The sequence below is a fragment of the Phyllostomus hastatus genome, unplaced genomic scaffold, assembly GCF_019186645.2.
Source record: "Phyllostomus hastatus isolate PE091 unplaced genomic scaffold, TTU_PhHast_1.1 phas_scaffold_182, whole genome shotgun sequence".
NCBI lineage: Eukaryota > Metazoa > Chordata > Mammalia > Chiroptera > Phyllostomidae > Phyllostomus > Phyllostomus hastatus.
In genome coordinates this window covers 11972788-12113894 of record NW_025334013.1, presented here as the reverse complement: position 1 = coordinate 12113894, position 141107 = coordinate 11972788, and the positions used below count along the sequence as shown (strand labels likewise).

Here is a 141107-nt window from a genome sequence, read left to right as displayed (position 1 = left end):
GGGGGGTTCTTCCTGGAGACTGTGCCCAGACTGCCGGAAATGGAGGGTCTTCTTTGGATGATAGCTAGACTGTGTTCTGGGCCTTGGGGGAAATATTCTGGAATTCGAGGACACATTTCAGAATTCCAGACGTGTTCCGGAACAAGCCTGGGCTCTGTTTCAGAATTCCCGGGGATGCATGAGAAGCCTTGGGTGTTCTCTGGAATTCTGGGCATATTTCAGAACTCTGGGGACCCGCTGGAGTCTTGGGCTGGCTCCCTGTCATTCACCTCCATGGACTCATCCGCTGTGATCTGCTGGTGCACGCAGTTACAGGGAGGCAGTTGCTATGGCAACAGTAACCATGGGGTGCATCCACTTCCAGAATTTGCTCGGCCCGTGACATTTCAGCTGGTGGAGAACCGCAGTTAGCTCCGAGAGCCCGAGGAGCAGGGATTTCTGCCAACCCCCTCTTCGCGTGCCTGCCTTCTCCCCAACCTCAGATAAACTCCCTCTAAGCAGGGGATCTGGCTGCCCCACACTCCCTTGGGCAAATGAATATTCAAAAGCGGCCAAAAAACATATTCCAATCTTATAACTTCCGCTTGCCTTGCTCCATTTACATGCATCGGCGTCTTCTGTTTGCCCCATTTATCTGCCAGGAAAATGACGGGTAATTCCAGGCGCTGAGAATAAGTGCTTTCCCAAGTTGCTTTAATCTCCTAAGTGGGGTAAGAACGGGGAGGCCTGGGCCTCTTGCTCTGTAGATCTGGCCCCCCAGACAGGTCTCGGGGAACTGAGAATGCTGGAGCGCATCTGCTGAGCCTGGGGTCCGGGGAGGGGAAGTGACGGCAGAGACGTGGCGGGGCGGGCGGAAGGCCGGCTGGGTCCCCTCCTCTGGGGATGTGTGAGGCACGGCCCTGCTGCCAGCTGCTTCCCGGGGCCACAGGAGTCCATGCTTTTGCCTTAGCCCCTGATCTGTCTGCATGATCACAGAGTGTCCCATGTGGGCCTTCCTTGGGAATCACCTGGGCTCCACGCATGGGGGCAGGGAATACTGAAGCCCAGAGATACAGGTGGTTGTGGTTGGTTAGTGGCAGAGCAGAGACCTGGCTTGCAGCCTCCCAGGTCCCAGCCTGGAGCTCTTGCTGTCACACTCCCCTCCCTCCCTCCCTCCCTCCCTCCCTCCCTCCCTCCTTCTTTCTTGCTTCCTTCTTTCCTTCCTTCCTCCAGCCACCCATCCACCCATCCATCCATCCATCCATCCACTCATCCAACCTTCCATCCATCCATCATCCATCATCTATCCATCTGTCCTTCCGTCTATCCATCCATCCAACCTTCCATCCATTCATCGTCCATCCCCCCATTCAGAAAGATATTACATACCTGCTCAATGCCCTGAACAGGGCTGAACAGGGTAGGAAGTTCATGGTTGGGCTGCCTGCCTATGATCCGGACAGCCTGGTCCACCACACCTTATTCATCTTCCTTCTTCCAAATGGACATTCTCTCGTCCCTGCCTCTTCCCCACCCCGTGTCAGCACACCAAGCTCCTAATTTCTGCCTGTTTGTGTCTGGTGTGCCCTCTGCCTGGAATCTCCCCTACCTCATGATGTATCCAAACCCTACTCATCCTTTAAGGCCCATGATCCACACCTCCACCCTCCACAGAGCATTTCCTCACTACCCCAGGCCAGCTGAGGCTCCTTTCTCCTCCGACCCTTCGATGAGGCGCTGCCCCAACAAGCCCCCATTCTCTGCTTTTCAGTTTTGTGCCCCTTCACTGCTTGAGAGTGGGCCCCATGCTAATGTATTACTGGAGCCACTGTTGATGTGTTGCATTTAGGCAGTGCCATGATGCAAAGAAAATGCCATGAGATGTGGAATCAGGCAAGGGGTCAAGCCTTACTCTACGGGTGAAATGCTGTGCAATCCCAAGCGAGTTACTGAACCTCTCTGAACTGCAGAGGGGTGCGATTTGGATTCATGAGATGACATGAAAACTCTGAAGAGCTCAATAAGCTGGAGAAGTCTTCCTCATCTCAGAATCTATTTCCTTATGGTCTTGGATGGCTGCTGATGGTCTAAGGCACAGAAACCCCTCCCCCTATTCCTCAGCGCCCCCCACCCCACAAAGGCCTGCTTCAAGGCAATCTCCCAAGAGGGGCCTTCTAAACAGACTTTTCTTTCTAGTTTTTTCTCTCCAAGTAACATCCAAGGCGGTGGTGGAATAGGTGGGACTTTTTTCCTCCAAGAAAACTCTCAATAGGTTGAGGGTGGGCTGGAGCCTGGACAGGCCTTTGAGTGGTCCCCAAAGGGCCACGGCTTCCTTGGGGACAGCTCTCTGTCCGGGAACACTCGGCACCGGGCTCACCCTCTGTGGGCTCCTGCTCCAATCTTTGCTGTGGTTCTCTTTCCTGACCTGTGGCTCCCACACTCCCGGGGGGCCCGTGGGGGAGCTTTCTGGCTTAAGCACTTTTTTTCCTCCTGCTGATGGATCTGTGTGTTCCAGACCCGAGCTCTCTTTGCATCACCGTGGTTCCTGGGGAGAACCTCAGCCAGGTCCTTCCTCGCCTCCTAAATGAAAACACACATGTGTTACATGTGTCAGCCTGCAGCACGTATCCGCAGGTGCCTACTGCCTGTGCCCCCTGGTGTGCACGTGAAGGCACAGACGCAGGATGGGCATGCACTGGCCTCGCACATGCGCTCACTTCCTGGCAGGCACACAGCGTGTGCACATGTCCCCAGCCTTGGTGCGTGGCTGCTTCTGCCTTCCCCACTCGTAGCGGTGTCTGCTCAGCACTACACGAGTGAATAGATTTACTCGTGTGCCAGCACAGGCAGTGGCGCTCTGTCGGGTGTGCGTTCACTGTGCACACAGGCTTGTTTACCTACGCGTACCTAGACCTGTGTGCCTCCACCAAGGCAGCAACAGCTGACAGTGACACACCTATGCGTCAGGCACTGTGCACTTGAAGGTGTGTTAGTTCATTGAGCCCTTACAATGACAGTGTCACACACATGACTGTATTGTCATCCTCATGTTCACGGATGTAGAAACCGAGGCTCAGGAAGGTAACGTAACTTACCCAAGTTCCCACAGGTAGGACAGAGGCGGGCGGGGCTTTGAGCGCAGGTAGGTGCAGGCTCCAAATCCACGCTCGTAACCACGACGCTCACTTGGTAAGGCACGTCTGTGTTTGCGGGCATGGCAGGGGTGGGGCCAGTCCCTAACCAGGGCCTTTTCTCTCCCGGGAGCTTAAGTATAGGGAGCATAAGTATAGGGCACTTTTCCCCACGGGTGTGAAGGCGGGCAGGTGGCAAGTGTGTGCACACCTGCCCCAAGTTGCCCCTGGGGAGCCTCCTGCTGCAGCATTTCAGCTTTTCAGGGGACCAAGGCCCTGTGGCTCCTGAGTGTGCCTCTAACACTGACCCCCTTCCGTTCCATTCCTTTTCTCGGGGCCTGAGTCCCAACGCCCAGCTGAGCCCTGCCGGCAGGGAGTGAGGAATCAAGCCACTCCCCCGCCCCAATCTGGTAGGTCTTAGAGCCTCTACCCCACCTTGCCCCGATCCTACCCTCATCTCTTTTTGTTGAGATGGCTTTTGAGGACAGATGCCTTCCCTTGGAAGCCATCCTGGGCCAGTCTGATGGAGTTTGGGGATCCCTTCCCTGAGCACCTACAGGGTGGCTTGGCCTCTCCCTGGATCCTACTTCTGGCTCTGCTGCTTCTCAGCTGTGTGACTTTGGGCAAGTTTCTTAACCTCCCTGAGCCTCAGTTTCTCATCTGTACAATGAGGATAATTTGTCACCTACCCCAAGGGTTCCTGGGAAGGTTGTATGAGTTAATACGTGAAAGGGGCTGGACCCGCACCCTGCGAGGAGCTGCTGTCATCTTCACCGCTGTTGTTCCGGCGTGACGCGTGTGCTGCGCCTGGTTCTTCGTCAGCCTCCCTGGGGCAGTGGTGTGCTCAGTAGCAGTGGGACCACGGCTTATTTCTTCTCCTCTCCCAGGGCCTGGCTGGGGCCCTGGCGCGTTGCTGATGCCGCTCGGTGCTGATTGAATGTCTGAACGAAGGAGCCCAGTTCTTTCCCCGGTGGGACCAGTCCCCTCCGTGGTGGGATGAACCCCGTCTCTCTGCCTTAGGGGAGAGGATGAGACTGCCTGCTCTATGACAGGGATGCAAAGTAGGGCAGGCCTCCCCAGGGGGGTTGCCATGGCAACAGGGAAGGTTCTGCTCAGAGGCAGACACACAGGGTTGGTTGGGAGGCATGGCGGGGTTGCCTGCCTGGCGTGGGGAGACAGGCTGTTGAGACGGCTTTGAGCCTCAGTGATTCCGCTGTAAAGTGAGGGTGAAGCTCCCAGCCTGCGGTGAGGGTCATCTCGAAGGGGGGCTGATGGGAAGGCTGTTGAGAGCTGCAGAGGGCCGAACCAGGCTTGGCTGCTTGATGGCCATCTGCCCTGCCAGCCCCAGAGCATGGTGAGAGAAAGGACATTGCTTTATTCACGTCTGTCCCCAGCTCCTAAAGCAGTGCCTAACCCATAGTAGCTGCTACATGAAGAATTAGTCCAATAAGAAGGTGGGGACATCTCAAGGTTCCACCCCTGGTTCCGAGCTGTGGGCTACTTTAGAGACCCCTCAAGGCCACCTGTGACCCGCCCCCCCCCACACCAGGCCCCCGAGTACCACCTTTTGCCCTAGCCGTGAACTCTGTGAGGGCCTACAGGAGACTGAGTTCCCTCTGACCTTGGGAAAACCATCCTAGACCAGGATTCTTGGACGAGGCTGATGACGGAGCTCGGGGTGGGGGTGTGGGAGGTGGTCCCCCGGGCCTCCTAACGCTGACTCTCTGGGGTGCGGCTAGGCATTTGGGGCTGCAGCCAGCTCCCAGGAGATTCTGGTGAGGGGCCATGTTTGGGGACTTCTGCTCAGGACACAGCCTCCTATGTTGGGGCGGGGGGAGGCTTTAAGGAGTCTCCCCAGCCAACCCGGGGTCCAGTTTTGTGCTTCTCATACACGTGGGGAGACTGAGGCCCCGGGAGAGGTGTGGCTCGGCCCGGCCGCGCTCTGGCCCCTCCGCTTCAGCTTCTCCGTCGGTGCTCATGGTGTCCTCACGGTGTCCGCCTGGCCTGGCTTCTCCCGAGCGCCGACTGACGCCGCCCTGCACCTGCACTCCCCGGTCACGAGGCGAGGCTGCTGAGCGCGCAGCCTGGCTCTGTTTTGGCTTCTTGGGCAAGTGCCTTAACCCTCTGGAGCGTCAGTCTCTTCCTCTGGAAAATGGGCACAGCACCACCCCTTTCTCGGAGAAGTGGGCTGGGGAGGGAGTTAAAGAGTGTGGACTTCGCAGGCAGGGAGTGCTGGTGTGAACCCTGACCCCACTGGGCTGGCTGCGGTGTGACCCCCGGCACATGACTTTACCTCTCTGAACGGTGTCACCCTCGTCTGTAAAATGGAGGCAATGAGTCCCAGCTCCATGGAGGTCATTGTGAAGATTAAGTGTGCAGTGCCCGTGAAGCACACAGTAGGGGGGACTCAAATTAAAATGGATGGCCTTTTAAATAAAGGCCGCAAGGTGACACAGATGTCCAGCCCGGTCCACCCCAGCTCATGAGAGAAGTTAGAGGGAGGCCCGGAGCTTTGACTCCGCAGGCGAAGGGCAGCCCGGAGCTCGGAGCTCGGGCAGTGGCGGGAGAGGTGTTCGTCCGTCTGAGCAGCCGGAGGTGCGGAGAGGCCCCTCGTGTCTGCCCATTAGCCGGTTCCTGCTGCGTCGGAGGGAGGCCAAGGCTGCGGAAGTGATGAGCCATCGCAGCTGTGCGGCACTTTCTCCGCTGAAAAGCAGTTTCCAACTCGTTATCTTAATGCGTCCTCACAATAACCCCGGTAATTGTCAGCTCAGGGATCAGGCTTCCTGCTTCAGACGGGGAGATGAGAGCCCAGAGAGGTCAGCTGGCTCGGCCAAGGTCACACAGCACAGCAGGGGCCAGAGACAGGGCAGGTGGTGGGTGACTGTATTTCTATACGATGGGGACCAGTCGTGGGGCATCCCTCCTGGCCTTCTCTTTAGTCGTTGGCTGCAGTGCCGAGGCCAGATGTCTGAGTTCAAGTCCTGTCTCTGTCACGTCCTGAATGTATGCTTTGAGGAAGTCACTTAAGCCCCCTCAGCCTGGCTTCTTCATGTGTCCAATGGGAAGAGTAATAGCACCCACCCCAGGGGGTTGTTTCGGGGAGTTGCCCAGTTAGCGTATGGAAAGTGTGTGCCTAGCACGTGGAGGGTTCTCTCGGGTTTGTATAGCTTTGCTGTTCCCAGGTGATCTGTGCTCCTAAAGTCACATCATCTGTCTGGGCCTCAGTTTTTGCATCTGCAAAGTGGGCACGCACTTCGTGCCAGGCCCCTGCGAGTCACGATTGCATTTAGTATTAGCAGCACCCACGGAAGCCTCAGTAGTCTTCGGCTAAGGAAGCCAAGGTGCAGAGAAGCAAATGGCCATGTCTTAGTTACTCGGCCAGTGGCCAAGAGGATCCAACTCAAGCTCAGACCTGAGATTCCAGCGCCCAGGGCCCCCAGATATGCCTGCATCCAGGTTTCCCTCCGGGGACTCTTTACAGCTCATAAATGTGCCCAGGACTTGGGAGTCTGGGGGCTGGTGCGTGCCTGGAGGCTGGAGCAACAGGATGCAGCCGCAGGTGGATTTCGCCTCCAGTGCCCCCGAGGAAGGTGACCTCCCCCTGCGCCCTGTGGGTGGTGGGGCTGCAGTCCTGCCCCGGGCCTTTCCACTTGCCCGGGGTCAGGGAGGGTCAGGGGGAGGCTGGCAGGCTCCAGGCCGTGGCGGGAAGGCCATTCGCTGGCCCTGGAGCCCCAGTGCTGGTAATGACCCTATTTCCATTCGAGGCTGCACACGGTCTCTCCCCACGCTCCAGTCTGCTCCCCGAGCTCCCATTCGGGAAGGAAGCAGCAGCAGGTTATGTAATGGGGAGTGGGTTATGTAAGGCTGTAGCAGGCCCTGGGGGCACTGGGGGAACAGAGCAGCCCCCCAGCCCCCAGCAGAAGCCTCTGGAGCAGGGCCCTGCTCCTGCCCCCACCGCTCAGCTGCGCACCTGGGACTGAGAGCCGCAGCCAAGGCTGGGGCGGCCAGGGGGAGGGCGCGGCGGTGGTGTGGGGCAAGCCAGATGGCACTGGCCGGGGGTCAGGAGTCCTAGCCTCGGTCGGTCCCAGCTCTCTTGTGAATCGGACAGAACTCTTCCCCTTTGGGGGCCTCCCCTTCTGGAAAACTGAGGAGGGGCGGCTCGTTTACCTCTAGGTGCTCTCCTGTTCCAGGGGTGCTGTTCTCTCACCCTGTGGAGAGAGGTGCGGGTTTCCAGGGTCGGAGTCTGTTGCTATTGCCAGCTCGCTTGGGCCGAGCACGTTCTCTCCCTGGGCCCTGATCCGCCGGTTTGTCTATCGGGGGAATGAGTCCTCGTGGGCTTCGTCGGTGCCAGCGTGCCTGCACCTCTGGGCTTCCGGAGAGTGGAGCCAGGACGTCTCATCCCCCCACCCCACCCCGCTCCTGTGCTCCCTGACTGAGTCCTGGCACAGACCAGCCACGCCACACCGTCGCGGCAGTGAAGGCATGACCACTGCCCCTGACTGGCCATGCTGAGCCCCCGTCAGGCGTCATCCTACCTAATTCTCACAAGAGCCCTGTGAAGGATGCACTTTTGTCACCCCTGGTTTACAAATAGGGTCTGAGGCTCAGAGAGGGCAAGGGACCTACCCGAACTCGCACAGCCAGTCAGTGGCCAAGCCGAAATTTGGTTCCAGGCTTGTCAGGCCCCGGAGCCCATGCCACTGGGAGTCTGCGCGGAGGTGGCCCAGTTCTCTCCGGAGACGAGGGAACCGGGTACGACCAGATGGCGTAAACAGCCCTGTTCTGTGGTCTGGGCTCTAAGGAATGTCCACCCCCCTCACTAGCCACCCCCGGGCCTCTCTGGACTCCCCACCCCAACTTGTTTTCTGTGCCACCCACAGTGGCCACGTCGGCATCTGTGGAGTGGGCAGCACAGCCTGCAGGCTGTGTGGGCCGTTGGCACTGAGGGTACACGGGCAGCTATATTTTTAAATCTGGCTCTGGCCAACCTCTGAAGTCAGCTCAGGCAGGGCCACGGGGTTTTGTCTGGGCACCGCTGCCCCTGAGTGGGGGAGAACTGGGCGACGTGGGCCTCGGGAGGCCCCCCGAGACAGGGCCACGGGGCCTACCTCCTGAGATGGGGACAGGGCCATGTTTTTCTGGTGGTGTTCAGCTGGAGTTGGGGGTTTGGCTGGGAGTTGGGTGTTTAAGCTATTGCGCTGGGTGCCTGATCTCTCCTGGTCCTTTGGCTAGGAAGAATAGGCTCCTTCTTTCTCTCCTTTCCTTCCTTCCTTCCTTCCTTCCTTCCTTCCTTCCTTCCTTCCTTCCTTCCTTCCTTCCTTCCTGCCTTCCTTCCTTCCTGCCATCTCCCAATGGCATTTTAAGTAGATGGCTTCTTCAGCACCTAGTCGGGGATATATAAGACAAAGACACACACACACACACACACAAAGTAAAACACAACATTACAAAACAAAAAACTCAAGAAACGCACCATTGAGTCGTCGCTCAGGTCCCTAGCCAGCCTGCCTCCTCCCCGTCTTCGAGGGCCTGCGTGTGTTTGTTTCGGACACACTGTCCGAGGTGTTTCGCTGTACTCAGCAGCAGGAGGGTTTGGGAGAGGTGCGTGCACTCCACTTTGGTTCAGAATCAGAAGTCGACTTAGTTCTCTAGTGTTTTTAAAAAATAAGCACATCTATTTTTATCTACGTGGTTAGAAAGAGAAATAAGCCTTGGTTAGAAAGTAAAAAAGAGATAAACCAGTTGAATATGATTTGGCGTCTGCAGATGAAACAGAAAGCAAATGTCTGGTTGTTTGCAGGGTTTCGACCCGAGAAGCCTGCTATGGTGGCAGTGGGGACGTGGTCACAGGGGCCCGGCACAGCCACTGCTGCCCGCACGGCACGGTGAGGATGCGGGAAGAGGAGGCGGTGAGTGGACGAGCGGACGTAGACCTCGAGGAGGACAGCCCTGTGCTACCACCTAGTGGGAGTGCAGACAGCCCTGAGGGCGGCGCCCTCCCTCAGGCTGGGGTGGCGGGGGTCTGAGCGAGGTGGGGGAAGGGCACGAGGGGCTGGGCATTGGGTGTAACTGTGTAAATCCAAGCGTGTGTGAAGACGTGAAGGGACAAAGGCCTTGGGTTTCTCCTGCGGGCCCCGGTCAGATTCCTGAAGGCGGTGAGTGTCTGGGCTTATCGCTCTGTGCAGGCTAGAGTGCCTGGCACATAGCAAGTGATCAGCAAATATTCATTGACTGAATGGATGAGTGAATGAATGAGCATTTATCTGTGTCAGCTCCTGAATTTCACTAGACGTTGCTGACTGCAGGTTCCCCGTTGATGGGGAAATGCTGGCCGCTCACTCTCCTGGGGCTCCGGGTAAGTGGCCTGTGGGGAGCCCCCAGGGCAGTGGCACACAGATTTTCATGTTTAGAGGGGCAGGCCAGCTGAGGGGAAGAGAAGATCAGGGAGGCAAAAGTTTATTTGCCCACCGACCCAGCCACTCACCTCCCTGTCTAGGGTTGGGGCCAGATGTTGCAGGTTTTCATGCCTAGAGGGGTGGACTCAGGAGAAAGAGAGGTGGGGAGATGGTTAACATTTCATTTACCCACCCTCCCACCCATCCATCTACCCACCCAACCACCGTCTACCATTCCACCCATATATCCGTCCATCCATGTCCAGACCGCCATCCATCCATACATCCATCCATCCACCCATCCACCCATCCATCCATCCATCCATCTGTCCAGACTTGTGGGCAGATCATTTGTGGTCATTGAACGCCAGCCTCAGGACTTCAGACTGAAAGCTATCTTCTGTGAAAGCTGTCAAAGAAAAGAGGTTAATTTGCATGAACAACCCAAGTGCATACTGGGAGCTAACTGAAGCTTAAGCAAAGCTACTGTGCAGATCCCGGCGTAAGCGCAGCCTGAACATGCCAGGAAGAGACCTCTCGACTCCCTGGTGCCAGCATTAAAGAGGTGGGGACCAGATGGGACACAGCTACTCTGACGAGCAAAAACTCTGGGAGGCTGTGCTCGCTACCCAGTCTGTGCCGACTCCAGAGCACAGGGCAGCAGATGGGATGCTCCGGATTGGCTGTTCTGGAAAGTTCTTGAAAGGGAGAGCTGGGCTCGCCGGTGTCTTTGTTGGGTTCAGGACTGGGGACATGGACTGCACTGGGTCAAAAGTACTTTCTGGTTGAAGAAATAATCCGAGAGGGGGTGACCTTGAGCAGAGACTGCGTGCTGCCTTTGTTCCCCACCTCCCCGCAGGCTGTGCTCAGTTCCTCTCTGTGCTCGGTGTCAGATACAGAGCAGATGCCGGCACTGTTGACAGAACGAGTGAGCGGAAATAGGCCCAGCAGGCGTGTCTGCTGCCTGTGGGGCCGGCATTGTCCCCGGCGCCGAGGGTGCAGCCGTGGACAAGATGAATGCTCCGTCACCGTCACCGTCACCGTGGGTCACGGTTTGGGGCTCAATGTATTTAAACAACACAAGTGAGTCATACATCCTGCGGGGCTTACGCTGCTGCTGCGGCTCCTTCCTGGGGGCCCGTGCCAGGGGGTGCGTGCAGGTGCCAGTGGGTGATGGTGTCTCGGAGCCAGGGCCTGGTGGTTGTTCTGGGAAAAAAAGAGTGAAGAAAGGGGAACACTGAGTGAGGGGCCAAAATTGGTAGACAATCCTAAGTGCTGATTACTGAGCTCTTGTTACATGTTGATATCTAGGTTCTCTCTCTCAGAGGCCTCCACCCTGGCAGGCTTTCGTCTGCTCTGATTTACAGAGGAGGCAGCCCTGGGACTCGCCCAAGGCTAGTGGGGAGAGGGTGGTGGAGGCAGGGTTTGAACCCAGGTCTGTTTGGCTCCGAAGACCAAGTTCTCAAGCACTTGGCTTGACTGCCAGGAAGGGTAGAAGGGTGCGACAAGGGGCATCCGCAGGAGCTGGGGCCCGGCCGTGCGGACCTTAGGAGGGCTGTCTCGGATGCTGTCTTGGCCGTAGCACCCTCTTGTCCTTGACTAGGAAGCTGTCATGGGTGATTTCGGGCTGACCCACCGAGCCAGGCTGCCTGCTCCTGCTCACCGAGAACACCTTTCTTCAGTGCAAATCCTGTCTGCCTATACCCCATGGAGATCCTATACGTTTATACAGATTACATATTGTTGTAATTTCTAAATATCACCCTGCCACTCAGAGCTGCAGGGGGAGGCCCGGACTGCTCAGGGAAAGCTGTCAACAGTTCTCAGCCTGCTGGGCGGCTGTGTGGCTTAGGGCAGAACAACAATGTTGTTGCTGCCCCCACTGCCACGGGGCAGGAGGGGGACCCTGGTTCTGCAGTGGCTTCGAGGGTTGACCTGGTCCCAGCTATTTGCCTGCATCTGCACTGACCACTCCCCGCAATGAAAGCCAGCCCAGAAGCCAGGGCCAATTATCACAATAAAAGAATAACCAGAGCCAATCCTCACTGAGCACTTCCGATGACCGGAAGCTTCATTCTCATGACCACCCCAGGAAGTAGGAACTTTGTCATCCCCCCTTGACGAAGGTGGGAACGGGCTTGGGGAGGTTAAGTGACTCGGTCAAGGTCACCCTGCTGGCAGTCGGTGGAGAGTGTCAGAGACCCAGTGTGCACTGATTTAAATATCTGGCTCTCAGCTGTGATGCCGAGCTGTCCCCGACCTGCCTCCTCCCTCTGAGGCCATCACGGGGCGTTCACCGGGGGCAGTGGCCGGCAGCAGTGGTCTCAGAGAGAACCCACGAGAACAAACCCACAGGCCAACTCACCGTGTGAGCAAAGGTCTTTGAGCCTGTGTCCAGTTGTGTGTTCACACCTGTGTCCTTATGTGTGTCCTAGAGATTTTGCACCTGCCATGTGCTTGAAGTTGTGTTGCATGTGTTCTGCCTGTTTGCACACTCATGTGTGTGTTTGCAAGGGTGTGGCTGGGTCCTTTTGTGGTCTTGTTCACAGATATCAGCATAGGTGTGTGCCTGTGCTAATGCACATTGAGTGTGTATCCAGTTTTTATTGGGTGCTCACTCTGTTCCAGGCACGATTCTAAGCCCTTTACAATTATCAACTAATTTCATCCTGTGGGACAGGAAATCCCCAAATCACGGATGAGGAAACTGAGGCACAAGGAGGGGGCCCCAGGGTACCCACACTTCCCGTCGTGCAGCTACAGAACCTGTTTTCTTCCTTTATGTCTGCCCTCCCTCATTTTCGGTCTGTGTGCCTGAGGCCTTGGTCCCTACCCCCACCCCACCTGGCTTGGCCATAGGACCCGGATGTGACAAATCAGAGTCACTGTGATTGGTCCACACAGCTGGTCCTGGTGGCTCGGGAGAGGCATCTGAGGGGTGTTCAGCATCCCTGAGAGCGGGGCCTGCAGACAGCAGCGTCGGCTTCCTGGGCCCCCGCTCCTGAGTCAGCAGCCTCTGCGCTCAGCGCAGGTGCCCCCCCTGCACTTCAGCACCTGGGCCAGGGAGGCAAGCTGACGGGCGGGTGGGGCTGGAATTCCGGGTCCTCCCCTCACAGCTGTGCACCAGTTACATAAGCGTTCTGGGCCTCAGTTGCCTCATCTGTGAACTTTAAATAATAGCAGTCACACATTTTTGGGGACCAAATAGGTTCATACACACAAAGTGCCTCCAGCAGCCCCTGGCCTGCGAGTATGGGCTGGAGGGCTCACTGTCGCTGTTACTGCTCAGGGACGGACCACGTGGGACTCAGCCCTGCCCAATGCGCATGAGCCCTGAGACCTCTGCAGGCACCGTCAGGAAAAAAGTCTCCTTCTGCTAGTGGGCACACGCCACCTTGGGGGAGAGCTTGCCTGACAATGAAAGCAACAAAGAAGAGAGTAAAGGGGAGAGCGTCCCCAAGGGGCATTTTCGGAGCACCCGGGCCATATCTAAAACCACTGGATGCTTCCATTTCATGAGCAAATAACAATTGGTGGACAGTGTCACAAACCCAACTGGCTTTTGCCACTTTGAGCTGGGTTTCTATCACCCACCCACGAAGGAGCCCTGCCAAGTGCCTCATCTGACCCAAGCCTTTTCCAAAGAAGTGACTGAAGTGAGTTCAAGGCCAGACAGCAGTTGTGGGCAAGGCTTGAGTTCCTGACTCCCACTCTGGCCCCCGTTCTCGGTGGCCTCGCCCTGACCAGGGGGCCAGAGTGGGAGTCACTCTGGTTGTGGTCGGCTCTCTCTGGGAGCTCAGCTGAAGGCTGACCCTTGATGAAGGCATCATCGCGGCCTCCCTGTTTGCCCGCGAGGAGCAGAGGCGCCTCCTCCCAGAGACCGGGCTCCTTGGAGGCAGCCGCCTCACAGACCTGGGCATATTAGCCACGTGGGGACTTTTCAATGAGGCTCCTTGGTCTTTAAATGTCTTCTGTCTGCCAGGCGTCCTCCGTAGCTGCCGCCGGGTCACCTCATTGGCGGTGCCAAGGCCCCACATCCCAAACCTGATGATGGGCCGAGGTCAGAGGCCAAGGGACCTTGTGGGCAGTGGCGTGTCCTCTTTCCTTCTTCACTCAAGGTCTGCATGGGTGTGTGGTCAGCCGGAGGCCATTCTCGGCCTCAGTTTCCCCAACTGTGCACCCCGGGCTTCCTGCTTCTGTCCCCAGCCTGGCCAGGCTCTCTCTGCCGTCTGTTGTCGCCACTGTGGTTTTCCCCTTGATCTTGACCAGCTCCCCCCTCCCTCCTCCGCTCCCAGCCTTTGTGTGTCCCCAGTTCAAGTTCTCACCTTGTATCCCAAAGTCCCCCAGTTTTTTTGTTTCCCAGCTTCCCTCAGCTGCTTCAAATCTCCCCGGCTGCCATTAGCCACCCATCTGACCTTCCCCTGTGTCACTCCCATTCCCCCCACTCTACCCACGGTGCCAGGCTGTCCTCCCTCCCTAGTGCTCTCCTGGTCTCTCCGTCCTCTCTGAACCTCTGTCCATCCTCTTCCTGCCTCGGGCAGCAGCCCCACACCTGTCTCTCTCTCCCTCCTCTCCCTTTCCTCCAGGTGGCCTGCTGCCAGTTGGGTACCAGTGGGGTTGCCATGGGAACCACCGAGCTGCTTAGAAAGTTGCCATAGATCTAATCACGGGCTGTGAGATTTCAAGGAACAGATCACTTTAGGGAGGAAAGACTGGTGTTGACAGCCAATTAAGTTGATGCTGGGCAGGCTGGAGGGTGGTGGAGGGAGGGGGAACAGGAGCCAAGATGTCAGCCCAGGCGGGGCCCAGCTTCAGGGGCTCCTGGGGACAGCAGGCCAGATCCGGCCGGCCCACACTGCTGCCTCACTCCTGGGCTTTTCCTGAAGAGAACGCTGATGCTCCTTGTATTCTCTGCTCCCCCATCTCACTCCCATGTATTCATTCCCTCGCCAAACTACCTGTCCCTTTCGGTCCTGTGCACCTGAGCTCTTCCCAGTGCGGTGGGAGAGACGGAGCCTTAACCCGGAACCTGCGGCCGGGTTCTGCTGGACGGCATCCAGCGGCTGTGGGAGACCCAAGGAGCATAAGGGGTCCATGCCAGTGGGGGACACTGTGGGGACTGGGGGAGGTACTTCACAGGGGGTCCTTGAGTTGAGTCTCAAGGAGGGACAGCAGCGTGTCAGCTAAGGAAAAGATGGGGGCCTTCTGGCCCTGCAGGTCCTGTCTCTGGAGGGGGCCATGAAACCTGTTTTTGAGTTCTCTGGAGTGAGGCCATGAGCAGCCACTGCTGACTGACGTTTCTGCAGCGGTGCCAAGGATGGGTGGGTGGGGCTGGAGGGCAAGTCCATAGCACCCAAGTGCCCTGGGGTTGGTGGTCTGTGTTTCAGGAGAGCAGGAGGGGGCGATGTCCCCACCTGCTAACACCCCCACCCCACTTCAGTGTGCAGCCAGCAGGATGGGATCTGAGCTTTATGGCGGGAAGGGCCTGACAGCCTGGTCTATTCTTAGATGGCTCCCCCTGGTACCAGGTTTTAGGTTTCTCTCCTCCAAGCCAGAGACTGTGTTTGTGCATGATTTGCATACATTTGCATATGGTGTTGCAGGACCCAGCATAACATGGGGGAAAACACATTTTTCTGGCCAGGGTGCTTGCAGCCTGGATCAGAGCCCAGGTGTGCAGAAACCAGGCCTATGAAATTCTTCCCCCCTTTGGCCCCTGACCCTCCTCCAGGGCACCCTTTCCCGCATCCCTCCCCCCACTGTGGAGCGTGGACCCCAAGTCAGCAGGCAGGAAGCGTGTCTCAGTTGGGGAGCTGGATTCTCCCGGTCCTGGCTCCGCTGCGCACTCACCGTGTGACCTGACAAGTCACCCAGCCTTTGCATGAGCCTAGGGTTCGCGGAAGATCGGGAAGTGGAGGGCAGGCGCCTGAAGAAGTGTTATGTCATTCATTCACTGATTTGGTTTTATTCATCGTGTGCCTACGGCGTACTATTGCTTTCTATCCTGAAGTGAACAAAATGAACCGTGATCCCTGCCTTTGGGGAGTTTCAGGGAGACTGGCACTAATCAAATGACCGCACACATCAAGGTGCAAGTGCAACTGCGGTCAGTGCTACAAAGAGATGTGCGGTGCTTGATGGGAACCCAGAATGAGTCTAGAAAGTTACAGATGACTTCCAGACTACCTTCCTGGAGGAGGTATCCTTCAGCTGAGATGGTAAGGGGCTAGAAGAACTTTCCAGGGAGAAGCAGAAGCATGTGCAAAGGCCCTGGGGTGGGGAGGGACAGACTGGATGTGCAGAAGGGAGAGGAAGGCGCTGTGTCTGAGTGAGACGGCTGTGAACGGAGAGTGAACAGGAAGCTGGGGCCAAGCCCGCAGGGCCTTTCTGACCCATTGGGGAAGGTGGTCTGTAGAGCAATGATGCCTTCCTCCTAAGAGCACTGGAAACCACCAAGCTAGGAAGTGACATAATCGGGTTTGCACTCTACAGAGATGGCCTGGACTACGGTGTGAAGAATGGGTGGGTGGAGGCCAGTCAGGAGCCTGCGGGTTGTCCAGGTGGGAGAAAGCAAGGGCTAGGGCTCGGTCATGAGGGTGGAGACAGACAGAAGTGCCCGAAGCTGTGAGAGCAGCCAGCCAAGGTTAAGGCTTGGTGAAGGATGAGCGTAGGGGGCTGGTGCAGGAGGCTGGAGGAGGGGTGTGTTGATGATGACCTCTAGATTTCTGAAGAGCCTTTGAGTGATTGACTACAGTGGTAGACATGAGGTTGGGGAAGCCCAGGTTTGGGGGCGAAGAGCAGGGCTCGAGTTATGGCGTGCTGAGTTTGCATGGCCTCGGAGGCTTCCTAGTGGCAGTTGGGTAAAGGGCCTGGAGCTCAGGGAAGGGGTGGGTGGGGTGTTGTGCCCTCCCAGTCCCCAGCCCCCAGCCCCCAGCCCCAGGAAAGGGGACTCATCTGAACCCACTCTGCATCTAACGCCTCCCAGGTGTAACTGACCTCATCTGTCTTTTTTTAAAAAACATTATTTATTTATTTTAAAGAGAAGGGAAGAGAGGGAGAAAAATGTTGCGCGTGGGTCACCGGCCAGCAGTGACCACGGAACGCTGTGGATGGCTCGACAAAACACGCGAGAAAAAACAACACATGCACAGAGACAGACTAGTTTCTGTGGGGAAGTAGGGACAGAATGGCCACCCCCCCTAGTGGGGAGTGCGCTGATTTACCGTCCGTACCTGCTTTTATTAGGCTCATGCTGCATAATAATTCAGGTAAAGTGCAGTACTCATTAGGGGAAGTAAGGAACTATAGAAAACAAAGAACTCTGCCCGTCTATTGAGTTGGGGGTCAAAGAGCTGTAAGGCTGAGGAACAAACTAGCTTCCTCCTAAGACCCTTCTCATTCAACTGAGAGCATTCCAAACAAAGAAGGTTTCACAGTAATTTACATGTTCTTTCTTAGGCCTGATCACCCCCGGGAAATCCGCACTTCCCAGTACCGAGCTGTACTACCCTGTCATTGTTTCAGGCTTAGGTGGAGCGCGGGAACTAAGGCCACCGAGAGATAAGGAGATTTTCTTCCGGACGCTGAGAACTCAGACTTTGTCAAAGCCGAGGAGTGAGGGTCCATCACCCCCCTTTTGCTGCAGCCCCCCAAGTCCTTCTTTTTGGGGGGCCTCCCAAAATGATCGTGCCTGGCTTGGGTTGTTCCCCCCGTGGGGAATCTTACCCGTCTTTGGCTAACCGACCAAGCTTTTTGGGGTTCAGCAGCAGAAGCAGCATTCCTGCCAGGAAGATAAGCTTTTTTCTCCTTGCTGGCTTACAATTCCAAGGGCGTTCCCTTAGCCTTAGCCTAGGCGGGGGTTTCAGCTTCTGATACCAGTCAGGGCGGTTCCCAACAGAAAAAGAAGGAGAAAAATATCACTGTGCAAGAGAAACATCTATCAGTTGCCTCTTGCATGCGTCCCAACTGGGGGCCTCCCCCAACCCAAGCATACGCCCTGACCGGGAATCGAACCAGCGACCTTTCAGTCTGTTGGATGACGCCCAACCCACTGAGCCACTCCAGTCAGTGCCAACCTCATCTGTCTTTAGCACTTTTAGATTGTTTCGAATCCAAGGGTGGGTGGAATATTGGAGAATAGGGTAAATATCTGCCCCCATTGTGTGTGTGTTGACCCTGCATCCTCCCCAGGTGGGGGTGGTATTTCTGGTGCCCCGAGTGAGCACTCGCGAAGGAATCCCAGGTTGGTTCCTGAGTGGTGCACATTCCGGAGGATGTATCGTGCATGCAAAAACTTCAGAATCCTGGGATTTTTATTGAGGGTTCGTAGGGATGAGGGGACAGAATACTTGAAATCAGGACAGTCTGCGGACATTGAGGCTGTATGGTTTCCATGCTATCTGCTACCAGGGGAGACCAGAGGGAAGGGAGGGGGAAGGAAACAGCAACTGTTATTTAGGGGCATCTGCTGGATGCCAGGCCTGAGGCTAGTTTTTTCTTTTTAATAGTATCATGCTAGTAACTTCTCACAGAAAGGAGGGAGGGATAAATCAGCCCATTTTACAGGTGGGGAAACAGAGGCTCAGTGGGGTTAGAGAACCTGCTTCAAGCTGCACAGGTTCTTTGTTTGGGTTGGTGCCCTTTCCAACACATCAGCCATCTCTGAAGGGGAAGTTTTAACCTGGAGCCCAGGAAGGACTTGTCTCTCTTAAGGACCAGGCGCCCAGAGGGCAAGGGGTCACGCACTTCGCTGGTGCACAGCCCAGCAGGAGCCCAGAGGTCAGTGCGGGCTCTTCCGGGGTCCCCACAGTTCCGCCCCGAGTCCGGTGGTCTGCACCTGGCACTCACCCCTCACTTCACCATCTCAGCCAGCTCTCCCTTCCCCTGCAGGAGCTTTCCTCCCTGGCACTGCTGCTCTTCTCATGGCGTCCTGGGAACGCCTCGTGCCTTCTTGCCTCCACACCCCTGCTCCCTTCAGAGTGCCTTGTTCTGCCCTCTGCCTCCTGGCCCCTGGCCCAGTCCTCCTCGACCTCTGCGGCCCAGCTCAGGGGGCTCCTCTGAACCCTCCCTGGGTCTCCAGGCAGAGTGGAGCCCTCTCTCTCCTGGGCCAGGAGAGTGGCTACGAGCCCCAAGGCCAGGTTCAAATCTTCATTCCTCCACTTAGGAGCTCTGTGACTTACGATGACTTACCTAACCTCTGCTCCTCAGTAAAGCAGGGATCATAGTGGTCCTGACTCTAAGGGCTTGCGGTGAGATTAGCTGGACGAGATGACAGACGTAAAACCCTCGCCCTATGCCCGGCACGCAGTGAGCCCTGGAGGAGCGATGCTCATCGTGTGGCTCGGGGCCACACGATGTGGCCCCCGAGTGTTCAATAAGAACACGTGTGTGTGTTCTTATTGACCCGCCTGTCTTCCCGACCAGGCTGCGAGCCCCTTGGCTTCCATGTTCCTAGTGTCTACCACAGGCCTGTTGTGTACGAGGGGCTTAGCGGACGTTTGCTGAATGAAGGAACAGATACTAGTGTCATTATTTCATATATTTTGTCTCCCCTCTCTGCATCCAGGTGACAACTAGGTTTCATGCCCAGCCTGCACACAGTAGGTGCTCAACAAAGGTTTGTGCCTTATTTCTTCAAGCAGCCCTTACCCAGACAAAGGGCACCCACCCTCTGCTCCACACATGTGTCAGCCACCCTCTTGGGTGTAGTGGGTACATATTTCTTAGTGTCCATGGGCCTCCCCTTCCCTGCCGAGCAGTGTGTTACATGGCTGTTCAGCAGCTCACGTGCACAAATGTTCCTTTCAAAATGATCACCTGCACCTCTTGTTGGCAGAACATGCCATCTGAAGCATCCCGACTCCTACTGAATGTGGGGGTATGCGTTCTGTTTCCACTGCAACGGCAACACTTGAGGCCAAAAGGCCTCGTCAGGGTCCCAAGGGCCTGCTTTGCCAAGTATTAGCTGGATGCCAAGGGCCGGTGCAGGAGCTGGTTCTGGGTCAGCCTGAGGTGACCTAGGCAGTTCTGTTATCTCCATCACATCATCTTCGTCTTCATCACTAACAGCACCACCACCACCACTGTGACCACTGTCATCACTGCTGCTACCACCACCATGACTACCATCACCATAATTAAAACCACCACCACCACCACAACTATCATCCCCACTATTACCACCACCCACTACCAACCCATCATCACCACCACCATTACCATCATCACCACCACCACCATCACTACCAACCCATCATCACCACTACGACCACCATTACCATTACCATCATCATACCACCACCACCACCACCACTACTAATCCATCACTGCCACCACCATCATCACCGTAACTACCACTACCATCACCACTGCTACCACCACCACCACTACCACAACCACCACCATTACTACCATCACCATAATTAAAACCACCACCACCACCACCACCATTACCACCACCACCACCATCATCACTACCATCACCACTGCCACCACCATTACTACCATCACCATAACTACCACTACCACCCACTTTACCATTATCACCACTGTCATCCACACAGCCACCATCACTACCATAATTAATAATACTGTTAGTTATTAACATTTTTAACAGCCTTATCTGTGGTAGACATAGAGCTAAGCATATCATATGCATAACTTTATTTAATCCTCAAAGTGGCCCTGCAGGTAAGTACTTTTTTATTCTCGTCTTACAGACGAGCAGACTGAAGCTAGGGAGGTTGAGAAACCTGCCCGCCCACACCGGCCAGCAGGTTGCGAAGTCAGCTTGTTTGAACTCAAGTCGGCGGACACGTGAGAGTGCCCGTGGGCGCACAGGGCCTCCCACTACAGGGACACGGGAGCGGCCGTGCTTCCCGACCACAGGGACCTCCACAGCTCTCCGAGGGAGCCTGGACACACATAATTCATACAAAGCGGCTTAAAGGACCTGCCTTCTCCCCCGTGACCCAGGGCAGCACGTGGGGGCCTCTTTCCTGCAGATGGAGGCTCTTTGCCTCTGGGGGCCCCATGAGCGCCCCACGGCTGCAGGCTTCGGCGGTCACCTGTTGGGGCGCCTGCACCTCTGAGAGCCACTGAGCTGAGGTTTGTCATGGTCAAGGGCCCAGGGCCCCCCAGGTCTGGATTCAAGTCCCAGCTCTGCCACTTCCTTGCTGTGCAGTGTTAGGCAAGCCACAGGCCATTCTCTGAGCCTCAGTTTCCCTATCTGCACAAGGGAGAGTGCTTAAAAAGTGTCTGCCCAGACTAAGTCTCACTGCCTGGCCACACCCCCACTTTGGCCACTCCTGGCCAGTACCTCCTGCATGCCTTCGCATGCACAGTTCTCTGCCCTGAGGCCTTGCTCTGCCTTGCCCACTGGCCAAAGGCCTCATCATTCTGCAGAGTGGACACCTCCTCAGGGAAGCCTTCACAGACACCCCCAGAGGGCTGGGCACTCCTGGTTCCCCGGGCCCCCGCCGTGCTCGGAGTGACGGGGTTGTGGGGGTCAGTGTGGGTGCCCGAGGACCTGGACTGTGTTTCTCCCCCAGGGCCCAGCACAGGGCTCAGCACGGAGCAGGAGCAAAGGGAATAGCACTTGAACCAATAGATGGAAGAGGGATTTAAATAGGGACAAATTAATGAGCAAAGGAAGAAATGACAAAGAAGGGAGGAGGGGAAAAAAAGGAAGGAAAAGGCAAAGGAAGGATAGGAAGGAAGAAAACAAGGAAAAAACGAATGTGAAGGAAAAAGGCAGAGAGGGAGGGTGGGTTTCGGGCTGTGTCCCTCGGGGCGGGGCCGTTCTCCCCCCCTGCAGAGCTGGTACCTCAGAGCCCGTCCCCTCTCCCCACTCCCTCCACTCCGCCTGCCACTCAGCAGAGCCTCGGTTGCCTCTGGCGCCCACAAAATATTCCTTGTTCTCTTGCCTGCTCTGCTCGTCTCTCCCTGTCTCTTAGGTGCCAAAAACAGTGTAATTATCAGAGGTAAACCGTGTCTGTCATCAGGCGTGCTGGGTGGGAGTGCTGGCACTGGCTGGTTCATCAAAAGACACTCCTCTCTCCCTGGGCTCGGGGGCCGAGGTCCACTCCCGCCTGCTGTCTCTTCCCCTGCCGAGGAGCCAGAGAAAGGGACAAAGGCTATGAAAATGATGTCAGTCCCTGGGGCTGCAGAATTGCTTTTAGAGCAACTGGGGTCCAAGAATGCTTGGCCAGGGGCAGACCCGGGCTGGGAGGGTTAGAGGGGGCTAAGAAGTGGTCTCGCCTGCACCCGAGGCTGGGCATCCTCGGGGATCCCTGTGGACAAATCCCTGAGGAAGATTTGGGGTGGCTGGTGTCTCGGGATGGACGCAAGCCGGATGGACGTGGGCAGGGGACCAGCCTTCTGAATGGGGCCGGAGACAGAGCCGAGAGAGCCCGGGAGGGCTGAGACCTCAGGCCGAGAGGCAGAGGCCAAGTGTTAGGAAGGCCGCCGAGACCTCGGCCTGCCCGGGTCCGAGATGACGGCCACACGGAATCCAGCTAATAGCTGGTGTTTACTGTGCACCTACTATGTGCCAGGTCCTGCGCTATGTGCTCTAGGGGCCTCGTCTCATTCCAGTCTCACAGTAGCCTCTGGCGTACTCATCACCATCCCCACGCTAGGTGCCATCACAGACGGGCCAAGGAAGTCGTCAAGCCCGTGGCTGAGATGCCAGTCAGGGCCTGTCAATCCCCGCTCCGTCCCTGCCCAGACCCACTTTTTAGACACGACTTACGAATCTTTGCAGAGTGTAATAATACAGGCTGGCTGTAGACATTCTGGAAAGTAGAGTTCAAGAGAGAAAATAGAACTTACCCTAAAACAAGACTTTTTTTTTCTGTGCCACGAAGAAGAAATCAGAGCCCTTCCTAGTTGGCGTCTCGGTTTTTCTGTGGAACGGTAGAGCACAAACAGTTTCCCGTGTGAGGGAAGACTCTCAGCGAGTGTGGTGATGGATGGCTGTTCTGGTTGGGGATGTGCTCCCGCATTTTCTTAGTCACCCCCCTACCTTCAGGTGCATGGACAGACTCCACGTTTCTGCTCTTAGAAGCAGCACTGCACTGCATTTCTTTGTGTTTGAGCATTTTCTACACTGCAGGTGGTTTCCCAAGTGGAGAGTTCTGGAACGGGAGTTACTGCACCGAAGGAAGGGCTGCTCGGGAGCGGGGGGATGGGAAGAGGCCCAAGGAGTTCCTGGCAGTTCTCCCCCAGGATGGCCGTTTCTTTCTAGGGGACACCAGCTCGTGAGGGGGGCCGGCTTCCTTTGGACGAACAGGTGTCTGACTTCTGGCCACGGCTGGGACTTAGACCCCAAACAGAAACTTTGATGATGCCCTTTTGACTGCGTCTTCACCCTCTCCCAAGACCTGCCGGGTGGGTGTTGCGGGGCCTTGCATGCAGTCCTCTAGGGACTGGAGGCGCTGACCGACGGGGAGATCTCGGGGGTCACCTCATCCAGCCCTCCCCACATTCACACAGGTGTGCATCGGGCAGGTGGGGCAGCTGAGTGTCCGGATAGGTAACTTGTTGGAGCCGCTCTGTCTGGTCGTGACTTTGCTGCGGCCAGACGCAGGCCCCTGACCCCCAGGCTATGGCTCTTTCCAGGACGTGAGCGGCTTCTCATTTCGATTGCAGGTCATAGAGTTCTATACCCTGAGTATAATGAGTAACAACCGCTGATAGCAGGTCGCCATGGCAACACTGTCCCCAAATTCCCTCCCAGGGGTGCTGGGAGTGCGGGCTTGAGCTCTGAGAAGCCTCAAGCATGGGGAGGGGGTGGGGGGGGGCGCTGACCTGGATGGGGCCAGAGTCCTCTGTGTCTCAGGCCAGTGGGATGACATCACCCTGAAGCCCTCAAGGAAGCCCCAGGGCTGGGCCCAGAGCAGGGACTGTCACCAACGATGCTCCAATTTAGTGCAGACTCTCCTCATGAAGAGAGAAGCGGGATCCATGGTTCAGATTATTTTTAAGACCGGAAGCTGGGTCCTGGAGCAGATGGAGCTGCCTAGACAGGGAAGAGCTGCTGGAGAGGAACCTTGTCAGGCCCTTTTGAAGTTCCAGGGAGGAAACGAGGCAGCAGAGGCTCCCCGAGGCAGTGGCAGCGGCAGCACAGGTGGGTGACAGGCATTGATTTGTTTTGGGGAAGGAACACAGAAAACCGCCTGGGGAGAGGCCCAGGCCCAGGATGGGGCTCTGGGGAAAGAGAGGGCCCCCACGATGCAGCCCTGCAGCTGGCTCGCAGGCAGGACCAGCCGGAACCCCGCAGGTGTCCTCCCGGGGCTGTCCAGATGAGGGCTCTCCTGGGCCAGGGCTGTGGAGGAGGAGACCGGGGGCAGGACTGGGGGTCAAGGAGGAAGTGCGTTGGGGGAGAAGACCCCTCGGTGCAGGAGCTAAGGGGAGGGGGTCTTCAGGTTCCTGATTTCCTCAGTTCTTTTTCTGTCTCATTTCTCCCTTCAGTCCCATCCCCCCTCCTCTCCACTCCAGTTCTTGCCCCTCCCCTCCTCTTCCCCGCCTCTTCCTCCCTCCCTCCCTTTCTCCCTTCCTTCCTCCCTCCCTTCCTCCCTCCCTCCCTTCCTTCCTCCCTTCCTTCCTCCCTCCCTTTCTCCCTTCCTCCCTCCCTTTCTCCCTTCCTTCCTCCCTTCCTCCCTTCCTCCCTCCCTCCCTTTCTCCCTTCCTTCCTCCCTCCCTTCCTCCCTTCCTTCCTCCCTCCCTTCCTCCCTTCCTCCCTCCCTCCCTTCCTTCCTCTCTCCCTCCTGTCTGGTACCCTCCCTCCTTTCTCCTCTGTCCCTCTCTTTATCTCTTCAATGTCCCTCTTCGTCCCTCCTTCCTCCAGCCCTTCTCCTCTCCTTCCTCCTGCCCCATCAGGTGACCGGAAACACAGCAGTCCTCAGCCTCTTGTCCAGTGAAGCCAGTCTTATTATCTACATAGAAAAATAGATTGATAAAGAAAGTAATTTAAAAAAAACCAAACAACACTGGGCTCTTTCTGCCCCCAGCCATCATCTGGGCCTGCCACTGTCTGTTCGGGGAATCTAAACATCAGGCCAAAGCAAACAAAACTGACAAGGAAAATCCATGGCTAACGTTTTCTGTAGCTACGTGGATGTACATCCAGGACAGCGTTTCCTAAACTGTGGCCCATGAACTCCAGGTCCTCGCAGTGGGAGATGCAGTTCGGAGATGTGGCCAAAGCACAGGCTCTCGACCTTGTCTGCCTGGCTTCTAATCCCTGCCCTGTGACACACTACTCATGTGACCTTGGGTAAGGGCTTTATTGCCCCGTGCCTCAGTTTCCCTTTCTGCAAAAGCAATAATAATACCTGCTTCATAGGTTGTTATGAAGATTGCATGCCTTAAAATGGAAAGATCTTAGCACAATGCCTGGCACATAATAAGTGCTGTGTAACCTATTTCTATAGGTTCCATGAAAGGAAGTTCGAGAAACACTGAGAACCCCTTGGAAATAACCAACACACAACAGCACAGTTGTGGGCCCAGAAGTCTGGCAGCAAAATGACCTGTTTGACTTTGGTTACCTTTGTAATTCTTGAACTTTTACGATCACACTCTCCTTTTCTTCTTTACAAGCCCAAAACACCTTCTCTTAGGACACGCCCACTTTGAGGGTCCCAGCTGGAGAAATGCTGGTTCGGGATTATTCATCCTTTCTAGACCCTGGTGAGTGAGGGAGAGGCAGAAAGCCTTATCTGAGTCACCCCCGAGATCTGGGGTCAAACTCCACTTGACCCCGCCAGCCACAGGGCCGGGAAGTGTTGTGGCCAGGCCCCGAGGGAGGGAGTGGCTCGCCCAAGGTCACAGAGTTCTTGGGGAGAGACTCGGGACGGATACCGGACTCCCAGCCCAGGACTCTTCCTCTTCCTTATCTCTCTAACTTCGTTGTTAAGGAAGTGCAGGATGTGATGTTGTTGTTGTTGTTGTTGTTGTTGTTCTTCTTCTTCTTCTTCTTCTTCCTCCTCTTCCTCTTCCTCTTCTTCTTCTTCTTCTAGGAGGGAGGGGTGTCCTTCATCTTTGAAACTCCTGTGAGTCCCCCCCCCCTCACCACTGGCATTTCATGCCCGGTGAGGCTTGAACTCTAGTGGCCACAAAGTACATAGCTTTCTTCCCAATCAGGGAGAGGGAGGAGGCAAGAAGTTAATGCTCCTCCCTCCCCATCAAAAAAGGTAAAAGAGCTAAATTCCCCGCAGGCAGAGAGGGACCAGGCACTTTTGAGAGAGACGAAGCATCTGCCCCTGTCCCTGGTGCTGAAACTCGGCCTGGAGCCCGGCGCAGGGGTCCCCAGCCCCAGACTGGGCTGAAATGGCTGTTGCAGAGTCTCCTGGGGAGAGCCCGTCAGACTGGGATTCCAGGTGTCGCCTCTCACCCATCGAATCAGATCTCCTGACGTTGGCAGCCAGCTTCCATGCTTTTGTAGTGGGGTGGGTCAGAACCCCACTACTTGGGGGAGCATTTGTGTACGCCAACCCCCAACCCACGGGAGAAGTGGATCATTGCTTCTTAGTGATATTATTTGCTGTAAAACATTGTAATTTAGATACTGTCACAGAAAAGGTAAGTTATTTTATGTGTTTCATATTAATGGAGCAGGTTTTATGGGCTGTTGGCAGTCTATTATTTTCACAGCAGTAGAGATCGTTCTCCACTCTGGGGCTCTTGTGGATGCGTATTCCATCCCAACTCCACATTTGTGGCCTCCTGAAGTCCATTCCATTCTTTCCCTCGGCCTGCAGGCCTGGGGGTGTAAGGTGCTGGGGTGGGTTTAATTATGTTCGTGTGCTCCCTGTCCCCACACTGCACTGCTCCAGGCAGAGACGAGGTGCCTATATTGTGGTGTTTACTCTTCCCAGTTCTCTTCTTTCCTTCAGTGCAGAAATGGTCATGTGAGACATTCTACCAAGCAAGATGCTAGTGGGATGGGGCTAGAAGGCTTCAGTAGCTTCTGATGACCCTCTTGGGCTCTGATGCGGGGGAGGAGGGTGGGTTCAGTTCCTCACAGCCTGTATCACTTTTTATCTGGTTTCCCAAATGTCAGAGCGACTAGCTCGGAGGTGGTGAGGAGGAGTAGAGCAGTGATTACAAGCACAGGCTCTGGGGTCAGACCCAGGTTTGAAGCCTGGTTCTGCTTTCTCTTACCTGTGTGATTTTGGACAAGTTGCTTTTACTTGCTGGGCCTCTGTTGCCTCATGTGTAAAATATGAACAGCACTATCCATGTTTTAGCAGGGTTGTTGTAGACATCATTTGAGAAAATGGGCATCAATGGTCTTCCTATAAAACACTGTAAGTTATTACAGTCATACAAATGAATCTCTACTGAGATGATGGCCGGAAACTTAGGGAGGGCATTTGCGCTGTAACACAGTACTCTTGGTGTCCTGCAAACTTCCACTTCTCTCCCCCTTCCCTGGAAGTCAAGTTCAAAGAATGAAGTTGACGGTAGATGTTTGGGTCATGGAAGGGCAGGGCTGGGTGTCAAAGCACCGCCCCTGCTGAGGCCTCTTCTTGAGGTGCCTCTCGAAGGCCGTCCCATCCAGAGGAAGACAGGAAACTGTTCCGGGGTTGGAGCAGGTCACCGAGTCCTCCCAGGCCCCTGGTGCGGAAGCCTTGGGCCTGAGGGGGTGGGGGGCTTGGGGCTGTTCAGGTCCTAGGATTGGTCTGAGGGAGCAGCCCGAGCCCAAGGTCACACACTGGGGGCCCCTTTGCCCCTTTTGCACAGATGGGAAGATGGAGGCCTAAAGGGGTCAAGCAACTTGACCCCTCAAAGCCACAGGGTGAGTTGGCAGCAGAACCAATGGAAAAAACCAGGTGTCCTTTTCATTGTACCACGTGGCCTCCTGGGCACGATGCATCATGTTCAGCCCCTGCTTCTGTCTGGAGTAAAAAAGAAGAAAGTCCAGGGGACATGGGTTAGGTTCTGAGAAGGTGGACTGGATTGGTTTTATGTTGCTCCAGGGGGAAGCAGCAAGGCTTAGGTGTTAGGACTAACGGGAATGCCGCCTCCATGATGTGGGTCAGTAAGGGCCAGTGACAATACATACGACACACTTCGCTCCGTTTACAAATGAGACTTTAGTTCTGTGCTTGTGCACGTGCTAAGATGTTGAGCCAGAAAGTGAAGAGTGAGAAAGTGGAATACGACAATTTTGGTGTGGCCAGGAATAGCCGGAATGGTATGCAAAATTGTGCAGACTTGCCGTGACGGAAGGAGCTGCCTGCGTGGCAGTGAGCTTGCGTCCCTGGAGGTGAGCAGGCCCCGGGCAGGGGCGCCACCGACAGGATTCAGGCATCAGCTGGGGGACAGACCAGCGCCCCTGATGTTCCTTGATGCCCACTCACTCCCTTCTCAATCCCCTGGTTCCTGCTCCCCGGAGGCCTCTGTTTTCCAAAGCAGCAAGCAGCCTGCGTGGTAATTACTTTTGGACTTATTAAGCATAATTATCCCTTAATCGCATACAACCAGTAATTACTGTGGCTGTTACCAGGAGCCTACCCATGTAGTGCTGCCTGCAGCCCTGGGGCCCAACGCTGAGCTGGGGCCTGAGGTAGAACTGGTGCTCCCTGCCACGGAGTTGCAGGGGAGGTCTCGAGACGAGGCTGCTGCACTCCCCACTGGGTGCTCCTTTGGCTCGGGTGCCAGGCTGGTGAAGGAGTCTCTCACACACACCAGCCAGCCCCAGGGCCCCTCTAAGCTCCAACCAGTCAGCGCCCTTCCCGGGACTCCCCACCCTGCAGCGCTGGCCCATGCCTTCCACCTCTGCCCGTGCTGCCCCCTCCTCCTGGGTCTCTCCTCTCTCCTCCTGTTCCTCTTCCTTCCCTCCGACCAACTACCCTCCCTTCTTCCCTTAATATTTCTGAGTCTCTGTTAGGTTCCTGGCCCTCTTCCAGGTCTTGAAGCTACAGTGCGGTGGGGGCGGGGAAGCCAACATTCACGCTGCGGTGGATGGAGCTCTGTCTCTCTGGGAGGGAGACACAGAGAACGAGGCAGGTGAGGGTGTAGCATGTCACAAGGGTGCGTGCTGTGCAGAACTGGCGAGCAGGGTGATTGGATGAGGAGGTGTTCTTTAGAGTGGAGTGCGGGAAATTCAGTTTTAGTAGGACGGCTGCAGTCAGCCTTGTGGAGAACGGGACACGTGGACAAAGAGGAACCAGTTAGTGCAAAAGCCCTAAGGTGGGAACAGGCTCCGGTGTCCGAGCTCAGTGAGGGCCCAGGGCGGCTGGAGCGGGTGGTGTGGGGGGAGAGGGAGTGGGGGAGGATGCCAGCCAAAGAGGAGGGGAGGCATGGGGCCTGGTGGGCCATCTTAAGGATGTTGGCTTTTCCTCGAAGGAAGCATTGGAGCAGAGGAGTGTCCCGCTCAATGTGTCTGCAGAGAGACCACCGCGGCGGGGAGCCCAGTGAGGAGGAGCTGTTGCCACAGTCCAGATGAGAGATGGCAGCGACCAAGGAGCTGCGAGGGACGGAAGGGTTCTAGAAGCATCTTCCGGGTAGAGAGGACAGGACGCCCTGGTGGGCAGACACGAGGTGTGAGAGGCGGCCATCGAGAATGGCTCCCGGGGTTTTGTGGCTTCAGTAACTGGAAGGGGGGAGCTGCGGCTCGCTGAGCTGGGAAGACCGTGGGTGACGCCAGGGCAGGTGATGGGCCGGGGCCTGCGAAGGTGATCTCAGGCCTGCCAGAGAGGTGTGAGTCTGCGGTGCGGTCTAGAGCAGACAGGTCTGCCTGCCGCGTGCATGGGCTGGCCCTGCACACGTGGATAATGACTTTTGCCGCCTGCAGATTGGATGTGCGCGTCCAGGCCTGAGGTCTGAGGTGGGGGGAGGGGCACGAGGGAGCCGAGGGCAGGCACTCACCTTTGCAGCCGCCCCGCCCCCAGCTGACCCCGCCTCTTCTGCTCCCCTCCCTCAGCCTGGCTCCCCTCCCACGGCCCACTCCCTCTTCCCCCGCCTTTCCACTTCTCTTTTTTATACTTTCCCTGTTGTTTCCCGTGTGTTTCCCTGTGTCTCTCTCTCCCTGGGCTTCTCCCCTGGGCCTCTGTCTCCCCACTCCCCCCAGCTCAGACCCTGGGGTGCAGGGGATCTCCCCGGGCCCGCGGGCACTTGCCAATCCCCCGGCATCCCGAACCAGCTCCCGGACCCCGTGCCGCGCCTCCTGCCCGTGTAATGCGCTCTAATACGTATTTACATGCTTTTCAGACTATTATTTATTAAGGTATCGCTGCCAACTGTGCGCGAGCTAATTGCTCTTAAGTGCCCGCTCTGGGTTCCCACCGCGCCGCCGCCGCCGCCGCCACCGTGGAGGTGGAGCCCTGACGTCTCATGCAGCGGAAGAGCGGGAAACCAAGGACCCAGCCCACAGAGGGTGCTGGCACCGCGGGTGGGCACGCGGGTGGGGGCGCGGGGAGTGTGCGGCGCAGGCACAGGGGGTGCTGGGAGTTCACAGTCAGCGAGTTGGGGGTGCCGGTAGCGAGGGATGGGGATCGCTGGGCTATGTCCTGGAGGGGCCATACCAGAAGCGCAGTTCGGAGCCTGGCAGAGCGGAGGGCGTCTCCCAGTGCTGAGAAGCCTGGTGGGGGTCTCGGAGCTGGGAGGGGGCCCTCCACTGCCAGGGGTGGTGCAGCAGGGAAGCCTGGTGGCAGGTCTTGGGAAGGACTGGGGGAAATGGAGGGAGAGAGGCTGTGGCTGGAGCACAGTTTGGCATCTTGGACCCAAGGCGGGGATACCTGAACTCCAGGGTCAGTGCAGAGGGGCCACGGTGGGGCAGGTGGGAGACCCCAAGCATGAGGCCCAGTGGGTGTAAGTTTTGGACCAGCCACACCTGGGCCTTGAGAGTCTCTCCTGGGTGTGGGCAGACAGACAGCGGACAGACAGAAGACTGCTGCCCTTGGGAGGGGGCCGTGGCCATAGCCTCTCCCCCCATCGCTGCACAGGCAGTTGCCTGGCTGGCTTGCTTCTCCCCACGTCAGCCATAGACGCAGGAGCCGGTGAGAGCGGTTTAATTGGCAGGATTTGGGGGTTAGGGCAGGCATGACTTCACGGGTTTGGAGGCTGCACACTCGCTCTGGGGCACCGCAGAGGACGCGGGTCCCAGTGGGGAAAGGAGCAGGGAACCAGACCGGGGGAGACCCCGGCTGATGCCCCTGGAGAGAGGAGACAAAGGCAGGGGCGGGTGATGACGGGGGGGGGGGGGGCGCGGGTGACGACAGTGGGGGGGGAGAAGCAGAGGAAGAGGGATGGACGGCTGGGCAAAAGCAGGGGGAGATGAGGGCTGGAGAGACCGTCGGGGAGGGGTCCTGCCGGGCTGGCCTCTGCCAACCACCAGGTGGAGGCCCTCCCGCTCCTGGCGGCATCGTCACAGCCCCGTCCCAGGCGGCGGTCCTAGTTTCCAGAAGGGGACATTTATTCATATCGTTTTATTATTGGCACTGAGGGTACAGCGTCTGCCAACTCCCAGGCCTGGTTGGTGTCACCCTGAAAGTTCTGTCTGGACTGGAAACCGCAGCTTAATAAAACCCAGGGAACCGTGTCCTGCCCCTCCCACCCCACAGCAGAGACCGGCGGAAAGCTGGGCTGTGGTGGGGGGGGCCCTGGGATCCCTCTTCTGAGCCTCCTGGGCCACGTGCATCTCCAGCCGTGAGCAGCACTGGGCAGCACAGCGATTTTCCGGATGTGCAGACCCAGACCGGGGCTCCGAGCGGCGAAGTGACTCTCCCAGGCAGTGAGTGACAGGCAGACCCAGGGCGGAGAGGCCGGCCCGAAACTCACACCGTTTCCATCATCCGGGGCCAGACCTCTGACGGATGGCGGCTGTAATTCCATCAGGCCTCTGGCCCCAGGGGACGCCCATGTGGTGGCCTCGGAGCCTCTGGCACTGAACCCTGCTGACCCGCCTGGTCTGGGGTCCCAGAGCTCGCCGGTCTGCCCTGGGCCGGGCGCGGCCGTGCCGGAACCTGCCATCTCAATGCTGGCCGGGGGAGAGTCCGAGTCTGCAGCGTGGCTAGCGCAACCTCACCGGGAGGGGGGGTGGGGGGGCTGAGGGTGAGGTGGGGGCAGTCCGCACTCACCCTGGAATGTTCTGGAATCAGGATGTGGAACTCACCAGCCTCAGAGCTGGAGGGAACCTTGGCAGTTACCCAGGCCACCTCCCCCATTTAACAAGCGGGGAAACGGAGGCCCAGAGGGGCTCACATGGGGCCGCACCGCTGTGCACGGGAAGTGACCTGTCCTCTCCTGAATGATTGTGGGGTCCAGTCCCTCTTCTTTCAGCCTCAGGGAATCTCAGTTGTGCTGCACAATGGCGAGGGCAGCAAGGTTTATTTCCAGTTGCTCCAGCCTGCCTTCAGGCTCTTGCTCCCCTCTCCCCCAGAGCGCTGCTGCCCTAGGACTGGCTCCCCCCGGCCTAGGCAGTCTGTGAGTGTCGCTGCTCTGAAGCCCCCCCCCCCCCCCCCCCGTCTGCAGCCCTCACTCACCCGCGGACGGACTTCACAGGGGCCTTTCCGAAGACATTACCTTAGAGCGGCTCTTACATGGCGTCTTTAGGTGCAATGTGGGCAGGTTTTGGGGGACCCGAGTGACCTTGATCCAGGCCCCATGCCTCCCTGGGCCTCAGTGTCCCTGTCTGGAAGATGGGGGTACAGTGGACATTTGGAGGTTTCTAAACACCCTTTCTCACCCTGGCATCTTGAGACTGCCCACAGTAGGAGCAGCCGGGACTTGGGTTGCCAGACCAGGGCCATCTGCTGCTTCCCCTCCTTGGGGCAGGGGCAGGAACGGGTTGTGGGAAAACACGGTGGAGAAAAGGCAACCCCCCCCCACCCCGTGGGCCCCTCTGAGTGGCATGTGATGAGAGGGGACAGGCAGGAGGGTTTGTCACAGCCTCTTCTCCTGTGTCTTCCATCCCTGGCTGTCTTCCTGGGGAGGGACGGGAAGAGCTGGGCTATATTTGCCTCCTGAGGATGGGGTGGTGAGGAGGGGACTGAGTGGGCAAAGGGACAGTGAGCCAGCTGTCCCACAGCTGAGCACGGAAGTGCCGTTCTTCCTCTAGTGGGGAAGGAAGTGGAGAGCTCGGGACAAACACTCCTCCCCCCTCCCCTCCCCAGGTGGCCTGGCCTGGGTGCCTGCACACGGTAGACGTCAGGTGAATTCACAGATTGAATGAATGAGTGAGTGAGTGAGTGAGTGTCTTGAAGTTAAGAGACCTTGCTCAAGGCTCCGGCAGACCTGGGTTGGGGTCCTGCCCCCACCAGTTTCTGGCTGTGTGGTCTCGAGCAGATTACGAAATAAATGTCTCTGAACTTCAGTTTCCTCATCTGCAACACTAGTGATGCCGCATAGAGTTGTGAGGAGCAGAGGTGGTGAATCAATGGAAAAACCTCAGCATCACGTCTGACATTCAGGACTCGCCAAATTATGCTGATTATTTGCACTACAGATACAATAATGGGGTCACCCTCTAACCTGGCACTTCAGCATACGTTTGCTTACTGAGCATCTGGGCTGCTCTAAGCACCAATGAGGGTCTAGGGACACTTGAGGCCCAGTCTTTGCTCTTGCTTATAGTTTGACAGCCACACAGTCTTGAACTGCCACGGGAAGGGCTCCTAACAACCATTACCGAGAGCGCTAAGTACTGTGGGAGGGGTCCGGTCTGTCCTGGGCTGCAGGTCACGGAAGGCTTCTTGGAGGAGGTGGGCCCCACACTAAGCTTGGAAGGAGTTTGCCCTTGGCAAACAGCCATCGTGGGCACAGGGCAAAGACATGAATGGCTTGCGGGGGGCACCCCTGGAATCCAGTCTTTGTTCCTGCCTCACTTGGTCGGGCCGGCTTCTCTAACTGCCCTGGGATGAATAGCATCCCCTCCACCCTGCTACTCCCTCTGCCCTAACATTGCTTCATTCAGCTGCCCTGTCACCTCCTGTCCTAATACACAGTCCCGTGGTTTTGTGGTCTCGTCTGCCTCTCTGTACTGGAACATCGGCCCCACGAGTGTGGTGTTACAGGTGTGACTGTGTCTCCTGTCAAAATCACAAGCTGCAGTCTTAACCCCTAATACCTCCAAATCCGGCCATTTTGGGAGACAGGACCTTTATAGAGGTAATCGAATCAAAATGAGGTCCTTTTTTTTTGGCCCTGGCTGGTGTAGCTCAGTGGATTGAGTGCGGGCTGTGAACCAGAGGGTCGCTGGTTCGATTCCCAGTCAGGGCACATGCCTGGGTTGTGGGCCACATCCCCAGTGGCAGCCATGTGGGAGGCAACCACACATTGATGTTTCTCTCCCTTTCTCCTTCCCTTCCCCTCTCTCTAAAAATAAATAAAACGTTTTTTTAAAATGAGGTCTTTTTAAACCTGATCCAGTAGGACTGCTGTCCTTGTAAAGAGGGGGAACTGGAAGACAGACACAGACGCTGGGAGAAGCCCTGTGAAGACTGCAGTTGTGCTGCCATTAGCCGAGGGACCACCGGAGGCTGGGGGAGGGGCTGGCTCAGAGCCTCCTTTGCAGCCCTCAGGAGGAGCCGACCCTGCTGCCACCCCGGTCTTGCACCTCCAGCCTCTATAACCACGAGACAATGAATCCATGCTGATGAAACTCCTGGCCTGCGGTACTTTGTTAGCGCAGCCCTAGCAAGCTCAGATAGGCACAGATGGGTCTTTTTCTTCTGTATTCCCAGGCTAGGACAGGGCCCAGCACTTAGCAGCTAGCACTACTCACAGTTCTTAAATGAATGAATGAATGAACCTTGACTGTGACGTGCGGAAAGTGGAGGAAACGAGACCGAAAAGCAAAATGAGCAAGATGGCGAGGGTCTTGAAGGTCAGGGTGAGAGTTTGGTCTTTCCCTCCGCAGGCGGAGTCACGGAAGGGGTTTTTAGAAGCTTCCTCCGGTTTCATTGCACAGACTGGGCCCAAAGGGGTCAAGTGGGAGGCAGGGAGAGCAGGGTAGCACTGAACTACTGACCCGGCGAGCAGTACAGGGATGAGGGCCCCCTCGTGGGCGGCAGTGCAAATGGAGCGGGGCCCTGCAGGGGGCGGGGGGCAGAGGTGCGGTGCACATGAGGGGGCTGATGTCCTCAGTCTATTACCGTCTCACCTGCTGCCGCTCTTTCTCTCTTTTTTGGGGCGTGAACATCTTTTTTTTAATTGTATTTTTTCCGTTGTTCTTCTTTCCCAAAGATTGTTTTGCCTGATCCTTTGATCTTTGGCCTGATCAAACCCCATGTTTCTCTTGCCCAGTGTACAAAGCTCATGGGACTTTGGGGCGCCTCAGACCTCCCCTTGGGGGAGGCGGGGGGGGGAGGGCTGTCCCCAAGCTGATCACTGTGTGTGGACAGAGTCCTGAAATGGGTGCCAGTGGAGTGACACGAGGGTCGGAGGGAGGAGGCAGAGCCCAGCTCGGGGAAACGCCTGGTCTGATGGGGGAGACAAGACCTGTGCTCTGGGAGACACCTCCGAGGATGGTCGGGAGCTCCTGTGAGAAGCTGCTGCTGAGAGCAGGCCTGGAAGCCTTCCTGAAAGAAGTGCGTTTGCACGAAGTTTGGAGGAGGAGGGGGTCCTACTATGGTGGAGAGGAGGAGGAGTGGGTGGGCAGCAAAGGACAAAGAAGTCACCTTCTTCTTTCCAGTCCCAGGTGAGCTGGCCTGGTGGCGGGACACACAGGTGAACACACAGCCAGCACAGCCTTTCGGTGGGTTGACTAGTCATCACGAATCATGCACTTGTAGCAGAGAAAAAAGGACTGTTGATAGGGGACAGAAATAGCTTCTAAAGCCTCCCTTCGTTCTTGCTGCCCCTCTTTCCCCAAAAGTCTTAACAGGCCGCGGGCCTGGAAGGCAATGCATACCCACAGCGCCCTCTGCTGGACGATATCAGAACAACACCGCAGGCTCCGCGTGCCCAGGCATTTGTGTCAAGAGCCCCCGGAGTCTTGCTCTGGAGAAGCCCCAGACGCTGCGGCCGGGAATGAAGGATAGGCAGGAACTGGGTCAGTGCCAGGCAGGCTCCATGTCTGCAGCCTGGAGCTTGTGGGTAGTACAGGAGATAGCCAGTTCTGCTTGAGGCGGCTGAGGGAGCCATCACACGCAGCTCCCCCGCCACAGATGTTTGGGGGGCTCAGGAGCTGGAGCGACACCATCTTGAGTATCCAGCAACCCCCACCCCAGGCTAGGAGAGGATACCTCCCAGCAGATTACCTGTGTCTCACTATATCATGGAGGAGGTGCATCCCTTTCTTTCGACAACCCTGGCCCTGGGGTAACTGGACTTCGGGCGGGTGGTCTGGACGTTTCCAGGAAGGATTCCCGGCTGGGAGATTCTAGGCGGCACTCAGGCAGCGATGAGGAGGAGCCTGCTGCCAGATGGCACGGTGGAGCGGGGGAGTGGAGGGCTGCAGAGCTCGGCTGGGGGTCAGCTCCACGTTTCCCCCCACCTCAGGCCAGGGCAAGGGTCAATGCAGCTGAGGGAGCCCAGGTGTCCCAGGGGGCAGCAGGGCCTTGGAGGGGACCGGCAACCACAGGACAGAGGGCCTGGGGGACCCAGAGACCCAGAGACCCGGAGACCCACACCACTGGGCTGGCTTCATTCTCTCCTTCTAGAGAGTTCCCGCTCCGAGTCCCTGTTTTTCTGAGCATGTTTCTCGTAGTGCGAGGGACTAGGAGACTCTTACTGCCATCCCAGCAGGACACACACACACACACACACACACACACACACACAGCTTTTACAGGCTGCTCAGTGGGAGCAGAGAACACAGAAGCGAGTTTCTCACAAAGGTGGGGGGAGTGCCCCCACTCACTGCAGTCAGCCAGGTGCTTAGAGCTACGGCCCCGGGGGTGGGAGAAACGGCCCATCCGCCTCAGGGAAAGCCCGCTGCCTGGCGAAGGTCACCCACCAGGCCGTGCCTGTGGACACGCCCTCGCCGGGACTGTTTTAGTCTCAGCCTGTCGGCTCTCCGGATGGCTCCTATCAGGGGTTGGTAGCACATTGTGGCAATATTTTTGGCCCTTGGGGATTCCTATTTTCGTCGACTGTTCTCCCCGAAGGCAGCAAAACAATGATTGATTCGGAGGAGATGAGATAAACTGCTAAAGGGTTTCCCAAGGAGCCTCGTGTTTGATTCCGGCGTCAGTGTGTGTGGGTTCCAAGACGCACGGGTGCCTGGTGCCGATTTTCACATGAAGGTGTTTTGTGATATCTGATTGCTTCTGAGGAAAACCGGAAATGTGGAAAGCAGTTCGCAGAGACATTGTAACAGGCTGCCTGAGCCTCGCTGGGTCCCCTCGGCCTCTTCCTCCTCTGTGCACACGGGTGGGTACCTGCCCGCACCTGGCTTTCTCTGACTGCAGAAGTCAGCTCGGCTGGTATGCCTGGGGCACCCCAGGAGTGCCATGCAATTACTGGCCCTGGGGTGACCCTTCCCCAGTGACCGAGTGGAGCTGGTACCCCTCCCCCTACTCCTTCTGGGTGAGTCTACTCTGCTTCCCAGAGTTCCCAGCAGGATGAAGGTCCAGACCCATGGCATTGACCTTCCCAGTGACACTGCCTTTGTTGGTGTTGTTCCCGTCACTGTTCCACCGCCTCCCTCGCCCAAGAATGCCTCCTGGGACCATGCAGCAACACTGCGCCAATGCCTTATCTCAGGCTCTGCTTCTGGGGGAACGGCTGTGACCAGCTCGTCCCAGTTTCCCCCAGATTGCTCCGGTTTGAAAACTGGGAAGTCCCACATCCTGGGATCTCCCTCCCTGAAGCCCAGACAAACGGGGGCAGTTGGCCACTCTGGGGAAGCCCACACCCAGTCGGGGTGACCACACTGAAGCAAGCAGATCGCTGGCCCACTAGTTTGAAAGTCAAGTATCGGCTTTGAGAACAAAAGGGCAGACACACGTCTAACTTCGTCATGTCATCAGGTTCCACAGTTTTATAAGCTAAAAGCCTGGAAGAGAACAGTAGCCACCATGTGCAAAGAAGCTGCTCTTTTGCGAACAGACACACCCACAGCCCCACGGCGTGATTCGCTACTCGGTGGCGGACACTGGGCGGCTGACGCCCAGGACTTCCACGATGTCTGCCTCACTGGCTACTGGGCAAAAAGGCAGTGTGGATTCCAAGAACATTCTTGTCCCAGGCACCACGGGGACACGACGGGCGAGCAGGCAAGGGGACAGGGCCGCACACTGTAGGCACTTGAGGCTCCAAGGGGGACAAGCACCGGCCATGCCACTTGAGCCACAGCCACCCGGGCAAATAGTGAAACTGCACTGCGTGTGTCGCCACAGTTGGCCACATGGAGACGAGGCGCTTTGCCTTGGGAAGCGGCTGCTATAAGCTCAAGACCGCTGGCTCTGAGCCAAGGAGGGCTGCAGCATGAACAGGAGAGCCCCTGCTTTGTCAGGCTGCCCGGGAGACAGTGCTGCTGAGCAGCCAGGTTGCCGGGCTGGGGGCCAGGGGAGCGGGGTGGTGGGGGCAGTCACGTGGCCCTGTACTAGGCACTGGGGCCTGACCAGGAGATGCTGCCAAGCTCCTGTCCTCAGGATGGAGCTCTGTCCATCAGGTCATCCAGCTGCAGAACACTGCATATGCCCCCTTCCTGGCTGGCCTTGCGCAGGCTCTGTGGGGCGTGCTGTGCAGCCCAGGAACACGCCTGTGCTCCACTCGCTGGTTTCTCCAGTCCCTGCTAGATTGGTGGGGGGGGTCAGAAATGCCCCCCCCATGCCACGGCCATGAGCACAACACCCATCCCCGGGGCAGCGACGCCCTTCTCCTCCCTGGCCAGGGCGGTGAGGGTGTGGGACTCGTTGGTGCCTGGGGACCGCTTGGAGGTGTCCCCACGTGCCAGGAGTGAGAGGCAGCGCTGGAGTGTCCCACAGGCTCCAGCCAGGTGGGCAGGGGCGCAGAGCGGCCAGTCGCCAGGGGTGGGCTGCACACAGACTGGGGAGACCCCTTCTCCCACTTCCTCTCCATGGGGTCCCTGCCAAGGAAGAGAAGGGGAACAGTAGCCAAGGGAGAAAGAAAGAGCCTTCGAGTAAGGGCAGGGACCGATGGGTGGCGAGTTAGGATCGAGGAGAAACTTCCAGAAGGCTTTTCAGCTCCAGGTGAACAGAGAGGATCCCTCGCTTTCTCAGCCACCGGGGGAACAGGTGAGGCCCCACCAGCAGCTGGAGTGGAACCGCTCCTCCCTCATCAGTCACAGCAGTGGGGGACAGTAGGTGTCATTCGTTTTGTCCACGGGCTGGGGACACACAAGGGCCACTGGAAGCCGGTGCCGCTCTCCCAGGGTCTGGAGTTCGTCTCCTCAGCTGAGCGGTCTCAGAGGGAGGACCCTGCCTCTGTGCAGAGACAGGGGGTTGGACCCTCGAGGCACTCAGTTGCAGGGACTCCCCGCTCGGCCTGGACGAGCGGCCCCCAGCAGGAGCTCCGGCTGTGCGGCGGCAGCACGTGCGTCCGGGGTCAGCTTCGCTCGCCCGTCGCTGAGCGTCAGAGCGCTTGGGGGCTGGCCTTCAGGGTGCAGGGTGCCTCCGCAGCGTGGGCCGAGGCCACCCCACAGGGGGCAAGACCACGGGTCGGGGCCAAGGCCAGTCCAGTCGAGACACACGCACCTGGTAACCAGGGAGCGGGGCCGTGGTCCACGGAGCAGACATTCTTCAGATGCTTCCCACTGAGCTGCGGCAGGCCGCTAGGCTACGCCAGTGTGCCCGGCACGCAGCAGGCACTCGGCCGAAGCTTTTTGAATGCCAGTGCCGGAGGAACCCTCAGGGAGACCCAGATCGGCCTTTTCCGGGCTGCATAACCAGGGAGAGTGGCCTTCTGAGTCACGTATCGGAGATTGACAAGACACACTTCTTGGGACGCCAGGTCATCCTGACCCAAAGAAATTGTTTTCCTAGTGCCTCCCCAACATATTTGCCCGAGGGACAATTTCTTGCGAATCGCTAATGCTCACCCCAAAGAACAGTGTTGGAAGCGCTGATCTAGTGTAACCTCATCATCCTATAAAAGATGAAACGGGGCCCAGAGAGAGCAAGCGACTGGCCAAAAGTCACACAGCATGCTGGTGGTGGAATTTGGACCAACAATGAACCCCCGGCTCTCTGACCACGGTTTCTCCCACAGAAGGCCCGGCTCTGTCGGACGTGCCGCTTGCACTCTCCTGAGTCTTCGGCCAGCAGGGCATCAGGGTCTCTTTGCATGGCCCAGAAAGCAGGGCCCAGTTTAACGAGGAGACCAGATTAATCCAGATCAATCCCGGTTCTAGGGGCGATGGTTCCCCTACTTGAGAACCTTTGGAACCACTCTGGCTTCGGTGTGTGCACTAATCCCTAAGGTTCTTATCTTTTCCTCAAAGCCGGTACCTCTGTCTTCTACTTGGCCATCCTGGGGACACATTCCTGAGACGGTTTGCCATTGCAACGTCACCGAAGTTCTTTACAAACATGTCTCTCGTCCACGTGTCCCTCAAAGCCCTTGGGTTATTTGAAATCAAGGAGAATTTGCTCTTCTGCATCTTTAGGTGCTGGGCAGGGGAGCCAGGGGGGACGGAGGTGAGTAGTTCATCCATCAGCGTTGTGCAGAGCTCCAGCTGCCGCTGCTGCTGGGGTGGGGTCTGAGGGTGTTCTCTGCAGGAGGGGGGCGGTGGTGTGCCCACAGCCTTGCTGGGCTTCTCGGTTACTCCTTCCAGGTGTCGTGTTCCGCACTGGGCGGGTGCCAGGCCACCTTGACCTCCCCACCCCCAGTCATTGTCTACGCTGAGCCTGGAGACCCGGAATCAGGTTAATCTAGAGACCGGTCCAACCTGGCTGTGTTAGAGAAGGAAAGAGGCCCAGAAAGCACATGTGACTTGTTCAAGGTCACCCAGACAATTAAAGCAAGTCCACGGTCACTAAGAGGAAAACAGCTCAGAGGCAGAGAATCTGGGAAAGTCAAGGCAGGGGGAAGCCCCCAGCTCCTGGGCACCTAGGGAGGGGACGCCAGTTGCCCAAACTAGTGCCAGCGTTTTAGCTGTCAGCCCGACAATCTTCCCATTCACGGGCGGGGGTGGGGGGGGGTGCCAAGAAGGGAGTGCCACGCCCCTCCCTCCTTACTCCGGAGCTGGGGCTGCCGGCTGCCTAGCTGCAGAAGTGGCATTTGGGGGGTGCCGGGGAGCAGGTGCATAGGGAGATGACAAGGCTGTCCTCACGCCTGGTCAAGGCCTTCAGCAAGACAGCCTGAAGCTCTCGTCTCTCTGGGTGATACCGACTTTGAGCCAACACCCCCCAGGCATCCTGTCCTGCCGGCGGTGGTGGTGGCCTTGGTTCCTGTCCAGAGGCAGCCAAGCTGCTGATGGGATTTTACACTAAGTCTCCCGCCCCGTCCCCTCCCCCCTTGGGGGTGGATCCCCAGCTTCTGGTGAGAGCCTAGGAGGGGCTGGTGCAGCTCGGCAGGAGGCCAGCCAGGCCTCTGCACGGAGGGCAGGCTGTTCAGGGGCCGGGCACCACCTCCTGTGGGGGCCGCCTTTTCTCCAGGCCCCCGCTGGTGCTCTGCTGGGCCCCTGCTCTCCCTCTGCTCCCGCCGAAGCCTTTCATCTTTGTGAGGCCGAGACTTGCGCTGGAGTCCACAGGTCCTCCCCACGGGGCGGTGTGATCCGTGGGGCCTTCCCGATGTCCCAGAAGCGGGGAGTTTGTGCCAGGGCCGTGAGGCCTGACGGGATTGCTCGGTGAGGTGAGCTCAAGGCCTTGGAGAGGGGTGTGCCGGGGGGGTATGTGGATTCATCCTGGGGGGTCCAAGCTGGTGGGCTTCCTTGCTGAGGTCCAGACCCGCCTCCAGGGGACTCTGTGGGGCAAAGGTCACGGGCCAGCAGCCAGGAGGGCGTCTGAGGCTGCAACACAGATGTCACCACGTGGCATCTCGAGGTAGGCCTGTGAGGGGGAGGTCCCGGGGCCTCTCAGTCGTGAAGCTTCTTCAAAAAGTCGTTCATTTGGTTGAATAAATCACGTCTCCTGGCGGAAGCCACTGCCCTAAACATACTGCTGCCAAGCATGCTTCTCTGTTGCAAAGAAGACCCCTGTCCTGCACAGAATGACCTGGCCAGACAGTGCCCCCGTCCCAGAATGCAGCGGACACAGGGTACCTCCCTAGCCCCGAGGCTCGAGTGGACAGAGTCTGCATCACACAATTCCTGAAGGTGCAAATTATTGGAGGTGCCGTCTGCTTTTCCATTGACTCCTGTGACTCGGTCTATTCTTTTGGGACTATTTTTGCACAGACAGCCCCTTAGTTTGAACACCTCAGCTTGCAGGAGGTCTCCCCGTTGTCCTGCTCACCACCTCCTCTTAGCTAGGAGGTCCACAAATAATCCGTCCGCCAGCACTAAAACAGACGGACAGCTTCCAAGCCGAAAGACAAGGCCTGGGGTGACTCTTCTGTAAAGTGCTGGGAAGGATGGTTTTCCAGTTGGTTTGGAGCGGGATTTAGGGGTCCTGGACGGTCACCATGGAGACACGAGCCTATCCCACAATGCAGCAGGTAGAGGTGGTCTCCGGTGCCTGGCTGCAAGCTTGTAGGTCTGGTTCCTTGCAGTTCTGGGGCTTGCTCCTGCACCCTTTCACATGAGTGGGGCATTGCCCACGTGATCCTCGTGCCGCGGGAACTCAGGTTTAAGTTGGATTCCCTCTCTACCCCCGGGGGCAGTAAACCCCACAGCAGCCCACCTGTCCAGGTAGAAAGGAACTTTTGAACTTTCTAGGTATGTAGCCCAACTGTCTCACCTCACCCACTGATTTTACAGGTGGGGAAACTGAGGCCCAGACAGGGGGCGCTGTCTGGCCTTAAGTGGCACAGCTAGTTGGGAGCAAAGTTGGGACTGAATTCAGGCCTCCCGACGGCAAGTCCAGGGCTCTTTCTAGCAACCACTATATTGGCTACAGCTTCCAAAGTCCCCGCCACCAGGCCCGGGCGGTGCCCTCCCCCTCCTCCCCGACCCCACCTCCCCCTTCCCCGGCTACACGTAATTCGGGTTGTAGCAGAGCATATTGAACTCCAGGCTCTCGTCCCAGTGCCGCAGCAGCACGAACAGCTGGAGGGCGGCAGCCTTGAGCGTGCCCCGCGTGCGGCCCTCGGGCACCTCCTGCTGCTCCAGCCACGAGCTGGCCTTGGCGGCCACCAGCTCCCACTCCACAAAGTAGGATGCTGAGCTGTGCTCCAGCCACGCCAGCGCCACCACCGTGGCCCACAGCTTCCCTGTGTGTTCTACCATACCCCTGAGCTCCCTGCTGGCCTTGTCCTCCGCCACAGGCTCCGGGGAGAAGGTCTCACAAGAGGGGTGCCGAGGTGAGGGGCTGGCGCACAGCTGGGGACTGGGGGTCTTTGTCTCGGGTGGGCGGGCCGTGAGGGACACTCGGTGGCAGGTGAAGGGTGAGGTCCACTTGAGCTTGTCCATGGGGATGTGGATGGCCTCACAGAAGGCTTGGTTGAACAGGAAGGCTCCGGACGCCAGCTGCAGGGACACCTGTGGGTGGGAGAGCCCCTCAGTGGGCCTCAAACTTTTGAGCCCATGGAGCCCAGGCAATGCAGAAGTCCAGGTCCCCATAGCCCACTATTGAGCTCCCCACCTCCCTGGGGGGCCTGCAGGGTACCCAGGCCGATGGAGCACCTCCATCCTTTATCCCACAGGCACTTCAGACGGACCCCTCTCCCAGTCCCGCTCAGCATCTTCCTCCAAATCTGCCTCTCGTACGGGGCGGGCCCATCGGCCACTGGGACCGTCCTCTGCCATCAAGCAGGCTCTGGGCAGCCCACCCCCCTCTTGGGCCCTCCACGCCTGTCAGTGTCCAAGCCCCAGCAGGTCTGCTCTCTGACCACCTCCGCAGCCCGCCACCTGCCTCCTTGTGCTGCCGCTGCCTCTGCTCTCCTCCCCTGTCCACGCCCTCCTGTCTTTCCTGCAGCTGCAGGGCTCTTTGCAAGGCGTGGGTCCTGCCACTCCTCGGAGGCCATCGGTTCAGTGGCTTCAATTTCCCCTTGGGATGAGCCCAAACTATGATTCCCAAAGCACTGGTTCATCCTTGATTGTCCTCTTCAAAGTCCACTCTCGAGCCCCCAAGGGCTCTCTCCCTGCCAGGCCGTCAGCTGTCACTCAGCCAGGAAGCCTTGCTTCCCTCCTCTCTGACCACGAGCCCGGGGAAGGGGCCCCCCGCCCACCTTGGCCTGTCCCCCCACACCCGAGCTCTCCTATCACAGCACCTAGGAGCAGAATCGCCTGGTTCCTTGTCTGTGTCCCCACTAGACACTTAGTGCCATGAGCTCAGGGACAATGTTCATCTAGTTCAAGGTTGTCTAGCACTGTGCCCAGCTCAACAAACCTTTGCTGAGTGCACACACGCCTAGTGCCCTGTTGCCGGCATTTTGGGAAGGGCCCGGTGCGCTTGCGGGGGGTGCAGCGAGGCTCAGGCCTCAGCCCTCCTTGTGTCCAGCACCCTCTGCTCCCCATGCCCCGCTGGCCTGGATGTGGCAGGGCCACACTCCCTGGCTCCTCGATCCAGAGACTTCCACTCCGGACCTGGGCCTCTCACCCTGCCACAGCATGCAGGGGCATCTGCAAAGCCACTTGCTAAACAGAGCGCGTGTCCCTGGGGTGTTAATGTTACTCACCTGAGAGTCATTTCAAGGCATATTTTTATGCAGTGAAAAACAGATGCACGTAGATGGTGGAGTAACATGTAAAACCCCCATGGATTTTAAAAAGGTAGCAGATTGCAAAGAAATGTCATGATGCTGGGGCTGGCTGCTAGCCACACTCCTAGCCTCCGGGGAAGGGACTCCCGCAAACCTCTCTGCCCTGCTGACCACGTGGGTGGGAGGGTCCAGGTCTTCTTCCCCTTGCCGAGGGGGCGGGGCGGGAGGAGGCTCGCAGGCTGGCCCCGCGGCGGACTGGCTGGGGCCCGGGCACTCACCAGTGGGATGTAGTTGAGGCTCTGGCTCCCCGCCACCGACTCTGGAGCCTTGGTCTGCGGCTGGCTCAGGAAGCCCTTGGCTGCCCGTGTCAGCAGCATGGACTTTCTGAGGTTCAACCTGTGTGGGTGGAGCCAGAAAAGAGTGGCCACGGCCACTCCAGTGGTGTCCTCTGTCATCCCACCCCCCCCCAGTGCTCACACAGCAGCCTGTGGGAGGGAGGCCAGAAGGGATCTGACAGGGGGCTTCCTCCACTCTCCTCATATGACAGCTGGGGAAACTGAGGCCCAGCTCAGCGAATTGGTGGTGGCCCGGATGAGCCCCAGGCCGGCGTTCGTTTTGTGGCCCTCGGCTGAGAGGGTGTGTTCGTTCGGCCCGTGGTCAGAGCGCCTCATGCTGGCCCTCCCCGGGAGTGGCGTTTGCAAAGAGACCACACTGGGGGAGATGAGCCACAAAGGGGGGTGGGGGGTCTTCCGCAGTGGGATCCTGGAAGACAGAGATACCTCTGGATGGGGGGCCTTCTAGGCACGATTCGGGTTATTCGTTTGTGTCTAAATGTCAGGCTGGGCCTGCCCTTGGCCTTCCAAGCCAGGGAGAGAGAGCCCCTGGAAAATGGGTGGGGGTGGAGAGCAACCCCGGTGGAAATCCCGCGTACCTGGATCCAAACAGAGTCTCGGGGGTCTTCAAGGAAGAAAGGGTGTTGGTGGCCAGACTGAGCAGGGGACCTGGAGAGAGCCATGGAATGAGAGTTGTTGCCGGACAGAGGACCCCGTCCAACTGCTCGCTGCCCGGCTGGGGAAACAGAGGCCCAGAGAGGGCGGGGCGGGCCCGCACCCCCGGGGCCCGAGGCGGACACTGGGCTGCAGGGCTGTTTCTGACCCGCTGGGCACGGGAGGGGTGAGATGCACGGGTGCGTGTGTGAGAAAAACAGGCCTCCAAGTTCCCTGGGCGGGTGGCCTAAGGCATCTTCTGGAAGGTCACCTGTGGGTGCGGTGGCAGCTTCATATCTCCCCCTCGTCCCCGAGTTGCGAGAGGCATGTTGCTAGAGGATTCTAGGTGGAGTGAGGTGGTTGAATGGTCCTTCAGCTAGAAACTGGGAGGCCTGATTCTAGACCCGGCTGTGTCACTGACTGGCTGTGTGACCTTGGGCAAGTCACTTTACCTCTCTGACTCTCGTTTCCTCGTCTTTAAATTGGTGGTGTTCCTATTGATCTCGCACAGGGTGGCTTGGAGGAATAAGTGAGCCACCGAGGACCTCGTTGGGCTAAGACACTCTCCCGACCCAAGGATCAAGCACCACCACCTCCTTCATTGAGGAGAGAGCCGGCTGACTGCCCACATACCTTCAGAAGCCACGGACTTCTCACGGCCTGGGAATGTGGTCTCGCTGAAGGGCGAGGTGGGGCTGTCCTCCGCTCCTGCAACCGGGAATGCCGGTGAGGCCTGGGCTGCCCTGCCTCTCCCTTCCCCACCTCCCATCCTGCCCCGCCAGGAGACTGATGGCTGAGTTTGCAGAACTAGGGGGGCGGGGTGGGCTGGGAGAGCAAGGTCAGGGGTTCCTTCCGTACTTGGATGGGTCTTCGTCTTCCAAAGATACCACCATTGCTTTGCCATGAGAGTCAGAATGCCTGGGTTCCACTCCCAACGCCCCACTGACTAGCTGTGTGACCCCGGCAAACTTGCTAACTTTGTTATGTTTTGATTGTGAATGAGGGAGAATAGTATCAATCTCACAGTGTTGTTATAAGGCTTCAATGAGTTGATACAGATACAGGGATACTGCTTCGGGCTTGGCTCGTAGTATGTGCTCAATAAAACCCTGAGCTACAGACCCATCAGGGAAGCAGGAGCAGGTCAGGGGCTAAGAGTGGGAGTTGGGGGTTGGGGAAGAGGTGGGCAAGAGGCACCAGGTCTGAGTCTCCCTGAGGAGGGGTTTGTGCTGGCTCCCTAGGAGGCACCAGATCATGGCACTGACTTGTCGGAAGGCTCCATGCATCAGTTTTCCCATCTGTAAAATGGGAGCAATAATTGCACGTAGTTCAAAATGAGTAATCAGGTTGATTATTCTTAGGATTATTCTTTCAGGGGATAGAGAGTGACAGAGAATGTGCTATAAAAGAACAAACCAAATCATGGAAGAATCTTCATGCACAAATATGTTTGTCAAAGCCCCTGGGACCCTGTGAGGCTGTCAGCAGCTCCGCAAAAGCCAAGAAGCTCCGTTTATCATTGGGTGCTCAGGGTTGGGTGGGGCAGCGTGGGGGTGAACTAGTGACTGCGTGTTTGAGGCAACCGGGGGGCGGGGGCAAATAGCATGGTAGTTAACCTCCTGTGCTCTGGAGCCAGACACCGCCTGGGTTCAAGTCTTGGCTCTATGATGTACCAGCTGTGTGACCTTGAGTAAGTCACTTCCCCTCTCTGAGCGTCAGTTTCCTCCTCTCTTAATGGGGACAATAAAAGAAACCATCTCAGATGATTGTGAGGCACCACGGATAACTGGGACAGGGGCCAGCACCAGGGAACTCTCAGCAGTGTGGGCCACTGTCACCCGTGGGCAGGGAAGGGGTTTGGGATCGGGCAGCAGCCCAGCAGTCACAGACGCTTGGGTCTGAGTCAGAGGGCAACTGAAAAGAAGGAATTGGTGATCTTGATGGAAGCTGTGGCCATCGAGCGCCGAGCTACGGAGAAATAAAAGCCGTTTCCTCTAGACCGGAGGCTCGCCGTGGCGCAGGGGCAGGGCAGGGTCCCAGGTTTGGAGGCTCCGAGGGAACCAGAGAGCTGGCAGAGCGCGTGCATTCTAAAGAGCTCCTCCGCCCGCTCACGCGCTGTTCTTTCTTGGCCAACGATGTCTGCGAGAACTTTCACCAGGTAAAAAATTCCACCAGGTAAAAAAATGTGTTAGGGTCTGGGTGTCTGGGCTTGTGGCCCGGTGGGACCTCTGGCGTCCTCCCTCCCCGTGCACAGAAGGAGGCAGGAAGGAAGGCCTCACTGTCCGCACTGGGGCACGACGGAAGGGGTTAGGACGAGCGCAGCAGCGAGGCTGTCCTTAGAGGGACGGAGAGACACGCAGACATTCGGGACACACAGAGCTAAAGCCACCCTGGGAATTAATGCAGAGTCACCAAAAGGTCAAATCGTGGTGGATCTTCAAGGACCCAACCATGGGATCAGTGAGGGCGGAAAGGAAGCTTGGGAATCCTGAACGAAGCAGATGGGAGGACCCAGCCAGATGGGCCTGACTCTCTGCTCTTCGTTTTCCCCCTATTGATTAGGTTCTCTGGCATTTGGGGCCTGGGAGGACGCAGAGGTCGGAGGCAGGGAAAGGCCCTGGGGTGGGTGGCCCTTCAAAGGGCAGAGGTGACGAGTTGGTGTGGGCACGCGGGCAGGGAGGCCGAGCTGCTCTCCGGCTTCCGGAGGCTCTCCCAGCACAGCTGTGTGGAGGGCGGCGTGCTCGGGCGCTGCGCCCTCTGCTCCTGTCAGACCCCAGGGAACCTGGGGGTCTGGCCTCGCCCTGGCCCTGCAAGGGCCCGGAGTGCGGACTCAGAGTGAGGCCTTGGACACGAGGAAGCCGTGACTCAGGAGCTCGGGCTCCAGAACACAGCCCAGGTGGCTCTTACTTAGGTTCTGAAATTTGCCGTGTCCGGCCGCCAAATCTTCCCCGAGCATGGTCTGGGACCGTCCGAAGGCCGCAGAGCTGCCCCGCCACTGCTGGGTCAGGACCCGAGAGCTGACCATCCGCGACGCGGCACCTTCAGGAGGATAGGAGACGGGGTCAGCTGGGCGCAACCGGACCCACCCTTTGCCTCCTCCCCGGGGCTGGCAGGAAGGATTCCGGCTTCGGTCTGTTGTTATTCCAAAGAGAGGAAGGCATGGTACAGGCACGGCCGTGAGCTCTGGAGCCAGAATGACCTGGGTTGGAACCCCAGCCCCATCTTTTAGTAGCCGGGTAGGGCGCTAACCATGCGGAGACTCGGTTTCCATATCTGGAAATTGGGTATAATAATACCTACCCTGCCAGGTACACACTGCTGCTGAGGTAACATTCATACAGCAGCAGTGTTTTCTAGGTAGTTCACAGGCTGGTTTTCCCCTTTCCCAGCCTGCTGTCTCAGAGACCCGGGCCCCCTCTCCCCTGCCTCAGCGGGCCCCTGACGGCCCGGGGCGGCACCAACGGGGGAGGACGGAAGAGGTGAAGCCGCAGCACCCAGGTGTGATTTGGGAAACCCCAGGCTAGGGGAACACTAGTCTGGGCTGTTCTTTAAAACATGAAGCGTTCAGTTGGGAAATGCACGTGGAGGAAGTTTCCCACTCTCAGCCTCCTGGTGTGTATAACACCCCAAAGCCCCAGGAAGTTCTGCTGTAAGGACAGTTTGGAGCTTTATTTCTTTAGCTCCGTGGTTATTGTTTTTTTAAAATTAGTTTTATTTTTTATTTTAGAGAGGGGAAGGGAGGGAGAAAGGGAGGGAGAAAAACATCGGTTTTCTGTACGCGCCCCAGTCAGGGACTGAGCCTGCGACCCGGGCATGTGCCCGGATGGGGAACCGAACTGGTGACCTTCTGGTTTGTGGGACGGCGCCCCACCCACACTGAGCCACACCAGCTGGGGCTAATTCAGTGATTCCCAAATGTTTGTTCCTGATCTGGTCTTTCTTATTTTTGTGCTGAATGGCCATTAACAGGATGGGGAACAGGGTTCTGGTTTCCTGGGACACGTTTTGGGAAGGCTGGTCCAGACCTCAGGGGACGGTGGCCTTGGGCTGAGATAGATGCCAAGTCCCTGAACCTCCCGGACTGTGGCTACAGATGCTAGGAGCGTGGTCCGAGATGGGTGGGAGGGACAGACATCCTGAACAGGCCCGTCACTGAGGGCGACAGTGCCCAGGGAATGAGAGACAGGCCACCAGAGCAGCAGCCTGGCTGCTGGCCGGGGCCTCAGATGAGAACAGTGATGATTACAAATGAAAAGAGTGAGGGGCACAGGAGGAATAAGGGAAGGAACACTTTGTTTCCAAGCACAATTCCTCCAAGACGTCTGCTTAAATAAAGAGAAAGGAGAGAGAGAGAGAGAGAGAGGGAGAGGGAGAGAGGAAGAGAGAAAGAAAGAAAGAAAGAAAGAAAGAAAGAAAGAAAGAGAGAAAGAGAGAAAGAGAGAAAGAAAGAGAAAGGCTACAAAGGACAGGAAAATATAATTCAGGTAGTTCACAAACATGTGAAAAACATCTCACAAAAAAACCCCCCAAACTAAATTCCCCAGATTCCTTCCCCACCTGTCAGACTGGCAGGGTTTAGAAAGATAAACCATACATAGTGTTGGCAAGGGTGGGAATCAGAGTAACCTTTGGAGCTGAGCCTGTTTGCTAACAAACGGCGCAGTTATAAATGGGCAACGGATCTGCAATCTTTCTCCTGAGAGCTCATGGGTTACCTGGACAGACAACCGAACTGGTGCACAAAGATGTCCTTTGCAGCATCATTTACAATCATTAAAAGGGAATAAAGTGAAGGTTTAATAATGGGGGGGCTGGTCCAATAGGTTCTGATAGGCCTTAAGAGGCAGTGGAGAGCAGGGGTGGGCACGGACTCTGGAGCCGGGTCCCTGGGGTGCAAAGCCTGTCGCTGCCCCTTACTGCTGTGTGGCCTTGGACAAGATACTTAACCCCCTCTGCCTCTGTCAACCCGTCTTTAGAATGGGGGTAACAGAATCTACTTTGCAGAGTTGTTATGAGGATTCAACGAGCGTATCTACACATCTATATAATTATATCTATATCTATATCTATTTATAATAGTCTGCAGAAGTAAGGCCTGCTTGAGTGTGGTTGGTAGGGTAATAATATGGGTGTAATAATTTATAGTTGTAATTTGAACATTTCACCTAATATGTCACATGGGGTGCTTGAGTGTGATATTGTGATGTTGCAGATTTACATGCTTATGATTTTGTAATAAAAGATTTTGTAATAAAAAGGGGTGTTATTTGTGCCAGACTCCGTGTGTGTGTGTGTGTGTGTGTGTGTGTGTGTGTCTAACTATTGCGAGGATGGTGTTCCCTGCAGTGGGAGATGCTGCAGCTGCTAGCATGATGATGCGGATTCACCATTGTTGAAGGATACTTTCCGCGCCCGTATTTCACAGGATACAGCCCACACTGGTATGCTCCAATTAGTTCACAATTATGTGTTTTGATTTCTCTATGTGCAGATATCCATAGAGAGGAGCCTGGAAGGATGGTCACACCAGGGAGGTAATTAGTACTCCTTTCTGGATCGCTGTCACTTGTAGTCACTTTTATCTATTTTGTCTTTCTATATGTTGGAATGTTCCACGGTGAGCACATATCGTTGCCTCATTGGAAACACTCAGTGAAGTCCCATGTATCTGGTGGGAAGAAGGGAGGGGGGCAGTTCCACAGACTGCTGCAGGGCCGTGGGAGGAGGCTCACGAGCCCGTGGGGGTGAAGCTGTCCACGGCGGGTGGGGGGGGGCTTTTTTGCTCCCAGGCTGCTCCTTGCACTCCTCCCTGCAGCTCTGGGCTTTGTTATATCCCAGCCCCCTCCTCCAGCCCACGGCGGCTGCCTGGCCCGCAGGAGTGCCCTGGCTGCCCACCCGCCTTACCGGAGCTGGGGTAGGCCACCACGGTGGGCAGGTAGCGCCTCTTGCTCACGTCCACGGGCACGAAGGCCGTGTACTTGCTGATGATGTTGCAGGCCCTGCTGGTGTGCACGGCGCTCGCCTGGTAGCGGCGGCTGGACCCTGCGGAGGGAGGAGCTGGAGTCACTGTGTGGGCTCCAAGTTCTCTCTGACACAGAGGCCCTGGCAGCTGGAAGGCAGGCTAGACCGACCAGTGGTCCCCCTCTTTAGGATTAAATAAGTCCTTCCAATCAGGGCGTTGCCAACGTGCCAATGAAGGACATTAAAAAAAACCCCCAAGATTATTATTCTCCATTATCATTTCATAAAGTAAGCACATTTTAATGTAGAAGAGGTAAGACATCTAAGAATAAACAGGCATTACTTGCCTTAAATAACTAGTCTTATTAAAAAAAAACCACAAAACCCTCTGTATTGTCTGTATTTTCTATTTTCTGGTGAGACTCTTGCTGCAGGCCTCCCGGCTGAGTGGGTGCCAGTGGTCTGGCCCACGGGGACAGTTTTGCAGAGAAGATGGAAAACCAGAGAGGGGTGGTGACGAACACAGGGTCACACAGTGACTGAGTGAGGGAGGGAGCTGAGACCAGGACTTAGGACAGTCTGTCCCCAAGGCCCAAGCTCTTTCCACCCAACAGGCTGGCGGTCACCGGGGCTTGCCACCTCCCAGGGGGCTGTGGGAGGGGCCCCGGACCCAAGAACAGACACGGTTGATAAACTTCAAGGTAAAATGCTCAGGGGGGAAAAATAACATAGTATACAATGTTAAAATACAAACCACACCCACATCAGCCTGGAACATTCCCTGAGTAGACAAAACCAGCTCAGTCACACAAACAACATTTAATGGAGGTGATTTTGCAAGACTAACTTGACTCGGGTCATTTCTTGCTTCTGCCTCTGGAACTGGAATCGTTTCCCAAGGTTAATATAAGGTAACCACTGAAAACATTCAATTGAATATTCCACTGAAATCCCAGTATTATCACCGATCACCACGGAGAATTATTGTCGCTGCCTCCTCACTGTATAAGCTGCTTTCTGACGGTATTCCCCTGAGCCTCATTCTGTGTTCTGGTTTGGGGGCTCTCGGTTTGCAAGCTGTCTTTCTGACGTGTGCACAATAATACACTTCTACTGATGACTGCTTCAGTGATTCACTGGTTTTCTTCTGTTATTTTGGAAATATTGGCAACAAAAATACAAAAATGGAAAATATAAGCCATATTGTATACATAAAGCACAAACTAGAACACATAATAGAGGTGTCCTCTATTTATATTTGTATCTATCTATTCTTCAAGTGAGTCCCACCAGAGTCCCAAGGGTCACTTTTTAAGAAAAGTTTGCCCTAATTCCTGAACTAAATTAGCTCCTCCCCCCCTTGTTATATAATCTCTTGTATGCTTGTATTTCTTTTTGATAGCACTTCGGACAAATGCAGTTAGTGAACAATTAATGCGTGCATACTTACTGGATTCGCGTCAGCTTTCCAGCTAGTCTGTGTCAAGCTCTGGATGAGGGCAGGGATGGGTGGCTCAGCCCCAAGCCTGGCCCCCCGCTGGTCCACACTCAGTAAATGGCGTGGATGAGTGAGGAGTGGACCGCCTAGGTGGGGCTCTGTGGGAAGGTAGGTGTGGTCCCAGAGGAGCAGGGCGGGTGGAACAGGGCTGTCCCCATTGTTCTGTCTCAGAGGGTGCTATAGGGAGACGGCTTGGGAAGTGAGGAGGGGTGGGGGCCAGTAGCAGAGGGGAAGGAGGGAGGAGAGGAGAGGACGGATCACCAGATGGTGGTGGGAGAGCTGGAGGAGCCCAGGGCTGGTTTCGGGAGACCAGCTCCTGGAGGAACAGGGATGGGCGCAGATCAAGGAGAGGGTGGAGCCCCGGGCTGTGTTAGAGGAAGGTGCTAGGGGGCAGGGGAGGCACCTGGAGACAGTGATGCAGTGGGGTGGCTCTGAGGGGAGAAGGGTGGGGCTGGAGCGGAGCGGGGGAGGGCCAATCCCCGGGGTGGGGTTAGTGGGGAGGGGCATTGGGCGGAGCTTGAGAAGGGCGGGGCTTAGAGGGCAAGGAGGAGGGCGCAGGTCCCCAGCACTCACCTTGTTCGATCTCGCGCTCCCGCTCTGCCAGCTGCTCGAAGTCGCGGATGATGGCGCGGGCCGCCAGGTGGTGGAAGGTCTCGCTCCAAAGGTCGGCATCCCCTCCGCCATCCCGCTCAGGGCCGGGGGGCCCCAGCTCGAAGCTCACTTCCCATTGCAAAAGTTGGCTGCCGCGTAGGCCCTTGACCACGGCCTTGCCCAGCACGGGGTCTGGAGTGGCGGGCCTGCCAGTACTAGCCTGCTCCTCTAACTCGGCCGGGGGCTCCCAGTCCGAGGACGTCTCTGTCTCCAAGGCGGATGGATGATGGGACGGCTCTGCGGGTGAAGGGACAAGTGGGCCGTGCTCTGAGCTGGGGGACAGGGCCAACTCCCTGGGGGCATCATCCCCTCTCAAGGCACAGACCCCCGTAAGCGAGTACAGTTGAACACCCCCTCCCCACTCCCAGGGAACGTGACCCTCCTTCCCTAAAACAGGCGGGGTGGCATGGGTTTGTTCCCCAGAATGGGGCAGATCCACCCGCCAGAGAGCCTGCAGGGCACTCGAGATCAGGATGGGGGTGGGCACTGCTTAGGGAAATGGGGCCGCAGGGAGGGCATCTGGAGGGACACAGGCAGCCCCAGGGCCAGGTTGACTGGGGAAGAGTGAGGCTGTGAGGTCCTCAGCAGGGGAAGGGGCCACAGTAGACTCCCCCCAGCCCCCCAAAGGCACAGGTATCTGTCCTCCAGGCCTGTCGTCTGAAGTCAGGCCCCGGCCAATGAGTCCTCCCTGACCCCAGTCAGATTCCAGACCCTGAGGACACTTACCCAGGTCCCCAGGGTTGTGGCTGTCTGAGGCAGGCTTCACGCTGGACCCGAGATCCAGCTCTCTCGTGGGGCTCCAGGGCTGGGTCTCCTGGCCGGAGGGCAGGGAGGGCTGGCAGGCTTGGGGCAGCAGAGAGGGCCTGCGGGCCCCTGGACCCCGGAGTCTGGGGCCCTGGCACAGGTCCAGGCCATTGTTCAGGAAGGACTAGGAGGGCAAGAGGAAGAGGAGGCTGGCCCCCTTACTGCCACCCCCGCCACAGCTCCTTCCCTGGGCATCCCAGCTCCTCCTGGGGGACGGTCCTTGTAGTACCCAAGTCCTTGGGTAGCACAGTCGACCTACTCTGCACCAGCCACAAGAAACGTCAGCATGAGTAATCCCAACCATGGGCTGAGTCCAAACCACGGAAAACCATGGAAAATCACACGCCATGGATAATATTCTAAACTCACTTGTTTTTGCCATGAAGTTTAAAACTTTGGGGGGGCTGTTTTTAACATTAACCCTTTCCTTGTCTTTTCGTATGTCATGCTGAAAAGCTCTTTCCCCTTAGAAAAATTCTTGTAGAATGTTTGTGATTTTTTTTGTTTTGTTTGTTTAAGTCTCTGACTCAGATGAAGTTTATTTTTATGTAAGGAAATGGAAACCAGCCTTTCCCTTGATTTTCTGAACAGTGCGAATTCCAGCACCATTTAGTGCCTTTGTTGGCTCTCTGGGTTTGTGGGTCCCCCCCTCTGTGCCGACAGAGCTCTCGGGCACAGTCCGTTTCATTTCCGGTCTCTCCGACCAGAGAGAAGAATGTTTTGTGGATTTAATGTCTGTTCTTGTCCCGGTACAAAAAAAAACATCCAAAGGCAAGGGATAAACTGCAACATGCATGACAAAGATCATTTTCAAGAAAATGCTCCTATAAATCACTGGTGGGGGCGGAGATAATAAACTCAATCAAATAATGGGTTGAGGGCATTTACAGGCAGTTTACAGAAAAAGTAGCCAATAAACCCATGAGAAAACACTCAACTTCTCGAATGTTGATCTAAATTCAAACGAATTGCGATTTCCCCCACCTTATGTATTACGGCAAACACGTAAGCGTTTGATGACACCCCGAGTGCTCGGTGGGGAGGCGGGGTCTCGGATGCTCTGCGGGCGGAGCATGCTCTGAGCCCGACTTGGGCGAGAACAAGGTAGCCGTGTGCCGCCCACCAGCATTAAAGAGGCACAAGCTCTTTGACCCAGCGATTCCACTTCTAGGAACTGAATCCCGAGGAAATACACAGGGGTGCAAATATCGATGTACGTGCACTCTGTATTTCTACTTGTTGCAGTATTGTTCACTGAAAAGGACTTTGTGAATGCACGGGAACTGTCGACATGTCCCTCAGTGAGCGCTGGCAAATAAGTTATGATCCATCCAGGTGCTGGAACACCACGCAACGCTGCAGCGAAAGAGGTAGTTGGGTTTTAAAAATTACAACTCTTCTGTATTTTGATTGTGGACATAGTTATATGACTATTTATGTGTCAAAACTCATAGAGCTATTCACCACAAGGATTAATTTTACCGCATGTAAAAAAGTGAATGAAGATGTCACTAGAAAAGTAATTTGGAGAGAAGTCTGTGTACGTGGTTATTGAAAGCATCTCCGTGTATTGCGGGTGTGTGAGTGTGTCTGTGTAGCACGCGTAGTGTTTCTGGGAGGAAATAATCAAAACCAGGTGGGTCTGGGCCTGGAAAGATGTACTTTTCTTTTTACTCTCTACTCAGCTGAACTGCTCCAGGGTTTTTACTGCAAACTCTGAGGAAGTATTACTTTTGTAGTTAAAGAATATTAAATTAATTAAAAATGGATTTTGTGTCTCTGGCAACACGTGCTTTGCTGGTAGGAGATGGGGGTGCAAAGCCTGTGACGGGGTGTTAACACAGAAAACAGTGTTTCTCAGTCTTTTAGGCCAACCGTTAACCGTGGGGTTTTTTTGTCTTTATCAGATATTTATTGGGAAGGGGACTATACCTCCCCATTAGATGGGGGCTCCTTGGGGCGGGGCGGAGGTGCTCATCCTGTGTCCTCCGGGCCTGAGGTCCTGGGACGGCACAAGGGTGTGGGAGAAGACAGGGCCTGGTCCTTCTCAGGACGGCCTCAGTGGGACCTGCTACCCAGCCAGGGTGGCTGGGTCCGGGGGGAATCCCTCACCCCACCTCCCTCATCAGAGACTGGGATTCCCCCCACCTTCGCCCCACCATCACCAGCACACTGAGAAACAGAAGCTGCTACAGTTTCCATGGTGACAGACCAGTCTCAGGCTTGGCCCTTCACGCAGCCGAGGCTGCCGGGACCATGTGCCCATATGCACGCGAGTGCGTGTGCGTTCGTACAGGTGTGCTGGGGAGAAGCAGACCGGGGAAGGAGCCCAGCAGGGGATGGGGCAGCGACGAGCAAAGACGGGCAGGAAGGAGGAAAGAAAATCCAAGTTGCCCAAAGCTCGCGCCAAGTAGGGCTGCGCGTAAAAGAACAGCTACTGTGAGCCAGGCGCAGCACCAGGTACTTGACCTGTTGTCACCCCGAGCCTGAGAGAGTCCTCCACTCACAGTCGGCTCCTGGTAAACACCCACTGATGGCTATTAGCTCGACCATCTGCATGAGCTGTTCTCTCCATTTCATGGATGAAGAAACTGGGGCTCAGAGAGGTTCAGTAACAGCGTTGAGGAGCAGAGTCTGCCTGACTCCGAGGTCAGCATCTCCCAACTGCATCCCTCGTTATGGACAGAGAAGGGCCTTAGGGACCAGGTGGCAGTGTTGGCCACTGAGAAGCACAGAGGCTTATGTGTCTGTGGGGGTGGGGAGGGACGGAGGTGGTGGGGGGTGGGTCACAGGCTGCTGCTAGGGAACCACAGAGGGACCGTGACACAGCTGCCTGCTGCCCGTTCTTCAGGAAACGGGCTAAGCCGTGCAGGTAAGCCCAGACACCACTTGGTTTAGGACGGTGTTTCTCAACCCGGTGATTTTGCTCCTGTCCCCGGGCACACTTGGCAATATCTGCAGACGTGTTTAGTTGTCACAACTGGGGGAGGTGGTATGACTGGCGCTGGTTTGGCAGAGGCCAGGGATGCTGTCCGAATTCCTGCAATACACAGGATGGCCCCACGACGAAGAATGATCACGTCCATAGTCCTGAGGCCGACACTCTGGTCTAGCTGGACGGGGCGGGGGACAAAACTGGCCCTGCTGTGGCCCTGACCCCGAGATGACCTCTGTCCCAGGTGAAGGCACAACCCTCGGGATTTGCAGAAGGCACCGTGTGATGGAGGGGGAAGCAAGGGCTCTGCGGGCAAAGGGTCCTGGGTTGCAGCCTCCTGACCAGCCGTGTGACCCCGGATGAGTCACTTTACCTCTCTGGCCCTTGGTTTCCACATCTGTGCACAGTCAGAGTGGCCAGCCCCACGCTCCCGCCTTTCCCAGGGGTGCTATGAAAGCACATTGGAGAGTGGCTCGGGAGGCTCCTCGCCAACTGCGAAGCGTTGTGTGCAGAGAACAGGCGATGCCATTGACCGATGGGTGTCACTACTAGGAAGGTGTCACCGGGGGTCAGGCAGATGAAGGTCCAGAAAAAGGAGGAAGAGGTGACTCACTTCTCAGTACCAGTTGCGGACAGACTGCATCCTTCTGGCTGGAGCAGGACACACGGCTCGCCCCCGCCCATGACCGCCCCCAACACCAAACCGCCCGGGTACCTGCATGTCAATCGGCCTCCGTGGGGTATTTGGGCTGGGCGGGGTGGTAAGGTCCTGCAGCTTCGCTTTCCGCAGGGGGTACCGCCTGCCAGCCGTCGTGGGGTCGCTGGCCGTGGTGGCCCTGGGGGTGGGCTTGGGGTTGGTGATCTGGTTGGTGCTGTATGCCCGCCGTCGCTGGGAGAGGTCCAGACCTGGACAGGGGTGGTGACGGGGGAGACACCAGAGGGGGGAATGAGAGGGGCTTGACTACTTGTTCGTGCTTGGAAACCTCTTGAGTTTTCCGCGGCTCACCTACTGGCATGTGTTCCAGCGCCTCCCCTCACCTGGCCTTCCAAACCCCGCATGACATGGCCCCCGTCTGTCGCCCAAAGGCTTTCCTTTCTGCTCCCTTTTCAAGGTTCCGTGAGCTCCACACACCGCAGGCGACGACCAGTCATGTATGCATTTTCTGGGTGTCACGCCTGCACGCCTTTGCTCAGGCAGTGGCTGCTGCCTAGAACCTTCTGTGGCCCCGTGTCCCTCTGCTTCCCATCAGAACTCCGGCCACCCGTATCTCTCTCTCTACACGGAGAGCTTCTGTAGAGCAGGCGCCACGTTCGAGTCACCTCTGCTCCCCACCACTGTGCCCAGGACTTAGCCTGGGTGAGTGACCAGTAATACCCTCTGGATGGAAACCGACAGCACAGAGTGGCTCTGGACGCAGACAGGTCTACACTTGCTACCTGTGCGCTGCCTCTTTCAAGTTCTGTGAGCTGAGCCAAGTTGCTTAGATTCCCTGTCTCAGGGTCCTCCCCTGGAAAGCAGGGAGTACCCCCCCCACCCCCCGCTGCGGCTGCTGACTATTCAATGAGATCGTTTGCATAAAGTGTTCAGCCCATGGTCCATGCTCAGTAAAATGTAGCAATCACGGCTTCTGGAGAAGGGAGCGAAGCGCAGAGGGTGGCAGACTCACCGGGACAGGCGGCGGGGTCCCCGCTGGAAGGCCGGGCATCCGGGACCTGTCTCTGGATGAAGGGCGCCCCCACGCTCCTGGCACAGTCTCCGCTCTCCGAGCCGGGCCCCTCATCCTGCGACTGGTAGAAGACAGAGCTGCCGGACTCCTGAGAGTGCAGCATGCTGTATCGAGTCCGCTTGTCCTGGAGGAAGGGAGAGAAGGGGGCGCTGGGAGTGAGGCTAGAGGTCCGGAAGGCCGTCCACACAGCCGCAGGCAGCGCGGGAGGAGGCGGTGGAGAGTTGGTCTTGGAGTCTCGCTTGCTCGGGGAATTGAGGCAGACCTCTCCGTGTAAGAGATGGCGAATGGAAATGACTTCATTTCGCTTATGTTGTTTGTGTTTTTAATTATCTTCTTTATTAAAATTTAAAAAAGAAGTAATTCTCAATGCCACGGCTGTCTCCGAACAGGTAACCAAAATGAACAGAATCAACCATCTGTTCCTTCCATCCCATTCTCCATAATAGAAACACACACATAAAACATAAAGGCTCTTGGAGGTCATTTTCGTGGTACAAAAACTGGACCACATAACTTACATTTAGCAGTACCTTGAATCTTGCACTGAAAACGTTTTGGAAGTCCTGCGTGTCAACTACTCTTTTTTAACCATGTGACTGCACAATATTTTACCACCCCAATGCTTATTGCTAAGCGTTCCCTTTGTGGCCACGTATATATTTCCATCTAATGGTTTATTAGCCAAGAAGTCAGTGCGTCACCCGTTGATAAGTGAGAGTTGATAACGGAGGATACAAAACACGCAGAGAAAATTCCGTTAACTTTTACCCTTCGACAGAAAGTCGAGCCTGATCAGATAACCAAAGCGGGAATGAATCACCTGGTGCAGGAAAGAGGACAACGTAGAATAGAAAAAGATGAGAAAATTACTTATAAAAGCCAGTTCAATTAAAATACATATGTGAGACCATAGTGTCTTAGGACACGTATTTTTATTGATTTACTAAACAATAGTTTCGGGGAGCTCTGGGGAGGATATGAGTTCCTTTGGGCAAGAAAAAGAGGTACATGATGTGCTGGAATTTACAAAAGAACATCAGGAAACTAACTGACCGGCTCAGTTGTACAGACTGTCGCCGTCCCCTACCCAGTAACTAAGTTTGATGAGACGTTCCTATTCTTGTCACTTGTGAGCATGCCCTTCACAGCATTTTCCTGCTTCAGGGAACATCAAACATGATTTTGAGAGAGGGGGGGCATCTATAGGCAGCCATGTATTTTTTGCCATCATGAAAAATGCTACAATACATCCTTGGACATAACTCCATCATATCACTTTTATTTCTTTGGGGTAGATCCTTAGAAGGGATTTCTGAGTTGAAAAGTTATCTCTTTTCTAATTACACGAGTTATTTCTAGATTGCTTTTCAGGAGGGCAAGGCACGTTTGCACCAACAATGTGCCAGGGTAGCCCTTACCCCACGGCCCCACTAGCCATGGGAGAAAACAGTGTTGGTCCTGTGGGTAAGGAGAGGGGACTGGACTGATGGTCCCTTCTGGTGGTGGGGTGTGCGGATGCACCTGCTGCCTCCCAAACTCCAAGAAGGGTCCAGGCTGCGTGCAAAGACTTGACCAGCATGTTGTTCAGCATTTTCTCCCTGCACCTGAACATGCCACTCCCCACAACACATTTACCATGGCTGACAGTGGTTCTGAAGAGATTTCGTAACATTCTAGAATCTGGAAATTTCACAAAAAAATTCTAACTGCTCTCGAAAGACTGGGGACACATTCAACATAGGTCCCACAGTCCTGCCCAGCAATATTTCTTGGAGTTGAGTAAGGACTGCCTAATTTTGATGGCATGTGCTGTCCCGTTTGCCATACTCCTCACCACTCCTTATTGCCTCTCCATGAACTCAGTGATAACTGCTATCCCTCATGGCATCTACTGCTTTTTGCAACGAGTACATTCCACCCGTTTCCTATCTGCCCAATCCCTCTAGGCATCGACTTTGCGACTTGTGCTTAAAAACAAAGCAAGTGGATGCATTCTTCCAGGGGCAGTGGAGAGACTCACTAAAAAGGGAAGATGAGTGAAGAAATAGCTTCTCAAGCAACCTCACACATTTCAGCACAAATCTCACTTCCCTCTCAGAAGTTCCCCACTTCATTCCACTTCCGCCACCACACAGAAGAAGTCATCTGTGTACGTAAATAAAACACCAACTCACTGAAGGAGCTAGGCCCTGGCTAGAGTGTCCCCAGGAGGAAACCCGAGTGTAGTTGTTCTGAACTAAATTGTTCACCAAAATCACTTTGGGCAGATTACGTGAAACAAAGGTTCCCGGGTCTTATCCTCAGAGATTTTAAAGCAGTGGAGCTAGGTGGGAGCTAGCACTCTGCAATGTAAATGTGTCCCCACGTTCCTCTGCTGCAGGGCATTTGGAGAACCACACGTTGAGATGGTAGCATCTACTCAAGCAGTGTCGCCCTGACCGAATGCCCACGGCCTGGCAGCCATACCTCACAGCTCTAACCGGGATCCAGTTCGTCCCTACCTGCCGTGACCAATCCTTTCAGCCAGGACAGCCGTTGTGGGCAGGTCTCTGGACCTCCCACGGACCCCTGGCATTCCTAAGATACTTACAGGCCTGGAGCTGGAGGCGTATAAGGAGGCATCATACACAATGCCGTATCCCACCAGCCGCTCTCCAGGGAAGAGGGTGCTGGTGCTGACGGGTGAGATCAGCACTTCGGTGGTCTCAGGGAAGACCCACTCCACAGTCACGTCGCTCAGGACTGGGGCCATGGCCTTCTTCAGGCACTTGACCATCTGTTGGGCAGGGGCAGAACACAGGTCGGGGACACGCGTGAGCAGGGGTCTGCCCCGGTGAGAAGCGCAAAGACCGGGCGGGTATGACCGTGCGGGGAAGTGAGTGGGGGAGAAGTGACAAGAGGCCTACAGGGGGCTTCCCTGCCGGGGAACATGCCGCTTCTGAGGCTCCTAGGATGTCAGAGTTGGAACACACTTTTATTGTTCACCTTCTCTAAGCCTAGCATTTTATAAATGAGAAAATCCGAGACTCAAAGTAGGGTTGTGACTAGTCCAGGACACACACACTGTGTGTCAAAACACGGACTAGACAGTGATTTTGAACCAGTCAGTTTGCTTTCCTTGGCCTCATTTTCCCGTTTTGTTAAACTGAGCTTGGAATTCTCAGCTCTCGGTATCATTGGGAGGACGATTATCTGAGATACTGGATGTGAAGTATCTGTTACTTTTCAGTGTTCAGTAAAGGACAGCTATAGTTTGGGGTCACATAGGCTGATTTCCTCAGATGTACCGCGAGGCTGGAGAAACCCGATTTGGGGATTGCTGGAGCCGAAAGAGGTGTGCTCTCAAATCTCCCTCCAAGAGAGACAGGTAGTTAGGCGACAGTCTCCAGATGCAAAGCCCCAGCTTTGGAGCCAAGACCACGCCTCTCCCTGGAAGCCTCCTGGCAACCACGGAGCGTGGCAGGCATTCTAGTGCCTGGCACTGCAGCCCAACACAGGCCACGCGATGGGCGAGCTTTGCTCCCCAGGGCGTCGGCTGAGACCTTGCGAGACCTGCACTGCAGCCTGGGGCTCTGTCTGCCCGAGGCTGCTTCCTTCCTTTCCTTTCACAGGTGTGGCATCTGCGCCGTAAACCCTGAATGTTCCTTCCTGCTTCCCCTCCTTTTCTCTTTCACAGATGTCAGCCTCCAATAAACGTCTTGCACTCTTAACTCCAGCTGTCTCTGGTTCCTGAACTGACACAGGGATGTTCTAGGGGTTGGTTTATTTGCGCCAATTGTGCTGAAAATGGAGGGGAGACTTAATCCCCTTGATTTCTGGGCCCTTTCAATCTGTCTGAGGCCCCAGTTGTCACCATCAGGAGCACGGCCAGAAATGGCCCCAAACGCAACCCCACAAAATGCAGTGAACCTCCAGGGGCCCCAGCCCTGCCCAGCTGATGGAGGGAGCATGTGGCCCAGTGCCTGGGGACCAGGGGATCTAGAGTCCTGTCCCAGCTTCTTGCGCTGCCTGCTCTGTGGCTTCCACCCCTCTGTTTCTCACTGGGGTGCAGTGTGGCCCAGTGGAAAGCTCAGATTTGGGGTGAAATCCGAGCTCCACCACTGAGTTGTCTATGACCAGCCTGGGCCTCTGAGGTTCCAACACAAGAGCAGGCAGGGTCCTCGCACCCACCTTGGGTTGCAGCCGCTCCCCCTCCACCAGGAACTCAGCACTGCCCTTGGACACCGTGGCCAGCCCCTTCACCAGCCTATGGCAGACGTTGGGTCCAATTCCAAAGCTATAGCACCTATGGAAAGGGGAGGAGAGAGGCTGCTACTTCCCATCCTCTCTGCCACCTTCGTCCCCTGATGGGGACAGGAATAGAGCACGATCCAGAAGAGCTTTGTCACAGCGGGCCCTAGCTTCAGGCAGAGGGTGGGGGCAGAGGGCCTTCGGAGGGCATTCACATTCACACGTACAGCCCAGGACTTTGGCCCCAGCCCGGAGCCAAAGCAGCAGGAAGGGCTTTTTCTGCTTAGGCCGCTCCCCGGGAGCTGCACGGGGAGGTGTGGGCACCTCATCCCTCCTGCACCTGCCAAGGGAAAAGGCTAACTTTGAAGTCAGCCACACCCCCTGACAGCGAAGCACTGTAGGGTTCTTTCCTCTCCTTCTGGCATTTTCCAAGTTGCCTGGGGTTCTGGAAACCCCAGCCCAGGGCAGCCCAGGAGAACCAAGCCCCAGGCCTCAGCCTGTGCCGACCTGGTGGAGAAGGCGTGGTTCCGCACCAGCTCCAGCACCTTGCCGGTGTTGCTGACCGCCCCGTCTGTGATCACAAAGAGAAGCCGCGGGTGGCCTTGGTGCGCCGGCTGCCGGATGACCCATTTGAGTGGGGAGAGGATGTTGGTGCCACCCATGTCCGCTTGCATTCTCTGGATGTTGTCACAGGCCATGGCCAAGGTCTCCTGCAGGAAGGGCCCAGGGACAGGGCAGAGAGTTCCCAGGGTCACCTTGTGATGCGGAGACTCTGGGCCTCGTGGAGGATGAGTCCTTTACAGTTTCCCTAGATCGGTGATTTTCAACCATTTTCATCTCACGGCACATATAAAGTAATTGCTAAAGTTCTGTGGCACACCACAAACTAGATTTTTTGCCAATCTGACAAAAATTAAGTATGATTTTGATCCATTCACATAGAATGGCCATTGTTGTGTTGGCTGTTGTCATTTGTTTACTTGACAATCTAAGGAAAAGAGGTCAGTGACCCTGACTAAATAGCCAGGTAGTGCCTGGTTTAAAAATTCTTGAAGCACGCCGGTTGAAAATCGCTGCCCTAGATAATAGTTCAACCTCACCAGAGTGGAGTCCTGTTCTCAACTGCATCTCCACCCCACGTGCAGGAAGAAGAGTTGATTACTTATCAAGTAATCAAGTTGATTACTTATTTGTCACGGTTCTGCCCAGTGCCTGACATGCTACTGTTCATGGTGTATTAATTTAATCTCCTTTCTGGCTAAGGATTGTTGGCATCAGATGGACAGAGTCTCACTGGACATCACATGTCCTCCTGCGCCTGCCTCAGAAAGATGCTCTTCCAACATCCATGCTCGGAAATGTCAAAAGTCTTCAAATGTGTGTGTACCTTTAAATCAGCAAGACTAGAAATTCATCCCCAAGGGAATCATGAAGGATGTATGTGAAGTCTTTCATACAAAGATGATAAGCAAAATAAATGGAAACAACTTCAGTTCCCAACTGCAGGGGCCTAGTTAAACAAGTCACACAATCTATCCGTCTGTGTTGTGAAATGGTGGGCGGCCACCAAAACTGTGTTGCAGATTTCTGCTTAATGGCATGAAAATATGCTCACGACAGGCTGCCACATCAGGGGAGTGGTTTCTGGAAGGTCTAATCCTGTCTTTATTGAAAGTGTGTGTAAATGCATAAAGCCGGGTCTGGAGGGATTTATTCTAAACTCTTAACATTGTTTTTCTTTTTTTTTCCCTGACAGATGTGATCATGCCAGATTTACGATTTTTAATTTTTTATTATCTAGCTTTAAAGATTGTGAGATGATCAACATATATTATTTTTGTATTAAAAAAACCCATAAGCTATTTTAAATTGAAAAGTGGCCCCTAAACCCTCCCTCCCTTTCCCTTTCCTTCCTTCCTTCCTTCCTTCCTTCCTTCTTTCCTTCCTTCTCTCCTTCCCTCCCTCCTTCCTTCCTTTCTTCCTATTCTTAGACCTGGGTAAGATGTTGCAATTTTGAACATGCTGTTGGGGCCATAGTCCTATTGTTTAAAATTGTAGCTTGAGCCTTGTAAACCCCATTCTTAGCCCACCTACCCACCTGTTCACTCTGCTACCCCTTACTGGTCACTTCTTTAGTTCAGCCTTGTATGAATCTATCGTCCTCATGAGACAGAGGCCGCAAGTGAGTGCAGCAGGCCTAGGATGTGTATGCTCTTTCTCCCTCTCCCTATACCCCCTCTCTGTGCCCCATACTCTGCCCAGCACATTCTTCATCTTAAAGGGGAGGGCGTCACAAGGCTGAGATGTCAGAAAACTGCCCAAACAGAGCTAGCCCCTCTTCGCATCTGAGTATCATCCAGGTCCTATAAGGGTGGGCAGCTTGGGAGCAGGACCCTCTTCCTTTTTCCTGCCTTTCCTCCGCTCCTCACCACCCACGCCCTCCTGGTCCCAGCCTCGTCCTTCCTTACCTCGTTGTAGGTCTGACTGGAGGGGAAGAGGGTCTTAAATGTGGATCCGAACCCAATGACATTGAAGAGGCAGGCCGGCATGAGGCTCTTAAGGGCCACCAGCATGGCGTCCTGGCAGGCAAGAAAGGGCTTTTCAGGATTCGGGAAGGAATTATGACTTCTACCACCCCACATCCCAGCACAGAATCTGTCTCTAAACAGGCCTTCTGCCCCTTCCCCTCCCCAACTGCACCCAACATTGCTTTTTTCCCCCAGATCAGGAAATTTGCTGACGCGGAGCTGAGGCTGGGCCAAAGCCATCATCATAAAATTTCTCAACCGTGTAGTGAGTCTGACTTTTCAGAGCCATTCTGTGGTGGCTTGCCAGTTCCAGCTCACCTTCTGCTGACCCTGAGAGGTAGGAAGAGCAAGGCACGCTCACTCCTTTCTGCCCAAAGAAAATTGATGTGTAAGGAGGCGGGTGGCCTCGTCCTGGTCACAGTGGCGATGGGACAGGCTTCTGGCTCTCCTCCAGGGCCTTTTACAGAAGAGTCACCCTAATTGTCATGAATAGGGACAAATCCCTTTGGGACTTGTCTCCTTAGGTCATATTTGTCGAACATGTAGGATGTGCTTTACCTGCATATAATCTTTACGGTGACCCTTGAAGCAGGCACAGTATCATTCCCATCTCATGCAAGAGAACACGAGTTGCAGAGAGGCGAGTGACTTGTTGGGGAGCAGAAAGTACACAGTGGACCCAGGACCCGGACATGTGCCACTTTGCCCCCACAGTCTGTGACTATTAGAGTCTTAACCTATTTAACGAGGCAACACCAGGGGATCTTGATAAAAGTATTTTGGAAAAAATAATGACGAAGAAGAAAAGTGGAGATGACAGGAGGGAAAATGATGATATTGATGGTGATACAATGCAATGATAAATATCAAGCAATTACTATGTGTCGAACACTGTGATAAACACTTTATATCAATGATCTCATTTAATCTCTGTAACAGTCATTAAGAATATTCACTTTGACGTTGAACATATCTGGGTTTGAATCTCACCTTTACCATTACTAACTTGACCTTGGGCTAGTTATGTCACTTCTCTGAGCCTCAGCCTGGCACGTAGGAAACACTAAGTAATTGCTTATTGTTACCTACCCAACAAGATGTACATTAATATTACTACCTTGATTTTACAGATAAGGAAACTGAGTTCAGAGGGTTAAGGAATTGCGCTGGGTCCCAAAACCTTAGAATAGGTCTGAGGCTTTCAAACCAGCTCCGAGATCTGTATTCATGTTGGCTCTGCCTTGGCACAGAACTCAGAAACGGGGGTGCTCTGCCTCATCCCCATATAGGTTACTGATGGCAGCCCAGAGACCTCAGCACGGCTTCAGTGAAACCAAACATTGTCTCCCAGAAACTAGAAGTAAACAGCTGTAAGCAGATCCTGGCAACTCCCGCACCGTAAGGACCTGCAGCCACCCCCCTCTGTAAACATTAACATTAACGTTCTCTTCATCTCTCTTTGTTGCTTGTGCCAATGTATTTTGTCTCTCCGTGAAGTAAGTCCATATCTGCTTATTTTTTCATTAGCTAGTGGGAGATGCTGCTGATCCATACAGATCGTCTCTGCTCACACCTATTAGAATTTCCAAAGCCGTGACTTGGCAGCAAGTGGCAGCTGAAGAATGAGAGCAGCTGCAGGAAATTAAATTGGTTGAACTTTCCCCTTCGGCATAGCTGTTTGGATTTCTATTCTCTCCTACCTCCTTAAGTCCAGTTTTTCCTCCAACTTCAACCCAATGGGCCACAGTTAATGATGCAAACAACCCCCCAATGGCCTCATTGTCAGTGGGGAACAGGGTGTGTGTGTGGCCTGAATAATTTCTGAATAATTTTTCTAAAGGGGGCATGTGCCGCAGAATGGATTGTGCCAATGCAAGGCCATTGGCGAGAGGATAACCTTGAGGTCAGTGAGCTGAACTGGAAGAGAAAGCTAGAGAGACACCGAGGGGGAAGGGACTGTGAGAGGAGCCCTGGAGGAAGGTCTCACCAGAAAATTCTGGAATGTCAAGGTTGGAAGGGTATTTAGCTCAGGAAATAGATTCCCACTCATAAACCAACTCCATTCGACTGGTAGTAATGAGCTGGACCACTGAGATGAGAAGATTGTAGACACTGAGTCTAGACTCACCATGAAAAAAATGTCATGGTCAGTTATTGATGCCTGCCTGGCCTTGGGAGAGGGGGACAGAGGGGTGTGTATTGTACATTTGCTCTTCCTATGTTACTCATTCCTTCTCACTTTACAAAAAGTATAAATGAGGCTCAGAGCTGAGAATCAACTTGTCCAAATCCACGTAGCAAGTCAGTGGCAGAACTGATCCTGGAACTCAGGCATTTCTCTTGCACTAAGCCACGCCACAGAAGACAATCAGAAAAGAGACCTTTTCTTAGGGGAACAGTACGTATAATTCCCTATCATTAATGCAAGGAAAACGAGCACTGAACCAGAATATGGAAGGCTCAGTTAGGCTTCCTCACTAGTACTGTGACATTGGGAAAAACAGCCTCTTGGGGACTCAATTTCCTTACCGGGAAAATGTACTGAATGTCTCTAAGGGAAGTTTCATGACTCCATGATGGTTAGAGTAACTGTGGAGACATCTAGCAAACTGGTGCAGCTGTGGAGTGGAATGGAATGGAATACACATGGGCACTGGACTGAGCTTCAGCACTCCAGCGCTGTGGACAGCTCCCCACCCCAGCATTTGCTTCCCTGGTGGGCAGGGATGGGGAGAAGGTGCCAAGCAGTCCCACATCCCGGTGTTACGAAGCCTCAGACAGGAACTTAGGTCCCATACAGGATTGCTTTCTCATGCTTCAAGACAAAACCCAGGCACAGCAAGACAGAGGTGTTAGCTGGCATTACAGATCGCACCTCACCTTTCCCTGTCTTGGCTGATGCTGTTGCCCTGGAAACAAGACTTTGCCCCAGGCACAAACTGGGGAAGGCGTGCAATTCCAGGTGACAACAGAGCCTTTTTGTTCCCTTGTCCCTTGTTCCCTTGGACTATAATTCTTTACCCAGCTCCGCCAACCACAAATGAGGGCTTTTTATGCCTGAACGCAGAGGTAGGCCCCATGGGAAGCGATAGATGAAAAATTTCCGGTCTTTTCCTTTAATGAGTTTACAGCTCCAGAGGAGCTCCTCCAGAGCAGGGGACAGACATCTGCACGACTGAAAATGCAAGGCAGCGCCGGATCACTCCAGAACGGAGGCGAAGAGTCTCCCGAGGGACAGGAAATGCCTCTGGACGCCTGGGGGCAGGTTTCCCACGCTGCCTTCTGCCCTCAGCAGACCTCTCCACAGCCGTGGGCCTGCGCTCCAGGTGTGGCTGGTTAGCAGGGCTGTGCCCCCCGCTTGACTGTGCGCTCCTTGAGGGCAGGAGCTGAGTTTACGACCTGCTGTCTTTCCAGATGACCAAGCATGGAATTGTGCACACATTAGACATTAAAAAAAATGAACCAAATCTTTTCTACTGGATTCATCACATTCCCTGATGACAGGGGTCCTGTCCAGTGAATCTCTGATGTCAGGCCAGAGGGACAGACAGGCATGGGGTTAGGCTTAGACTACACTAGCTGTGTGACCTTGGGCAGGTTACTGAAACTCTCAGGATGGGTTTTCCCCTTTGGAAAGTGGTGACAATAGGACCAACCTCATAGGATTACTGTCTGGATTCAACACCCAGCTGTACCCCCCTCCACAGTACCTACTGAGGCGGCACTCAACAAAGGTCATGGAACACCAAGGAGAGATGGCGATGACGTCATCCCTTGTAAATGGACAATAGTTCCCCCTCTGTTCACACCACATCAGGGTTCCATTTTGAGAGCACATTGAGTTTGGGTGTCTCTGCTCAAACCGATTTTAAAAAGTTGTTCTTTTTAGTCATGGATAGCTGTTTAGGAAAGTGGCTCAGGTGTGGAAGGTGGACTTCTTGGAACCAAAAGGACAGAGGAAGCTGGTCTGGGGGAGCACAGCCGACCTACCCTGCAGCACGAGACCCTGGGGCGAGGGGCCCTCCGACAGGTACCTTGACCCGGTGGATGTTGATCCCACTCATGCTGCCGCTCCTGTCGAGGAGGAAGATGAACTCGCCGTGGGTCTTTCTCAGGTTCGGCTGGACTGACTGGAGGTCGGGACAGAAGTTGAGCATGATGACAGAATGGTGGGGAATGTCCTTGTGGAGGCGTTTCCGGATTATTTCTGTCTGGAGGAGAAAGGAAAGCTCTCACTTGGGTATTCATTCATGGGGTCCACTGCTACTCACGTGGTCTCCCATTGCTCACCAAGTATTGTCAAGGTGCCACTCACACTCTGCATGAGAGACACCCAGGTTGACGGTACCTGGCTCCTCTGTTTGCTAGATTTTCCCAGGTTGCAACAGCAAGCAGGGATTTTGGAGGCAGAGGACCCGAGTTCGAATCCCAGCTCTGTCACCATCCAGCTGTGATCTTGAACAAGTCCCTCCTGTGGGTCTGTTTCTTCCTTTGTAAAGTGAGGTAAATACTTTTTCCTTCTCAGTGTGGTGATGAGGATGAACTGGGTGGGCACACAGGTGGGCAGCTCCAGCACACGTGCAGGCCCTCGGCTGAGTAGCAGGTTCTTTCTCTCTCACACTCAGTGCAGGAGCTACTCTCGGGCTCCTCTGGCTGTGACCTTGGTTTTCCTGCTTCACTGACTCTCTCCCACAGATAACTTCCTACCCATTCTTTATATTTTACCTCTTTGGGAAACCTGCCCCAATCTCCCAGGTGGATTCAACGACTTAGCGTCCTCATCTGTGAAATAAGGACAAGAGTATATGCCCCCCCGAGCTGGGTGGAATACATGCAGTGCTCGCGAGGCCGGCTGCCCGACAGGGTCAGTGTCTCTGCACAGGAGCCATCATTGCTGTTGCCGTTTTTCACGGGGCCCAGGCATTTCCCACACTGCGATTTTTTGCTCATATCTCTACCTCCTGTCTAGCTTGTGTGTCACTTCAAGGAGGTCACAACTGGGTCTCTTTTGCATCCCTAGGGCTTGACAGAGAGCCCGGTGCAGAGATGGGCTCAGTGGACACAGGAAGAACAGCGCCATAGTTCTTCACCCTTTAATGTGTTCTCTTGGCTGATGTGACGCTGGACCCTCCTTACTCGCCACTGACTCCCCACCAATTGTCCCTTCCTCCCTCTTTCCGAATCCCGAGCTGCTCTCTCTGTCTGTCTCTTTGTATGGCTGTCTCTGGGTGGACATGTCCCTCTGTGCCTGTTTTTTGGTTTCTCTTTGAGTCCCTTCTCCAACTCAAGTAGATGACACTGTCACCCACCCAGGTGTTCAAACCAAAGACCGAGGAGTTGTCTTTGCTTCCTGTCATTTTCTCATCCTCTACAACTCCTTCAGCAGGGGATTGCTGGTTCTGAGGCTAAAATACACCCTTAATGTGTCTTCTTTTCTGTCTCCACTGCCACCACCTAAGTTCAGAACACTATCATCTCCTGCAATAGCCTATTATGGTCTCTTTCCTCCATTGTACCTCCCCGTGGTCCATTCTATGTAGAGCAGGCAGCGTGATCATTCTCGTCACTCTCTTGCTCAAGCAATAGCTTCCCCTCACACCTTGCACCACGGCTCACAAAGGCCCCTAGGACCTGACCCCTGCCTGCCTCTCCACCTCGTCTTTGCCCACTCTGCTCCCTACATTTCAATCACACTGGCTGACTTTCTCTTTTCCACACACATCATCATTATTCTGCTTCCAGTTCTTCACCACCCACCAGGTCTCATTCTCAGACAGCCTTTTTCTAGACACCTCGCTGAACAGCACCCAGTGCCTGCCACTCTCTACCACGTCATCCTGTTTTATCTCTCGTGCTCCCCAGCCCCCTCCAAACTGACCTTGCTCATTTGCTTCCTTCTTGTCTGCCTCCCTGTGCTAGAACGTCAGCTCCATGAGAACAAGGGTGTGCCATTTTCAGTGTGGCCTCTCGAGGGCCTAGAACAGAGCCTGACAGCTACTGGGCATGCAGTGTTGGTCGAATGAATAAACGAGAGAATGAATCCGTGTGTGTCTGTCTGCCACTGACCTGTGTGTGCGTGTTTTAAAAAATTTTTTTAAGTCTCTGTTTGTCTCTGCTTCTTGCTGCATCTTCACCTCATCTCCATGTTGTCTTTCCCTGTGTCATTTGCTCCCTCTTTGCTAAACCACAGTTTTTGACAGCTCGTCCGCCCCATACTTCTTGATTGATGTACGCCCTTTGGATGTCCACCTCCCTGCCTGGCGAAGGATCACGCCCTCCCTCCTGCATGGAGCTCCTTTGCAGAAACCCAGTGCCCAGCCTGGCTCTTTTGATAACAGAGCCCAAGGCAGGAGCAGCCACATCTGCCAGTGAGAAGAGCCAGCTCCAGGGTGGGGGCCCCGGCTCCTCAAGCTGCCATTATCTAATTCCAATAATCTCATCACTGCTTAGCAGCTTCGGTTGATTGCTGTCATCCCTGAGCTCATGAGAATACAAGGTATTTGCATAATCGACCCAAGGCAGCAAATGAATTCTCATTTGCTTCAGTGGTCTCAGAGCTAATTGACTTAAGGCTTGGTAGGCAGGGAACCTGGCCCCAGGCCTGGGAGGTCCATTGTTGGTCCTACTTCCCCCATGTTGTCCACGCACTGTTGTCCTCAGGGCTCAGTGGTGCACCTGGCATCGCTACCCCCACTCTGAGAACCCAGCTCAGCCTCTTCTCCCAACAGGCCCATCTGGGCGAGGGGGCACCTCTTAGAGAGCAGCTCTTCCTGGTGGGGTCTCTAACATGGTGACGACATGATGGGCACTGAGCCATCTGTACCTTCCCTTTCTCACCCTTCCCACCCGCCACCAAGCAGGCGCTTCCAGGGGGGTCTCTGACACTAGGGGTAAGCAGTGAGCAGTCTGCGTGTTCCTGTGTGCTGCTCAGCTGCCACCATCCCCTGTCAGGCCGGCAGGAGTGGGAGGGGCTCTTCAACCCAGCGCAGCTGTCCCACCTGTCTAGTCTAAGTCCTCGGCCTCATTGTCACCAAAGCCAACTCCCAAGAGGGACAGTCTTCCCCTTTCCCCAGCTCACCAGTTATTTGGGCGGCGCTAACACTCAGCTTTCTCATCCGAAAAGGGGAGACGATAAGTAAGCAGCGGGACATCATTCTTAACCCTATCTTGGAATTCAGGACCTGGCTTGGTGTGCAAGGTCACGAGTGGGAGAGAGACTGCTGGTACAGTTTGTAGCCATTAACTCACCCTCCTATCATTGCCTTCCCGCCCCCGCCCCGGTCCCTCTGCTGAGGGCCTCTCTTCCTTCCGCTTCACGGGGGAGAGGGCCAGCAGAGAGAAGGGGTCTTTGTCCAGCTTTCCTTGCTCTGCCTTCACTGCTTGTGTAAGAGCCTGCAAGGACCAGGGGAAGGAAGAGCAAGAGATGCGTTCCTTGACAGGTGGGAAAACAGAGGCTGATGCAGGAGCTGGGAGACAGCCGGCTGCATGCTCCTGGGTGCCCCCCGGGGGTCCAGTAGCCTCGTTCCTGCCACTGGCCTCGAAGCTCGCCCAGCTCAGGTACCAGAAGGTGACCTGGCAGGAAGCATGAGGACAGCACTAGGGTGGCAGCCACATCTGGAAGCTCATGTACTTCTGCCCCGCAGTGCCCCAGCCCACAAGGGGCAGACGCACATGAGAACCTGCCCCCAGCCTGCTGTGTGGCCTCAGGCAGGTCCCCCCACCCCAGCCCTGGCTCAGTCTCCTCACTGGTCGTCAGTGGAGACCCAGTCCCTAATGCCACCCCAGTTCTGCCACCCCGACTCTCCCCTTCGGTCACCCTCACCTTTCGCTCTGCACTGCTGTCCTTCTTCATCCCTTTAATGAAATCCGTTCTTCCCTTCAAGTGCTGCTCAAACTCTCCCATGGTCATGTCCCCCTTCTCCGTCAGGACGTGGGGCATGTGGGGCTCTGCAGAGAGGAGATGGACTCTCGGCGCTTGTCCGAGTGCGAGGGGGAGGATGCCAGGGCCCTTGGCTCAGGGGCGAGGGACTCCTAGTGGGAGGCAGGGTACGGAAGCCCTGGCTGCCCAAAGCCGTGTGGGGCCCTGGACAGGCCCCTTAGCTGGGAGGCAGGAGTGCCTCTGGCCGAGGCTGACCCACTGTCCTCTCTGGGCCTCAGCCTACCCATCTGTAAAATGGGAGTGGCACTGGGTGCTCTGACCTTTTCGGGTCCTGACATCCTACGAATTCTTAAAGAGACAAAGAGTTGCACACTGAGTGTTCAGAGCTGCCCGAGTCTCGCTGAGCTTGGGTACCAAAGGTCCTCTGCTCAGCTGGCCTGGGGGCAAAGAGTCCCCGTGGGCGGATGAGGCCCCGCAGCCTCCGGAGCTAGAACCGGGGCAGGAGGCACTTCCACCAGCTTGAGCCAAGGTTCCTCCGAGGCTGGTGTCCTCTCCTCTGCCACGCACCCCTCCCTCTCCTCCGGCTGACCACTGGGTGAGGGGCCCCCTGTCTGTGCCCCGCGGAGCCAGCACCGCCCCCTCCCGCGGGCATGCCAGGGGGCCCTGCTGGTGCACAGTACCGCTGGGGTGGATGAGGATCTCCACGGGCCGGTCGAAAGTGTGCCTGTTGGCCAAGGTGATAATGATGCTCTTGGCCGAGCGCGCGGACGGGGCAGCGTCGGCTCGGATCTCGTGGGTGGGACTCTCTACCCCTGAGTGGCACAGAGAAGTGGGACAGGCTCAGGGGCCCCGAGGGAGGTAGGAGCTTGGTGGGAGACACCAAGATGCAGGCCAGAGATGACGTGCCAGCCCCATCGGGGGCTCCTGACCCGCTTGCTGTGTAACCATGGACAGACGGTTCCCCTCAATGTCCCCATCTGCACCATGGGGCTCCAGTGGGGGCTGGCCAAAGGGATGGCTTGCCAGCAGAGGCGTGCAAAGATAGAAAGAGCTCAGCGCCCGATCGGTGGGCACGCCACCAACACCTCTTAGGTTGGAAGGTCAGGCTGCCCCAATGAAACACTCATGGACAAGAAACCACATTCTTTTAAAAACTGTGAGTGGGTGGGGGAGGGGAACCATCGGAACAAATGATGGCCAACTGTGGCTGCACGTTGGAATCACCCGGGACCTTTTAAATGTCCAACACCAAGAAGGCCTATCCCAGGCCGGGTGCCAGGAGCTCTGGGGTGGGAGCTAAGTGGCGGGATTCTGGAGGTTCCCCTGGTAGTTTTGCTGAGTAAGGCGAGAGCCGGGAAGCAGCTCTGTGGTCGCAGCCTCTAGGGGAGGACCAAGAACCGCCAGGCTCCCGTGCCCGTTCCCCCAGGGAGGCCACTGAAGGGGTGTGGGGACGGCCTGGAAACCTGTCTGTGCGAGGGGCCCCTCTTCGGGCTGCGTGTTGGGGAGTCCTTGCCCCAGGAAACGGGGATCCATGAAGCTCCTCGTACTCCAGGATGTCCTCCAGCCGGGCCTGCCACCTCCCCCCCCCCACTGCCCCTCCTCTTTGTCACTGGCGGCTTGGGGGCTGAAGCCCTGCCCTCTGTGGGGCCTCGGGTCTCCCTGGCCTCAGCCTGGGTGTGGGCGGTCCCCTCTCACCTGCGAGCAGACACGGCCCCCGGATCTCCAGCTGGAAGCTGAACTCGTATTCCATGGGGTTGGACACGGTGGTGTCCTGGAGCGTCTCCAGGCACAACTTGTGGCAGGGGTCCGGGGCCCGAGGGCCAAAGTAACAGCTGTCTTTGCTGGGGAGGGGCCGAGAGGAGGAGGTGGTGGCGGCAGCAGCGGCGGGCCACCAGGGCCAACGTGGGGATGGGGAGAAGTGTGAGAGGACAGTGAGTCCCTAGCAGCCCCGGCACCCCTGGCTGAGGGAGCCCGGTAGCCCAGCCTGAAAGGGGGCTCACGGGCTCCCTCCCACCCCAGACCCTCCCTCCCTCCCTCTCCCACTCAACCTGCCCCCAGGAAGGGCCTGGATTCTGACACAGGCACACTGCCTACGAGGGCTGGGCCAGAGGCCAGGCTCGGTGCTCCACTGCGTCAGCGCACGTTGTTCTCGCCGGGACCCCCAGAAGAAGGCAACAGTGTCCCCCCACCTCGCCCTGTCTCCTTCATCTCCCGCTTGGGGAAACCGAGGCTCAGCAAGATGAGGCAACCAGCCCAAGTCCCCGCAGGCAGGACTGGGGTGAGTGCGCGTGCTCGCCCAGCCTGCCCGGCTCCTGCCTGGCTACACCACACCCCTTCTCGGATCCCTGCCCTGTCTCTGGGCGCCTGGAGCCCCGGCTCAAGCCTTGGTTTTCTCGTCCATGAAAGGGGGATGATAATGACACAGCTGTTCTGAGCGCGTGCTCGGGGAAGTGTCTGTCCCCTGCAGATCACTCACGTTGGTGGCTCTCTTTCTGTGTCATCGCCCATCTCGTCTGGGATCCCGCTCCCTCCCCACCCCCAAGGTCTTTGGTGTGTGGTGTTCATGTACCTATATCCGTGGTGGCCGTTGGTTGTGAATGCATTTTAAACTGGAAAGATCACATTCTGTTACGAGTCTCATTCACTACTCTCCTCCGGCCCCTTTTTTCGCTCTGCCCACGTGGCCGTGTGTAAACCAGCCTTTGCTGCTGACACGGCACCTGCTGTAGATGCGGGGGCACCTGTTGCGTCGTGTAAGGGTGTTGTATTGTCCTCACTGGTTCCTGCCTCCACCCCGGGTCCACGGGCACCGCCACCATGAAGATGCTCAACCGTGTCCCCCTTTTGAACTTATGGAAGAGTTTCTCTGGGATCCACGGGTCAAAGGGCACACACGGAATGTCGCCAGATTGCTCCCCAGGGTGGCTGTCCCAGATCCCACTGTCACCAGCGCTGAACGAGTTTCCTTCTCTCCTCGCCCTCACTAGCCCTTGGTATCATCTATTTTTCTTGTTTTACCTCCAGTCACTCTCTCGAGCATCTGTGAGGTTCACAGGGGTTCAATGCCAGCCTCTCCCTGGAGCACCTCTGCTAACGCTACCTGCTGGGACAGTGAGATTATGGGGGCCACCTCAGGGGCATGAGGGCCCCTGGGGCCTCTTGTTCCTTCATTGGTCAAATCTTGAATGTCCCCAGTTCCACGGGGGTCCGTCTCTCAAAGGTGCACGGCTTGGTGCCCATGGCAGCGCTTACGAAGGTAACACAAGCTGGTGTTCCCTGGTCTGAGGCTGGCTGGTGCCTCCAGCTTCTCTGCTGTAGCCCCAAGTGTCCTCACCCAAGGCTTCAAGGTCCTGCACGAGCTGATGCCACCGCAGCCCTCTGATCTCTCCGCTTCACTCTCCCACCTGCGGGGGCCACGCCAGCCTGCCTGCTGCCGCTCCTCACTCACACCAAGCCTGTGGCCCCGGGGCCTTTGCATCCGCTCTTCTTGCCTACAGGAATGCTCCTTTCTGTGCCCACTCCGCCCTCATTGCTGAGCTCTCAGCTGAAACATCACTCCTCAGAGAAGCCTGCCTGGCCCCAAGAACCCCAGGTTGGGTCCCTCTTTTATACTTTGAGCCCGAGAATGGCCTCTTCCTTGTGCCGTTCACATAATTATTACGCATGCAAGTACATAGTTCCACAGTATTAATTGGATAATTACCTCTCCCACCAAAGTTCTAAAAAGGAAGGAACCGTGATGATTTTTGATCCCTAACACTCAGTGTCTTCAGCGCATTAAAGAATAAAAGCCTGGAAGTTCTCCTCCCAGGCTGTCCAAATTCCAGAACTTCCGGCCAGCACCATTCCAAGGCTCTGTAGGGAGATTCTAACGTTCTCCCCAAGTGAGCAGGGGGAGGAGCAACATTCAGGCGGCGGCATCTGTAGTGCTGAGCCTCACCTTCGACTCCCCGCCTCCACCTCCCCGCACACCCCTGACCTCACCTGAGACTCCGGCCCATGTCCCCTTGTCCAGGCAGGAGCTCCTTACCCTTGATCCTGTTGGCCGGAGGGGCCAGTGCTGTCCGTGCAGAACTGGGGCACAGTCGGGGCGCAGACGGCGGGCAGCAGGACCCGCACGGCGCCGCTGGGCAGCGTCGGGAGCTCCGAGGAGGTGCTGATGCAGACCGTGACGCTCTCCATGGGGGCGATGGGCCCCAGGTTGACCACGAACAGGATCCGCTCCAAATCCTCATCCAGAGCCACCTTTTCCAGCGTGCAGGAATGAGGGGCCGTGGGAACGCCCTCCTGCAGAATGTTTCCTAGGTGCCAGGCCCGGAGTCAGCAGCCGTGCATGGATTATCTGCCTCTAGTCCCCTCTAAGCTTGCAGTGCGTGGCAGGTCTGAGTAGCCCATTTTGCTGACGGGTGAACAGACTCAGCGAAGGGGTCTGACTCGGCCAACTCCCTTCCAAATAACTAACTTGTTGCACCAGGATCTGAATTTGCGTGGGTCTGAGGCCAGGCCTGTGCACCTGTACCTGCTGGGATCGGGAGACTCGGACCCACAGAACCCTACCAGAGAGCCACGTCTCCATCCGCAGACTCTACACCGCCACAAGAATCGTATTCAAGCACCTGCCACCTCTGGGATCCGTGCTTTTGCTTCGCTGTTTTATCCGAAAGGCCCACTGCCCCATCCCTGCTTAGCCAGTCTCACCCACCCACCCAACTGCTCCATGAATGCCTCCCTGCCTCCGGTCTGCACCCCTCTCCCCCTCCTCTGACAGTCTCCAGGCCTCTTTGGGCACAGCCACTCTCCACCTGCTCTCCTGGTTACTTCCCGGCACATCCTGGCTGTTCTCCCAGGCTTCAAGCGGTCTAAACGACTTCAGGGCAACTTTGCATCTTACGCACGGCGAGTGCTCACTAAAATACTCCTGAATAGCTTCATGATCAGATGAACCCATGTCCCTTTGATCATAGATCCAATGGTAAGAATCTCTTACATCGTATGATACTTGGTCTGGATTCAAGCCCTGGCTCTGCCACTAATGTGCTGTGTGACCTTGGGCCAGTCACTCACCCTCCCTGAGCCTCAGCATCCTCAACAGCAGTCATCAGTAGCCACACTTCAAATACTGAAGTCTGTGCCAGGGACTGTAATGAGGGCTCTGCATACACGCTCCATTGAACATTGGGTGTGTATAATTATTAGCTTCATTTTAGGGATAATTTAAATATCTTATCTGAGCTCACACCACTTGCAAGCACCAGAATAGGGAGTCCAAACCTTGTATGACTCATTCCGCAACCTCTGCGTTTAAATGACATGCTGTCCTGTTCTGCAGAGATATCTCAAAACCCTTTGTTGCCTCCTTCAATCCTCCCCATGCTTTGGAGATGAGAACAGGAAAGGTTGCCTCTGTTTTATGGACAGTAAGGTGAGGTTCAGAGAGGTTGATCATTGGCCGAAGGCACACAGAATTCCCGACTCCTAGTTTAGTGCTCTCTCCGCCCTATGCCACGTCTGTCCTTTCAGTCGGCCTGAGACTTCAGCCAGACGCAGGCCCCGCCACAGCCCCTCCAGCCTCCTTACCCGTGATAGTGGTGGCTCGACTGCGGGTGGCATTGAAGTGGCCGCTGTCCATCTTGGCTTTGTCCTTGATCTGCACCGTCACGACCCGGTCAGCAATGACTGCCTCAAAGCCAATCACCGTGGTGTACTCATCCAGTGGGTACACAAAGAGACCTGCGGGGCAGGGCCCCACATCGCATCACGGGGTGCCCCAGCCCCACCCCGACCCTGCATGCCTGCCTGCCCCTTCCCTGGGAAGGGACCCCAGACTGTGGTCTGCCGGATGGAAGGAGGTACTCGCTGCCACTTAGGGGATGTCGGAGAGGACTCAGGCGGGGCCTCACGGCCTGGGGCCAGGCACTCTGTGCGCAGTGGGCTACCGGAAAGGGACCGCGGTCCCTGTCTCAGACAACTCTCACGCGGCAGGCACGCAAGTCCAGTGTGGCCAGGGCTGCCAACTTTCTGAGAGAGAGCAGAAGTCTGGATTTTACGTGCCCTGTGGTGTGGGCCGAATAAAACACGGCTGTGTGGCAAGTGTGCTGTCTGTGGGTCCCGGGAGCCGGGGTATTGGAGGAAGTGAACTGGGGTTCGAATCTGGGTCCTGCCGCCTGCGGACCTGGGTATGATTTCTCTAAGCCTGTAAAATGGGGATAAGAGAGCCCTACTCACAGGTTCATCATGAACATTGAAAAACACAGCCACCAGTTATTAAGCTACGTGCTCCCCATTTGCCTACCTCAGTGCTTCTCCAGCTTTAAGAGCCCACAAACCACCTGGGTCGGGGGTCGTCTGACAAAATGCAGATTCTCATGCAGTAGTTCTGGGGCGGGGCCCAGGTCTGCATTTCTAGCCAGCTCTGTCCAGACTGGTGCCTAGGGCTGGGGGACCTCGCTCGGGGGTCCAGGTTGTATCTCGTTTAAACCGCCCACCAACGCTGGGACGACTCAGTGCTGGGCCCCCAGTGACCCCTGCTTCCCGTCCCCCCGAAGCCTCGGTTTTCTCATCCATAAAATGGGGGGTGGCGGCAGGACTGGTTCTTTCTACATGTAGAACCCCCAGGGACTGGCCCAAAGTTGCTCAGTAATGCAGTCTCCTGGGTCCCATTTTTTTTTAAAAGATTTTATTTATTTATTTTTAGAGAGGGAAGGGAGGGAGAAAGAGAGAGAGAGAGAAACATCAATGTGCGGTTGCTGGGGGCCGTGGCCTGCAACCCAGGTATGTGGCCTGACTGGGAATTGAACCTGCGATGTTTTGGTTCGCAGCCCGCACTCAATCCACTGAGCTATGTCAGCCAGGGCCTCAGTGGGTCCCATTTTTAAGCCACCCTCTCTAGGTTTTCTCACACAGAGGAACAGGGTCATTTGCTCGGCCCAGGAGATTTCGGAGGGGGAAGAACGTTTCCCTGCAGCTTCCGTTTGAGAACCGGAATGGCTTCAGGACCTCGGGTCAGCTGGCAGGTGGTCCCGGGGCTGGGGTCAGAAGGCTCCCACCAACCGGGGGTGAGAGGGAACCCTAGCCCCAGCCGGCCTTTGCTCTGCACCGCCCTGGCCAGCCTCCCCGTCCAAGCGGAGAGCGAGGCGTCTGACTTACAGACGACTCTCTCAGGCGAGCGCCCATCCGCCCAGTGATTCATCTCCGCAGACTGTTCTATTCCACGCTGCTCTTCCCCACACATGACCTCATCTGCTCCACCCGCAAACCCTGGCGTCCAGACAGGCCAAGGGACATCCTGATTTTGAGAAGGATAGCGGCTTCCCCAAAGTCACAGGGACAAGAGCCACACGCCTGGGCCTGGAGGCCCCCGGCTTCCCCTGAGCCTTGAGGCCTCTCCCGCTGTGAGGCTCCTGGGAGAAAGCGGAGGCCCGACCATTGGACACAGGGGGGTGTGCCCTGTGGAACCTGAATAGCGCTGGGACAGTCGGCAGGGCTGGGCCCAACCCTGGGCTCAAATCCTGACCCGACTTGCTACCAGCTTTGAGGCCTGCTGGACAGAAACAGCATACCCATTTTATAGGTGAGGAAACTGAGACTCAGAGAGGTTACAGGACCGGCCCGATGGCAGTCAGCCAGTCCTGTTGGGGTGGGGGGTTCACTGTGAAGGAGGGGTGACGCTGGGGAAGCCCCAGCAGGGCTCCTTACCCTGGAAAGGCTGGGATTCCAGGTTGCCATAGGTGAGGGAGGCGGTCAGACCCAGCGCATACCCGCTGACGAAGGAGGTGACGTCGGAAGCCGTGAGGGGCAGGGTGGCCCCTGTGGTCTGGTTCAGCAGACCCGGCATCCCGCTGGCTACTCAGCCTTCAGGGTCTGCAAGAGATGGGGGGGTGCGCAGGAAGTGAGGAGTTGCTCCCCATCCCTCCCCAGCCCTGTTCTCTCACTGTAGACCCCACAGGCAGTCCCATCACCCTCCTCTTCCTTTCCCCCAAGCACTTCCCAGTTAGTGACCCATAACGATGCGGAACTGGAAGAGAAGTGCTAATATCACGTCTTTCCATTTCCCAGCAGAGAAACTGAGGCCGGAAGGCAGGCCACCCACAGGGATTCACTCAGTGGGTGGGTGCGTGGGCAGGGCTAGAGCCCAAGCAGACTCACTCGTGTCCAGCCTGGAATTCTCCCCAGCGGACAACGCTCTCTTGCCCTGACCCGTGCCTCTGTCAGCCCCAGAATCTCTGGGCTGCGGATGCTTCCTTAGCCAAAGGAGGGATCAGCGCAGCTCATCAAGTCCCTCCTTCTCTGGTTTCAGTGAATCTACCCACTGTAGTCAGCTCTTGGGGTACAAGGGGAATGAGGAGTACCCCCCAAAGTTGCCATAGGGAAGGGGGCCACGATCCCACCGAGTGAGCAGGCTAAAGGCCTGGGAGTCACTCCTGGAACCTCTTTCTCCCTTCTGCCCTCACCCCCAGCCTACCCCCAAGGGTTGTGGTTGGTCTCTGGAGAAGCCCTGGCGTCCATCCACGTCTTTCCTTTCCTGTCACCAGCATCCTTGTCCGAGCCACCGCCACCTCTGCCTGGACGGCAGCTCCTGATTGGCCTCTTGAATCCTCCCCCACCGGATAATCCGTTCCTTACTCAGCGGCCAGAACTAACGTAGCAGCACGCAAACTGCACAGGTCCCTACCGCTCCCACCCCGCTCTTCCACCCACCCGTGGTTTCCTGTTGCTCCTGGAACAGAGCCCCAAACCCCTAAGGTAACCGGGGGCCCTGTGTGGTCTGGCCCTGCTGTCCCCTCCAGCGTACCAGTCACCACGCTCCCAAACACGTTCTGTGGGTCTCCCCAGCTTCCACTGCATCCCTCAATGTGTCCTCCCCTCCCTTCTTGGTGTGTGTCCTTTGCTGCCTGGAACATTCACCCCCAACCCTCTTCTAGCCAGTAATGTCCTACTCATCCTTGCATGCTGACTCAGACCCCCCCCACCCCCCGCAGGGGAGCCAGACCACCGTGCCCAGTGTCCTTTGCCCGCCCTCAGAGCCAAGTTTCTCTCCTTCGGGGCGTTGGCATCAGTGTGCTGGGGTGCATTTGTTTCTGGGAGATTGTTTGCTACTGTCTGTGGTCCCCTTTAGAATGTGTGCTCTGGGAGGGCACGGCCGTGCCTGGGTTTGCTCGCACCGTGTCCTCAGTGCTGGTTAAGTGAGTGAAAGGATGAGTGGCCGCCATCATGCCAAAGTGAAAGACTCCAGAGCAATTCTTAGGGCACCGTGTGGGTTCTCTGCCGGGCTCCTGAGACCCTGGCGGGCAATCACTGCCTCGGAGGCGCGGGCTGGGAGTGGGGAGTGCAGGGGAACAACGGGTGTGGAACACACGTGTGAGGTCTGCTTCTCTCTGGGATTTCTCCTCTGTGCCCGAGAAGCTGCCATGGGCTCCCAGCCTGTTGCCATTTATTTGCAAGGCTGTTCAATGGGTGCTGATTCTTCTGCCTCTTCTCAAAGAGGGGAGCTCTTCCCTCCCACCCCCCGCACACCCCCACGTCCCGGCTGCGACCCTCCACGCTCCCGCCCTCCCTGCCAGGCCAGCGGTATCATTTCATTACATTCTCCTTTGTGGCTCCGGCCCAGACCGCTCTCGGCCTGGCTTATCTGCGCCGGCTGACTGGCAGAAGCAGGGAGATAAGGAGCTGGGGGCTGGGGAGCTGCTGTTTCCCCAGCTGCCTTGTCTTCGCAGTCCTCTGGCTCGGGCGCCCCAGCAAAGCCTGGCCATCCGCAGGGGTCAGAACAACATGGCGGAGTTCATTTCCTGAGCCGCCGCCCACACCCCTCCCTCCCCCTCGCATCCTGGTTCGCTCCTGGGCGGAATGCTGGTGGAACTGCAGCTTCGGGCAATGAGCGCCCTGACTGTGCGCATGTGGGGCGCGCTTGGCCTCAAGGTTCAGTCCATCGTGGGGTGGAGTGTTGCCAAGGGCATCTCATCCAACCAGGTCTTCCCCCCCACCCCTGACGCCCACCCCAGGCTTCCTGGGGATGCCCCTCTCCTGGGACGTGGTGCTTGGATAAGCCATGTGGATGACCCAGGGCGAACTCACTCAGAAAGAACGCATTAATGACATCGGCCCTCGTGGGAAGAGTAAATCTGAAATTCTTTGGGGCCTAATTAGCGCATATTTTCATCCATTCATCCGGTCTTGGTAAGCCCTGCCTGCGTCCCAGGCTCCAAAGTTGCCACTGGGGGTGCAAAGATAAGACACAGCTCGGTCCACGAGGCACTTACAGCCTATCCACAGAGGAGACTGGGGAGCTCGGGGGAAGAGCCGCAAGAGCAGCTGAACTCGAGTGAACATTAGCCATGTGCCAGGCACGCGTGTGATCTCATTTAATCCCTGCCACAATCTTGCCAGGGACATTATTTTGCAGATGAGCATACTGAGGCCTCAAGAGAGAGGTGTTTGGTGTGCACACGAGTTTGGGGTATCTGAAGGACATAGGGGTACAACAGGCGCGTGGGTAGGGCTTCCTCCTGGGAGGAGCCCAGGGCCATCCCTGTGACAGGTGGGGACCAGAGCAGAGAATGCTGAGCATGCGTCCTCCAACCATTCCAGCCCGGGCTTTGAGTGGACACCAGACCACAGGAGATTCCTGGCAGGGAAGAAGCCGCCGACATTGTGTCCAGGGCTGAGAGGCGAGGGCGTGGCCTCAGGAATGGTGTGAGTGAGTGGGCCCGAGGTGGTGATACGGGCTGAATTTAGTGCATCGGGGCCTACGTGCTGCCTGCCCCACCTCCGTCCCTAATCTGCCAGACACCTGTCCTCGCCCCGGTCCTTGACTGCCTCGATTCTGAATCTGGAAAACGGGCTAAGAGGGGTGAGAGAGAACAGGAAGGGGACCGAATGGGTTGGGAGAAAGGACGGGTGGGGGCGTGGGGATGGAGGGGCCACTAGACGCCTTACGCAGCCACAGGAGAACTGGGGAGAAAAGAGGATTTTTAAGAAGGGGTGCCCTGAATTACAAATGGGCCCTATTTAATATTCTTTAAGGGTCACAAAGAGCTTTGAATGATGTGTTTCTCTGAATGAAAAGTGCTGAACCGGAGCCCTGAGCGCGCTACCCAGGTTCTGGGAGCTTCCCTGTTCCATACCCAGGCTGCTTCTCAGTGGCCTAGAACCTGTAAACCCCAAACGACTGCTCCCCTTCAGACAGGCCTCTCTGGAGCCAGACAAACTGAGATGTGAATCCTGGTGGATAATTTACTGCTTTGCTCGCCCCGACGAGTCATTTAATCCCTGAGTGCTAGTCCCCTCAACTATAAAACTCTGGCAAGTGCAGGGGCCACTGGCTTCCTAGATTGAATACAATGTAAAAAGTAGCCAGTACAGGACCTGGCACATAGCAGGTGCTCAATAAACATTTAACCTTGAATTAAATGACGGAATGAATGTCAGCAACCTCCCTGAACAGATCAGGTTCTTTCCCAACCTTGAGCCTTTTTCTGTGATGATGGGTGCCTTCCTCTCTGCTGTACAAAGTCCTGTTCACTGTTTAAGACCCAGTTCCGTGGTCACCTCCTCCACGAAGCCCCCCTGACATCCCAGTCCATCGCACATGCCCTCCTCGGGCTTCCACAGCCTCTGAGCGCTCGTCTGTCCCATCCCACATCACAGAGCACTGCACCTGCCCATCTGCGAGGGCTCCTCTCCCCGCTCCCCCAGGGCTGTGAGCTCTGTACGAACAGCAGGCGCATCTCCTTCTTCTTGGCCCGTGTCCCCGACCAGGGCTCAGCTCAGAGGAGGGACTCTGAATGGGGCATCTACCAGATTCTAATGTTTCACGATCATTGCCAATGCGCATGCCCACTTTCAGTTTACAGGTGGGGAAGCTGAGAGGCAGAGGAGTCTGGAATCCAGCGTCACACAGCGGGTGAGTAGTCAGGCTAGAAGCCGCCTTCCTCTGGAGCTTGCCCCTTCCCTTCCCAGCTGCTTCCCAGTCCATGCCACGCACAGGGGAGAGTGATGGAGGGTTGGAGTGTGGGGAAGAGGGAAGAAAAGGTGGAGAGAGAACCAGGAGCCTGGCAAACTGGGGCTGTGGGTCTTGGGGACATGGGGCTTCCCCTGGCTCTGAGGCCTCTCAAGCTGCTGCTGTGATCCTGCTTGCACCCCGAGCTCAGCCTGCCCCTGCCCCCTCCCCAGCTCCAGAAGACACCACTGGGAGGCCTGTGGTCTGAGGTCCAGAGTGGGCCCTGCGACAGCCTGGGTGCAGTGGGCTGGGCTGAGAACTGAGACCGGGCCAGCAGGTACTTGCAGCAGGTGCGGTGTCACTTGATTTAGATGTGTTAAAGGACGTGCAAGGAGGGAGCAGGTAAGAGCGCCGGGGCCCTGCTTGTCTTTAGTCATCATGATGGGCGATGGGCGTGGGGAACGGCTGCATCAGGGCCCCTGGGGTCAAGGGGAGGGGCCCCACCCCCACCCCCACCCCCGCCTTGCCAGGGACTATTTGCTTTAGGCACAGACTGGAAAGGGTAAACTTGTTTATGGGGCAGTGGCTTGGTCCCTGTATCTAGAGGACTGCCTGAGGTTAGAGTCCCTGGAGGGCCACTTCCTGATGGCCTTGGGTCAGTTACTGGTCTAGGCTCTGCTACTTGCATATTGTGAGACTTTCAGCAAGTTTCTTAACCTCTTTTCCCGTGGCTTCTGCATCTGTAAAATGGTACTGCAATGGTGCCCACCTCCCAGGACACGGAGAATAAAGGGGAGGGTCCCTGTCGGGTGAGCGGGCAGGAATCCACAGATCCTGAAGGGGCCGGGCCTGTCTTCTCTGCACTCTTCCCTGGGCCTCCTGCAAGGCCCCCTTCCTGGGCTGAGCGACCCCTGGGCAGGGCTGGGAAGACCCCTCTGATTCCGCCCTTGGAGACGGAGGCTGCCCCATCTGCTCTCATCTCCAGCTCAGTGCTGTCCCAGAGCCAGAAGGGTAGACCTCCTTTCTCCACCTGGGAGGCCATTCTGCGGGCCTCTCACCGCGCCCAGTCTGGATCCCCGCCCCCCGATCGTGTCCACAGAGGTGGGGAGCCGAGTGCGCTCAGCCAGGCCTGGGCCAGATGCGCACTGAGCCTACCAAGCACCTCTGGCTCCCTTACTCCGCTACTCGGCCCACCTACCTCGGGCTGGGGGTCCTCATCCTGTTCCCTGGCGCCGACCCTGCGAGAGGTCGGAGCTGTCATGTCCTCACTGGGAGCCTGTTCTGTGAGGACCGTTTGCTCACAGACCTGCACCAACAGCCCCGTCAGAGTGCGGGCAGGTCTCTGGATCCGGTCTGATGGTCTGATTGTTCTAAGCTTCTAGAATTCTGGGGTTCTCACATTCTGGTCTCCTTCCTCTAAACCCCTTCCCCTTGGGCCCATCCCCAGCTGATACAGGTAACAAAGCCACGCGCCTGACACCTCCCCACCCACCCCGTGCGCCAGTCAGTTGAGACCGCTTGCTCTTTCTCCAGACTCTTCCTGCTTCCTTACTTCTGAGCTGGATACGATTGCCCTCGACTAGCACAGTCTCAGGTCGGCAATCTCATTATCTATGTGAGGTACGTCCATTCAACAGATGTATATGGAGCCCCTACTATGTGCCAGACACAGTGCTGGGCCTGGGCTACAGAGGGTCCTGGGCACAAGGACCCTGGCCCGAGGCCGAGTCTTGGTCCTACTCCCCACCCACCCAGCCAGGAGGCTGTTGGCTCCCAGAGCTCCAGACCACAGCTGTTTCTCCCCAGTGCCTGGTCCACAGCTGGGCTCAACAGTGCATCAAATGGATGGAGGGCATATGCTCCTTTGTTGAATGAATGAATGGATGAATGAATGAATAGATGAATGGGTGAATGAATGGGTGAATGAATGGGTGAATGAAGAAATGAGTAAGATGGAATGTGTCAGGGGTAGGAATAGGGCTCGGCTATGGGTTCAGTTAAAGAATCTAGTAGTGAAGGAAATCCTTCTATTTTAGCCTAAAGCCTATAGGATTCCATCCCAGAGGTAGCTGTGTCTCCTTTTGGGCGGGGAGTGTGTGGAGGTGGGGGATGGTCAGGACAGAAATTGCCCAGGCCTCACAGTGCTTAGTGTGCCCACATGGCCCAGGGGCCTGGAGGGCGGCCACGGGGACATCCAGGACTGGCAGCCCAGCTGTGTCTGGACCAGCCGAAGGAGGGAGAGGGAGGGAGGCACACCGGGATCCGAAAACTCCAGGTAAATAAGGGCTGTCTGTCGGGTTTCGGGCAGTCTTCGTTGTATAACATTAAGGAGAAGGCGGCTTAAATACACATAAGTGGTGCTGCTGGCAGGTGGACAAATGTGTCCACCTGCTCCCTGGGGAGCAATAAGGTGCCAGTGCCGGAGTCTCTGCCCCTGAGGGTCCCTCAGAAAAATGAGCCCCCCATTGCTGGGAAAATTGGACTCCATTTACACAAATCCAGTTTCCACCCACCTTCCCAGGGGCCCAGCGGCGAGACGAGCTCCCGGCTGAGCTGCCGGCATCCCCGGGCCCCACTGAAAGGCAGTCCTGAGTGCATTCTCTGCGTGGCTCGGCCTTGTCCGAGCCTCCAGCCCATCCCTCCCTGCCTGCTGAGGAGCTCACGGGACGATGGCACAAAGGGAGGGCTGTTTGGGAATCCAGCCCGGAGCCGTGTCCCTTCTGGGTCTGCTTTCTTGTGCCTCCAAGTGGCAAAATGACAGACGAGGGAGCTAATTGCTGCTCCCGGACCCTGCCTTGCCTCCTCCATAGCAAACACTTTCTCACTGGAAAGCTTCTTCGAGGCTCAGCTACCCTCTGCATCATGGGCACGTGAAGTGGTGGTTTATTTCCCGGGTCCTCGTGAGGGTTACAGGTGAGGTTCTGCGTGCGAAGTGCTTCCGCCAGCGCCTCTTCCTCAACCAATGCTGGCGATCGCTTTCAGTTCCCTCTCTCTTGGGGGCTTCTTTCTGGTCTGACCCTCCACCAACTTAGCCTGCATCTGGCCTCCTGATTTTGGCATTTCCCTGTGGACACCCACAGTCCCCAGACCTGCCCTCTGGCCACCCTAGAGACCGCCTTTCCCAGGGTGCCCAGCCTCGTATTGACTGAAGGATAGACTCCTTGCCTTAGTTTCCCTCTGAGGTCCCAGGGTGGGTTGTGCCAAGCTGCGAGGCTGCCACCACCACATGCTGTCCCCTCAGGTGGCATGGAGAGACTGTGTGTGCCGGGGGCACTGGACATGGACTCCAAGCTCCCAGGCCCGAGTGCTGCCACGGACCCCACGTGGGCCCCCGGACTGGAATTCTGCTGTCACCTGCTTCCAGCGCCCACCTCTGAGGCCTAGCACACAGGGGTCCCGGGGGGTCATGAAGACTGGTGGGCTGCCGGCTCTGCGCCTGTCCTGGCCAATACCCCTGAGGGTGTAAACCCCGGAGTAGGGGCCAGTGCTGTCTTGCTCCTTGTTACAGTCCCCAGCACGTGGAACCGGGCTGAAGCAGCTCTTTAAGATAATAAAGAGTGAACACATATCAAACAATTAATATCTATCTAACCTCCTTCCATGCATTGGCTCAGGTGACCCTCAGGACGGCCCTGGGAAGCAGGCCTGACTATTTTGCAGGTGAGGAGACTGAGGCCCTGAGTGGTTACATCTCCTGCCCAAGCGGATGCACTTGCAAGCGGTGCAGCTGGCGTCTGGACTCCCGCTTCCGGAGCGGATCTCTAACCGCAGGGCCTCCTTCCGGCTCGGTGCTTGCAGAATGAGCGCATGATCGGGACAGGGCCACCTCCTCACACCACCCCCACCCCGTCATGGCGTCTGAATCGAACAACAGGACGAGGTGGGCCAGGAGAATTAACCCCGCTCCCTTTTCTTAAGGGACACTACAGGGTGCCTCTTTAAGGAGTCGGCCTGTCTGACTTGCTGGCTCTACTCTCAGAGGCGGCGCCGAGTGGTTCCGGCATGCCCCAGGCGTGATCTCATTTGATCCCCGTTAAGGCCCCTGTGAAGCTGATCACCTTCACTTTACAACTGAGGACACTGAGGCCCAGAGAGGTTCAGTAAATCTCAAGGTCACATAGTGAATCCAGGGTAGAGTCAGAATTTCAACCCAAGCAGCCGGGCTGCAGAACCCGTGTTGCTAACCGTGCCCTTCCGCGGCCCGCTAGCAGGTCCAGGAGCCGAGACCTCTCAGCTCACCCGCTGGCTCTTACGCAGACGCTGTGATTCCTCCGCACAGGCGGGGACAAAAGCCCAGGTTCCACTCCCCTGCGGCGCCTGAATGCCATGACTGTCCTACCGAATCAGCATGCTGGGACCACACTGGACACATGGAGAGGCCTCCAGATGGATCCTCGGGGGCGACTTCCCGCCGAGGAACCTCGGAAGGAGTTGGCGGTGTCCCTTTTCTTAGCAGGACTCCAGCTGACGAAGCGCCAGCTGAGCGTTCATAGGGAATGGGGAGCCGGTGGAAGAAGCGTGTCTAGGATACAGGGTTCCCCGCCTGCAGCCAGGTTTAGGGAGAGAGGGTTTAGAAGTTCCTGACACTTAGAATAAACTGTCACTGAGTCAGGCACTGTGCTAAGCAGTTTGTGTGCCTTATCATCACACCGATGCCTCAGGAGTCTGTAAGAGCTTTCTGTTTCCTTTAGATGGTCTCGGTGAACATAAGCGAGGGTCAGAAACTTGCTGGAAGCCCGAGAGTATAAGGGAACGTAAGGGACTTGCTCCGTGGCAGTGTTATTCCCACTCCTCTGCATTTATCACGCTACATTATAGTGAAATCCACAGAAGCAGAAGAAGCGCCTTCTCTCGGAGAGTCCAAGGGACAAGGAGGGCTTGTCCGCAACAGAGACTAAACCAGCCGGGGGCCGGTAAGCAGGAGTCCCTTCGGTCATCAGCCTGAGGAGCAAGTAAATGAGATGTGGCTCTTGAGACCCAACAGTTAGGTCTGAAGCCAGGCTCTGGCATGTACCTCTGAGTGACATGTGCAACTGACTTCACCTGGCCGAGCCTCAGTTTCCTGATCTGTAAAATGGGTGTAGTGGCTGATCTGCATCCTAGTATCGTGAAGAAACAAATCGATGCATATAACAAGCTAAGCACAGTGTAACGAGCTGGCACCGGGCAAGGGCTCCTTAGCTCTGGACCCAGGTGAGGAGGTCACAGGCCAAGCTAAGGCTGCGCAAACAAAACAGGGCTGACTTTTAAAGGTGAGTCGGCAGCTTTGGCCTGTGAGCGTAAGATGGGTCGAAGCTGGTCAAGGCCAGATGCCTCAACAGGCTTGCGAGAAATCTCTTAGAAAGGGGCTATTTCTCTTAGAAATATCTTCAAAAAGGCTTCATTCTTTTCTAAGGTTCAAAGACTTGAAAATGATGCAATGACAAATAGCGCGGCAAGGTTCTTGTGCCTGACCAACTTTCCCTCTCCAACTCATCACGGAGCTGCAAAGTGATAGATAGTGATAAGCTCTCATGCTTCATAGGAAGCAATTTATAGTCAAAGTCCTTTCCCATCCATGAATTAATTGGAGCTTTATGAGTAGAAGCAAAAGAAAAATTACAATCCCCATCTGAAGGACCAGAGGACAGAAGCTCAGAGGGGAAGTAACGCAAGGGCGTGGGAGCTCACATGGCAGGGCTTTCTCTGCGCGCGCTGTGGGCTGAACGACTGTCTGTGGTCTCCCCACCCCAATTCATATGCGTAAGCCTTAGTTCCCAAGGTGATGGTATGCGGAGGGGGCTTTTAGGAGGTGACTAGGTTTAGACGAGGTCATGAGGGTGGAGCCCTCCCAATGGGATTGTGTAAGAAGAGGAAGAACCCAGGGCTCTCTTCCTCTACCTTGTGAGGACACAGCAAGAAGATGCCCAGCTGTCTATAAAGCAGGGAGAGGTCCTCACCCAGCCATGCTGGCAGCCTTGATCCACTTCCGGTCTCCAGAACTGGGACAAATAAATTGCTGTTTAAGCCACCCAGTCTATAGTATTTTGTGATAGTATAGATATAGTATTTTAGATCAATGCTCACTGACTAAGACAAACTCGCTGCTTTGCTAAGCTGGGGCTTGAGTGGCAGAAGCTGATTTCACTGGCCATGAGGCATTCGGGTTTGCTGCTCAGAGCTGAGTGTTCGTGGCCAGGGTTGGGGAATGAGATGTTCCTTTTCCTCTTTTTCCATTTCCTGTTTGCATTTTCATAAAGGCTATGACACCCTTCTCTTGAAGAAGCCAGACCCTGATTGCCATGCTGTTGAGCTGATCTTTCTGTTCCTCCTCCTCTGGGTACAGGGCAGGCTGCACCTCCCTGCCCCCAGAGGGCGTGGCTATGTGTCTTGCTTCAGCCAATGAGCAGACTGGAGGTGAAGTGTGCCACTTCTGGGCAGAAGCTATAAAAGCCGGTGTGTAATTGGCCACGTCGAATTCCCTGCTACGGTGATTGTGGAGATATGTGTCCATGAGGAGCTTCTGTTTACCTGGATCTAGGAGTGCCTGTGTTAGTGTGACAACATGTGTGACCCGCTTTGGATGTGTGACTTGAGCAAGAATGAAAACATCCCCGCTTCTTACTGTAACATAACCTAATCTAACTTGGCCAGTAAAATTGCGAACGTTTGGGTCTTTGCGAAAAGATGATGCTTCTGGTACAGAAGCCACAATATTGGAAAGGGAGTAAGAGATAGGGGGAGGGGAGATCGGCCAGTGGGGTCCACTGGAATATAAACTCCACGAAGGTAGATATTTTGGTGCGTTTTGACGATAGTTGTATTCCCAGTGCCTATAGGAGTGCCTGGCTATCCGCAGGCGCTCATTAAATGTTAAAGGAGTGAATGAAGCAAAAGAAAAGAAAGCAACTTGAAAAGAAAGCATGTGTGCTTTTGGGAGAAGCTCCATAGCCATTCAGTCACTTATTCTTCCATAATCTCTACAAATATTAAACCCTGACCACATGAGCTCCCCATATCCGCCTCCGCTCCAATAACTGGACCAGAAAAAGTCCATTTCAAGTGAATCCACTTAAGACAGAAGGCTAAACTTCACGGGAAATGGTGAGTGAGAAAGGTTTTCAATGGGGACTTTATTTCGAAAAATGAAACTGAAAAAATACGAAAATAGAGTCTTCCATGGGACCAAAATAAGATTATAATTATGACCACGTGTTAAAACTTTCAACGAACAAAGAACAAGTCAATATTGATTGGGTTGGGGAGTGGGGTAATTGTTTTGAACAAAACTGCATGCTGGCAGGATATGACGTTTTCTAATTGCGTATCTCAGTGCCGAAGCACAGTGAGTGAAGTTCCCACCGCGAGCTCATTGTTGGTGATGTTCTTCTTCAGCTGTTAGTTGGCCGACCTCGGCCAAGTTCTATTTTTGTCTATGACTCTGTGGGGCATTAGGAGAGTCTCTAGTGTCCTCTCTGATTGGCTCCATTAAATGCCACAATTTTGACAAGTAATCGGCTTCACCATTCAATCCTTTAGAACTTGCATTGTCAGCTGCTGACCCCACCTGACAGCCAAAGAGAACCTGCTGGACACAGATGTTCAGCGATGGGCAGGGATCGACACTGGCATTGGGCAAAAAGACATGACCATGCAGGGACTATGTTTAAGTGGTCAGTTCATTAACGTTCTTCTGTTATGGTGACTCTTTTTAAACCTACAGCCCCACATCTGTGGGGTCTCAGATAATGATTACTCAGACCCCTGTGTGGGGCCTGAACAAAGAATGGGGTGGGGAGCACAGTGAAGCAAGTAGACTCATCCCTTGCCCTCCAGCCACCCCCATCCATGACTCCCTTTTAGGCTGTGCTGGGAGCATTCCCTCCAGCTGCCCGTCCTGACACTGTTGTCTCCCATGGAAGGAACCACTTAGCAGTATCCCCAGTGTGGTTACGGGAAGAGGAAAAGAGGTTTGTACTGAGGCCACTTGAGACCCTTGTCTCAAGGGCATTCACAGCACATCACCTAGCAGAAGGTTTTCAAACTGGGGACTGGGGTCCCTCCAGATCCTAGTGAGGATCCCAGAGGTGAAATTTCAATGGGTCTTCAGAGGTTCGTCAATGGGTCTTCCTGAGGTCCCGATCTGGTCACAGGGCTTCTGGGCTCCAGATCTGCCAAAGCCTTAACTGAAGCTCACATCCTTCATGCCAAATGCAGCCTCCCAGGGTCACTCCAGCCCCCCTGCAGCCTGATCCCACATTGCTCCTCCACTCCCACCCCATGTTCCTGACAAACCAGAATTGTTGCTCCTTTCTGGATCCCCTGTGAGCGCCAACTCCACGCCCTTGCTATGCTCTTCCCTCAACCCAGAGTGCCGATGCCCCATCTCTGCGCTTCTGAACCTCCTTATCTGTCCTCTGGGTCCTTTCGAGTCCCACCTCCTCCCTGAAGTCTTTCCCGATTCTTTTCCCTGGGTGGGACTGCTCTCTCCTCTGAACCCCTGGGCAGACAGCCTCACTCCGCCGCATCTGGCTGTCACGATTGCCCTCCGTGGAGCTGTCTGACATCTCTCCTAAAGAGTGACATCCTCATTTTGGTCTCTCTCGGGGCACCCAGCACGGAGCACGTCCCTGGGACCTGTCTGACAAAACTGCCAGCATCCCCCGCTTCATTTCTGGTGAAATGGCTCTGTCATTTGCTCTGTGACATTACTCCTAGCTCTTTGAGCTCTCCAAGACTCAGTTTCATCAACTATAAAATGGGAATCAAATACAAGACTATGGGTAAGATACTTGGTAAGGGGATGTCACAAGGCAGGGACAACAATGGCCTCCTCACTCTAGCTACCCCTTCTCTGTTTTCTTTTGTAGGCTCACCTCTCAGGGCCAGGACTAAAGTGAGGCCAGTGACTGGTCTTTGTCGGCAAAAATCCCCCAAGTGTTGGGGACTGCCCTGCCTGGTATCAGAAGCTGTAACCATGCCCTCTCCCCCAAGGCTAAGGCTGAGGGAGTGACCTTGGACCGTAAGCCAGCAAGGAGACAAAAGCTTATCTCCCTGGCAGAAGTGCTGCCTCTTCTCCTTTTACTTCACCCTGCCTGGCCCCCAATGCTTGGTCAGTTAGCCAATGACGGGTAAGATTCCCCAAGGGGGGAACGATCTAAGACAGGCACGATCATGTGGGAGGCCCCCAAGGAAGGACTTTGGGGGCTACAGCAAAAGGGGGTGATGGACCCCCACCCCTTGGCTTTGACAAAACCTGAGTCCTCATTGTTTGTGAGAAAATCTCCTAATCTCTTGGCTGCCTTACTTCCCTTGCTCCACCTAAGCCTGAAACAATGACAGAGGGTGGTGCAGCCCTGTGCTGGAAAGGGCGGGTTCCCCAAATGGTCAGGCCTAAGAAAGAATATGTAAAACCCTGTGAAACCTGCTTTGTTTAGAATACTCTCAATGAAATAATAAGGGTCCAAGCAAGAAGTAAGTTTGTTCCTTAAAGTTACAGCTCTTTAGCTATCTGACCCAGACTCAAAATAGGCCCTCAGAGTTCTTTGTGATCTATTGTTTGATCCTTACTTCCTGGCAATGATTAATGAGTTTTACCTGAATTCCTGTGAAAACGAACCCAATAAAAACCGCTCGGGCAGGAGAACCGGGCGCTCTCCCCTAGAGAGGGTGGCTAAGGTTCTCTCCACTAGAGAGAGTGGCCATTTCGTCCTTATTTCCCCACAGGACTTGGTTGTCCGTGTGTATGTTTTTTCTCATGTTTCGACAAGCACCCACAGCCACGATAGATACCGCTGGCCCGGTATCTCACCCAATGTCCACTGTCAGGCCTTCCCCTCCTTCCCTGCCCTGTGGCTGAGCCTTGCCCTGCTCCAGTGTATGAGCAGACAGCTCACACAGGTCTGCTTCCAGACCGGGTGCCTCTCACACATACATCCTTCCTGGGCATCCTCCTCTTGCTTGCTTGGTGAGGTCTCAAACCCAGGAGCTCTTCTCATGGGTGCTGGTTTGCATAACTTCGGCTAATGGGTGAATGCTAGTCTCCCCACTGGACACTGCAAACTCCCTGAGGACAGAGACCCAGTGCCCAGCCCGGGGCCTGGCATCAAGTGGGCACCCAACAACCAAACACTTTTCGTTCCTTTCCCTCTTTTTACCCTAGCTGGTCTGTTCATCCAAACGGACTTACTCGGTGCCAGTTGACCAAAGCCTGCTGCACCTCCCATCCCTGCCTGTATTCACGCCTCTGGCCGCATATAAAGCTTCCTGCTCCTCTTTATCCATCCATATTTCCATATCCTGACCTTGCTGCCTCCAAGTTCCCATTCTAACGTCACCTCCTCCAAAAAGCCTTCTTAGCCCTGCACCGAACACTCCTGATCTCAACCCCTCTCTCCCAGAGGGTTGCACGGGTCAGCTGCATTGCTGGGTGAGGAACCCCGGGAATAGGGGCTAGGGAAAGGCTCCAGATGGGAGTGCCCAGTGGGCACATTCTCTTAAAGGAGGTTATTAATGGGATGAAAGGATTTGCATCCCTGGTGACCGTACATTGTCCACTGATCCCACTGGGCCGTCCCCAACCCCCCATTGGAAGTTTTTTGACTTCTTGTGTATGGTGACCCTCTGCTTGGTATGGGCCAAGCTCCCTTCCCAGTCTGGCTGGACTGAGGTTGCCCATGAGACCACAAGAAATCTGAGTTAGCTTGGCCATTGGTTGCCCAGGTCATGTAGTTGGAGGGAATCAGTCAGGAGGTACTAAGAGAGATCCATTTACCTAACAGACAGGACAACTTGAACCTGAGCAGTAGCTCAAAGCCAGGGTCCTAGAGGACCCACTGATCTGGAGCCTCTGGGTGCCTCTTCCACTGTCCCAGTGCCCCCCAGGATTGTCCCTTTCCCCGTGGAACTGCAACTGGCATCATATGTGTGCTAAGCAGAGACCAGCAGCCGGTGGGCACTCAGAGCTGAGCACAATGAGGGGGATCGGATGTACAGAAACGCACTGTTCCCTCTGGGCCCAGGACAACGTCACAGGCAGCCCATTCCGCCAGACAGCAAACCAGTGGCCAGTGGCTGGAGTGCCCTCTGAGAGCCTCATTTGGCCGGGATTTGAGGCTGGCCCTCCACAGACCCAGGTTACCTGGGACTGGGGAGGGTGCTCAGAACCCCAGTCGCCCCCAGCCCAGCAGCCTCGGCCTGTCTCATGACGGAAAAGCAGTGGGGCCTGCAGACCTCTCGCTGGGGCCCCGGACCACCACCGCGGTGGGTCTGGGCTGGAAACAACCAAGGCACTGTCCCCAGAGAGCGATGCTGACCAAGGCTGGGTGGCAGGGAGAATGCATGCCACCAGCACACCAGGCCTTGGGAGTCCTGCCCAGCAGCCAGCCTCTGGGTCCAGTTCGATCTACAATTGCCTGCTTGTGTGCGTGTGTGCCCTTGCCTGGATGCACACGTGCGCATGACCCACACTCTTAAATGTCTGCGCAGCAACAGACACAGGGCGTCCCACATGGGTACCCCTAAACATGTAAGTACGTTTATACACGCCCCCCATACCACGTCATGCAGCTCACGCCATAGGCGGCACTGCCCTCCACATACTTGCCCACACACTTCTCAAGCACCCATCCCCACATTCAGCCGGCGCGCTCTGCGGCCCTCGTCCCCCCAGTCCAGCCAACCAATGGAGCCTCCGTGCCCTCTGCCTTCCTCCCCCGAGCAGGGCCTGGGGCTCGCGGTGCCCTTTGAGCCTCTGCTCAGCTGCTATGACCCCGCTGGGTTCAGACCGTGAAAGCCAGGGAAGAGGCTCCCGCGCAAGCAAAGGAAGAGAGGAAGAACGCTCTGCCTCCTAAGTCTTCTTCCAAAAAGGAAAGAAAGAGAAAGAAAGGCGGATAGGGACAGAGACAGAAAGGTGCCTGTTGCTCTGGGGTGGGGGGATGGAGAGCAGAGGGAAGGTCTGCACTCCGGTCCCCCAGCCTCTGTCTGCGGCGCTGCGGGGCGGGCGCGGCGCGGGGCCGCGCGGCGCGGAGGGAGCCGGGGATGGAACTGTTGCAGCAGCTGCAGGACATGTTATGACGGGACTTCCAGCGGGCGCCTGACGTCTTAGCAGACGCCACGGCTGCACTTCGAAGCTAAGTCCCCCTGCACCCGCCCGAGGACCCCTTCTCCCTCAGGGAGCCCCGCTTACCTGGCAGAAACCGCGGGGGGACGCGGGGCTCTGAGAAGGGCGCGCACTCGGCCGGCGGCTTTGGGGACGGTCACTGGAGGGCAGCGGGCGCGAGCCCGTCAGGCAGGGGTGAATAGCCCGCAGAGCTCCTGACCGCCCTGGGGCCCTGCAGGACGGACAAGAGAAGACGGGGGACTGGGAAACGGTGGAAACAGGTGGCTGGGATGGGGGAGGGGGTGTTGAGAGAAGGGGAGGAGGGAGGCAGAGACAGAGAGCAGAGAGAGACAGGAGAAGGAGAAGCAGCCAGAGACACAAGGAGAAAAAGAAGCGGAGAGAATCACAACAGAAGAAAAGACAGAGAGAGGCAGAGAGAGAGAACGAGCATGAATTGGAGCAGCAGCAACATGTGGTCGTGTTGTCTTACTTCTAGTGCTGGAACATCCTGAACCTGCCTTCTGCTGGCCCACCTCTCTGTGCGTGCGAGCACACAATGTACACACCCTCACACACGCACTCACACACACACAAGCCCACCGACACTCAGAGGCACACACATTTACCATACATACACACACGCTCTCTCTTTCACACACAGACACAAACACACACTCGGGACAGCCCAGCTGCCGGCCCCTCATCTTCCACAAGCTGGACCAGCTCTTACCTTGCCCCAGAAGCAACACGTGTGTGGGCAAATACTCCCTCGGTCCTCAGTGCCAGCATCTGCCTCCCTTACCCTGAGCTGCTGGAGAGGGCACCCGGGGCCCTGCTCCAGTGCCCAAGCCCAGCGCCTGCTGCCCCGGCAGCCGGCTTGATCAATGCCCACATTGCGATGGCTGTTTAGGTGGCCTGCAGGAAGCAGAGCCATTTGTTTTGTCAGAGCGTAACCATGACAATCACCCCATGCGCACACACCGCTGGTGCGACTCCCCCCTCACCCCACCCCTCCCCCTCCCTCTGGAGCAGGGAGAAAGCAGGAGGCCACTTAGCAGCCTCAGCTCATTCCTGCTGGGGCTGATGGAAGGGACCTGGCCCGTGATCACAGGTCTGCAGGCAGCTCCTCCTCGAGAATGGAGCTGCCTCGGGGTGAATCAGCACAGTGCAGGGCCTGCCTGCGCCCTGGGACCCCTCTGCATGGGACCAGAGCCAAGCTGGCCTCTTCCGCATCCTCCTTGTCCCCCCCAACCCCCAGCAAGTCCATTTTAGGGCCAAATGATACAAGCTATCAATCCATTCCCCTCACATGCCCAAGGTGCAGCCTAGCCAATGGCTCTGGCTACCGTGGTGGGCATGGGCAGGCCATCTGCTGAGACCTTTGGTTATGCCTGTCCAGCCTTAGCATCCCTGAGCCATCACCTCCTATCCTGGTCATGCCAAAGCCACAAGGGAGAAGCCTTGGCTTTTGGGCACAGCTCTGAGAAGTGGGAAGTAGGGGTCTTGTCTCTGCGTACAAAGTTCCGTGCACAGCCCACGGAGCCAGAGGGCTGTCATGATCAAGGACACGTGGATCTAGAAGCCAAGAGGTCTGCTGGGTAGGACCGTGAAACCTCTCTTTGGAGTCTAGAGTAAGAGGATAAATGTCTCAGAAGTACAGGGCAGAACTAATGATCAGACACCTATACGTCTTATTTAGTCCTTATGAAGACCCCAGGAAGATGGGCTTTGTCCCAGTTTTATAGAGAAACTGTAGATTTGAGAAGTGGAGTAAATTGCCCAAGGCCACATGGCAAGGAAGTGACAGAGCAGGGATTCGAACTCACGCCTGTCAGATGCCCATGCCTGGGGAGGTTCCATTCCACTTCGCTGGTCTTTTATATCTGTCACGGTGTGCCAGGCCCTGCACACAAGGCCTGGGGAAGGTGTGTTCACTTGTTCTGCACCAAATGCTGGGGCGTGGATGCTATGCTCCTCATTTTAAAAAAATGAGCTCAGAGAAATGAAGTAACTTGTCCAAGGCCACACAGCATTTGGAAGAGCTAAAATTCTAGTCCAGGTCGGTCTGACTCCATCTTTCCACCGCTTTGCAGCTCAGAGGGTCCCTGGTGTGTCCTGCAGGCCAGGGACAGGGGCTTAAGGGCATGGCCACTTTAGAATTCCAAGCCTTCCCCCAGGCTCCCAAAGTCCCATTCTCAGTCCCTTGAAGTCCAAGACCTCTGTCCCCCAATTAGCTCCCCATCCAGGTTAGCCTTTCAACTCAGCCATCTCCAGCCTGGAACTGGCACTTCAGGACCGAAGTTGTCTGGGAATCAAGGTTGGCCTGTTTGGGTGCCTGCAAGGCCGCGGAGAAGAAACGAGAGCTAGCAGGAGACAGAGGATCTGAGGCGTGAGTCGGCGGGCAGAGAAGGCTGCCAGCGTGGAGGCCTTTTCCAGAGCTGCCGCTCCCTCAGCCTTCGGGGTTTCCTTATCCACTGACTGAGTTCCCCAGGGCCGTCGTAGCTCATGACCACAAACTGGGTGGCTTAAAAGAACAGACATTTATTCTCTCACCATTCTGGAGGCTAGAAGTCTGGGGTCCAGGTGTCCATAGGGCTGTGATTCCTGTGAAGGATCTAGGGCCGAGTTCGGCCCTCCACCGTGTTTTATCCGGCCCGGCACCTTGTTTCTACCCGGTGGCAGCGCTGAGCTCCTTGCCCTTACTTAAGGAGTACTTACATTTATACAGTCCTAAAGTTACATTCGGCCCTTTGAAGGCAACCTCGAGGCTGTTGTGGCCCCCGGTGACAATGAGCTTGACTCCCCAATAGGGGAGAATCCTGACTCGCTGCTTCCAGCCGCTGGGGGCTGCCTGCAGCCCCCGGGCGCTCCCAGACCTAGAGCTGCATCGCTCCACCCTCTGCCTCTGTTTCCACGTGGCCGTCTTCCCTGTGCATCTCCGTGTCTTCATGCATCTGTTTTCAAGCCTCTCCTTCCTTTCTCTTATGACAACACCACTCGTGATGGATGAAAGCCCGCCCTAATCCAGGAAACCTCATCTTAACTTGATTACATCAGCAAAGACCCTATTTCAAAGGCCACACTCGCCCACCAGGGGTTAGGACTGGAACATAACTTTGTTGGGGACACAATTCAACCTATTCAAAGGAAATAAGGAAGGACATGGGACAGGCACGACTCCAAGAGGCCAGTTCTTTGAAGTTCTAGAAATTTGGAGAGTTGAAGAAAGCAAGCGGCACGTGACACAGCGGTTCAATGTGGACTCGGGCGCTGGACTGCCTGTGTTCAAGCTCTGGCTCTACCATTCCCTGGCTGTGTGGCCTTGGGGAAGTTACTGAACCTCGCTGTGCCTCAGTCTCCAAGCTCTGCAATGAGGATGACTTGAAGTGCTGCTATGATAATCGAGTGAGTTAAAATTTGCAAAGCACTTAAGATAGCGTGCCACTTCATAAGCCTCATTTGAGTGTCTGTCAAAGATCCAGTGATTCCTGAACCATGTTTATAGGGGTGAATCCTGAGGTCAAGGAAGGGGAGGTGACCCCCCCAGGTCACCCAGTTGGGCCATCAGTTAACAGGCCATTTCTGCTTCCTTCCTCCAGGAAGACTGCCCTCTGGGGAGATTAAACCTCCTTCCTAGTTGCTGTGGCAGTTGGAGAAACCCCGCAGACAGTCTGCAGGGGCAGCCAGAGAAGAGGGGTGTACGCCGAGGGGAGGGGGGATCCCAGCGAGGAGGGAAGCCCTAGATTCCTCCCACCCCCAAACACACACCTCTTTTCCCACCCACCCCTCTGTTTGCGGGATTAGAGGCAGTTGAGCAACTGTCTCTGCCTACGTGGAGGAAAACAAGTGTCAGAAATGTGTAACCAGCACGGTCTGAATGAGGAGGGAAAGCTGGTCTTCCAGTGACAAAAGCTGGGGGAGCCCGGGGCAGAGCTGGCAGAGAGACCAGGGAGGGCCTGGGTGGGGCTCGATGCTGGAAGGGGTTGGTTCTTTCCCCGGAACACCCTGAGCAGGGCGGGCAGGCAGCACAGACGCTGCATCAGGGACAACCCCTGTCCCAGCTGTAATTCCTGATGGCGCTGGACCCAGCTCAGTGTGGCTGTGAGGTGCAAAGGGGAACAGGTCTAGGCTTTGGAGGAAGTTGGGCGGACATGTACCACATTTCTTGGCACAAAAACTCATGACCCCTTCCCTCTCTTTACCTTTCCCTTCCAAGCCCTCATTTGGTGCCAGAAACTGCAGGAATGGATGCAGTTCTTCACCCTCCATGCATCTGTGCCCTGTGCCCTGTGACTAGGGGGCTCTTCCTCTAAAAAGGTGGAATATAGCTCCCGCCCCTTCGCCTTGGGTTCGGCCCCGTGACTTAACCGAAGAGATGCTGGCGGGTATGGCACGCTGAAGGCCTGTAACCTGCTCGCCTGATCGGGCCTGTTTTCTTGTGCCCCTGCCCTCGTTGCCATGAGAAGAACATGCTCCCTCCTCCCCCCGGGAGCCAGAAGGAGGATGAGGGGTACGCAGAGCAGGACCAAAGCTCCCCAGCTAAAACCAACCAGCTGCGGATGCATGAGGGAGTCCAGCCAAGAACAGCCCAGATCAACCAACTCTTAGCTGATCTAGAATAAATGTCGTTTGAAGTCACTGAGACTGGAATGGTTTGGTTTGCAGCATTTCCTGGCAACAGCTCACTGATACGCCACCCCTTGTAGTTTCACCTTCTTGATGTCTTTTGAGCACATCCTTTATCTCCATCCCTCTGCCTCGGCTCCAGCCTCTTAATGGCTTCCCACCTGGAGACCCCGTCTTCGGTCCCCCCCGTGTTCCAATGCATTCCCTGTGCTGCAGCCAGCTCTTTGTAATGTCTGCTGGTGGTTGTCCCTACCTGTTACCCCCCGTTTCTCAACCCAGCCTAAAACCCTTCAGTGACACTGCCATGACTTTCAGTAGAAAGTTCCCCTTCTGAGCTTAGCATCCAAGGCCTTTATGATCTGTCTCTGATGCCTCTCTGGCCCTGCTCCTGCTTAGTCCCCCATGTGGACCCTTCAGCCACACAGGGCTACTTGTGGCTCCCTGACTTCAGGTCGTTTTGTACCTCTGGAGTTTTACCCGTGTGGATCCCTCCATCTGGAAGACACCCGTCCCATTCTCCATCTAGTTATCTTCCACTTGTCTGCAAAGGAGAGTTGCAGTGACCCCTCTTTGCGGAAGCCTAACATTCCCACTTAGAGAGCCTGACTGAGGGGCTGCAGTTCCCACGGGCAGCACGGGGCTTGGCATATAGTAGGTGCTCAACTAATGTCATATTGGGTGAATGAGAGAATGAACAAATGAGCCTCTCTTAAGGGTGGTATCATGTCTAACCCACACCTGCATTTCCAGCATCTAATGCTGACCCTGACATACACACCAGTGCTTCACCAAGATTTGTGGGATAGTGAATAAATGAGCACCTGACCCCATCACTTCAGTGTCCCAGAGTCGGATCCAGCCGCCCCTCCCCAGAGGAGGGGGCAGTGGGAGACAGCATCTGGTAAAGTGGGGAAGAAGGTGGGAGGGAGGCAGTGACGTAGGAGGGGCGGGGGCGGTGGGCTCCAGCTTTCCTGAGTCCAAGCCACTAAAGTTGCACTGTGTACAGAGAGTTTAGAAACAATGAAACAAGCCAAAATCAATCCGCATTTTATTTCCCCCCTGCCCTGGTAAGTTAAAACGATGTCAGTGATAGGACAGTCCTCCCTGGCGGCAGCGCACTCCCACTGCCTCGGCCTTGGTGTCCTGTGTGGATGCTCGTCACCGCCACAGGAGTCCGTCCCACCAGGCAACGTCCGTGGAGAAACGGGGCTGCTGTTCCCAGTGAGAGGGACACTGGGAACCTCATGGACCCAGCCCGGGTTACAAAGGCTTATAGCTTTGGTGTCACGGTCCCAAGTGTGGGTCAGACTCCAGGACGCCCCCGGCGGGGTCACGGGGCGCACAGCTGGAAGGTGGCAGAGTCGGGATTTGCACCCAGGTCTGTGGGCCTCCAGAGTGCAGATCCTCCAGAGGATTTTCAGGGCATCCTCAGAGCAGCCCCGAAAAGCTTTTGCTATTGCTCATTTTGTTTCAGGTAACCAATAGTTGAGTGTTTCCTCTGTTTATCAAAAATATAAGTCCTAGCTACCTACTTGGAATTATTATTATTATACCCACTATACAGATTAGGAAAACTGATCTGGCTGCTAGGAACCCAGACAAAGCTCCTGGCATGCAGAGGGGCTTGATCCCTGCTTGCTGAGCTCAGTGGGTTCTGCCTCCACCCCCAGGGCCTGTTCCCAGCACCCTGCTACCTCTCCAGGAGGTGGGCTGCCTGGGGTTTGCAGACGGCTGCCGGCAGGGGTCAATGTTGACAGGAGACAGCTGCTTTGCCATCAGGTGTCTGTTTCTTATTCGTGCTGTTACCATGTGTGGGGCCTTGGTACAAACAGACAGGCGAGGGCAGCTCCTGGCTTCAGAGCCTGCCTGGAGTCAGGAGCACAGACAGGGGCCCCTGAGCAGCTTGGTGGGGTGCGGAGAGAAGGAGGCTGGGGCAGAAGCAGGCATCTCAGAACGGGAGGCTGCTGAGAGTAACTGGAAAGAGGCAAGGGAGGGCTGCTCAGGGGACCAGGAAGGGTTGAGTCTCTGAAGCTATCAATCCCGTACCTCACTCTTCCAGCTCTTTAACAATCGACACATTTGCTCGGAGGGAAAGGCAGAAAATAAAATAAGTTCTTTCAAGTACAATCGGGAGCCCTTCTGTAGGCTTCTTCCCCTCTCATCTCTGGGGCTTTCTTCTCAGGAGAAGAAAACAATGCATTTCTAGTTCCTGAAATCTGTAGGCCAGCCTGGGACACTTCATGAGTGTCCCCGCACAAACACTGTTTCGTGTAATCCTGAAAACAGCCCTGGAAAGCTTTTGCTGTTGGTTCGTTTCAATTCAATAGACACTTGAGTGGAGACGGGCACTAGCCCTACCATCGTGAATCCCACATCCTACACCCATAACACCACTAAAGATCTGGTCTCATGGAGGCTGCAAAGGGGGGAATTTGAGTGACATGACACAGGGTCGCTAGGGTGAGGGCTGCTTTGGGAAGTCAGAGGAGACCTCCCCGAAGATGTGACATCTGAGCGGAAGCGTGAGGGAGGAGTCCAGCTATTTAAAACGGGGCAGAGGAAGAGAAGTCAGCGACAGCAGCAGGTGCAAAGCATGGGAAAGAGGTGTCGTGGACTCAGGAAGAAAAAGGAGATGCAACCGGTTGGGACACAGCGAGAGTGGCCCACGCTGAGGAGAGGGGCAGGCAGGAGGTGACAAGGACAGGGCAGATGACTGTGAAGTTGGACTTCTACTCTGAGAGCCAGGGCCAGTCCCTGAAAGGTCACAACAGGGGAGAGATATGCTTTTGTTTATAGGTTACGAGATCCACCCGACCACTGAGTAGCGGATGAATTAGAACAGGGTAGGCTGAAAGAACGTCCCTGGGTGCTACTTCAGTAACAGAAGTGAGAGACCACGGTGAAGGCGGTGATGGAGATCAGTGAGTGGATCGGGTGTGGGACAGTGGGCAGGGCGGGTAAGGGAAGAATCAAGGGTTCTCTCTAGGTCATGGGTTTATGTAATTAGGTGGGCGATGGTGCCATTCACAGACGGAGGGAAGGCTGGGGCAGGACCAGGTTGGTTGTGGCATTGATGGGAATCTACGAATCGGATTTGGACATGATGAGTTTATGGCAAGTCATGTATCTGGGTAGAGTTTGTGGTTGGATACAGAGTTTGGAGGTCAGAGGATACTGAGCTGAGAATCAAATTTAGGAGTTGTAAACCTACAGATAGTAGTTAATACCATGCAACAGGCCCTTCTGTGAGTTGGTTCTGAGAGTTGGCTGGGCACCAATTGCAAATTCTATGACAACAGGGACCATGCCTGCCTTTGCCGTTGCTCTGCGCCCCCAACAATGACAGTCTAGCACATAGTAGGTATTTAGTAAGTTGTTATTGAAGGTTGAAGGGAAAGCATGCAGAGAAAGCCAATGACATGATCTCTTTCTTCAGGGAGCTCATGTTCTATGAAGCCAATCAGAAGCAAAGCTGGCCTCAAATGCATGGGACAAATAGCTACATAAATGGTTTGGAATCTGGGACCATTGGAGAGCCAGGGTTGACATATACCTTAGCCTCACAGAGCCTGCCTGGTGGGTGGTCCAAATTAATGGGCTAAGTACCCTTGTTGAGAACAAGAACATCCAAGCCCTTGGGAAGCACCTGGTGTGTGCCATATACATCAGATACATAGTCAGTGGGTTTACACACCATTTGGTTTGCTGTTCTGTACCATGTTGTGTGTGTGTGTGTTTGTGTGTCTTTGCTCCTGCACTTGTCTCATTGCACTGTAATCCTTTACTTTGGATATGTCCTTACCATCCACCTCCCAAAACCCCCTCCATCCACAAAACTGAGCTTTGTGACGGTTGGGGGCTGTATCTTCATAACTCCAGAGGTTGGCTGGGCACTGGGCACGTGACAGATAATAGAGAACTGATGCCCATAACAGATCATAGAAGCTCAGTGGGTTTATCGAATAAATGAATTCTTAGGTATTCATTGAAGCAAATTCTCTAAAGACTTCTCCTAGGTAATATTTCTTGGAATTACTATATGTGCTCTAATAGCAATATAAGTACCTTTGGGGTTTTTAAACTCACTACATGGAGTTTAAAACTACATGGAGTCATGTGATTTGGAGAAAGTCTCTTAACCCCCCTCTTTTAAACATAGCCTGGGATTGGCCTGCAATGCTCGAGTTCCTGCTGTCTGTAATGTGTATAAATTCATAGGTGTTCATGGGGTGGCATGGTCTCCTGGCTGAGCTGAAGCTAATGCAGGGCATTGAGGCAGCTTCAGCCTGTGCCTGGAGAAGGAAGCTTGCATGCAGAAAGCTCTGGGTGCCAGTGCCCAGGGCCAGAGGGGAAAATTATGTAAAGTACCTGGTTGAGAAAGGCATTGAAACAAAGGGTAGGTGTTATATATTTTTTTAAGATTTTATTTATTTATTTTTAGAGAGGGAAGGGAGGGAGAAAGAGAGAGAGAGAGAGAGAAACATCAGTGTGCGGTTGCTGGGGGTCATGGCCTGCAACCCAGGCATGTGCCCTGACTGGGAATCGAACCTGCGATGCTTTGGTTTGCAGCCCATGCTCAATCCACTGAGCTACGCCAGCCAGGGCCAGTAGGTGTTATTTTTATAATAAAAAAATAATCAAGGTATTCATGTTCAGTTCATCAGCAAGCATGGGTGATTCTCTTTCCAAGATATCTCTCAAATTTACCCCCCTCTCACAACTCCCCTGCCCCCTGGCACCCCCTCTTGCTTGGTCCCACAGAGTGACATTTTAGAAACATAAGTTAAATCACATCTCTGCCCTTCTTAAAATACATCACACTTTAAATATATATCCAGACTCCTCACCTTGGTCTTGAATGACCTGGCCCAGCCTCCCTCTCCAACCTCACCTCTTTCCTTTCCCTCTCCAACCTGTGTTCTAGACACTTGCCCTCCTCCCAATTCCTTCCACCTGGAATGCTCTGTCCCTCACATTTGGCAAGATGACTCTTTGGTTTCAGCATAAATGTTACCTCCTCAGAGAAGTCCTCTCTGACTACCTGGCCCCAAGTTACATCCTCCTATTACTTTACCTAACTGAACAGCATCCTGTTTATTTCCTTAGTGGCTCTTCTCACAACTTTTAATTTCTCCGTTCATTTGTTGATCATCTCTCTCACACACTAGACCACCAGCTCCACAAAGAATAAATATCACATCACGTTTATTCCCTGGTGTACCTCCAGAACTTAGCATAGTGCCTGACACATAGTATATGCTCAATAAATGGCTGTTGCATGAACGGGATCTCCCCATTCTGCATGGTCTCCAGCATCGTTCCGACACAGTGAGGACAGAGGGGGGAAAGGAGCTAGCTTGGCATCTTGAGGCTTTAACTTGGGGACCACTGAACCTTGCAGTAGCACCCTTGCATAGGCAACAGTTGGAGCATCCACTAAAATTGTACCCAGACCTCAGTCGCAACAAGGTTGTCTACTATGGACCTGTCTGAAGGGAAACTCCTTCCCCCAGGACTTCCAGAGACACTCAAAGGAGGGGACTTTGTGGGGGTTTTGAGGTCCTACCCAGGTAGTGGAGGCGAAGCCTGCAGGTCTGCTTGTTCATGCTAATGAACAAGCTGAGGGTTGCTCACCTGCATTTTGGCCCTTTGTTCTTACTGGTAAATAAACTTGCATTTGTGTTTAGTAAATTTGTCTGCATTCCTGACAGTCTTGAATCCTCCAACAAGGAGTCCAGCTCAACCACCCTTTTAAAGTTGGCTCTAATACAAGCAGAAGGTCTTCATGAAACAGTATGACTTAGTTCTGGGGAAAATGCCTTGGTCTCAGCCCTTGCAGCAGAATCAGGACCTTGACAGATCACTCTCCACAGGCTGCCCATCCCATTTACTAGGCAGCCACATAACAACATAACACGAAGCTTAGCAGCGTTCTATTTACACTTTCCACAGTGATGCTAATTGTGGACCCTGAGAAAGAAGATGCCTACTAAGAAGGGCTCCTCTTAAATGAGCTCAAATTAAAAAATAAAACAAAACAAAACAAAAAACAGAGCTTAGTAGTTTTTTCTGCACAGGGGCCTCTCACACAATCCGCACTTCAGGGAGAAGCCTGAACTGAACTGCCTGCCTGCACTGCGTTTTTACCATCTGAGCCAGCCCTTATAAAAGAATTCCTGGGATCTTATTTCAACTAGTAGGACTAGGGTTTTACCCATTCAATTGGAGCTGCTCATCTTCATTGATCAATCAGAGCAGCCCATTTATGACCAATCAGGCTAGTGCCTTTTGGACCAATCAAATTGTAAGTATTTGGAGTCCTCATTTACATGAGGATGGGCCAATCAGGGACTAGGGGCGGGGACTTCTGTCTCTATAAGCCAGCTCCCTTCTGGCTCCGGTAGTGTATTTTCCTTTTCCACTGAACACAGGGTCTGTGTTTTTGTGGCTGAGTGGAAACACCCATGGTGTCTCACCAGAGGAGAATGGAGCAGACTAATGAAGAAGAGAGCGGAGCTGTCTAGCTAGAGAGGAGCCTGGCCCCAGAAGTGCCCCATAGCCATGCTGTTTTCGCAACCACGCTGTATCACAATTGAGCTGTTTTGCATTGACTAAAGTTTTCTTTCTCACTGCACTCCAGATTGGAGATTCTTGTTGCTGTCGAATTGGTGCCAATGACCATCAGTTGATGTAATGACAACCGCTATGATTTGGCTTGTACTCTGTATGTTCCAGGGAATTTCTACCTATTCACAGAACTGATCCCCAACACAATCCTGCAAGATATGTCTTTATTATGATCCCGTTTTGTCAATGAGGTCACTGGGACCAGTGGGGTGAAGGAATTAGAAGGCAGAGCCAAGATTTGAACCCCGGTACCTGCCTATCTCCTCAGCACTGTGCTCCTTTCCTTCACCTGTATGGGAGCTTTCCATGACCTCCTTTAATTGTGGTTCTCCCTCTTGATCAAGGAGCCTTGACCCTGCAGTGACAGTCACTGCAAACATGTGAACAAGCCTGTAAATAGGATGGATTGATACATGGCTCCCCTGGGCTCTCAGGCAATTCATTGCAATGATACATTCCCAGCAAGTTTAAAGACTTTGTCCCTCTGAGGTTGGAACCCAACCTCAAAGACTGTCCCTCTGAGGATGGATCCTGGGCTCAGTTCCCAGAGAATGGAGGAGCCTTATCTGGCATCCTCGGGAGTTAGGCTGTTGCCATGGCATCTGCTTTAGCTCCTCTGAGGCTGGGTCCAGCCACCATGGTCCAGATAAGCAACAGATTAAGTCAGGCTGGTGGTAATATTGCCAAGGGGATGCCAGCCTTCAAATTGCTCTGCTGTTGTAAATAGCACAGAGGAGCCAAGGGGGCAGGGGTACAAAAGGACCCCTCCCTCCTAGGGGGTGGCCCTCCACTCCTTAAAAACTTCCCTGCCTGTTGATGTCTCCCCCAAATGCCTAGCACTCGTGCCCGGCACACAACGTACATGCATTCATTCAACTGGCACTACCAAGCACAGCTTCGTGTGCTGGGGGTGCAAGGAGAGAGCAAACACACACACAACGCTCACCTTCATGGAGCATACATTTTAGTGGAAGTGGGAGCTGCTAACTAATGTAAAAGAGCAACTATGACAAATTCCACCAAGAGAGCTACTTGGTGATGGCCTGACACCAGGGCATTTGACCTAAACAGGGAGCTCAGGAAGTCCACTTGAGTTGAGATCCAAATGAGTACGTGTTAGCTAGAGGAGGAAGGGGAGAGGAACAGAGGTGGATGGAACAGCATGTGCAAAGGCTGTGTGGTAGGGACGTAGGGGATAGGACAACGACAGACCCTGCAGGGCCTTGCAGACTAAGCTGGTGAATCTGGCTTTAATCTTGAGGACAATAGGAAGCCATCAGAAAGCTTTAAAGCTGGGGCTGACTGGATCAGATCTTTTTTTGAGATAATCACACAGCTGCCAGGTGAAGATTTGGAGAGCAGTCTCCTTGTGGATATTGAGGGGTTGGAGGTTGTGGGAAAAGTGCTCAATAAATATTCTGAAGCTCTTTTCCAAATCTGTCCCCGTCTCCCTTCCTTATGGCCAGCACCATGGTCCAGGCATCTTTATCTCCTCCACACAGTTCTAACCAGCCCCTAACTGGACTCCGGGCCTCTGCTCTTCCCCATCTGTCATCCGCCTCTCAATGGCTGGCAGAGTTCCCAGCCAACACTCCAAGTCTGGCCATGTTCTCCACGGACTTCATGGCCAGTCTCCACGTCTTCCTTCCTTGAGCCTGATATGAGAGGCTCTCTCCCTGCAGTTACATTGCTGCCTCCGCCCTCCCCAGGCTCCCCTCCAGCCCCAGGAACACGGGGTGACTTTTATCTCCAAGCACACTCTCGGCCTGGAATGCTGTCTGTCTCCTCCTTCCGGCCCCAGCAGGTCTGCCTCAGCCTTCAAGGGCCCACCCAAGAGAGTCCTCCTGGATGACCCCAGCCTGGCACCTGTCCTGTACAGTGGTCCAGATCCTGGTTTATTTCCCAGCTGCCTCTCTAGGTGAGAGAATCGATGCCTTATGGAGCATCAACCCAGACCAGGCTCTTAAAAGTATACGTACATTCACTTAATCCTGGTAAAAATGGCCATGTAAAGAAAATATTGTTATTTACATTTTAAAGATGAGAAAATCAAGGTTTAGAGGAAAAAAGAAAACCAAGTTGCCCAAGGTTATACTGCAAGTAAGTGGCAGAATTGGGGTCTGTCTGCCCTGAAAAACCGCTCTCTCTACACCATGGCAGCTGCCTGCCCCTGATCAGGGCTGGGATGAGGGGATGTCTTTGGGCCTCCCAGGGTTCATTGCAACTGGGAGAGAAAAGAAGCAGAAAACAAAGCAACTAATAAAGGCAAAGCTCTTGCTCCCTCTGTATCTTCTCCTTGCTCGTGGTCCCTCTGTTTCAATGATATGAATATGGGTGTTCATATGTCATAAGCATTCATATGTCATGTACCATTTATATGTTATAAATAACACTAACATGTTTATTGTACATGCAAATGTGTCATGCTCTGTGCAAACTGCTTAGTCAGCATTATCTCAATAGAAACTTTCCAAGAACCCAGCCAGGGAGGTGCCGTGATTGTGCCCCTCCTCTGAAGATGAAACTGAGACTGGAGCTCTCATCTACAACCAGCGAAGCTGGCCCGGCCCCCAAGCCCACAGCCCCTACCTCTATGAAATGTGTTTGCACGTGTACAAGGAGTAGTTTGCCCTGGGTCTCAAGGTCATCAGGGGCTCACCCCCTTTTGTGGTCCTCCTAGATTTTCCCAGAGCCTGAGCCCCATTGCTCTCCCTAATGCTAAAGGGATTCCTTGGCAGGAAGGAGGCAATTTCTATTTCAGTTCACTGTACTTCATATATTCATCCATCCATCCCTCCAACAAACATTGATCAGTACCTACTGTGTGCTGTGCCCTACTATGTGCTGGGACTATGGCAGATCGTAAAGGCCTGGCCCTCAGGGAACCCCTAGGCCAGAGCTACTCTCTGCCCACCAGAGCTATCAGTGACAATTCAGGGTCCAGTTAGAAAAGCTGATTTCTGGAAGGGCCCGGTGATGTGCCGGAGGTTGGGAGCCTGTAGCCATGCCCACAAAGTCCTTATTTTTTTTCCATGCTCAGTAAGGGCTGGGGCCGATGTGGAAAATGAGAGGAAAAGGAATGAGCTCAGCTGCTGCTTGCCCTTCGCGAACATTAACGATCAAGAAACGTCTTGCAGAGACTGGGCAATGTCGTTACGGTTGGATTTCCCCTGGCCCCGGCAGCTTGCTGCGATTTTTCAAGAGGCAGATTGTCACCGCTCCTCTGTCAGGGTCAGCTCAGGAGGCATCTTTCAACATCTCTCGCTTGCTGCTGACATGCCTGCCAGCAGGGTGGCTGGAAGGCCAGCTCTGAATTCCTGAGGAAGTTACTCTAACAGCTGGCATTTCTGCCATGCCTTCTGCAGACCAGGCTCTGTGTAGTTAATATCGCCACTTCCCACAAGGGTCTTGGAATTTAGGGGGGGCATTACCCCCATTTTACAGAGGGAAACACTGATGCTTGTTGAAGAAGGGCAACTTGGCCCAAGACCAGACAGCCAGGCAGCGGAGACGGGGCAGGAGCCCGTTCCCTCCGAGGCCAGCCTATGCCGACTGCTGTATACCACGTACCATATTGTTTCACAGCTTGGCAGCCCGCTGCCTGCACAGCGAGTCCTATGCAAAACTGTGATGTCTTCTAAGTTGCCGATCCCTTTGCTTGTGGGGATTAAGGCAGCCTGAGCGCCTCAGAGAAGCACAGAGAGGGGGAAAAGATGGGAGGCTGCCAGCTACAGCTCTCAGCTTCTATGTAGTGAGTGTTGAAAGGTTTGGGATCTGAAATCTGTTTGCCCAGGTAAGACAGTGCTTGGATTTCCAGACTGGCCACAAAATCCCATTTGACCCTTAAATACCTGGAGGATTATTAGTAGTATTTCCACTCTAGCCAACTGTCACTTATAATCCTGCTGCTACAGGAAACACATTTTGAGGTGTCATTCGTGATACCAGCAAGGCCTCTGGTCTTCAATGCCCCCCAGCCCTGAGCCACAGCCTCAGAGCTCCTCCCAGAGGGTAAGGAGGGGGGCTTACCCCCTTATCTCTAAGGGAGAGACCCATCTGGACCCCCAGGAACTCTCCTCCTCTGTCTACGACGGTGCCTGACACACACACACACAGCTTGTTCTCAATGGATGCTGAGAGAACGAGAGAGAGAGAGCGGGGGGCCAGGGAACAGTGGACAGGAAGGGAAGTGAGAAATCAGGAAGAGGAAGAAAGGTGGACAGACAGGAAAGCAATAGCTTTGATCACTGGTCAGCTGTTTTGAGGGGCAGATGCCCGCAGGCAAGCCAGCCAGACGTGCCTGTGCTATACTTGGCCTCCACCCACGTAATGTTGCTTCCGGCTGGCTGGCCCGTCTCAAAGATAAAGGGTTCTTCGATAAGCAGGGACGCAGCCTACCCTCCCTCCATTGGGACCCATAGACTGTGATACATCAGCAGCAGCCCCTAGAGGCCCCGGCTCCCAGTGCGGGGCCATGAGGGCTGACGCTTGTGCCTCACGAATGACTCCTTCCTGTCCTGGGTGTCCATTTGCCCTTTCATTGTCTGGCAGACAGGCATCGCTGGGTGTTGCCATGGTGATGGCTATGACGTCACTCGGGTGTAAATCAAATTGCAAGTCTCCAAGTGGAACCGCTCTGTGCGGGGAGGGCTGTTACGTATCAGGAAAGAGTGGATGTGGCGGGGAGCTGCAGGGCGGATCTGCGCCATGTCTGACTGCTGTCTCCCCCGGGCTTTGCCACCTGGGATGAGGCTCATTCATTCATGCACACAAATAATTTTTTGAGCACCTACTATGTGCCAAGCACCATGTTAGGTGCTGGGACTGGAGCTGCAGATAAGGCCATGTGTTCCCTGTATGGCTGCATAAGTACATGTAGGTCAGAGTTTTCTGGAATTTGATACACATACCACTGGTGTCATGTTAGATGATTTGAATTGTTACACAAATAAGCAGATTTTGCTTTAACGACTGTGTATTTATCTCTACGGATAGCAACCTGAATGAGGAGCCCCCTGTGGCTGTCATTTTGTGGAGATTAGACTTCAGGATGAGCCCAAGTTACAAGCTAGTCACTTTAAAGAAAAAATTCAGTAAATAATAGGGCAGGTGGTCCAAGAATGTGGCGATCATCAAACAAACGCAGCTTTGGACATGGTGCTTACAGAGCGGGTATCAGAAAGATGGGCGTGGCTGGTGAGGGTGGGTGGCGCCCTGGAACCCGGGCCTGGCTGGGTCCGAGCCCCGTGGGGTTGGAGATTGGAGAACCCCATGGAACATTCTGCCTCCAGCAATGGTGGGGAGGTGTCTGAAGCTCCCGCTGAGCAAAGCCTTCTGGACTGGACATCTGTCCACTTCCTGCTGCCATATGGGTGGTCCCTGCTGTGCCTTGGGAAGAGGAGTTCTTGTCGCCCTCCCCCAGGGGACAAGCTGTGCTGTGGCAACCGTCGCAGAGGAGGGTGGCCTCCATCTGTTGTCCCTCTGCCTCTGAGCTGATTCCTTGCTAGACTCCCTCTCTCAAGTGGGCCACTGGCAGGAGTCACGGGCCTGGGGATCAGGCAGGGCTGGGCTTCGATCCCGGCTCTGCCATTTGCTGGCTCCGAGACCTTAGGCAAGTCCCCTTCTGCTCTGAGCCTCTGTTTCCTCATCAGTGAAATGGGGCCGATGAACATTTTTAAAAACTGTGTCCCCACCTAATTCCTGAAAATCTTGGAATGGCAGCAGATAGGGATCGTCATGGCCCGGTGACTCAGGCAGCTGCTGGGGGACGGATGAGATGCCATGTGAGAGCACCAGCCCGGAGCTCCCTAACTGCGCACGCCTGTATCCTGTTCGTACAAGGCACTGCCAAACCCCGGGGGCCTCAGCTGGTCGGTCTGTGGGAGGGAGCGTCCGTGGGAAGGCCGTGTGTGGGGCCCTCTCAAATATTCCTCCCAGCCGGAACACACTCCCCTTTCCTGTGCTGAGCTTTGTCCTGCTCTGGACAGACCTGGGAGGCAGGATGGGTTTCTCGTCTCCTCCCACTTCCTCTTTTTCTCCCGTCGGTCTCAGGGCAGTGGGTCTGGAATCCCAGAGCTTTGTACCGGAATCTCGGCTCTGCCACTAAGCAGCCTAGTGGCCTCACATAAATCCCTTAATATCTATGTGCCCCAATTTCCTCATCTACAAAATGGGAATAACAATAACAAGTTCTTGTGGGGCGTCACGGGGAGGAAATGAGATGAGGAACAGAAAAGGGTCCGAGGGTTCCCAGCACCTAGCGACATAGCAAGTGGCCTGACACTCTTGTCCCTGGCCTTCGCAGCAGGAACTCAGTGTCTCCTGTGCCAAAATTACGTCCCACAACCTCCCTTCACCCTCAATAGTAAGTTCAGTTCTCTCTCTCTCCCTCTCTCTGCTGCATATCCTGCAGGAGGTGACCGAAGACAGGCAACTACGGTGTGTGTGAGTCCAGAACTCTTGGCTGGGAGTAGAACTGGGGCAAGGGGCAGCTGGCTCAGGGGCAGCCTGGGAGGAGGGCCTTGGCATTGGTGAGTGAACGCAATTAGCGCCGATGAGACCCAGGGTTCCCTCTCCATATGGGCCTGTTAACTCGGCCATTGCACGCCTCTCCATAGGCACGGATGGGCAGTGTCTGATTAGGGCCCCGGCCCAAGGTGGGTGGGCGGGAAAAGTAGCAGCGGGTCATAAAGACACGCAAAAACAATTGCCATCATTAGCTGAGTTCTTCGCGTGGTTATTCTGAGTTGTGTGTGTATTACTTTATTTAATATTGGTCTCTGCTCTTTAAGAGTTGATACTAGTAACAGGGATTGTAACTACTATGATTAATACTTACCCTGCTCCAGGCACCTCGTGGAGCGCATTGTGCCCACGCATTTCCTCAGTTATTTCCCCAGCAGCCCTAGGAGGCAGGTACCCACTACGATCCCTATTTTACGGTGAGGAAACAGAGGCTGAAATTGTGCTAGGTCACTGCTCTCTTGCCTCAGCGTGCACATTAGCACAGCTGAGGTCTTGTTGCACGCCAGGTTGTTCAGACCCAGCAGGTCTGGGGCAGGGTGGGGGGGCGGGGTCTGAGATTCTGCACTTCTCACAGGTGATGAGGATGCTGCTGGCCCATGGACTGCACCGGGGTAGGGGAGGTTCTAAGTCACCCTGCTGGACAGCGGCCTGTCTGGGGTCCGAAGCCACACTGTCACACAGCTAACACAAACGTGGGGCCGACTTGGAAAAGCACCATAGTGACAGTAGAAAAGAGAGCATTTGAGAGGACAGAGGAGGGAGGGACTATTTCTGACCAGAGGGTAGAAGGCAGATGGTACGGAGGAGGTAGTTTGAGAAAGGCCTTCCAGGATGGGCAGGAGTTTGACAGACACGGGAGGGAAAGCGCGTCTCAGGTCATGGGCAAGAGCACAGGGAAAGGAGGCCGGGGTGGGTTTAGGGGCACCGCTGCTGAGGCACAGTGTATGTTTTGGGCTGAGTTGTGGGCCCCTCCCTGTTCGTATGCCGAAGCCCTAAGCCACGTACTTGAGGGTGTACCTTTGTGTGGAAATAGGGGTGCTGCGGGTGCAACTGGCTAAAATCAGGTCGCACTGGAGTAGGGTGGGCCTGTAAGCTAATGTCACCAGTGTCCTTGTAAGAAGGGGACATTTGGAGGGAGAAGGCCACGTGAAGACCGGAGTTATGCTTCCACCAGCCAAGGAACCACCGGACCCTGGGAGAGGGGCCTGGAACCCTCCAGAGGGAGCACGGCCCCATGGACACCTCGATCTTGGGCTTCTCGGCTCCAGAACCGTGAGACAACACATTTCTGTCGCTTAAACCACTCAGCGCGTGGTGCTTTGTCCCAGCAGTCCCGGCAAACGAATGCAGCACCTCTGTCGGGGGCCTGCTACGGGCGTGATAGCAGACGGCCTCGAGGGTGAAAAATGCTCTTTTGTTTCCAAGAAGTATTTCTAAGGACAGACTGAGGTTCCTCTCCTTACCTGAGAAGGTCATCGTGGGGGCATGGGGCAAGAACTACCAGGTACTGGGTTCTGCTCCGTGTCAGACACTGCGCTGGGCACGCTCCATGCCTCAACGTCGTCTGCAGGGCGCTCTCAGATGGACGTTCCTGCTAAGCTCATTGCCCAGAAGAGGAGATCGAGGGTCAGGGAGTTTAGTCACTTGCTGAGGGATCCAGATAGGAAATAGCACCACAGGCATTGGGGCCCAGTGTTCTGACTTCTCCCAGTCCTTCCACCCTTACAGAACACGTCGAGATGACAAAGGTGACCCAGAGCGGGTGGGGCCACACCTTGAGAGAGGGAAGGAGTCCAAGATCAGGAGGCTGGTGAAGAGATCGGCCTGCAGAATTCTTACCACGTGAGATAACAGCCCTCTTATTGTTCAAGCTACTTTTAGTTGTTGCCATCTGTTGTTTGCGAAAAGCATCCAAACAGAAGCAGCCGTCTCAAACGAGCCAGGTCTTTAGGTCTGAGATATATGGGTGTCAACAGGAGCCAGCAAACAATACCCTCGTTTCCCCTCCCACATTCTGAACCAACTGAGAAATGAGAACAAAAGAAGGGCAGATGGGGCCCCCAAACATCACTTCTACCAAAGATAAATCTGCTATTAGGGAAAGTGGCTCTCTCTGCCGGGAAGTGGGCTGCCTTATGGTGCGCCCAGAATAGGCAGGCTCGCCCACCCAGGTGTGGGCAGCTCCGGGCCGCAGCAGGGACCGGAGGGACGGAGCAGAACCTGTGGGCAGCTCCCTCCCAAGAGACAGAGTGTGGGGAGGGAGGCACTGGGCTGCCGTCCCCAGGATCCTTTCCCCAGACTCCCCAGTGAGCCGGCTTGCTCAGAGTCTAGAGGGGGCTGCTTCTGGGGGATGCACCCAGAGTGGGGATAACACTTTCTTCCAGAAGGGGGAAACTGAAAGAGAGAAAAAGGGGGCTGGGTTGTGGGGTGGGTAGAGAATGAGAGAGAGAACATGGGAATATAGTAGTTGTATAGTATGAACTTATTTTTGTTTTAAAAAGCGGGGATCAAGCCCTTACACGGGTATATGTTTGCATGAGCACAGACCAGCATCAGAGAGTACACCCCAAGGTCACCCCAAGGGTAAGGGTAGACCAGGGAGGGACACATGACAAGTCGTGTTTAAGGGGGTCAAGGCAACAAAGGTGCAAGGTTCTTGCCCACTAGGAGCTGCCAGTCCTGTGCAGGAGCTCAGATGACCTTCTAGGGTCCCACGTGGCAAATGGGTTTGGGCTGGAACTGAATCACGCAGAATGTCCAGGAGAGATCGAAGACGTCGGAGGAGGGTTCACGGAGGGGAGGGACCCTGGCTGGAAAATGGGAATATTGTCCTATCTTATATGATGCTAGTTATTAGGTATATGCTGCTTAGACATGGAGGCAGAGAGGGCAGGGCAGCGGTGCTCAGGGACTGGTGCTCACACCAGCAGCATCCACGTCCTCTGGCAACTTTTTGGAAAGATGAATTTGTGGGTCCCACCCCAAGTCTCCTGAATAAAACTTGGGGATGTTTTCCCACACCCTCCAGCCGACCCTGATGCTTGCTAAAATCTGAGCAGCTCTGATGTCGAAGATGCTGCAGCTTTGGAGTCAGACCACCTGGGTTTAATCCTGGCTCCGGTTCTTAATAACTCTGGGCCCTTGAGCGACTCAGACAACTTCTGGGGAAAACAGAAATATTGTCCTATCTTATATGATGCTAGTTATTAGGTATATGCCGGGCAGCATTCTTGATAATGAAGGCCAGGGTTGAACAGTCAATGACCTGTGACCTCTGGTACTAGCCAGTCAGTGGATTGTAATAAGAGCCAATATTTATTGAGCACCTGCTATGTGCCAGACACTGTGATGGGTGCTTTACGTGCATCATCTCATTTAATTCTCAAAGCACCCCTGTAAGGTAGGAACATTTATTATGCCTTTTTCCCTCAGAAAAGGATGAGCAACCAAGCCGATTATCCACATGGCCACTGAGTGCGGACTCCCAAGAGCCACACACACAGCTGTGTCCAACCCTGAGCCCAAGAGAGGAAAACCTCCATGTTGCTGACCCAGCGGGAGGTAAGCCCAGCGTGAAGGGCCCCTTTCCAGGAGAAGAGAGACCAGAGCTGTGAGACAGGCCCCAGGCAGAAGTGAGGGGAGTGTTTGCAGGGCCCCCTCCTTGGCCGCTTAGACGTGGGGGTAAATTTTTCCACAACTCCACAGCTACTTCCAATTTAAAGGATCCACATTTTCTAATCGTTAAGGCCGTTGGCTCGAGATCATTGCCAGAATTTTAGAGCGAGGAACAGATCCCCTGTTCCTTGGTCTCCCGAAAAGCCAAAACGTTCAAGGGAAAAGTGACCTGCGGGGAGCATCTGAGAGGGCAGTTGCCGCTTTCAGGACTAACGCACGAAGGCGTCGTCACGCCGAAGCGGCGCCGCCACATTGAGTTATCGGTGGCACTAACTTGGGTCAATCTCTGTTTGCCTTCTCCCTGCCTCTCTTGCTCCTTGCCGGGTTGACGAATGTGCTGCCCCTGATCGTCTCTGTGTCCCCAGAGGCTGACCAGAGCACACCCCGTCAGTCAGCTGCCCTTGGCCTCTGGTGTCCAGCTGCTGGCACCAAGAGGAGATTGGATGGCAGGAGAACAGAGAGGTGGGGTCTCCGTTCTCTGCACACTCTCCTGCCCGGCTACAGCGGGTCTCGCAGCAGCCACTTGCCTCTGCGGCCTCAGTCCCCGGGAAGCTCCCTCTTCCTTGGCCCCGGCTCTCATCGGCAGCCCTCCCCTTCCCTTGTCCCTCGAGGTCTGGAATGGTAATAATGGCTTTTGGCCCTTGCTGGCTCCTCAGATGCTCCACCATCCTTCATCACTTTCCTTAACCCAGCCCACACCTCCTAAATGATCTGTTTATTACCCTCTCTTCCTAGCAAACCTCGTGAGCATCTCATCTGTTTGCTGATTGGGGCCGCTGCCGATGCAGGCAGCCACGCCAGCCATGGCCAGCAGTGATGGAGCGCCGGCCGCATGGGCGGCCTCGCTCTGAAAGCTACACGCTCTAACTCATTTAACCCTCCCTGCGTGGTCGGCGCTAGCTGGCATTGTTCTTGAATGAATGCCAGTTACCTTTGGCCAATGAACTTCAGGCATGGTTCCAGGTGAAGGGAACACAATGGTAAATGGAAAAGGAAGCTCCGACAATGGTATCTGGCTTTTGCTAGCATGCCGTGGAGATTGATGTGGCAGAGGCCTCGGTCAATGACAGCCTCTCTTTGGGGTTCGTTTTTACCCACCCCCCAAGCTCCTGAGTGCTGGAACTGTTTCCCGGGCTGCTGGGTCCCCGCCCCCAGCACCCAGCACAGGCCGAGAGGCTGCGGCAGATGTTCCGTGAGCTCCTGCCGCCTGATGGATCGGCTGACACCGTGTGGCTGAATGAGTAGACGCTTTCAGAGCAGCTGCTGCCAGGGGAAAGTTCCAAATGCAAAATATTAGTATTAATTATCACGATTGCTCTTTCGGCTGCAGGCACGGTGTCTGCTTACAAGGAAGAGATAAGGCATCCCTGCCAGAGTAAGAAGACTGATTAATGCTGACGGATTTTGTCCTCTGAGAGGAGGCGGCAGTGTGTTATTTTCTTTGTAATGACGTCTGGCCTGGAGTTTAAAAGAGGAAAAACCACCCTGGATGAGAGCCTGGCCCCAGGCTGCGTGACCTTGGGTGAATTACTTGACCTTTCTGAGCCACAGAGTCTTTGTGGATTAAATGGGAAGTTCGGACTGAGTAACACCTATGATCCCCTCTCTCCGTTCTCCAGAGATGCCAGGCTGTGCAACACCAAGGCCCCAGCTGATTGGCTACCCGTATTTGTCCATCTTCTCCTACTGATGCCGCTGCCCCCTGCCCCCTGGGTTCTCCAGGATGTGAGAGCTGATTGTGTTCTCCTCCTGTTGCTGTGAGAGCATGCTCATGGTGGGAGAAGGGCCAGTGGGGAGGGCCTGATATAGAGACTCTTCTTCCTCCTCCGCCCCCTCCCTCCCAATCACTTGATTATAGAAATTAATCCTTTTAATCCTCATAAAACCTTGATGAGGGACATGCTGTTATTACCCTTTCTTTACTGTTGGGGACAGGGAGGCATGAGACTTTTAACTCACTTCTGGAGGTCCCATGACTGGGAGTAGCCGCTGACCCTCAGAGTTGAAAGGACCTTAGAGCCCATCCAGCCTTCTGAGTCTCACCCCGGCCTGCGCACTGGAGTCACCTGGGGAGTCTGAAACGTGTGGTTACCTGGCTCCCACTCCGAGGTTCTGAGTTGGTTTGGGATGTAGCTGGGTATCCGGGCTTTTGAAATACCCCTCAGATGATTCTAAACATGCAGAAAACCTTGACAACCACAAATTTCATGCAATTACCCATTTTGCTGATGAGGGAATTGAGTCTCAAAGAAGGGAAGTGGATTTGCCTGAGCCTCTCCATCAAGTCTGGCCCCGCCCTGCAGCCCTCCGGGTGGGAGTACAGGAAGTGATGCCGGGACCTCGAGAAGCTGGCCCTGTTCTCCGCAGCCTCCTCGCCGCCCAGTGTCTCTGAATCCGCCCCCCACCGCCCCCTGGGCATCACGGGGTGGGTGGGTGGTCTCCACTGTCCCCCCATCCCTCTTGGCATCCGTCAAGCCTTGAGGTAACTTGAGACCCCCCAAGGAGGGGGCTGCAACAGAGGAAATGGGAGATGGAAACCTTGCTGGGGTCAGCCCTGGGGACTTAATTATCCTTCAGCTCGAGCCTTTGTTCTCATCCTCTCCCAGCACGTGACGTCCTGAGACGAGCCCTCGCAGGCCTGATCCGGTGGAGTCAACAGCGTCTGATCCCTCCCGAGCACTGGTGCCGAGCGCACTGACCCCGGGCAGCAACAGACTGGGGCCTTGGACTGAAGCCAAAACTTTAGAGCAACTGCCTAAGATGTACTTCCCATGCGCCAGACACTGGAACATTATTTCATTTACGCCTCACACATATAAGTGGGGAGTATTAGAAATCCTATGTTTCAATTATGGAAACAGAGACATAGAAGGGTTAAATGATTTGCCCAGGGTACATACATCAGCTAGTGACAGAATGGAGTGTCACCTCCTCCAAGAAGCCTTCCTTGAATACCAGATAGGCCAGAACAGATCTTCTTCTATGCTCCAGCATTCTCTCTGTGTTACTCATCTCCCTTTATAAGTGTTCAGCAGTACTGTTATTTAATGAGGCTCTCTCTCTCCCACTAGACTGTAAGCTCCTTGAGGGGGGCTGTTTTTACTCATTCCCCCCATAACCTCGGGTCTCAGCCCAGTGTCTACCACGTGGCAGACCAGCCACTCAATCAGTGTTGAAGGAAAGAAAAGACAAGTTGCCCAACCGATTCCAAACTCAGTGTCTGTACCCATGTACAGTCTGACCGATTTCCCCCAAATGTACATCAGCTAGTTGGGGATGGTCTCCCAATTAGCTTCTTCTGAGAGAGCAGGGTGGCCCAGGAAGAGAAAGCCCTTGGGCCTTGCTATGTGAAGGATTTGGGGAATCCTTGGGAACGTTTGACCTAAGAATAACATCACAATCTTGGACTCCATCACAGTGGTGCGTCCCATGTGTGTCTTTATTGGCTCAGCGGAGGTCATGCGCCTGTGCTGAGCAGGGAGAGATCTGGCCATTCAACCGGATCATCAGAATTCACTAAGCATTGCTTCCGTGACAGGCTGTAGCTTTTATGATTGCGTTTGGCTGCAGGCAGCAGAAGCCCATGCAGGAGATTAACCGGACTGGGGTTTGATTTTTATACCTGACAGGAGTGGGAAGTGCCAGGTCCTCGCAGATGCTCGGGCACGTCCACCTGCTGCTCTGCTGTCCCCAGGGTGAGCTTTCAACCTCCTGGTCACAAGGTGGCTGCTTCACCTCCGGGTGTGCAGTCCCAGGTTCCAGGCAGGAAGGCGGGGTGAGGGTGAGTGAAACATAAGGGGTCCTAGGCAAAGAGCCAGCTGGGTCCGACGCTTTATCAGGAAAGCAATGTCTTTACTAGAAGCTCCCCCTAGAAAATTGGAGTTGCATCTCATTTGTCCGAGCTGAGTCACAGGGCGCCTGAGCTTCAAGGGAGTCTGCAGGGGTGAATGTTTTCAATTAAGCATGTTGCCCGATGGGATTCTGTCAGAAAGGAAGGGTGGGCACGGAGCGGGCCACCGCCAACCCCTGCCAGGCAGGTTCTGCGCTGGGCACGTGGGACGTGAAGATGAGCAGCATACGGCCCCTCCCACCATGGGGCGTACTGCCTGATGGAGGAGCCAGACACAAAAATCAGCCTTTCACAGGGTGTCATATGTGTCCCCTGCTTTTCTGTGCCCCTGCTAGGAGAGCGGTGGGGGCACAGAAAAGGAGGGAAGGGGTCAGCAGATTACCTGGAGGAGCTGCAGTGAGCGCCATGAAGAAGAGGACTTTTGGGACAGAGGAGATGAGATAACGATTTGCCAGGTCAGCAGAGCGAGGGCCTGACCTCCTTGCACTCCAACTGCCCGTCAGCCCCAGTTCTCGGGATTATTGCATTCTGAGTGCTTTAGATTCGCATGCAACTAGCTCCATTTTTTTTTCTACTTGGGGGCGGGTCTTAAAGGACGAGTAGGAGTTCAGCAGGTGAACAGTGAGAGCATGGCCATTCGAAACCCAGTTCCAGCTTCTCTTTCAGCCTCAGCTCTTGGGATCACTGCACTCTGCGGGCTTGAGAGGCCCTCAGACAACCTGCCACCCCCACATAGTCCTCAGTTCATTATTTTTCTGTGCCTTTCCCTCTGAGCAGGCTGTTTGGAGGGCGAGAGAGGACTTCATCAGAGGGAGGTGTGTGCAGAAAGATGGACAGCAGTCGCAAGGCCCAGCTGCAGAACTTGGCTTTGCTGGTCTTCGGAATGAGGGGAAAGGGGAGGCCAACACTTGGTGAACACCCCTCTACCCCTCTACCCCGATCACGAGGGAACACTAGATACATCACCTGATCCCCCAACAACCCTACGTGGTAGATATTGTTATATACCTCTTATAGTCTCGGAAACTGGAACTCTGGGAGGTGAAGCAATTTGTCCACCACAGCGTAGGAATAGATAGATTAGAATCCTGCCCGTCTGATGTCAGAGCCCACACTCCCTCCATCAAACCATGAGGTCCTCTCGGTGGCTTTCCTTCTCCTGGCTTCTCCCTTATTTCTGGAGGTCAACCCTTCCATTTAGAGGTTTGGCTTCTGGGTGTTCCAGAAGGTGAGCTTCTACTTGAGTTTTCCATTCTACTCTTCACCCTCATTCTGAGTTACAGCAGTGGTTCTCAGCTGGGTCAGGACTGAGGGGGAGCGGGGGTGATTTTACTCCCCAGGTGGCATCTGAAAAGTCAGGAGACATTTTTGGTTGTCAGCGCTGGGCAGGTGGACTGCTCTTGGCAGGCAGAGGGAGAGGCCAGGGATGCCACTTAGCATCCTACAGGACCCAGGACAGCACCCACCACCCCAACAGAAAACTATCCCACCCAAAATGTCAGTATTGCCGGGATGAGGAACCTGAGTTCAAGTGAGTCTTCTCTGGTCTTCTTCGGTCTCCTTAACACAGAGAAAGCAGGTTCTTTCTGGAAGGTTCCCGAGGAGCTCTCGATGCACTTCCCTCTCCCCATCTTGACTCGGGGCAAAGTCGTGAGACGACCCTGTGCTGGCTGTGCTTTCCACCTCTCTGCCCACCTCATACATTTTTGTTCATCTCAGTTCCACTCTTCATCGTTGTAGTTCTCATGAAGGGCCTGGCCTCCAGAGTCAGGCCTCCTGGGGTTCCGATTGGGATAAGTAAATATTCAACTCCTCGAAGACTCAAGGTCCGTCCTGAAAATGGAGATCACAATAGCACAAATCTTGTTAGGGTGGTTTTGAGAATTTAATGGGATAATTCATGTGAATCCAAGAGTCCAGGCAGATGGTAAATACTCAACGTGTGTCTGGCATGATTGTTGCTCTGAGCTTCTTACCTCATCTATTAGCTCTCTCTCTTTTTTAGCCATTTTATTTCTTTGAAAAGTACGTGGTATAGCGCGAAACAAGCAGACTCTGGGCTGAGATATCCCAGCGTTCCAACCCCAGAGCCGCTAACTTGCTGGCCCTGTGATCTTGGACAAGTCTCTTCTCTGCGTCTCGTTTTCTCAACTGTAAAGCTGTGATAATAATACTGTTCATAGTTCTTGTAAGGAACTGAGCTGCTTAACTGTCTGACACTCAGTAGGCATTCGGTAAATGTTTGCCACCTACTCTTTCTGTTTCTGAGTCTTCCTGGACATTGATAAATTAGCATTTTTGAAGCATCTTACACCAGACTTGCAGAAATAATTCTTGCCTGAGAAATATTTGGAGAACCACAGAGCCCGTAGAGTAAATGTTTGGGGGCTCACCTCCATGTGATGGGGGGGCTGAGACTGTGCACCTTTCTCAGAACCTGTTCTCACTAGAGCACAGGGGAGACTCCATGCACAGACTCACATAGGGGTCTGCGATGGGATTCAGTATTGAGAGCATTGTTTAGAAATGATGCTCCCGGCTGCAGGGGCTAAGGATGAGAGTGGCTTTGCTCCATGTCTCTGCAGGATTAGCAGGCAGAGAAGAAACGCTTCCACAACAGAGGAGAGACACCCTTTAGACCCGCTCTCCACGCTGCTCTCTGCTCCAGAAGGCCGGCCACATGGACTACAGACGTGACTTCTGCCATTTTTGAGTCTTGGCTGGTGAAGAAGGAAAGAGAGTAGGTGGGGGTATTTATTTCCCGGCCAGCTGGCTACTCTTCAAAGGCCACCACTTTTTATTCAGGTGACTCTCTCTCCACTGAAAGTTCTCTTTCTTTGGGTTCCTGCTAACTGCCCCCCGCTCTTGCTCTCTCTCTGGCAGCCCAGGGGAGTAATGGCTGCCCGTGGTTGCTCCCCTCCGACATAGTGCATCCTTCCCTGTGGTCCCACACACTGCCTGAGTCAGATGGCTTGGGGACGGCCTCTCCGAGGAGACGATTTGAAAGCTGATGCCTGAAAGGGACAGAGGAACCAGCCAGCTGACTACCTTGTTGGGGTGGAGGATTTCTGGCAGACAAAATGTGGGCAAACAATAAGCAATCAGGTGCTTTCATCCAGAGGGCAACTTCTGTTATGCAGAAAAAGAGAGAATTTGAGAGGCATGTTTGTTTGTTTTCATTGGAGAGAAATTTTAAAAACCAGATTAAACCAGCCTCATTAGGGTGGGCCATTTTCCAGAACAGCCTGTCACATTGTCCCTGTACTTGGACTTTAGTTCTCCCCTCCTTTGCTGGCCTGCCCAGGAGCAAAGTTCAGCCTGGCTCCATCCAGTCTTAACCAGCTTCAGGCAGGGCAGGACTCCTCTGTGCACAGAGACGACCAGGCAATCCCACCAAACTGACCACAGCTTCTCTGTGGTCTGCTACACACCACACCACAGAGGATTACTGTGCAGGAGCTGGGCTCATATTAAAATATTAATCCACATTTTAAATGTTTCCGTTGTGTCCATGGGGATTCCATTTGATATGTTAGTGAGAGCTTTGAGGCCGGTGGTGTGTTTGATGTTGATTGTTTAAAATGAGGGCTAAATATGACTTGGAATAAAGCATGCACGTGATAGCACAGTGGCTGAGATGCCCCCTTAAGAAATGCTGACTTCCAAGTCTCTCCTTCCCTCGAAGAGCATCAGGGGCTGCCAGGCTGAAACAGACCCTGGAGATCATCTCCTCTAGCTGGTTCAGCCTCTCAGTGTAAACTCTCCCTGTCCATCCTCCCTTCCTCTCTCCCTGCTTCCTTTTCTTCTTGAAATGTAAATTGACCACCTGGATGAGCTTCCTGTAGCTGCTATAACAAATAACCACAGACTTGGTGGCTTGACACAACACACATTTATTATCTTTAGTTCTGGAGGTCAGAGTTCAAAACGGGTCTCAGTGGGGTGAAAGCAAGCTGTGGGCAAGGCTGCGTTCCTTTTGGAGGCTCTGGGGGAGAATCTGTTTCTTTGCCTTTTCCAGCTTCTAGAAGCTACCTGCCTTCCTCAACTTACGGCCCCTTCTTCCATCCCCAAAGCCAGCAACAGGCAGCCAAGTCTTTCTCATGCAGCATCACTCCTGCTCTGACTCTCCTTCCTCCCTCCTTCACTTACGAGGACTCTTGGGAGTCCACTGGGCCTGCCCGGATAACCCAGGACAACCTCCCCGTTTCACACCCTGAACTGAATCATGCCGCAAAGTGCCTTTGTCATATACAGTAACACATTCGCAGGTTCTGAGGATTAAAATCTGGACCACTTTGGGAGCCCCTTATTCTCCCCATCACACCACCCCTCATGCAGTTTTTTCACTGTTTATAGAATTTATTTTAAAAATTAAAAATTAGCCTTTTATTTATAAATATCACTTAATCATGTCAATAGTTTCAAATACAGGGAGTAAAAAGTTTTTCTTTTCTCTTCTTTGCCCCTCCCCAGTCTACTCTACAGACGTTTCTGTGTTTCTATCCATATATTTTGTATGAATATATGAGTACATATGCGTGTGCTTAAAAATTATATAAATCAATGCCTACCACGTATCTGGTTCTACCACCCTCGTGCACTTTAGTTTTTCCAAGCTATATGTTTTCACAGCACCTACACTCCTTCTACACTTGTTACTCTCATTGCCCATCAACAGGGTAGTTGACTGCTTAGTTGTGAAATTATCATGCAACAGTTACAAACACATATTTAACGTCTGTCCCCCTAACTGAACAGAAAGCCTAATGTCAAGTCTAGCTCTAGTCATACTTATCAAGCAGCTGTCACGGCCAAGCACAGTGTGAGATACAGAAATAAACAACCCCGACTTATTCTTTGCCCTCGTGGAGTTCATTGTCTAGTGGGAGAATGAAACAAGCACACAAATGCATGTGTTGTAGCACGATTTTACATGTGGTGAGCCCATGAGGTTCAGGGCGCTTGGAGAGGATGTGATGGGGAAGCTGACTACGGCAGATTGCATCATTGGTTCCAGTTCCTTACTTCTCCTTGTGGTTTCAGCCTTGTCATGTGACTCTGAAGCTTCATCCATATCAGCAGAGTATATTTCCATACCCCATGGACTTTCCACTTGGCCATGTGACTTGCTTTGGCCAGTAAGATGAAGTGGAGGTGACAGCGAGCCAATTCCAACTGAAAGTCTTGACAGGTCTTGGTGTGTTTCCCCTTGTTCTCTTGTGCCTCTGCTATTGCCCTGAGAATATGACTCAATTAGCCCGCTGGTCCCATGAAGAGGCAGAGTCACCCCAGATTAAGCAGAGCCTAGATTAGCTGACCTCTGAGCCCTGAATATGAGTGGGAGAGCCCAGATGAGATCAGCAGAGCCATCAGGCCAATCCCAACCCAGGCCAGCTGAACTCTAGCTGACCTGCACCCTTGTGAGGTCAAGAAATGCTTATTGATGTAAGCTGCTAAGATTGTGGAAGGTGTTTTTAATGCAGAGTTGTTATTTACAGTTAACTGGTACACTGACTTCGTCTGAGCAGGCTATGGCAGGATGCCCTAGAGCAATAGCAGCTCAGTGAAAGCTAAGCAGGTGAATGAGAAGGAGAGGCACGTTCCAGGCTGAGGGGTGAGCAAAGGCCCTGAGGCAGGAAGGACCTGGGGCAGGAAGGATCTGGACATCTGATAAGCTGTAAGAAATCAGGGTTTTCTCGGAGTGCATAGGTGACCAGGTGTGGTGGAAGAGTGCTGGCGAAGAAAGACACCTGCATGCTTCCCTGCTGTGTCAGGGCACTAAACAAAATTAGTGCGCGGCTGTGCTGTGCATTTTTGTGATGTTTCCAGCTACAATTCCCTTGGTGAATGGGTTTATGATGTATTTGCCTTTGTCTCTTCTCACTCTCTCAGAGCAATAGCCTCCATCACAGCAAACATCCAATATCGCGGGTGAATGAAGGAGTTCTGCTGATAAGAGAGGTGCTGAAAGAACAGCTCCCCAGCGTCTCCTGCATTTCAGATGGTGACTCCAATTTCTCTATTCTGGTAATTAGTCCTTCAGCGAGGGCTCCTCTCCTTTACCCATCACTCCCTATTTTCATATTGAGCTTTTTGTCTCCTCATGGGACTTATTACTATCTGATGTTATATTTACAGGATTATTGCTTTGGTATGTCTCTTCCACTAGGGACTGTGTCTTCTTCATGGCTGTATCCTCAGTGCCTAAGACTGTGCCTGACACAGGTGTAGATGCAAAGAAAGTGTTTGTTGATGTATGTGTGATGAGATGCTGACATAGTGCTGAAGAACTCTCATGGAAGTATAGCCCAGAAGTTAGTGAACTCATTACCTGTTGGTTCAGTAAGAAAGTGGGACAAAGCTTTCTCACGTGGGATGGGGAGAATCTATGGGCAGAGCAAAGGAGTGGTTAAGTCGTCTATGATTCTATGATTCTTACTGGGACAGGTAGGGCCTTAGGGTTTTACCATACAACCCTGTAGTTTATAGGTTATAGTAATGTATCAGTTACCTGTTGCTGTGTAGCGAACCAAAGCTAAGTGGCTTAAAACAACCACCACTGCATTTGCTCACAATTCTGTAGGGAAGAAACATGGGATAAGTTCTGCTGGGTGGTTCTATTGGTCTCACCTGAATTAGCTCACGTGGCTGCTATCACATAGCAACTAGACCAAGGCTGGAAGAGCCAAGTGCAGGTGGTGATGGACGTTGACTAGGCCACTCAGTCTATAGGATCTCTCATCTTCAAGGATGATGGTAGCCTCAGGGAAGCAAGGAGGGTGACCAGCCATACTGCTTTGCCTGGGACTATCTTGGTTTTTAGCAATGAAAGTCTCATATCATAGGAGACCATGCAGGCCTGGGAAAATCAGGGTGGTTGGTCACCCTAGCAACAAGAAAGAAAGAGAGTGGCAGCTACGAGGCCTCTAAGGTCTAAGTTTACAACTTGCACAGTGAGGCTTCTGTTGCATTCTATTTATCAAAGCCTGTCATCACGAGACCAGCCCAGATTCAGAGGGTAGAGAAATAGGCTCCATATCTTGATGACAGATGCAGCAAGCACACATTGCAAAGGGGAATGTATACAGGGGTGGGAGGACTTTTGCAGTCTACTGTAAGCACTGTGGAAAGTAAGACCACAGACTCTTAAGTCAAAGCAGGCTTTTTTGGTTACTGAAAAATCTACAAAGGGAAGAAATATTGAGAGAGCCATCACTAGCCAAATGTTGGGTGGCAATGGCACTTCAGTGTCTTATCTATCAAAATTATAGGCTTTCTTTTATAGGTGAGTACAACCTAAGACACCCCTCCTTGGGAACAGTGCAAGTGAGGAGGGATGGTGAAATAATCAGGCAAAGAAGAGAAGACTTCTTGGTAATGAAGAGAGGGGAGGGCAAATCTTGCAATCAAATGTTAACAATACCAAAAAGACTATTTCAAGAATACTATAGATAACTTGCCTGTCCAGTAATATATTTGGGATACCAAGCTTTATACTTCTATAATAATGCTTGCTGTGTCCAGACACTGTTCTAGTGTAGGTGATTTACATCAATTAGCACATTTAAGAGTCATGTTTACAGATAAGGAAACTGAGGCCTGTGGTTACCAAGGTAGTAAGTGGTGGAGTTGGGATTTAAGCGCAGGCAGCCTGGCTCTCACCCGGCCTTTCCAGGAGCTACTGTTTTGCTGAGAGGTTAACTTCCTTTTTCTAACTAGTGGTTGGGAATAGTAATCTAAAGGTCTATCTGTTATGGAGGTTGCTCTTTCTCTTTAGGTTAGAGAGAGAGGGCAGCCTAGGGAGGTTAGCCCTGGAACAGAAGTCCAAGGCTTTGATTTCCACCTGGGCGGGAATGGAGGAGCCTCTTGCACAGGCACAGCGGCTTAGTCTCTATTACAGCTGGGGTCCACAGCTGTAATAGCTGTGAGTAGCTAGAGTAGCTCGGGAGACCTGCAATCCCAGCGTCTGCCTCCACCTGTCTCCCTCCCCCCACGGACTTGGTTGTGGAGATGGGCAAGGAGGGGCAGCCTCCCCGAGGGTTCGCAGGGCCAGCTGGCCTGGAAAATGCAGCACCCAGAAGGGCCCTTGGTGCAGGCATGGCTGCTGCTCTGGGGCCAGCAGGTGGCTGTGTGGGATTTCCCAATCGTAGAAGGTCGGACCAGACCTCAGAAAGAATCATCTCAGCACCTGCCCGCATGGTACACCTGGGCAAATGGAGCACCGGCCCCTCTGGAAGCCCTGGGAGAGAATTTAGCTTTTACCACTTTTTTTTTTCCTGAGCCTGCATTTCACATCTGTGAAATGGGACAAATAGTGTCTGCCTGGCCTCTGTCCATTCACCGAACACTGATTACGGTCTTACCAGGCTCTGTGCTCAGTGCTACACAAGATTATTGTGGGAAAAATAAATGAGATGCAAGTGAAAGCGTTTGGCGTGCTTTTAAGCATGTTATAAATGGGAGAGTTCTTTGGAACTCATTTATGTTTGTAGCTTGCTTTTTTTTTTTTTATTAAGACAGAGGTCAAGCACTGCTGTTTCCTGGCCTCAGGTCACCCCACTCTTCCTGGATGGATTTCTTGTCAATGGACCCAATTGGTCCCTGAAAGAGCCGAGAAGGATGATTGGCTCCGTGCAGAGAGATGGCGACCGGGGCTGCCTTGCTCCGCCCTGCGTCTTTCCTGCTCCGTCCAGGGGACTGAATGAGTCCATAATTTGCAACTACCAAGTGTAATTTTCTGGCAAGTTTGGAATATATTTCAATCTCTTAATTAATTTGGGAGGTGGAAAATTGTTGATGTCGAAATGGAACATTTGGCTCCTGCTTCTCTTCCTTCCCTCTTTGGTGGATAAAAACCCAGTAATAGGAAAAACACTGTTGGCATTCTCACTGCTTCCTCTTTTCATTCACAAGGCTCAGTGTTTTGTTTGTATAATATAGTATACATAATAATATTTATTTGTTGGTAGATTAAAACATGTTTATATAGCCCTGGCTGGTGTAGCTCAGTGGAGTGAGTGTGGGCTGTGAACCAAAGGGTTGCCAGTTTGATTCCCAGTCAGGGCACATGCCTGGGTTGCAGGCCAGGTCCCCAGTAGGGGGCACATGAGAAGCAACCACACATTGATGTTTCTCTCCCTCTCTTTCTCTTTCTCTTCCCCCCTCTCTAAAAAATAAATAAATAAAATCTTTAAAAAATAAATAAAACATGTTTATACAATAACTGGTATGGACAACGTATTGCGCCAACCCCTCCAGACATGAGAAAATGACTGTGTCTGGCCCCTGCTCTCAGGGAGCTGGCAGTGTTGAAGGGAAAGAATGGAGTGTGGGGTCTCATACAAATGGAGTTACATTAGGACTAAATGGGGGTCTCACAGACAGCCTTTGTTATGTTAGGAAAGCCACGGGTTATTTTATTTTATTCATGATTGGCATTATGTTTTTCAGTGACTGCTGTTTAGAGCCAAAGTTACACGCTTCCCTTATTTGTCGTGAGAATGAAGTTAAGGTCTTTAGCTGCTCCTGGTCCCATTATCCCACTCATGGCCCTGACTCTGGGAACATATTCTCAAGGAACCTGTGTGAGGCACATGAAAGGAGAATTTCTGAGGCCTAATTTTGCTTCTCTTGTTAGTGTTGTGGCTTTGGGATTTGCTGCCCTGTCCCACGAACGTGCATTCTTGACTCTTAATGTCTCTTATCCTTATTTCAAGGTACAGCTGGTCTACCACACTTTCCTGACCATCTGTATCAATATTGATCTTTCCTTTCTTTAAACTGTAGGTAGCATTTGCAGTCTACCGCTCCTATCTTGACATTTAATCATAGACCATGTTGTATTGTTCATTAACTTTCATTATAGGTTGTTGCTGAACAGGGATTTGGGGAGAATGGACAGTAGATGAAAAAGCACAGGTTTGGGGGGTTAACCGATCTGAGTTTAAATTCTTGTCCCGCTGCTGATTGGCTGTGTGACTGAGATTTTGTGAACCTCGGTTTTTCAAATATCACATGTTCTGCGGGATTGTTACTCAGGCATGTGGTGGGAATTAAATAAGATGGGAAACACCTTTCTTTCCTTCTCTCCTTCACTTTATGTTTTTGGATCCCAGCCCTATACACTGTGTCTATAGGTTTTACTTAATCCTAGTTATGTGAACGAGGACCATTACATACTAAATTATGAGTGTGGATTAAACACCTAGAATTGCAAAATATTAGAATATACATCTTCTGATTTTCAGCCCAATATTCTGCCCACTATAGGGTGGAATCCACAATGAGCATTTCTTTAGTGCACACTAAGCATATTAAGTCCAAAGCACCATCTCTTCAAAGAAATAGACGGGGCAGAACTCCTGTTCTTGAGATGTTTCAGTCTGTCTGGGAAGCCAGGGATACCTATCTCTTACCTGTGTGACCTCTGTTCCAACAACTAAACCTCTAAAATGTGGAGTTCTCTGGGCTACGGGCCAGGTCATCTTTTAGCTTCACACTCACCTTGGGTGAACTCATCCACCTCCATGGCTACCTGCCACATGCCAGGAACTTCCAAATTTATATCTAAAGTTTAGACTTTTTGGCTTCAAACACATATATCTGGCTGTCTACTTAACAAATGCATGTATTCCACAGCTCCTTTAGATACATTACATGTATCTAAAACAAGCCTCCTTCTCCTCCAAATCTTCGCTACTTTCCCATCTTTATTGAGTGGCTAAAGCCAGGGACCCAGGAGTTACCCCTGTAGTCTCCCAGCTCTCGTATCCCCTGGCCCACAACCCAGGCACTAAATCATACAGCTTCTGCCTTCAAAATAGAATGGAATCTTCTCAATTCTCTCCATCTCCATTAACATCGTCAAAGTTCAAGCCACCATTACCTGTCCCCTGTAACCGTAACAGCTGCTTCTCAACGCTCCTCTAATCCATTTTCCATGCGGCAACAAGAGTGATCTTTTCAAGTATTGAGCGGAACAGGCTGCTTCCCTGCTGAAAATCCCCCTATGCCTTTGCTGGTAGATTAAGATTTAGTCATTCTAAATGTCAAGCTTTTGGAGAGTCCACAGAAATTGCCCCTGCTGACTTCTGGAGCTCCAGCTCCTACTACTCCCCGCCCAGTTACCTCCTTCCAGCCACACTGACCTTCTTCTTGCACATCGATGGCCGCTTTTTCAGGCAAGACCTCCCTGCCCCACCCCACTGTTTAGACTGATTCCCTTACTTTATGCCTTCTTATGAAACCTTGCCCTTTTTTGGTACTACCTTAATTGTAATTATATAGTACTCTGCATAAATATTTGGTTGTTGACCTGCGCACGAGTTGTCAAGCTCCTTAAGAGTGGATACCAGGTCTCCTCTGCACTGGGCACTGAGCCTAGCATACACAGATGCCCCTTGAAGAGTGGTTGAAAGCCCTGGCTGTCATAGCTCAGTGGATTGAGCACAGGCTGCAAACCAAAGCATCGCAGGTTCGATTCCCAGCCAGGGCACATGCCCGGGTTGCAGGCCATGGCCCCCAGCAACCGCATATTGATGTTTCTCTCTCTCTCTGTCTCTCTCTCTCTCTCTCTCCTTCCCTTCCCTCTCTAAAAATAAATAAATAAATAAATCTTTTTTTTAAAAAAGAGTGGTTGAAAGAATGAGAGCCATAGGGTAGCTTATGTCAAGTACCAAAGCAAAGCTGAAAATAGTGAATGCATAAAGAATTCAGAGAAGAGAGAGGTGACGGGGCTGTGGGTGGGTGAGATGAGCTATTTCTTAGAGAAAAACAAGACTTTTCAAAGGTGGCTGTGGGTGATTAATATTCAGGGGACGAGTGTACCAGTTTGCAATTCAGGGTAAAGTTGGGGAAGTAAATTGAGGCCATCTTGTAGGAGGCCTTGGGTACCAGGCTAAGGAATTTAATCTTCATTCTATAGACAGTAGGAAGCCGTGGATATTTTCTGAGCACGAGTGGTAACGTCTGCCAATCAGTACCATGAAAGCGATACCTCCTGACACTCTCAGCTACCAGCAAGAGGAACCCATCCCAAATGGGCTTAAGCAAAAGGGAATTTATTGGCTACCATAACTAGAAAGTCTGGGGAGAGACTTTACTTTAAGCATAGCTTGATCCATCAGCTCCAATGATGTAACTGGTTTCTTCCTGGATCTCGCTACTCTGCATCCTTTGAGTGGGCACCTTTCTCTGGCAGGCTTTCCCTCATGGTGATAGGATGGTTGCAACAGCTCCAGAAACACATTTTTCAAAGTTAAAGTCTAGGAAAAAGAGATAACTCTCCCAGAGATGAAAAAAAAACCTTAGAATTGTGTCTAGATGGCGGGACAGTCTAGTTTTGTTCGTGTGCACCTCTCAGGACCAGTATTTGTTACAAGAGGAATGCACTGTGCCAAGTGGCTTAGGCCTAGTTCAAATTCATAGCCTTCCTTCTTCAGCTTAGGGTGGGGGTGGGGGGGGGAGGTGTCAGCCTTGACCAAACCGCATTGAGAGCAGGGATGGGAGTGAATTTCCAAATGAAAGCAGGATTGTTGCTGTTACTTGGAGGCTGGGCCCCAAACCAGGAAATGTTTATAACAGGAAAGAGGGTCAGCCTCGCAATGTGGAGAAGAGACTGAAGCAAAGAGAAACCGCTGTTGAGGTTGCTCGTTCTTCTGTCTCCTGCAGTGTCCTGAGAGCCACTCGGTTCTTTGCAACCACCTAGGCACTGCCTACGAGGCCCTGCCTGCCCAGGTCCTTGTAGATGTTCTGATTATCTCCACAGAGGGGTCTCTGAAGGGGAAGGAGGAATGAAGATGGATACAAGGTGCCTCAGAGGCCATACCTATTCCATGGCCGTAAATTGGTCACATTCTGCCATTTAAGAAGAAGACCCTTATTGTTCCATTTGAGTAGCTGTTGCAGCAGTGTGTCGGAGAGGGAAAGGCTGCTGACCCGGCATGGTTGTTCATCCGTCTAGACCTGTGGTGCTATACTCCCTTCCCAACTTCTTGTTATCAAAAATGGCTTTAAAAAGACCAGGCTCTTTTCTAGTTTCCTCATGGCTTTTATTTATTGCACAAATAATGCCACAAAAACCTTAAAGGAAGGAAAAGGGGGGAGGGGAAATGGTAGGCTACTGTAAATGTCATCTGAAAGAGACCGACCGCCCTTAGCAGATATGTAAATGTTATCTTCAATTTATCTTGTATCCTCTAAATGTGGACTTGTCAAAAAAAACAAACAAACAAACAAAAAAAAAACAAACCTCATTCTGTCCTGGCACCAAGAGGTACATTAATACAGAGTACAACACAGCTCTGTTGAATACTATGATACGTGTTAGCTAGACGAGACGGGCTGTGGTCTTCATTCACCCAATGGAAGGTGAGGAGGCTTGAGGACAGTGGGACTGAAGAAAGGCGTCTGGATGCCGTTTATTTACCTTTGGCCCATAGTCACTTCTTCTGCTGCATTGTCTTACATGCGAAGGAAACGCAGCTTCTAAATCATTTCCGGTCCTCTAGTTGAATCTTCCGAGCCTGAGACGGTCACTGAGTTCTCAACTTTCTGAAAACTCCACGGAACCAAGAGAGCATTAAACACATACTTGTGGACAAGGGTGGTGAATCATTTTGTTGTAATCTGACTGTGAGGGGGGTTGGCCGGTGTGGGGCGATATCGTGGTAAGATTTTCATTTGATGAACCGACCTACTTTGATACAGGTTTTCCCCCGCTCCTGCACTTGTAAGTCTTTTAACAATTCATGGCTCCTCTATTAATTGAATGTGACCGAGACAAACGTCGAATGCTACCATTTTAGGACCATAATTGAAAGAACGTAGCCTTTCCCAGGGTGTGGGGAAGACCGGTATCTGCAGAGCCTGCGGCCTCCAGGAGCATTTGGCAGCTGTGCGGGTGGTAAATTGAATAAATAGGGTCTTTGATGTGTTAGAAAGTGGTTTCTATAAATAGGAAATGAATGTTGCCCACAATGAGTCAGATCTGAAAGAGTGGTGTTCAGAACTGTTGACTCCCACTCAGGTATTTTAAGGACCAAGTCGGCTATTCTTAACCCTTTTCAAAATGCAAGGTACTAGAAGAGAGAGGAGGTAACCAGAAGCATCCTCTCTCCCCTTTGGGTTCATTTGCATAGTGCTCCCGCAAGCTAGTACGAGCGGCATTTATGAGCTCCTGGCCTTCAACATTAACGGAGCCATTTCACAAATGCTTCTGTGGGATTTTCTTTTCTCCTGTCTCTCCCGTCCCCATGAAGATGCCCCGATCTCCCCTCTCTCGCTAAGTGGAAGGAGACGCCGTGCCGGCTGCCCCAGACCTCCTGGCCTTCCCTCTCCTGTTCAGTGTCCCACCCACTGCAAAGGGGGGGGGGGGCTTCCTCCAACGAACCACGTGCTTTCTGCCTTTCAGAACTTGGTTTTCAGGGACATTTGAAGACCCGCCACCAGCGTGTGGAAGTTTTAAAGTACTCCTTGCAACGATTTTTAAAAACATACCCATTTAACCCCCTAATAATGATTGTAACCAAATGTGCAGTGTGCGCACCTGGCGTGTGGGACCAGCGGTTTGAACCTGCCCGTCACGTGCAGACAGCAGTGCACGGCACCGCTCTGAGTTCTTCCTCTGATCACGCGTGTGTTGGGTGTTGACGTTTGTCGTTGCTCCTTGGGGGGGTGGGACTCTGACTGCATCCTGTCCTGGCTTCTGTCGTGCCTCTCGGCCTCGCCCGCCCCCAGCACTGAGCAGCCCTGTGCACGTCGTCGTCCTGGGTGGCATGTGGGTACTTCTTCCCCGCTGCGCGCTCTCTCTGTCAGCCCTGAGCACTTCAAGTGCAAACGTGCTTGGCAGGAGCAGATGTGCTGCGATCCCCGCCCCCGCTCATCCGCATTTGACGTCTTTCTTCAAGGCCAATCACCAGGGGGGTGTCAGTGCTAGTCCTGCCGCAAATGCCGGAAACCGGAAACCGGAAACCGATACTCACAGACTTAACTCCCGCAGTGGCTCCGCCTCTCTCTTCCTATGCATTTCTGAGACCCAGTTAGAGGAAATAGCATTCCTTTGGTGCCTTGGCCAGGAATGTTCTGGATGTACTCGGGTGCAGCCATTCATGCCTATTATGCAGAAGGCATATCCTCTCTACTCTGTCTTGTAATCCTCATATCACCTCTGGGAGGTAGGTATGAAGTCAGACATACCTGGGTTTAAATGCTGGGGCTGCCATTCACCAGCTGTGTGACCTGAAGTATCTCAGGTGACCTCTGGGAGTTTGATTTTCCCATCTGTATAACTAGAACCGAATGGGTATTGCTTCCTGCCTTAACTGGAACAACTAAGAGAATGGAGGACGGAGTAACATTCTCACCTGTGAGTCCATGCTCTTTAATGCCCGTCAGTAGACCCCCTAATCATCTCACGTGTCTCCATTCCTGCTGCGGAAAACGCTGCCACGTGGCCAGCTTGACAGGAATCGTTACCCCATTGTACAGATGACGACTGAAGCTCAGAGGGGTCACATTCTTTACCCAAGGTCAGACACATTCAACAAGTGGTCAAAGACAGGGTTAGAACCAAGGTCTTTCTCAAGGCAACATGAGAGAATCAAATCCACCAACAGGCTTGATGATGGGGCCCACCCAGGAGCACCAGAGCGTTTGTTTGCTTATATTTTCTGTTGCAAGTTCATGGTCATCGAGCTCATGGAGTGCAGATATCTTCAACATGCTTGAGAAACCCTGACCCACTTGGGGATGAGAGTGGTCCAGGGGTGTGTAATTGGGCAGGAGGGGACCTTGTGGCTGGCAGCCATGTGCCCACCGCTGCTCGTCCCATCTGACATGGAGCTGTGGCTGTGCTGGGCCTGTTGAGGGGGGCAGGCCTGGGAGGAAGGTGTCGGGACCTGAGGCAGTCCCAGGGATGCTGAGATCATCGACCAGAGTGGTGGAAAGAGGAGGAGCCCATTGATTAGGAAAATACCTTTTGTGCCTCAGGGATTTTTTTCCATCTGACAAATAAGGATGATATCAATACCTACCTGCTCCCAGGCTTTCAAAGATGAAATGAGCTAAAGCTTGAGTGTCTAGCAACATGCTGACTGCTCATTAAATGATAATTTTCTCTTTTCTTTCCCCTCCCCGATTTGGCCCATATATGAGGTCTGCCCAGAAGGTATCCAGCCAGCCATGTGCTATGAAATATAGTGACATTTATTGAAGAAGATACAAGATACAAGAAACACTGTACATAGGACAAAAATGCATCAGTTCCCTTCAAAGTAGGTACCTTGGGACCTCACACAGTTCTCCTAGTCACCATCAGCTGCCCTGTTGTATTTTCCTGAATTTCACTGAAAGTCTGAAATCGCTTCCCTTTCAAAGGTGAATTTAGTTTTGGGAAAAGCGAGAAGTCACAGGGCACCAAATCTGGGCTGCAGGAGGGCTGAGTCACTTGGGTGATTTGATGTTTCACCAAAAAACTTCATACAAGACACAATGCATGAGCAGGTGCATTGTTGTGATGAAGCTGCCAATCATCAGTTGCCCATAGCTACAGCCTTCTGAATGATCCAAATAGTTTCTGCAGAAGAATGTTCAAGCTTAATCCAAAATTTAATGTAAATTCATTGCTCTACTCACTTAGTCATTTTGAATGCAACAGCCACACAGTACACATGCTCACTCAACGGCGTCTACCACCCTCACTGACTAGTACAGTGAAGTCGCCATTGTTTAAGCATGCACATTCCAGTCAATCCACTCTCCTTGGCTGCCAGGTTACATCAGTTTTCTGCAAACTGTTCTCATTATTTTAATCAGGGCTGGGCTTTCTCTGGACAGACCTTGGTATGGTACCTTAAATCCTCTCTCCCCAGTCCCACCCTACTGACAACTAAGTTGTGGAAATCTAGTATCTTCCATGTATTAGAAGTGCCTTAATCAGTTGCAGTTGTGCATATTCTGCAACAAGTTGTGGTTCATAGCCCGGTGAGGTGTTTTTTTTTCTTTAAGAAACCTTTGGGCTTTCTGCCTGTTGCTATTCCAATGAGAGAAAACACCAGAGCATGTGACATTTGCTGGGGCCACTGTTCTGTGTTATACGGCATTTTCTGTCTCTTTCTGGCTGTGCTTCTTAGACCAGCTTTCCTGTGCTTTGGAATGGCGGAGCAGGTTGACTCCAGGAATTGCTGGGGTCACCCTCCCTGCCCGCTCCCACCACCCCATTCTGTGTTCTGCCTGACCATGCAGGCAGGGACCCTGACTCAGAGGACGCAGTTGTTTTTCCTGACACAAACCTCAAGGCTGTGAGGCCCAAGCCTGGCGTTTCCCTTCCTGGCCTATCGCAAGTCTCCCCTGTATGATTTATAGCAGCCCCTTGAACTTCACCTTCACCTTCACCTTGTTCCTTCTCTATGGAGTAGTGGGTTTCTACAAAACTGGGGAGGAAACATTTCTTTAGCAGCATGGACTTATATACACTATCTCATCTACTTCTTCAACAATCCTCTGAAAAAGACTCTATCATCTTTTTTAAATAATAGGTGAAGACATGGAGATGCCGGGAAGTTCAGCAAGTTACTGAGATTATGCATCAGACCAACAGCTGAGCTGGGAGGCGTCCCGGCACTGGCCGAGCCCCTGTAACGCCAGGTCAGGAAACCACGCCTTCCTTCTCAGATTCTGTGGTGGCCTGCCTGGGGGTTCTCCCCACCCCCTCAGGCTGAAGCCCTCATTTCTCCAGCTGCTGGGAGTGTTGGTGGCTGACAGCTCTCAACAGAGTCCCCTCCCTGGGCCGGCTGGCCCCAAGGGCGGCACACCTCTGCAGGGCCACCTGGTGGCATCAGCTGAGGCTTTAGCTGTGACCACGTCTCAGTTCTGTGTCTCCTGCTGCCCATTCCCATGGCCTTTGCTCTCCCACAGCTGTGATCTGAGTGTACTCTCCAGTAAGCTTCCTTGTACAACTCTCTGTCTCAGGGTCTGTGGCTCAGGGAATCCAGCCTTGAGTGGAAGTCTGTTGGGGGGGATGCCCATGCCCTAGTGTCCCGGCATCTGGTACATAAGCCTGTATCCTCCTAACGGGAGGCAGAGAATAGCTTGGAAGCCACGTGGCCTGGATTAGAATCGCAACTCTAATGATTGCAGCAGTGCAAACTTTTAGGTTGATGAACCTTCTCAGAACTTCAGCTTTGTTATTTATAGAATGAGTATAATAATAGTATCTATCTCATCAGCTGCGGCAACCGAGATAACTTCAGTTGTGCATTTGAGTGGAGCCTGGCACGCAGTGACAAGCAGAGAGCGTTGGGCATCAGTAGTAGCAGATGCTCTGAGAACACCTGCCCCCACCCCCACCTTCCTCTGTTTCCTTGAAATCACATTCTCCTGGTTTACCTACTTTGGTCACCGGTTGTCCTCTGTTTGCTCTGCTGGCTCT

At 54.3% G+C, this 141107-nt stretch overlaps 1 protein-coding gene across 1 annotated transcript; it reads right to left on the bottom strand.

Annotated features, from left to right (window-relative positions):
• Positions 1-42494: 42494 nt before the first annotated feature.
• VWA5B1 (von Willebrand factor A domain containing 5B1) lies at positions 42495-97565 on the bottom strand. Its single transcript, XM_045859226.1, has 22 exons — positions 97465-97565; positions 81059-81223; positions 78941-79093; positions 77394-77664; positions 75059-75204; positions 74044-74175; positions 73307-73431; positions 69519-69695; positions 65425-65535; positions 63464-63666; positions 62897-63011; positions 61317-61502; positions 58667-58850; positions 57715-57905; positions 53987-54188; positions 53183-53497; positions 51055-51192; positions 48076-48189; positions 45784-45858; positions 45096-45165; positions 44443-44560; positions 42495-43001 (listed from the first exon to the last, which is right to left on the bottom strand). Exons 2-22 carry the CDS (start codon positions 81195-81197, stop codon positions 42495-42497), a joined length of 3672 nt encoding a protein of 1223 aa, XP_045715182.1. The 5' UTR covers positions 81198-81223; positions 97465-97565.
• Between the last annotated feature and the right edge of the window lie 43542 nt (positions 97566-141107).

What these genes read in the sequence shown, in the direction of transcription:
- VWA5B1 (XM_045859226.1), bottom strand. Translation starts at nt 81,197, where the DNA reads ATGCCGGGTCTGCTGAACCAGACCACAGGGGCCACCCTGCCCCTCACG. An exon ending in GGAATCCCAGCCTTTCCAGG is followed by an intron (nt 79,094 to 81,058) that starts GTAAGGAGCCCT and finishes CCTGCCCCGCAG; the next exon opens with GTCTCTTTGTGTACCCACTG. An exon ending in AGATTTGGCGGCCGGACACG is followed by an intron (nt 45,859 to 48,075) that starts GCAAATTTCAGA and finishes TCCCGGTTGCAG; the next exon opens with GAGCGGAGGACAGCCCCACC.